General features: G+C 42.6%; 3 protein-coding genes across 5 annotated transcripts; all 3 read left to right on the top strand.

Moving 5' to 3' along the window:
* The first annotated feature begins 39,799 nt into the window (after positions 1-39,799).
* On the top strand, positions 39,800-51,200 carry TOP3B (DNA topoisomerase III beta). The gene is made up of 17 exons (XM_071445428.1): positions 39,800-40,136; positions 40,801-40,932; positions 41,152-41,258; positions 41,675-41,749; positions 42,673-42,869; positions 43,504-43,660; positions 44,736-44,849; positions 45,751-45,841; positions 46,109-46,263; positions 46,438-46,543; positions 46,877-47,023; positions 47,405-47,578; positions 48,402-48,530; positions 48,719-48,868; positions 49,283-49,383; positions 49,625-49,826; positions 50,679-51,200. Exons 1-17 carry the CDS (start codon positions 40,067-40,069, stop codon positions 51,158-51,160), a joined length of 2,589 nt encoding a protein of 862 aa, XP_071301529.1. The 5' UTR covers positions 39,800-40,066; the 3' UTR covers positions 51,161-51,200.
* A 2,251-nt stretch (positions 51,201-53,451) lies between these two features.
* Positions 53,452-79,468, top strand: PPM1F (protein phosphatase, Mg2+/Mn2+ dependent 1F). 3 transcript variants are annotated; one of them, XR_011681989.1, is made up of 8 exons: positions 53,452-53,679; positions 63,114-63,247; positions 66,745-66,944; positions 68,033-68,221; positions 69,343-69,486; positions 70,388-70,481; positions 71,665-72,337; positions 78,392-79,468. XR_011681989.1 is itself a non-coding variant. In XM_071445426.1 (7 exons), exons 1-7 carry the CDS (start codon positions 53,504-53,506, stop codon positions 72,036-72,038), a joined length of 1,311 nt encoding a protein of 436 aa, XP_071301527.1. In that variant the 5' UTR covers positions 53,452-53,503; the 3' UTR covers positions 72,039-79,468. The 3 variants fall into 3 exon arrangements, 2 of the variants coding, with proteins under 2 accessions (XP_071301527.1, XP_071301528.1); XM_071445426.1 differs by having other exon boundaries at positions 71,665-79,468; XM_071445427.1 differs by having other exon boundaries at positions 53,453-53,679; positions 63,117-63,247; positions 71,665-79,468.
* An 18,851-nt stretch (positions 79,469-98,319) lies between these two features.
* Positions 98,320-136,165, top strand: MAPK1 (mitogen-activated protein kinase 1). Its single transcript, XM_071445422.1, has 9 exons — positions 98,320-98,728; positions 114,464-114,646; positions 115,690-115,879; positions 120,093-120,209; positions 121,901-122,015; positions 122,562-122,693; positions 125,287-125,396; positions 126,118-126,245; positions 128,505-136,165. The coding sequence occupies exons 1-8, from the start codon at positions 98,586-98,588 to the stop codon at positions 126,232-126,234; spliced, it is 1,107 nt and encodes a 368-aa protein (XP_071301523.1). The 5' UTR covers positions 98,320-98,585; the 3' UTR covers positions 126,235-126,245; positions 128,505-136,165.
* The last annotated feature ends 6,446 nt before the right edge of the window (positions 136,166-142,611 follow it).

Here is a 142,611-nt window from a genome sequence, read left to right as displayed (position 1 = left end):
TTTGAAATAAAAAAATTGAGACATTTTATTAGGAAACTATTAAGCCGAGTTTATTTTTCATTCTGTCCCCAAATTGTGCAAAAATGATACCAGTCTAAGTTACAAGTGAACTTCACATTCACTCCTCTCTCTGCTGGATCTTAATTTCTTTAGCACTGAGAGGAGAGGGAACGATTGTTAAGCGTTTAAAAATCCATGCAAAATAAATCAATGTGTTTCTGCCATCTACATTTCAATTCAATAACATCGTTTTCATAGAGCTATTTCATTAGGATGGAATAACTCACCTGTAAGTAATTACAGCTGACTTGCTTTCTAGCAGAGACCAATACAAGTCCAGAAAGGGGATAAAGGTTAGCTCAAAGAAATACTGCAGAGGTTTGGCATGGGTATAAAAGCCAATAGTTATGTTCTCTCCTTAGAAAGCAAGTAATTTTGAGTCATCATTTAAAATAAAATTCATAGCTGTGCCTTGAAGCTTCATTTTAATCTAGAATTTAAAACCAAAATCTAACTTGAAAGTGTTTCATCAGTAAAAGGTCTGCATCAAACAGAAAAAAGCTACAAACGAACAAACAACCCGAAGTTCCTATAATAATTGTTTGAGAAATCCACCTTTCTCAGATTTCACAGAGGCTCAAGCAGTCAAATAGTTTGTTTGGTATTTGTTGTTGTAATTCTTCTTCTTGTTGAAATTGTGTGTTGGCACTGAGTAACATTTGTTTGAAATTAGTTTATCAGTGTAACACTAACTTAAGAATGAGTTTAGTGGTTCAAAAGTGCACTACTTCGAATGAGATAATTTAAGTGGAGCTGTACATGAAAAAAAAACCCATGAAGAGTATTTAAAATTATTTTTAAATCTAATATTCACTATCAGATTTTAAAAGCATGTTTCAATATACAGTTTAGTGCAAAAATCCTAGGTGAAAGTTCTTATTTAAATACTACTTCAAATTTTACTAATTTTATTTAATGATTTTATTACAGCAAACTGCCCAAACATTTTGTATTAATTCATACCAATGTGCAACACTTATTTCTATCTTGTCCAGAAAATGCAGAAGGAAATTTTCCAGGACAATTTCTTTTCAGGAAGCCCCATATTTCTTAGTAACAAACAAGATTTTAAATAGAAAGAACCTTTTTCATTATTAGATAATTTCAGGAAGTTCATCCTTTCAACATTCTACAAGCTTTTGTACATACATTTTAAAACAAAATACTTGCAAAATAAAATATCTTTCTAAAATCCCTAGGACATGCTCATCTCCAAAATTCTGTGTGTTTGCATTTTAAGCTCTTTTTGGAACAAAATTAAAAAGGTCATTTTGCTTTAGCAAACAGTTAAAATGTGCTTTCAGACAGGCAGGGAGAGGAGGGAGCTGGGCTGTGACGGATTTGAGGCATTGTTTTAGGAGAGCACTACAGCTACAAAACCTACACTGCCAGCGTTTCAGGAGTGTACTCTTTGTTTTAGTGTTAAGAAGAACATTCAGATAATTTTATTTTATTTTTTTTAAATTAAGACAGTCCACAAAATTTAATCAGAAGCAGAACATAGGATTCAGTTCTTTCCTTCTTTCCAAAACTGTTTCTTAGTTGCTTTTTTCCCCCTAATAGTTTAAAAAACCCTCAACACCAACCTAAAATAAAATAGAGCAAACGACTTGCAGTTCAGAGAGCATGAAAAAAAAGAATAGTTATTTCCTTCATTCACTGAATTCACCTTAACAAACTATTTTGGAATTTCATTTGTTTGAAAACTGCAGCATATTTATCTCCCAGGCGTTTTAGGGCACTAATCTGTTTGACATTCAAGAAAAGCAACTGAAGAAAAACCCACCTCTTTCCCACCCCCAAGCAGAATTGCCAATTAATATGATTTTGTTAGTCCTGACCAAATGGGAGGAATCAGTGAGGTATTATGGGAGATTTATCAAAGGGTCACATCTCACTTCTGAGTTAAGAATTTCATATGAAAAGAAATAATTATAAAGGTTTTCTCTTTCTTTTGGTAGCTGTAAAATAGGTGCTAAACATGAAGATACTTCTGTGCTTGTTGAGGTGTCAGAGCAGTCTCTGGGCAGAGCTAGCAGAGCTTTTTGTTTCTCTGCTAAATTTTGAAATCAGCTTCCCCTTTTCTAACTCTAAAACCCCACCAGTAAACATTTGTGCAGATGCACTTGGTATATTTAAAAGGAGCTAATCTGTATAAAAGGAATTATGAAATTCTGGTTTGCTTATCAAACAGTTTAGTTTAAAGGGCTCATGAAGCTTCAGCTTAATTTTGGGTGTTTTAGAGGGGTGAGCATGTGGCTGTGATCTTAGTTGGACTATCTCATAAACTGTCCTTTCCAAATGAAGTAGAAAACTGCAGCTGGAAATGTTCACAGCTTTGCTTGGCTTGCTACTGAATTGCAGTCTGGAGCTGCACTGCAAACTCATTTCCATTGCTTTTAGCTGTTAACCAATATAATTTTGTTTTAAGCTTGCAGACTTAGTGAATGCTTCCAAAGTTAAATTTAATCTTTGTATTCCTCACTAGCACCAATGAAGCTTAATTTTAAACAATATTTATTAAAAACTTTGTTTCAAGATTAATTTCCCCTTCCCTTACAACTTGTGTGGCTTGCTCTTCTCATAAACCCAAAACAATAATTATTGTCATTTTGCTAAATTATTTTTTCGCAAGTTGTGTGCCAGTTATTCAAGTACATCAAGGATTAATGGTTCAATTATATTTAAAATATCACTTATAAGTTCACACCCAGTTTTCAGGCATCTCTGGTTAACCAAAGAGTGCACCCACCTTTCATTATAATTTAGTATTCCTCATCACTTGTAATGAAAGATGCTGAATTAGTTAAGCAAGACTTTGTTGGCACAAGAGGAAAAATGAAAATAAATGAATTAACAAGCCCTGAGAAATGATCTTTGTAATTACAGAATTTCTTTGTTTCATATCTCACACACATTGTGCATTTAACCACAGAAAAGTGGAGGGTGCTTTAGGTGTAAAAGACCCTTTAGAAATATTTCAGTCAACACTGCTAGCTCTTGAACATGTTTATGTTTGCCTTTCATGTCAATGGGGGAAAAATAGCAATGAAATTTTGGTGTTTATACACCTAGGAGCTGGGAAGTCCTGGTTAAATATACCAATCTGGAGCTGGGAACATTTATGTGGGAATGAGAGCTTCTTTGTGCTAATTGAAATCTGTACCTGGAAAATAACAATCCACAAGAAGAACTAATTTTTCAATCAGAGCTCAAACTGGTCAAGAGCCTGTGACCAAACCCAGGACAAATTCAGATATGTATGGTGCTCTATAAACACTCCCTTACAGAATAGGAGCTTTTTCTATCAGGGAGATGGAATTCAGATTGTAGAAGTCACCTGTTAAGATCAAACAGATAACAGTGTCTTTTCAAAACATTTAAAAATATTCCTTATCCACGCTGTTATCTTTGTGACTAAATGATTTTAGCAAATGCTGCAGGGAATATGACATTAGCTAACAGAGTGCAAAGGGTTCCTGTTTGTCTCAATCCTCTGAGTATTCCTTGTAGTGGGCTGAGTCCACATTTAAAACATTCAAATGCTTTTCCCCAAATGACATCAAAGACTGTTTAAATCAATATTTGGATGATCAGGGAGCAAATGTTTGAATTTGGGAAGGAAGGGGCAAATGCAGCCTGTGCGTGGTTCTGTAGCACATCCCACAGGTCTGGGGTGGGCAGAGCTGGGGAAGGGCAGGGAGGGACAGCAGATACTGCCATGGGCAGGGGAGCTTTGAAGGGTTTCATGGCTGGGCAATTCCACCAGGCAGATTAAAACTGGGAGGAATTAGCACTACCTTCAAGGGAGCTCTGAGTTTTGTGTGGACACTATTAACAGGGAACTGGAGATTCTCAGGGCAGAATCAGTTTAGCAATTCTTCCAAGTACTTGATTTAATATCACCAATGAAGAGGTGCCTTTGTGGCAGAAACCAGAGATAGCACATTTTTTGATCTAAGCTTAAAAGGAAACTGCTTTGGTGCTGTGAACATCACCAAAATCCTCTTAAAAGTCCAGAGTTTAAGAGAAAATTTTCTCTGTTAAGACCTGACAGTGGAAACTTCAGGCATCATTATGTTCCAGCTCAGACAGTTTTCTCTTTGCCATGTAAACTGTTAAGAGAATAAAGGTGTAGAACAACTGTGATTTAAACCAAAACAAAATAAAAGAAGACAAAAACAAAACAGAAAAACCACCACCCAGTAAGAACACCTTGATAACATTTTAAACAAACTATTAAGGTTTGTTCCAAATACACACATAAACTTTGTTCTAACAGGGCAAGACTCAAATAGAGTATCAAGTTTGTTTACTACTTTTACCTGTCTCTTGGCAGACCTACCTTGGCTTCAGCACAACCTTCAGAAGTCCCTGGCATTCTAAAATTGCTGTTCATTAGTAGCTGAAAAAAACTAACCAGCTTTTTTTCTGCTGCTCATAGAGAGGGTGTGCACTCTCTACTTCACTATTTCTCACTCAAATTAAAGTTTTTATTAAAAGGTATCATCAAAAGAAATCCCTGAAAAGTTTAGGGTCATTATGTGACAGGATATTTGTTTTTATTAAGGGTATGTTAAACTATCCTGATCCAAATAACAATCAAGATAACATCTCTTTAAGCTACATTAATTCAGACTCTTAAAGTCCCACATGTATATGGCAAAGTGTGCAAATTAATAGCTAAAGGATGTTGTGCACTTAAACCACACTTTGAAACAACAGACCGTTCCAAAGAGATTGTACACTCTCATCTCATTTAACTGAAATTAATCAAAATTAAGCAAATTCTCAAAATGTCAGAAGCGATTGTAAAAAAACAATGTGCATTGCAAACCCCACCACCTAAACAGCCATTATGTTTAAAGGAAATCTGTGATCTGCAACTAATTAGGAGCAAAATGGTTGTAAAATATTTAATTTGTGAGTAGCATTTTAAATTCAGTAACAGCTATAACAAAATGGGTAAGTAAATGACATTAATCACTCCTGATACTAAATTATCCCTATTTTGCTTCTAGGACAGGAATCAGACTGGGCAATGTTTTCTATTAGTTAAACACATCCATAACCCAATGAAAGCCTAGGAGGCCCTTTAGCTAACAGGGATTCCAGCATCCTTGCTGTTCCTTTATTTTGGGTACTTTAGAGGTCATATAACTGTTTGAAAGAGTCACCTCTTGATTTTTCAGCAGAGGTAGTGAGCATTATTTTCCTGATAAGAACTGTTTCAGACAGGTAGAACAATATTTTCTGCAGTGGAGACTAAACACCAAGCTCATCTGAAATTACTTTAACAACTAAAGGAAAATACTGCTCTCCAGCCTGCAATACCTTTTTCTTCCTTTTTGGTTTTGTTTCAAAGAGGAAGAATATTTGGAGATTGTACTAAATAATGCAACAAAATCTAAGTGGTTATTTCCACAGTGAAGCTGTTGTTTCCCTCAAAATATGGTATCTTCTTTGGCTTTAATAAATTAATGGCAAGTGCAGCAAGTGGGTGCAAGTGCTCAGCTTCTCCATCCCAAAACACTCCTGTGTGGTGTCTCCTGCATGATCTAAATGACAGAGACATATGGTCTCACTCTCACCTGTTTTCCAGTTTTTTACACTCTCTGGCTGTCCATTCCTATTTCTCATTTCATGAAAAGTAAAATTGTATTTTTATATATTTTTAAAAAAGAAAATAGACCCATTTTTAAAGCTCATTTTAATTCACCAACATCCCAGATTAGATTCAGCTTCTCAAGATGAATTATTTCCTGCTTTTCTTTCTTGTAAATATCTTCCACCACCAACCACCTTCTGCAGATAAAACTTTACCAATTAGTCATTTACAGACATAAACTCACAAGGCAAAAAACAGCCTTTGCAGCTCTAGGCCTCTTTGATGATGATGATGTTTACAAATGCTTTCACTGCTGGGCTAGTAATGTGCACTTTGCCATTAGCTCTCTGAAACTGTTCCACACACAAAATGTGCCTTTCAGCAAGGCAGATGGTAAGAAAGATTGTTCCTTTCATTATATGCAGGACACTTGTAAAATAAATAATGGCTGGGGTGAACGTACTGATTTCTTCAGACTGAAAAAAGCTGTCTTGTTGTTCAAAATGATTTCACTGGCTGAACAGGTCACTCACATAAATATCTGTCCTGGTGAGATTTCCACTGTTCCCACATTGCCACTGTGCCTCCCAGCAGTGGATGGGGTGGGGGCTTCTGGTGCCAGGTGCTTTACATGCCCATTGCAAGGCAACCCTTACATGAGATGGGATTGAAATCCTTCTTTTCTCTACCATGGCTTTTTCAGTTCCTATGAAAATTTGCAGTTCCCTCCTTTAGATGTCAAGTGCATGAGGACATGCTAGTTCCCAACAGCACTGTCATACATAACAGAACAAAAGTTCTGCATTTGATGGGGATACAGGAGCTGAAAAGGGTTAAGTCAGACAACAGAGACATGAATAATCTGCACTGCCTGAACAGAGGCAGAAGTGGGTTCCTGAACTGTGTGTCTTGCAGGATGGGTAAGTGAGAGAAATGTCAGAGCCCAAGCAGCTTGCACTCATTTGGGAGAGGAATAGCTGCTTCAGTAAAGCAGAGAGTGGGCAAAGTTTATCCTGTACAAGCACCACAGGGGTTAGAGCCCTTTTGCTGCTGGAGGCAGCCTTGGCTGAACAGCTGAGCGTCCATTTGGAGCCAGGCAGAAGCAAACATGAAGTCTGTCAGCTGCTCTGTGCCACAGCATTCTCTCTGTGCTCTGCTTTTCCCTTGAGTGCTGGATGGGACCAGCCATTCCCACTCCTGGGACTTCTCTAAAGCTCAGGCAAGGAGCTGATCCCAACACAACTGGTTTTTGCTTTGCAGGTGACCAAGGCAGCACATCGAGAGCAGGCAGCGTATTTAGCTTTCCATCTGAGTACCAGACACTGACAGAAATCTGGGGGTTAGAAAGCAGAATCAGCTGCTCTCTCCATTCCCTTCCTTACCACGCTCTGCTGTGATCCACAGGAATACCTGAGCTCCAGCTGAGTTTTGTTTGAATAGCCACCAAAATACTTTAATAGCTGACTTTGCTATTTCAAGAAAGAGAAAGTAGCTAGAATGAATGAAATTGAGTCTTTGACTCTGTGGTGCAAAACCCTCTCTGTTAGACTTCTAATCACTAAAATAAAAGGAAAGCTAGAGACATAATAATCAATTGTAAGAAAGGAACTAAAGCTAGGAGAGGTAGGAGAAGAGAACAAATGATCAAATAGGAGGGATGGAAGCATTCTCCAGACCAACCTAAACACTTTCAAGCAATGACGGGGAAAATAAAGACTTCAGATGTCTCCAGACAGGGAAGGAGCAGGTTTCTAAAATCATTCTGCTAAGAAAGGGAAAGAACTTGGGCACTTCTCGAAGAGAAGTTCCATTTGCCTTTTCCTGTGCTGTACAGCCATCACTGGCACTTTGGACCTAGCTCAGCTGGGTAGAAAGGTTCTGAGGGGAATGTTTCCACACCTGTCCTTCTGCCTCTCCATCCATCATTGTTTGTGTTGAGATGTAAAAAGAGAAAATGCTCTCAGTAAAACTGGGTGCCTGTGGGTCTGTCACTGGGACATTTGCTTCCTTCTTGGAGGATAAAACCACAGACATGTCTTACCCTGATCTGTCCTGTACTTACACGTTCCTGGGAAAAGCAAACACATCTTGGTCTCTACTCATCATATCCATGCCAGCTGGTTAGCTGTGTGAGGGACATACAGCTCTCTGGAGAGAAGATGGGAAAGGGAGCTGAAGTTTTGATCATGAATCTTATGAACTGTATCTTGGTCAACAGAAAAATAAATGAGAGGATCCTCAGAATGCAGATCTGCTTAAACACATGTTCTTAGCACTTGACACTGAGATTGCCAATGATCACAGTACCCTGATGCTTTCCTAATCTGGCGTGTCCATAGGCCAGGCTTCTCGGATTTCACTTATATCCCTTTGTCTCATGTTTGCAGCTAATGCAGGACAGGAGTCCCGTGGCTGAATTCCCAGAGAACTACATCTCTAGAATTTGACTGGGACACCATCTCCTGTGGGGAAAGTAACTGTGGGATTCTGAGTTCAGCTCAAGGCTGGACAAAAATGTGGTCCAGTCTATTGACAGGTTTTCACTTGCCTTTTCTTTTTTGACATTGTTTCCCAAAACCTCATAGGAGTTAAACAATAAAACATTTCATTTTTATTAAGAATCTGGTACATCTGTGCAGTGGGACTCTGGATCAGCACTGCTGCCGAGTTTTCTGAGTACTACTGGTAGGAATGATGGATATTTGCTACTCCTTGGGAGGATCCAAACTCCTGCATGACTTCTGTGATATCCTATCATCAGAGGAACTTAGGCCACAGTACACCAACAGAGTAATCTACTTAGGTTTGCCCCAAATCAAGAGACTGTTTTATTTTAATGCACTTATAGAAACTGAGGATGAGGAAACGTCTCTCAGTCCCTGTGGTCATATTTCAGCTGTTACTGGGACATCCTCTGCACTGAGAGATGGAGTTTGCTTTTCAAAAAATCTCAGCAACAGATGGGCATTATGAATGGAAAGGGAGGACTGCAGAAGCCAAGTTTCATTTCCCATACTCTGCACAGACTGTCAGTGATGCCAGATCTGGGAACTGACCAGATTTAGCAGTACTGTCCAATGTAGAGGAGTTTCTGTTTCTCTGCCTGTGTACCAGCTCAATGCTTTTCTGTCCAGGTTTGTTTTATACACTGTGTTTAGAAACGGTTCATTTGTCATGTTTTAAGAAGACACAGAGTATCACTGTTTCCAACTCTTTGAACATGGAACGCTGATTAATTTCTAATTTGGACACTTAATTAAGATTAAGAGCTTGGAACAGTTTCCATCTGAAAGCAGTGAGACTGTAGCTGCTGATTTTGAATGCAGGTAGAATTACACTGTCAGGCTGTGTCAGTGCAGCACAAAAAGTACACCAGAGTGCTAAAGAAACAGATTTTCCGCTAAAGTCCAGAACAGAGGTCTGGAGAGCTTCCAGCTCCTACCCAGCCAACAGCATCTCCTGTTAAAATCATTGGTGTGGATCAGTGTGAGGATTGGAACTGTGCTTTCGAACAAAGCAGTTGTCTTTGAGAAGGCTGCCTGTGTGTCTCAAAGGAGAGCATCTACTCAAACACTGTCCTCAGTGCTTGCTACAAGATGATTCTTTTTTCTGGCAAGACAAGAAAAAGACTGGTAGCCTTTTGCCAACACAAAGATGGCACTCACTGACTACAGAATTGTGCCACATTTCAGAGCAGTGTCTTGCTGCTCCCTGTGCTCTCCAGCAGAGAAGAGACACTTTACTTTCATCCTTCTGCAGCAGAAGAGGTCCACTCTTGCTTCTCCCACCCCTTCAAGCCAGAAGTTATTTCATTTGAGGACAGACAGACAGCTCCCTGGGCATCACTTGCACAGCTCAGAATTCGGTGTGAGGAGGGAGCAGCAGTGGGGCAGCCAGGGCTGTGCTTGGGGAGGGGATGAACTGAAGTGGCTCCTTGGCCCTGCCCCTGCAGAGAGCTGCACTGACAGGCAGGAGCATCCTGTGGCAGAGACCATTCATTCACACAGGCCAGCCCAGGAGCAAGTATGTGAAGATAAAAAAAAAAAAAATTGATTGGTCAGGGATCCCTTATATTCCCTTTTCTCTTCCCAGTAAGCTGTGTTGTGCCTTATCTTGCCTACGCTTTAGGATCACCTGGTGTTAGTGAGCTATTGATTACAGCAGGCAAAGCCCCTTAGCACTTACCCAGCTGCACAGAGCCTCCCATTATAGGAACTCCTTCCCAGAAAGCCCCACTGCACTGGGGGTTAGGTTTTAAGTTTGGGAGGTCCAGGCCACTTCTTTTTATTCTGACTGTCCCTTGCTGCAGGTTCCTCTCTGCTTGCTGGTGAGTGAGTACCTTTAGCCTGTGTTACTTCTCTGTGCTTCTTTTTTTTTCCTTTGTTAGACACAAGGTTTATCACTTCAGGAGCTGCTGTTATCCGAGGTTCTCAAAACACGTGGACTCTGCAATAATAGACACAGACACAACGTTGCTCAGAGTAGCAGCTTGCAATTGTAAATCTCAAGGCATTTTATGAAGGTGATTGTTTCTACAGCAGAGAAGCGAAGTTGCCTGCCCTCAGACACATCTCATGTGGGACAGAACACAGATTGTGGAGTTCAGATCTCAGCTGCACTGAGTGCTCTGTTTGCTTCCTTGGCCTCGTATTGTGCTTATGCCGTGGGAGCACACGGACAGGGTCCTTGGAGTGAGGCAGGATTGCAAACACCCCCACACCTACAGGTGGAACTTGAGTAGATGCTCTTTCAGAGGTACATGCTTTTTCAGAGTAGTGCTTGGTACAAAGTTAGGCTATCCCTATAAGGAAAGCCCTGTGTGTTTGTGCCAAATAGTTTTGTTGTTTTCTCTGCTTTCCTCAAGTGTTCATTCTCTCAACTCTGAACATCACCATAGACCTTACTGCTGTAATTGCTCTGCTTCTTCCTTGTGTTGCTCTAAATTTAGTTTTCAGATGACGGTGTGTATTGGATAAATGAGGAATTGTTGTACATGTCCAGGGTCTTGTTTTAAAATATCAAATGGAATAATGGTACCCAGCTGAAAAGTAACAGGACTTTATTGTGATTATTTGATCATTTTCCTTTGAAAGAAAGGTTTTCCAAGCCCATCAGCACTTGTGAGCTGCAAGAGAAAATGATCAAATGACAATATGCTCAGGAAAACAGCTGCTCTTGCTATAGCCATGAGTCAAAATCTGTTTTACTGTAAAATTTCATTGGCGTCAACTGGAACTTTGCCTGAGTAAGGTGCTCGAGATTTTTCTTCAAGTAACTTTACAGTTACTCAACATGGAGAATTGGGAATCACGTGACATTCCTGACACAATATTATGTTTCCATTCTTGCTGCATGAACATACTTATCTGAAGAGAAAGTAGATTTTGCACTTTAAAAAGTGCATGCTCATGCTGAAGGCAGACAAAGACCTTGGAGCTGTTGTGCTATTGGAACTTCATCTATTTATTCAACTGTCCACCATGGCAGGAATTTTTCTCTTAAATATGTAATTCCCCACTTTTTTTTCTTAAACAAGAGAACCAGAGGGTGAAAGGGTTGAAGATTAAAATGTAAACAGCAAAATTTATTATAATTACAAGAGTGTTTCAAATTATTTCCTTAAACTGCAACATAATTTACCTCTAGTCAAGGTCTCTATTGGTGGTGAAAGAGGAAACTGCTTGACCTTGGGGTGACCTCTGGCCCCCGGGGGTCAGCGCCCGAGGAATGTGCAGATGTCACGGTTCATAAGCAAGGACAGAAACTCTCAGGTTTCCCAGGCAGAGAGGCGCCAGTTCGGGGATGGGGCCAACATGTGCACCTCCCTTTGAACCAGCCACTCATACCTGCAAGCCCATGGAAGGCAGCACGCACTGGGCTGGAGATGGGAAAGGGCCAGGGCTGCCCTGGATGGAGGCTGGTGCCAGCAGTGGGCAGAAGCAGCAGAACATAACAGAGAGAAAGATAAAATTTCCCTAAAGGGGATCAGCATCTGCACCACTTTTTAGTTGTACTCAAGGAATGCTGCAGGCAAATGTGACCTGCAGTGCAGATCCTGGCCAGGAGCATTTAGAGAAGCTTTGGCTGCAACCAACGATGCAGCTCCTTGCTGTTGTAAAAACAAGTGTCCTAAACTCTTAAAAATGCAAAGAAAGGAGAAAGGAATAGAAGGATTTACTGCCCATGTACTACATTAACAAAACTGTATGGGCTGAATTGGTGCAGTGCAAATTGCTGCTGGGACTTTTGCAAAGCCTGCAGAGATCCTCTCAGTAACCCTGTCTGGAGTCAGTCAAGTGCTCCTGGATACCTTCTCTCTGCCCCAGAGAAAGCCATTTGTGCTGCCAGCCCATGTTCTCTGAGCAACCATACAAAACAAAAAGCTCAAAAGAAAAATTTTCACGGCTAAAAAAACCCCAAACCAACAAAACAAAAACCCCAAAACAAAACCACAACACCTTTATAAAATTATTCATAATAAAACAAATGAACAAGGAAAGTAGGTTTAAGCTAAAACAAATTGTGTGGTAAATATTAAGGTCAGGGAGAGAAAATTATACCAGCAATAATATTGAAAGAAGAAATGGGATGAGGGAAAAAACAAACACAAGCTTTATTTTAATATTTAAATCATACCTTATATATCAAAATATAATTTATATTCAAGGAAATTGTGAACCCAAGAGTTCCTTTCAACTATTTGCAGCCTACAAACCACAAGTTGTGCTAAGCATGATCAAAGTACTTCACAATTAGTTAGGGTTTAAATCACTATAATTGTCAGCCTTGGTTGTAATCAGAGAAACATTGTTTTGAAGCAGCAGCAAACTTGCCCTGGTTGTAATCTGGGGAAAATTCAAGAAAACCCTTGGGTTGGCTAACTGTAGTCCAGTGCTTGGGGACAGAGTTGTGTTAAACATGTGGGACATCAGAGAGGCTGTCCTGGGTCCCTGAGAAGCCACCCTGTGCAAAGCCCTCTCCGGCTGCTGCTCCACTCAGCTCCCTGGGGAGGAGTGGGCAGCACATCAGAGCCTTTGTCAAAACCAGTTCCTGAGGTGCTGTAAAAATCACATGCTCCAGGTGATCCTGGGAGGTGCTTGGTACATTCATTGTGGGATGGAAGGAAGAGGCAGCCAGTGGAATGAGCGGTGCAGAATTCTTGGATGGAGGAGGCTGCAGGAGTGCCAAGAATGACTGCAATGCGAGTGCAAGCCTGCTCGAGCTTTGCTCTTTTAATAAAGCTGGCAGCGTGTTATCTGGAAGCTGTGATGGGTTTCCTAACAGATTCCTTGGAAGTTTCAGGTTGGAGAACTCTACCAGGGGCTCTGCCAACACAGCTGAATAGAGGATGAGCTCAAATGCCTTTGTAATTAGGAAGAGAGTATTTCTTGAAAATTAAAAAGATCTTCTAGGAGTACAGGAAATAAAGGCTGTCTTTGAAGAAATCATGCTTTCTAGACCTTAAAAGGGCAAAGATAGCTTTAATCTGGACTCTGCTATGGAGACACTGGAGGAAATTTCCCCACTGGAAGCCTCAAAAAGAGAATTTGCTCAGCAGTACAAATGAATAAAACAACAAGGCTTTGTGCTTGAGGATCTCAAAGCGTTTTCTGCTCTGCACCAGGAAATGTAATACCTCCTGGGAGCTGTGCTAAATTGGAAACAGGGACTTTCTCAAAGCTCGCTCAACTCCACTCTGGCTCAGCACAGCCATGCTTCCACCAGCGTTGGTGGAAAAGACAAGTGATGTTTTGACAACTTGAGTCTTCAGTCGTGACTTTTCTACAGGGATGCAGGAGATTAGCAGGCAGCATAGATTTAGTGAAGAAGCAGTTAAGAGAAGAGAATGAAGTTTGCCACCTTATATGCAGTCAAGCCAGTGACTTTCTTTGGGTTCAGAAAAATCACCACCTTCTTTACAGTGACTCTCATGGCTTGCAGAAAAATGAGGGTAGCATTGGGATGGCAGTGAGGGAATGGACTGGTTGAGGAGGCTTTGCTGGCAGTTTCCCCCGCTCTGTTTCAGAAAGAAATGCAGAACTGAACAAAGCTCAACCCCCAATTTAGTTTGTATGAATCATCTCCTCTGCTTCTGTTCTCTTCTAGTCACCAAAGAGGTATCAGGGAAGAGATGACTAAAAAGGAGCAACAGGCAGGTGAAAGTGAGGGCAATAATTAGTAGAAGAAATGAGGTTTGTAAGAAGCAACCAGTACATCAGGTCTTCATCTGAAGAAGGGAAACCATTTCCTAGAACCCATTTGGGTAGTGCTGGACTGAGAGAGCCCTGGACATGACTGTGGGAAGGAGGGGATTGTAAGAAAGCAGAGGAGCTCATGGAGAAAGGTGTGTTGTGCTCCCCCAGTGGAGTGCAAATGGATTGTAGCTGTCTTTTGGGTCTACTTTCACAAAATAACTTTTTGAATTGCTTATTTGAAGAAGTCACAATTAGAGTAAGTTAAATAACTCAGGTGTCATCAGGCACTGCCAGACTCTGGGCATGGCCACATGGCTGTGGTCCCACTGAATTCCAGAGCACCCAGCAGATGCTTTGCTGGCTTTGCAGACCTGGCATGGCACCAAGGAAAAGGCACAGACAGGTGAGACCTGATCTGGTGTAAAATGTCTCAACGCGAGCACTGCCCTAGCAAACTGTTATAAATTAAGAATTCATAGATTGGATTTATATGCAAGCAGTGACTTTTATCAGATTATGGCTTTTCTGAATGAATGATTAAAACCTCCCAATTAGTTTCCCTCTTTATTACTGACTTATCTAAGAACAGAGTAGCCCTCTTGGCTTTGCTTTCTGTGTCCAGAGGTATAGGACATCATTGCAGCTCTCTGTTACAGAGGTGTTATAAGGGTGTGCCAGCTAAGGTGGCATGTCATGGCTCATTACCACAGAGCTTTTGTTTATTTTAGTGTGAAGAGCCTTTATGCTCTTGCCCAATTTTGACTGTGCACATTAACCAGTGCAATTGTGAACAGTCCCAGTAAGGTGTCAGTGATGTACATGTTTGTCTTCAGCCTCTGACCATGCACCTTTTGTGACACATGGTGTGTCTAATGCATCCCTGCAAATTTGTCCTTACATGACTCAGCCCACACTGTTCAATTAAAGATAGTCCATACAACCGATGGGTGGGAGTAACAAAGAAAGAAGTGAACCAAGACTGTTTCTGTGATTTATTTTTTTTTGTTTGGTTTTTTGGGTCCCCCCCTTTCCATGAATGGATGAGCATCAGATGGAAAGAAAGACAGTCATTGGAAATTGGTGATGGAAGGATTCTCCCATTGACTGGCTTGACTCAACAAACAAAATCCACTTGAATCCGTGGAAAGCAGAGGACAGAGGGAGAGAAGTGGCAGTAAAGCTGCACCCAGCCCTCTAGCAGCAGCAAAAGCCAGATGTGGAAATTTTTCCCTGGGCTGATAGGACCCAGAGTTGTTTCTTTAGCTTTCCTTTGGCTCTTCTAAGATTTTCTTGCTGTTGGGAGGAACTGGGTGAAAAGGGCAGCGAGAGAGGGCCCTTTGTGCCATTCTTCCACTTGAGTGTAGAGAACAGAGAGCAGAAGATGCAGTGAGAAGCCTTTTAAAGTGGTTGTAGATGTGTGAGGTCTGATTCTGTTTTCAAAAACGTATCTGTTAGATGTAAGTGCATGGGAGGTCATTGGAGCTCCGCTGCCTTTCAGGGGGTGAGGCAGGAGGGAGCTGGGCTGTGGGGTGAGGCAGAGCATCGCTACCGGGAGCGGGAGCCGCCCTGTGATCAGCAGCCTCCAGCAGGGGGACCGGGGCAGAAAGGTTGGATTTCCCTCTCCTCAGCCGAAGGCATTGCTGGTCACAGCCAGGCACTCATGTTTAAAATCACACCAGCTTGTGATTGTGGCAGGAGTTACTCTGGAAATGAGTATGGTTAGCTGGTAGGGTTTGAAACAGAGCAGTGTCTATCTTTGGTGGTCACCCAACATTTTGTTATTTACTGGATCTAAAAATAAACTGTGTTTTCCCAGAGCAGAGAATCCAGCTTGTAGGAAAAGGCAGGTATTTCCAAATTGCTTTCCATATGGTAGGTACCTCTGGTTCATCTAACAACCCTTGGTACTCCTCTAATCCTTCTCAAATCCTTGCTTACTTTCCATGGACGGGGACTGAGGGCTTGCCACACAGCTTTTTATTCAATAAGGAAAAATAATTAGTTCTTATATGCAAAGTTATTTCTGAGTAAGAGACAGATGTTACAGAATGTGTGATAACTTTCTGAGTTTATGGGAATGGGTATCCTCTCAGAAAAAAAAAAAAAGGGAATGGTCTGATACTCACTCTGCACAGACACAATGTATTTCCAAGAATTGTGCTACTCCCTGATATTAAGATTCTTGTTGCATCTGAACTAATCCCCAATAAGTCTGTGATGGGTCACAAGTGAAGACATAAAGGCACAGATATGAAAGGAGAGATGTGATAGGGTCTCAATTTAAGGTTGGCCATGGGCTGCATGTGACATTCTTGTAAGTAAACTGACAGTGTCCAGGTTTATAATAGCTAAACTCCTCAGTTTCCTTTATGTAAACATTTCACTCTAATGGAACATTATACCCAGGACCATGCCTCAGCAGACATACATGTATATGAATTGCATAAAGATAGAGCAATAGATAAATAGATTTCTGGATTTAATAAACACATTCTAACAGTAATAGGCTGGTGAAATCTTACAGAGAGGGAGAGAGAGACTGAAGGAAAATACAAAATACTGCTGAGAGTTTACAGACTGGCACAACTGGAAGCACTCAGCATCAAAAGAATGAGGAGAGGGAAAGGCCAAGATGGATCAGGCATATTCTGTGCTTATTAGTGTTTCCCATCTTGTAGCAAGGGATGGTGAACAAGCCAGTGGGTTTGGGTGCCTGCTATTCCTTCAGAGGGGAAATCATCCTCATCCAAATCAGAGTTTCATTTATGAACTATGGAAGATTCAGACATGATTTTCCAAAGCCAGAGGATCTCTAGGAGTTTGTATTCCTTGAAAGTCAGGTAAGTGCCTTTCAAAATTTTACTTTGACTTCTCTTGGAAGCAAAAATGTTTTTTCCAGTAGGGACAGATTTCTTCAGATCGCTCATTTTCCTGTATACACTTCTTGACATTTTCCCTGTTGTTTTTCACCAAAAAAAAGAAGAGGGGGGGAAAAAAGTGGCAAACAAAATCCTCCAATCCCTATTCCCTCCCAGATAAATCTCTCTTCCAATTCTTGGTCTGGGAACCAAAATCCTATAACAATGGCAGCTCTCTACCGAACTTGTTGAAACTGGCCAGGATATGGTCCTGATGGCCAGCATGGAAACAGGAGGATTCTGAATCCAAAGCCTGTGTGGGAGGGCTCAAATAATCCTTGTCAGTTATTTCCCATGGCTTCAGAATGCAAGGTAACTAGGTGAGAAGAAGGAAAAACTTTATGACAGTAAATGAGCAACAAATCAAACAAAAAAAAGAGGGAGAAATAATTTCTAAGTTCCAGCTTGTCCACTTGGGTCTGTCTTTGAAATGAGCATTGTCTGTTACCCAAGTAAGGTCAGTGCAACTATTGCCCCAGCCCAGACACCGTTTTTCCCTCATTTTCACAGTGCTTGGGTTTATTTTACTTCCCTCTGCTTGGCTCCATGCCATTTTGTTGGCTAACATTCACCTTGGCTGCACATGCCAGGGAAGGGCTGCTCCATGGTGTGCCCAGTGAAGCCCACTCTTCCCAAATGGCTCCAGTCCCTGATTCCTCCTGCCAGCTGCATTTTGGGGAGCCAAAAGCAAACCCCCTTTTTAGCTGGTTTTATTTACTGTTCTGAGCTAGACCAAAGAATATGTTTGTCTCCTTTGCAAAGAGGAAGCAGTAGAACAAGGGGGCTGCCCAGCACAGGGAGGGGAGGGCAGCACCAGCAGAGCCCCCCACGGGCGCGGGCACCGCGTACTCTCCCACCAGGGATCTGCAATCTTGCATGCATGAATTGCCTTGCAACGGCCACTCGGCTGTCATCCTGTCAGGCCCATTTACAAATCACATAACAGGTTTAATTTTGAAATCTCTCTCTTCTCCCCCCCTCCCCTCCTTATTTTTGCTGAAATGGATTTATAATGAAAGTATTTGAAAAGGAATAATTATCTATATGAGCAACAGCAGCACAATGCCTGCAGCAGCAGGGTGGGCTACAATCAGAGGAAATGAGCTTTAAGTCTGAAATCTGCTTTTATACATGTATACATACTTAAAAAGAGACAGGTATTTGCAAATACCTATAAAATATTTGATGGATATGGATATGACATGATTTTTAAATTCTGCGGGTATAGATCGGACATGCAAAGTCTGATTTCAGCTTTTGCTTTTGTTGTGTTAAATGCCACATTTTAAAATAAGTGTGCACTTTATATCTGAAGTGATATTCCTCAAGAAATTGGTTACCAAAACCTTAGAAATGCTTTCCAAAGCATTCCAGCCCAATTTATGTTTTTAAAAGGGCAGCCAGCTCACACTCTCAAAGTGCAGGAGAGCCCGTTTTATGCAGTAGTGGACATGAAGCTGAAGCTTTTTCTATAGTCTCTGTCCATTTCTCTCAGTGAATTGAATCCAGTCAAAGGTCAAACTGGCCAGAGGCACTTTTATTGTCATGGTAACCATGACTTAATCAAACAATCCTGAGATTCCAGGTTTGTGGGAACAGGCAAAGATCTGAAGAGACTGGAATGAATCAATCAAAGGGGGCAGGAAAGAAAATCCTAAGATATATGACTTATCCTTCCAAATCTATTACTCTGTCCTTAAACACACAAGAATTATGCCTTGGACAAAGCCTCTTTTCAGACCAAATACCTCTGATTTTTGTTTTCTTGTCCTTTGCATCAAATTTCCTAACATACCTCTGTCCTACAGCAATCAACCTCAGCCCAGATTTAGCCAACAAGAGGAAAAGAGAGGAAAAAAGAATTTAGGAAAGATAAAGATTATTTTGTAAAAACCTACTTAAAAAAAAAAAAGAGGAAGAGGAAAACCAAGGCAAAATGCAATCAACCACTTTTGATTTGAAAACCTATTTAGGCTTGTTAGTGGTGATCTAATGCAACTCTACAGGCAGTTAATGAATTTTTAAGGTTTTCCTCCTTTTTGGGCAGCACCTGTGTCTTCTTGGGGTGCCAAGGCTGTGGGGCTTGCTTGTGTCTCAGGCACTGGAGCATCCAGGGGCTCTGAGTTCAGGCAGCCTCTGCTCTTTGGCAACTCCAGGGCTGTCTAGGGACATCTGGAGAGTGCTGGGGGCTGGTTAACCTGAGACTTGGCTGGGGCTAAGGCTGCCCTGAGTCTGTTTGTGCATCTTTGTTTTTATTCCAGAAGCAATTTGCATGTGTCTTAACTCCTGTATGTGCTTGTGAGTCCTGGTTGCATTTCTTGGTTGGAATAGAGGCAAATGTGTGGCCTCTGCTCCACCACCTTACCAATGGGGGAATGTCTTGTGGGATTTTGGAACCTGACTGCAGTCTATGTCCACAGGCCATTAAGCCCCTCCTAATAATTCCTACTTTGGTTTCTAATATAGTTAATCTCTTTGGCTTCCTCTGTCCTGAGAAGTCATAAATAGTAAAATCATGGGGATATGAAAGGAGTAGGAGACACTTTGCTGAAGTGTTGGTGGCAGTGTGTTTAACTTGTTCTACCTGGTTAAGTGGAAATATCACGTGTTCTTTTCCAGTGCTGGAGAAGAATTAGCAAAGAATCTGAAATGTATTTGCTCTTGGAGACTTTCCTGAAATTGGGAGTGTGGGGTTGGGGTTGGTTGTGCAGTGTGTGTGCCTTGTTACACTTCCTGATACACAGTCATGGAAACATGGGGAAGCTGTTGGCTGCTGTGCCATACTGGAAAACTGGTTTTGTAATGTCACATATTACAGAATGTGTGATGTTCACCTCCCCAGCCTGCCCTCACATGCAAGACAGGATATTTTCTGGTGACTACCCTGTCTGAGGGGATTGCTGCTGAAATTCTCTGTATCCATGCAATTTAAGGAATGCAGGTTGTGGCTTGCAAACCCCAAACCTAAGAACTGTAATGACAATCAGAGCATGAAACGAACTCCTTGATTGTTGTTTTTAATGTAGAGTGTCCTTACCAGAAAATGTCCTCTTAATGGGCTCAGCAAACAGACTCTAATGGGGGAATTGTCCAGAAAACAAGTTCCTTCCTTGCTGGTGGATGGTTGTAGTGTCTCCTACAGAGGTAGATGTTGGTAGATAAAATATGCAGAAAAAAATTGCATAATAGAGTTTAGCAGATGGACAGAATTCCATGGATACTGCCAGGATACTGTCAGGACAGAAGATAAGTTACTGAAGCCTGAGCATCAGACAGGGAAATAAGTAGCTGAGGAGGTCTGGAAAAAGGAACAGCAACCTGTGTCCAGGGAGGATGTGATTTTCAAGTGTAAGAAGAAAGAGGTCCCCTTTTAGCTTGGCTGTAAGAAGGCCACTGCTACCTCTGATAGTGGTTGTGGAAAGGAGACATTTCAAGCCACATGGGAGGAATGGAAAAGTAATTCAATGTAGAATAATAGCAAAGTTTAGAAAACAACAGGAAGGAAGAGGCAGAAGGCTGATTATTTCAAGAGAGCCTTTTCTGAGGTCCGTACATATAGGAGCAAACAAAGGAAACAGAAAATAATAGCAGAGATGAAATGAGAGAGAAGTACAGGGAGATCAAAAATGGGAATAAGAGGACTGGATGAGCAACTACATGAGCAAAGAGGGAGTGACATCAGATGTGGGCTTTCTTAATAGCAGAACAAGAAGAAAGTTTAAGAGGAAGAAAGGCTGTGCAGGGCCTGCTCTGAGAATGAACAGGGTCTGTGGCTAGAGATACTGGGATCAACAAAATTCAGGAGAGTTCTGATGGTTTTTGATAGGGAAAGGCTTTTCTTCATTTCTTGTCCAGTGTCTCAAATAATATTTCAGACCAGGGCAAAGAGCAGCAGAGACAGAGATGAATTGCTGCCTCCTGCAGCAGTGCTGAGCACCCTTCTATCAGGACTATGAGGAGCAGCAGGCGCTCAGCACTACTGGGAAAGAAACCTCAAATCTTCTCTTCTCTTAATCTGTTGATCTCCTCAGGGCAAGACTGAGGAAATTGGTGAGATGAGGGACCATGGGCAGGTTATATAGGGAGCCAGCACTGCACATGACCTGTGCTGAAATGAAATGCCAGTCTGGTAGGTAAAAGCCCTTGTAAACTCCTTCCCCTCTGCAAAAATACCCTCCAAGTTAGCTTTAACACTTAAGTACCATGGTTCCTGAATGCTACCTTTAAAGGTTAAAGCATTTAAACTATAGGAACAGCCAGGGGCAAAAAGAGGCCCGTTTCAATTTGATATGTTGAGGTCCTGTGAAAAGCCAGACTGGGGGGTCTCTGAGCTCTTTGTCCTTCCCTTTCCTCCTGAACCTGAGATGGCCCCGAGGCCCAGGCTGGGCTGTGTATCACTATCCTTCTTCCTTTCTCTCCCTATGTTGTAGTAAATTAGCCATTTCCAAAGGGCTCAAGCAGGGGAGGAAGTTCTCCATCCCTGACTTGCCTGCTGCACAGGGCAGCTTTGCAGGAAGGAACTGAAAGTAGATCAGGAAAGACTGGTGCAAGAAGAGAAGAGCTGCACTTCTCCCAAGGGTTCAAAGCTTGGTTGAGACAAAAAACACCCCTCTGCCACCATGAGCACTGCCAGGATGGGTGGAACTGGTCCCAGTGACTGCTCAGGGGGAGCTCATCTGCCTTTTGTGGTAGGTCACAGGACACCTGCCTTCCCTGGAGGGATCAGGGTCTGTCCCAGCATACTGTCATCAACTGACAGGGGTTTTTTTCCCATTTCCTGACCTTTATCTTGTAGCTGTGTTTCGAGGCAGGCCCAGGCCTGGCTCTTGCTGTTAGCACCCAGGGCAGGGCAGGCTGTCGGTGTCACTGCAGCAGCCACAGCAGGACGGTCCCGCTGCACCGCGGCTGCTCGGCTTCAGAGAGAGGAGAACACCCTGCAGGCTTTACCCCACCCTGTAATCCAGAGTACTCCTCAGTTTGCTCTAACCTAAGCCTTCCTGCAAGCTGCTGCCTTTTACAGCTTATCTGCTGTGATAGCTGTGGTATTAATAGCAGGAACCTTCCTTGCAAGGAGCCGACTGCAGCCAGAGCCCAGCTCCCCTGTGCTCCTGCACTGCTATCTCTGTGCAAGGAAACACTTCCAGCTCTGCTCCACTGCTTACAATTAATGGAGATCTCCATCCATTTATCCCCCCTCAGCATAAACAGTCCTATCTGGAGGTGGTGCTTGCTGTCAGCTCCCACCCTTTAAAACGGTGCTGGAACTTCCTTGTGCTCAGAGAGGTGAGCAAAGGTCTTGAGCACTTTCTAGGCAAGAGCAGGGCTGAAGGTGACTACTGGGGAATAGAAGTGTAAAATCTTCTTTCTGGGAGCCCTACCACAGAGAGATCTTCTACTGTTGTGTTTCCCTCTTTTAAAGACATCCCTTTAAAAACCTCAATGAAAATCGGGAGGGATTTGCAAACAATCATTTAATGGATCAGAAAAGCCCAACTACTTGATAAAGCTCTTTTACCTTTAGTAAAGCATGTTGGTACTGGAAGGCTGCCATGTGCTCTCCAGGGCTGTCCTTACAATGAGCTGTTTTAGAATAGCTGCTGTTCAGGAAAGGATAGGTGTGTCTTACTAGGAAAGCTTTCTGAGGGTCTCTTCCAAGGCTTGCTTTTCTCATGGGAGCAGAGAAAGGTCCAAGAGTCACTGCTCTGTTACCCTGACACAGCTCACTCCTCTGCTCAGCTGCACGGGCAGGCACCAGTCCTGGTGAGTTTCTCAGGTGGGGAGAACTCTGAATAGTGCTGACTATTGAGTGCTTAAAAACAGACATTCTGGAATACAGTTTTTTGGGAGAAATGTTATCTGCACCAAGAAAAGCCTGTAAATTGTGTGTATACTATAAGAAATTTAGTGCCCAAGTCCTTGACAGAGACCTCTATCAGATATTTGTTTTCTCCATCCTGCCCTCAGTGCAGCCAGGGACTGTAGCTTTGCCAGGGAACTCTGAATTCCACAAGTTTCTGCTTCTGCTAATCTCCAGTCTGACACTTCCTAATACCAAAATTCAGAATAAGATTATACTGGGATACTCTAATTTCTTTGTCAATCTTCATTCGATTTAGAAAATAGTTCTAAATCATTACAAATTCGGATCTATAGCACTGAGCTATCTCTCCAAAAAGATCCCAAGAAAGTATATTGTAGGCTTTTCATCAGATGTGTTAGAGCATAGAAGCAATGTGTGAAGATGATGGAAAACTTAAGCATGGAGACCATTTTTTCCAAATAATGAATGTGCAAAATCTTTTGTTATGGAACTTGAACCCCCAGAGGAAGGACTAGGTAGATGGCCAAAATGTCTTGCTAGCTGATGTAAAGACAAAACTCTAAAAATTTGGTATGTGAAAGTTGGAGCAGGAAGAACCTGACTCAGTTAAGTCAGAGGAATATGTCAGATATCTAAATATAAACAAATCCCTCCTCCTCCTCCTTAAAAAAAAAAAGTTAAAAAAGAGTAAGATCTGTTAATTTTTTAGAGAAGAAACCAAATTCTGCTTCCTTGCATTTTTATTTTAAAAACCCCAACAAGCTACACACACAACCCCCCCCAAACAACAAAAAACCCCAAATCCCAAAACAAAACAAAAAAAACCTACAACCTTTCTAAGCACATGAAAATAGAGTTGCACTTCTATATGAAGTGCACAGTCTTATTCTGACCTCACTTTGTGGCAGTGTGTGAATCTAAAGTTCAGCAGAAGTTGATGAATTTACACCCCTTAGTGTCCACTTGCAGAGTGTGCAAGTCTTGAACCAGAGCCCCAGCAGTGTGAGCCATGCAGGCAGGAAGCTGCACCAAGCTGCTTTTGAGGAAATCACACTTTTTGGATAAATATCAGTCAGCTGCAAACATTTTTCTCTCCAGGATGTGTGTGCTTTTCTAATGTTTAGAATAAAAATGTGGTGCTAGGAATTGGGAATATAGTTTTCACGTATTTGATTACTCCAGCATTAAAGCAGTATGATAATATTAGTGGTAGCCTTTAACATGAACTTTGTTCTGTAACTTCCAGGCTTCAAAAACTAATGAGGAGTAAAATTGGGGGAAAAAATGTCTTCCGACAGGCTGGTCTTCAGCACCTTTTTAATGGATAACAGATTTGCCATCATCACACATCACTTGGAATATATTATGACAAGACACACAGGCTAATATAATGCATTGTCTACACAAGGCTACTATGTATTAGTGAATTTCTCTTTAACTTGATACAGGATGGTTCACTTCCAGTTACAGAAGGTTTCAAATCGTTTTCCTGGAAATACCTAAACCCAGTGCAGGTATTCAATGTAACCAAACAGCATCAGATGCTTTGTACAGAAGTTGCAAAATGGTTTCTTTGCTTCAGTGAAATTAGGAAGGAAAAGCATGGCAAGAGTTTCTAACTGTCTGCACTTAGTAACAAGATTTCAGGGAAGCCCAGGACACAGGCAATCAGAAAGGTCAGATTTTCACTGTGCTGGGTTCTGTTCCAAGAGATACGGGGAGCTGACTGCACCCTGAGCCAGGCTTGTTTTCATTTCCAGTATTCAGATGTGAATCTAGATAGGTGTTTTCAAATCCTTCAGCTCTCTGAGTGCTGGGTGCTTGCTGTCACAGGTTTGGCTATGGGGTGGTGCATAGAAAGTGTAAAAGCATCAAAAGTTCCTTCCCAGGAAAGGCAGGGTGGTGAAAGAGATGTAAACTTAAAAGCAAATATCTTCTCTTATTAAAAGACCAGTACATGCAAACCCTTTTTTATATATTAAAAAATTTTGATCAGCAGAACAAGATTGGCAGATGTGAGGGCAAACCTAATGCAGCAGGCACAGCCATCTCCATCAGCTACAGTCAAGACTCCCTTTGTGTTTTCCCTGGCTGTAAATGGCAGATCTAGAAGTTTATCTCTTGTCCTGGTTTTGCCTTTTCAGTCAAGAAAGTATAGGGCAGATTTAAAACATTTTTTAAAAGTGTTCTTCAAACTTCCCCAGGTAGGTCAATGAATAGTTGGAACTGGAATGACTCAGGAGCATTGAATCATCTGCTGACATTTTCCCCCTCCTCTCCACTTCTACAAGCAATGATTTGTTTTCTTCCTTCCTCTTGATTAGCTCTATAATATACTCAGATTCTAAAGTGAACTCGATTTTGTGTCTCTTGTATTATCTGTAGTGTCTCATTAGCCTCAGTACCATCATAATCCTTCTCTGAATCATCATTTGTATATGGATGTTTGACATATCAGCTGATTGCCCCTTTTTCTCTTTCCTTCCCCATCTCTTCTGAAAGCCACTGAAGACATTTCTGTTGATACTTAAATATCACAATTTCTCCCACTATCACTAATAGCGTAATAGCCTTATGAAGAACCTTTCTGCAGTGCATTTTTGTGTGACGTAATGCAAACAAGATTGAATTCAAGGAAAACATCATTAAATGTTACCCTCTTAAATTTAATTTAAGAATGAGCAGGAAGTTTGGACATAGCAATGTTTTTCAGGGTCTAAGCATTGAGCAAAGTATTTTCAGGACAGTTTCAGTCAGGGCAGATTTAACATGGAGAAGGCACTGTAACGTTTATATGCATATGACCATAGAAAAGGCTTGAGTGCACAGAAAATAGGTGTCTATGTGCCACTGAAACCCTTGTGGCATAGAATTAGTCCTGGTTTTCCCCTTTTCATAGGGTGAGGTGAGAATAAATTCCCTAAGGCTTATAAACAATTCTCCAGATATAGGGTAAAAGGTGTCTCCTGCTTCTATACAATATAGAAGTCAAAGTAACACTCCCAGTGAGCATTGTACTCTGTGTGATGTTGTGTGAGATTCTTGCATGTATATTGCTTTTTAAATATTTTCTTGTCACCCATAGTCACAATCTGTTTTTCTCTTCTTCTGGAGGCCTTTGTCCAGGGAGCTGCTACTTTTTAAAAATCAAATAATTAAAGCCATTGTTACCTTTTTTTTTTTAAACTCAGGATAACAAATTCTGGCAGGTTTTTAGTACTTGGTATCCACAGGAACTAGCACTGCTTTGCAAACATCCTCAGATTTTCAAGATCTTGTTCCACCAAATACAACCTGCATTTTTCTAATATTTTCCTTTGTTCAGCTTCCCTGTTGTCTCATTCCATGTGGTCTCACTTGAGTCTTGTTTTAACAATGATAAGTTCTTTCGTTTTCCTATTCTATCTTATCTTCACAGCCACATTTATTTTTCCTATGTAAAGTTAGGCAAAATGTCTTGGTGTTACAGTGCTGATGTAGGGGTGCCCAGAAAGCCAGAAAATGCTCCTCAAGAAACACGGCTTACAGACACCGGTCAGGCTGGGTGCACACACAGTGCTCTGCTGGCTCGGGGCTTTTCCTTGATGCAGTTTTGCAATGCATGTGAGCAATTATTTCGCTGAAGCAATGGGACACTAAGTTGTCAGGCTTTGCTCATTCTGTGATCTCCTGAAAAGGCAGAGAATTAGGAGCCATCTTAGGAAATTATAGCTCTTTGCCCTACAGGATAGGGAACACTGAGCTCAATTGGTATCCTTGATGGATTTGACTTCAGAAGGACTTTGTTCTTGTGACCAAAAAAAAAATTATCCCTAGTATTTCACATGAATTTAGGGGTTTAACTTGAGAGAAGTAGTGCTTGGTGATGTCACCCTGCTGGGGGCTATTGCAGAGAGAGCTGCTGCTGCTGCAGAGCTGCTGTGATTGCCCTGCCTGGGCTCTGCCCAGTGCTCCAGGCAGTGCTGAGGCAGGAGAGCACTGGCTGCAGTGTCAATGCTTGGGGAACCAATGGGCACTTCTGCAGAAAAGTTTATTGCCCAGCACCTGCCAGGCTCCATTGTCCTCTCTGTGTGTCCTGGGAAAAGGAAAAGCACTGGCAAGCAGGGCAGTGAAAGGTGGCAGTGACCTCTTCTTTCCTTGCAAGGCTGTGAAAGCAGGTGCAGCTTGAGGCTGTGCTTTTCCAAATGTAACAGGTTTGTCTGTGCATCCCCCGGCAAGTGCTCACTGGGGACACCCCTGTTCTTACTTTTTTAATTAACATTAACATGTGGGTGTTACCTTGCAAAGAAATTAGAAGTCCTCCTTTCCATCACTTGCTTTATTTTAGCTTTTGGAATGGGTGAAGATTTGTTTTCCTTTCTGGAGTAGCCATGCTGTTATGATGGAGAAGTTGAAGGGTCCAATTACCCTCCCCTTGATGTTGTTTGTAAAACAATTAGAACTGGCAGTGTGTGATTAAAACCAAGAAGATATCACTCCTTTCTTGAGGCAGGAGGGGTGGCTGTTTGCAAATGAATATGCACCAAATCTGCAACAGGAGTAATTTCCTCCTCCAGTGTGTAACCCCCTCCCCTCTGTTACTGACTGCAGGTATGCAGTGTATGGGTTTTTGCACATGAATTAACACTTGTAGCTAATAGCAGTAAACTCACAAATGGACTATTACTTTTTATAGCCTTTTAGCAGAGGCAGCCTAGTGGAGCAAAACTGTTAACAAATTAAGATACGTTTGACAGGACTTAAGTAGGAATCCTAACCCAGGAGTCACTCGTTGGGACATAAATGTGAAGCTGTCTGTAGATCAAAGCTGTATCTCATCTGTTGTGTGGTGGCAAGTGCTAAACCACAAAATAAGAATTAAGACCAAGAGTTAATCTTGGAGAGGTTTTCAGAGCAAGGAACTGGCTTCCTGTAATGGTTGTAAAGAGCTTGTCATATCTGTAGTGCTACAGGATATAAAATAGCAACAGTCACAGTAAAAATAAGTTGTATTTCTCTACTTATGACACTGTACATATTTTAGCCATTGTATGATGATGAGGAAATCTTCTGAGGGGAGTGTCTTTAAACCACAGACAGTATATATTTGACAGCACAGATGCAGGGTTTTTGTGGGGTTTGTTACTTGAGCATAAACCAAACTGGAGTAAGAATGGCTGTAGGAACTATCAAATATGTTTAAAGCAATTCACCTTTTCCAGCAGACACCCTGCTACAGCCAAACAGGGTGTGGGATTTCTGATATGTGGCTTCAGCTCCATTGTTTTGTTTGTTCTTTTTTTTCAATTGAGGAGGTGGAGGTGGCTGCACAGAGGCTGTGTTTGCAGAACATCTGGATGAGCACTGGCTCCTCTGGTGTGTGGGAGTTAACAGAGAGTAGCTGCCCACCCTAGAGCTTTCTGCCTCTCCTCATCTGTGGCTTTCAACCCTGTCATTCTGCTTTTTATTTGAACTCTCATAGAGTATCTAATATCTTCTACCTCGTCAAACCCCATCTCAAGGACAATCTTTTAGTCAGCTTCAACTTTTCCCTTATTTTGGAACTGGCTGATGGGGCTCTTGCATCTGGCATTGTTTCATTTTCCGCCTCACCTTTCCACTACCCAGCACTGCATTTTATAAGGTAGAGATGCAACACATGTCTTGAAGCCCCAGCATAAGTTGTACTCTACAGGGGGCTTTTCTGAGTGCATTTTTATTTTTGGGGCTTGTTGACTCTGTGCAGCATCACATCATGCACCTGTGTATGCTCCTGTTGAGGAGTTCAGGAGAGTTCAGTTTGTCACCAGCTCCCCAATGGCTCTGCTTATTAGTAACTTAAAGCACAAACTTAGAGACATTCAGGCTGATTCTACTCCTCTTTCTCTATCTTGAACCTTCACTCCCCACTAGGCTTTTTAAAACTTCATTCAACATAACTGAAGACTCATTCTTCTCTTAATTCCTTGTGATATTCTGCTAAGAACATCCAGTGTTACAGTTCCAGCATAATTATATTTTCCCATAGGTGTAAAATGCGTCTGCATCAATAGCTTATTAAAAGAGTGTAATAAAAATTATGACCCCACAATTCTGCTATTAATATAACAATTCTGAGCCAAGAAAGCTCCTTGATCCTTCTTATGTGTCTGCTGTAACATGGTACAAGAGCAGAACACTGTAAGCCAGTTTAATCCCTTCTTTTCACCCCCTAGCAATATACATTGGCCCAAGAGAGTAACGGGAATTGAAAGTTTAATTTATTAATATGCAATAGTGATAATGTCAAAAGAACAATATATAAAGCCCACACAGAACAGGATTACACGGTACATAGGGGAAAGCCTAGAGCTAATATTTAATATAGCAAAACACAGCCAAAAATAACTTCTCGTCCAAGGAGCAAAAGAGGGAGAGCTCTGCAGGTGCTGGAGCAGAGGAGCTGTGCAAGCAGCTCTGCCTTCAAGTGCACAGCTGGACCCAGGCATCCATCCTCTGGCTGAGCTTCCTCTCTGCTGGGAGCCACAGAGATTGTGGTGCTTTCCACCAGTGCCAACTGTTGGGCAGTGACTGAAGTTCTCAGCTATCACTTTGTCTACTTTAAAGTCTCTCACTGCTCCAGTTTAACAGAGCAGCAGACACAGGCCACACAGGTGGGGAGCAAGCCACAGCAAAAGGGGAGCCTCAGAGCACTTCTGCAAGTGAAGCATGAGACCAGCTGTTCACTTCAGCTAAATTGTTCGTTTAAGCTTAAGCAAAATTTCACCAGTAAGCAAAGTACCCTACAGCCTTAGCAGAGATACAGAGATAGCAGAGATGTCACTGGCTTTGTCAGAAATGAGAAATTTGCCCAAGAGTCTCAAATCAGTAAGTCATGTGAGTGGAAAGATATTCAGCTTCTTAGGGACTGGCAGCTTTCACACACTGCCTAGAGTTTACTTTCTTGTTCCTTCCCTAAAATAAACAAGGAAGGAAAGGACAAATGTGAAGGAATAAACCTCAGAACTTCTTCAGTATTACTGAGGGTTCAGCATACAGCCCAGAGAGCAGAACTCACTCTTGGAGGACGAGTTGAGAGAGGGGTGAGATGGGGCACTCCCTGACTTCCCTGCAGGTTTCCCAGTCTGCCACACATTTCTTAAGTGATGGGATGAGGTCCAAGCTGGCCATCTATCCTGCCTGCTGCTTGGCACTGTCACCTCCCTGTACATACACACACACCAAAGAAACTGCAATAGCAAATAAGTACCTGATCAAAATATGGGACCTACTTGTCTCTGTTGATTGAAGAGTGTAGGTCTGGCAGCCAGGGCTCTCTGAGCTGTTGTGTCTGTAGATTCATCCCCTGTCTGATTCCTCTTCCAGCCTTCCCCAGCTCTAATCTGCTTGCTGTCCTTCCCTTTGCTGGAGTTGATTGCTCCCTTCATGGCGTAGACTGATTTAGAAGAGCCAGGTCAGCTCCGCAAAGCTCTGCTGCTTGAAACTAACTCATCTCCTCTTGAATGCCACACAAGATGCTCAGCTCTTATACAGCAATAATCTCTAAAAGTCAGGAGGAGGCTGTGGAGATGAGAAATGAGGGCAAAACAGGAAACCTAGCTCTCAGCTGCAACACCAGCAGCTGGGAAAGGCTGTGTGCCCACAGCCTGGCTCGGCTGCATGTTGTACATCAGAGTCCACAAGCACAGCAGGAGAAGAAAAGCCTTGGGGTCGCCCTGCCAGCCCCTTCCTGAGGAGGGATAGATAGAGGAGGATGTTTGTAGCAGCAGTTCTTGTATGAGTTTGTTGTCTCTAAAGTTTTCTCACTGGTGTTTTTCAAGTGCCAGAGCCTGGGCAGATTAACACAGGTCACAGCTGCCCTGTGTGGAGGTGTCACGTCATGCTGCCTGGTTTTTATACATGGGGCTTCTGTGATTTATTTGCTGCTTCTCTCAAAAGCTTTATTTCTCTCTAGCTGGCTAAATTAATGTATTTGTAGTAGTTCAAAACGGGTGACTAACAGCAGGCTGGGCCCCTGCTGAGTGGAGGAGGAGAGCTTTCCCCCTTCTGCCAGGAGAGAGGGGTCAGGAAGAGCCATGTGTCTGTCTGGCCTCTGCAGACTTTCAGGGCCTTTGTGATATTCTCCTGCTTTCCTCCTGTAGTTGCCATTGCTCTTCAATTTCCTGTACTGTCATATTTTTTTTTTAGCTTTATTTTGATACTCATTAAATCTGTGACTATATTTTACTTTGCTCAAAGCTTCATGTGGTGTGTGCCAGGGTTTTATCAGCAATAGTTAGTGCATTGGACTGACACTTACCCAAGGGAAAACCAAGGCTCCAAAGAGGATATTTGCCAAGGGTTTACACATAATATGTGGGGTAAGAGCCAGGGAAGCTGTGGGCAAGGACAAGACCAGGTCACTTGGAAGGGCAGCTGTGAATGCTGTGTTCACATAACCCAGTCCAGAGCAGGGTGAGGGGTCAGGCAGCAGAGTTATGCCCAACATCAGATTTCTGTACTGGGTGAAGCTGCTGCTGGACAGAAGTAGAGTGGTTGTACCTGCTCCACTGACCAGAGGGACGTGAGACTGGAGACAGGTAAGTGAGTCTCACTGGCAAAGTGAGTTTTACAGTCCCCAGCTGGTTTCTTTCCTCCAGGAAAGAAAAAAAAAATTGGTTTGCACTGTTTCTGTGGTTTTAAACATCTCATTGTGTTGCTTCAGTCAGATGTGGGGATATGATACATGGGGTGAAAAAGAAATGTGTGAGACAGAAAATGAGGAAAAGTGCCCTCCTGTTAGTACAAATGGTTCTGCCCTGGGCTGAAGAGGGCAGGAGAGAATGACAGACAAGGGCTCAACCAGAGTTGAAAGGCAAATCTGAACTCGAGGAAAAAGGAGGGAGTGATTCTTCAGTAAAGGAAAAAAAGATTAAGATCTGACCTAGATACAAAGATCATTCCCATCCTGCCCCCCATTTGCTGGGTCAGGAGAGGTAATGAGAACAAGACTGCTACAAAATTCTTCCAAGGTTTTGAGCCCACGTAAGGAGGCTCACCAGGAAACACAAGGTAGCTGTGCTGAGCTGGAGTCTGCCTGGGTACTGGGTCAGGTTCAAGGGATCTAAACCTGTTCACTGTGTGTCCCCATTCCTCAGCTCCTCACAACATCAGGTAAAGGCCAACAGGCAGAGGATGGTGTGTGTGGAACCACGGGTGACTGTTCTGGCAGCCTGCAAGTGAGAGGCTTTTACTCAATGCTGCCTTAACAGCAGCACCTCAGCTCCCACCGTGCTCAGGATCTGACCTCCTCAGCTCTTTTCATGTGCTCTTCCCCTGCCCTGGGAAGGGTCAGGCTCTTGCTGTTGCCCATTTCAAAATGAGGGTGTGTAGCTCAGCTGAACAATGTACCCTAATGACAAACTGCCAGTAGGTGATGAGTTTAAAAATATCAAGAGATATGATGAGAAACAGCAGAAGAATAGAACTAGGAGTAATAAAATGAGGTTGATAAAGGAAGAGTCATCTGAAAAGTCTCCTGGGAGGTCTGCTATGCTGAGGCATGGCCTCTTGGATAAATGTGAGTCTTCCTATGAAACCATTTATAAATTATGTGAACTGTTTGCTTTTAAAAGCCTCATAGCAGAGACTGCTATCCATATCAAGTCACCTGTTAACTCTTGATATTTCCAGCCTCTTTTCTTTGCCTGTTGCCAGCACCCTGATTACAAGGCTTTCTTACACTGATGAGTTATCTAGTCTTATCTGGCCCAGCAAGGCTTGCCCTGCATGGAGCTTATCCACAAGAAATTAAAAAAATATTGCTCAAAATTCAAACCATTTTACTTGGCCTTTGCTATTATGTTTGAATCCTGGACTTGAGGAAAAATTTTAAATGTGTTGAAAGTGACAGCTAAATTCCAGCTTAATTTTTGAAAGTGACTTGGATATCTCATTCATGGTGAATTCAAGCCATTTGGATTTGGGTCCATTAAAATTCTGGACAAGGCTTGGATCACATATACCTTCAGGCCTGGGTCTCTGGTTGTAACTGAATCCAGGCCTTTGTGCTTAAACTCTCTAGTGTGAACTGTGAAGGAAAAACACGCACATGGACACTGTTGATAAAACCTGTGGGTACTTGAGGGAGATCTGTTTCAATAATGTTAGGGTTTTTTCATGAAAAAACATTTTACATTTGTTTTTCACTGGTCTTTAGAGATTGACAGTGAACACAAACCTCCTCACATATAGCAGGAAAATAAACCTTTTATCTGCTGGTTTTTTAAAACATGACACACAACACTCTTTCCCATTCCGGAATTAGAGAAAGCTTTAATTCGATCAATTTAAGTGATGAATGCCCACAAAATGAAACCTTTTTTTTTCTGGAATGATGACCTTGGGCAGATTAGAGCAGCTAGGTAAGAAATCCAGCAAGTATTTATCAAAGGCTTCTAAGACAGTGCAAACTCTAGTGAGTTCAAAAGCAAGAGACTTTCAGTCTTCATACAACTGACAGGGTCATAACGTTTCAAGAATGTCAGGAATCCATGTGGCTGTTCCATTAAACACCCCTGATTAGTGAATGTGCTGATAAACTTAGAGAGTCAGAGGTCAACATTTCGGAGCCCAAGGTACCCCAGGTATCTGAAAAAGTCTCCAGAATTCCCGTGCCTCTCGCCCAGTTAACCCCTTCCACCACGGCACCCATGGAGGCTTAAAAATGAGTGTCTCACACACAGCATTTTCCAGACAATTCTGCAAAGATGTTGAGTTACTCTGAAAACTATGGAAAAATTACCTCAGGCACCTCCCATGGAAGTGTTCATGACAGCTGGCTGCTCTGTGATTTCAGCTGGAGCTCAGAGTCAGTAAATGTGTAAAACCCACGTTGCACTGGCTTGTCCTGCTCCCTGCCCAGGGCTCTGGGTGATACCACGGTGGCAGCAGGCTGTGCATTAAACACCTCCAGAGCTACCACACTGCAAACACGACAGTGGGTTCAAAATACTCAGGAGCAGTCACACCACCCTGTCACTGCACTGAGCTCTCTGCTCTGCTCAGGTTTTGTTGCAAGAGCTACAGCTCTTACTCCTGCCAAGTGCCTGTGGCAGGCAATTGGGAAATCTGTGAAAATATGGGCTGTGTGCCTGAGCGTTGCTTTTGCAGGGCATTGCTTTAACTGCAGCACAATCAGGAAAGTCCCAGGAAGGCTGAATTATCCCAGCAGTTCCCCTGGGTGTTAGCCCATTTTCCAGGCAATTGCCCTAACTGGCAAGGCCCCTCCATGGACGTTGTTTCTGCCTCAGTCTCCCAGGCAGGGATGCAGAGTTGAACTGGTCCTGCAATATATGGCTTTTCATTCCACGTGCTGATTATGAGCCGCTGGAGGCACTAAGCATTCGTGTCTGCTGAGGGCCACAGCGTGACCCCATCAGTTTCTTTGAAAATCAATAGGAAAAATGTTGGAGAATGCAAAGGAAGCAGGAACAGTCAAAGTAAAGACAAGTGATGTCCTGTAATGGCTGTAATGATTCTGAAACACGCAAGGTCACAGATAATCAGGAATCTAATTCTCCTTTGAAAGAATCTGTCAAGTTACTTCCCTACCTCAAAAACAACTGCTGATTGATGTTATTTATGGGCTAACAAACTCATTGAAGGCAGTCTGAATGGAGGTTGTACCGCCTTTAGTATCCAGGTGGAGTTAGGTAGCCTCAGCTGTAGAAAAAAAACAGGTAAAGAGATTTTCATTGTTGCAGTAAAACACATGGATAGGTTGTGTTTCAAAAAGTGCCAACACTGCTGCAAGCCAGAGCCACAATGCAGCAGTTCTGTTAATCAAACTCACAACAGTTTAGGCTTGAGAGATCTCTCCATTTAGCTGTTTCACTGTGCTGCAGTTCAGAATTGTTGTGAAGTGGGGAAAAAAGACCCAGGAAGGATGGAGGTGCCTTGGGACTGGGCAGAAGTGTGCAGGGAGGTCAGGGCTGGGCAGGCACTGGCATGAACCTTCCAGAAGGAACCAATATTTGGGGCTCTTTCTCAGTGTATATTGCTCAGTGTAGATTGCAGGTAACACCTCGGGAGGAGGGTGTTGAGCTCTGCAGGCTTTATCTGGGAGGATTTTGAAGCCAGTTTGTAGCAATATACACCCCAACGTGCTGGCTAGAGCTGCAAAGCAGGACAATCTGTATCTAACACTAAATGTCAAACTCCTTCTTCTCTACCAGTTCTACCCAGGTGCTTTTTGGTTTTACTTCAAATTGTACAGAGCAAGGGCAGAGCTGTTTCTGTAGGAGTGAAGTAAAAGGTTTATCACAAGCAACTGGGTGGGTTGACAAGAGGGGCTCTTTTCCCTGGACTGTGTGTGTGTGCTTGGAGCTGGTGCTGAGGGAGCTGTGGCATGGATCCAGATCCAAAGCAACCTCCAAACAGCACAGATGCAAGGCAAATTTGGACTTGAGCATGAGCGTGGATGTCAACTCAAAATGTATAATGCAAAATCAACTCACAGCTCAAGGGCCAGGGCCACAAGCAGGGAAGTAGCAACCCCACAACTCACAAATCTTGGGATTAGGCTGGATGGCAAAGTCAGCCAGCAGAAGGAAGAGGCCACATGAACCTCTCATGTAGATATAATTTAACTGTGCATTGTAGTTGTGAACTGCGTTCTCAGAGATTTCTTGTAATGAGACATCTTAGAGTTTGTTGGGTTGGGTTTTTGTTTTTTTTTAAAGCTGGTCCTCAATTTTTTTAACAGCTACTTCAACCTCAGCAAGCTCCTAGACCTGAGGGGAGATGGGTGGTCCTTCCAAAGAAAGAGCAGTGCACTTGTTTCGATCATTTTAACTTCAAAGATGTGGGGTAGAGAAAGACCATAAGAAAATGTGGTTGCAACAAGGAGAGAGCATATGAAAATATGTGATGAGTGAGATGTGAAACTCAGGCAAAGATGAGATTTTGGCTGGCTCCAGCTGGGTTCAGCTGGCCCTTAGCATTGAGGATTCAATGCAATTCAAAGAAGAAATTCCAAATTCCAAACACAATAAAAACTGTTGTTCAAAATGAAGCTATTTCTGCAAAGTGACAGGCAAGAATTTACCTCAACTCTAATTCACACAACTTGTATGTTTAGAAAGCAGAGACATGAATAGTGAGATAGACAGTAAAGATTGTGATGTCTAAACCTCCCTGTATGGTTATGAATTACAAATTATGTATTTGCTCACATCTAGGTGTTATTTTTTTGGCAGTGAGGTTGTTCATGGCATGTCTTTTTGTTATCTAGATTTTTCTATCACTTGAACAAGAACTTTGAAACTGCAAATATGGTCAATATCTAGTGCAGGCACAGCAGGGCCAGGGCACATGAGAGTCTGTTCTGCCAGAGCAGTGCAGGGGCTCTGACAGGACAACTGTCAACAGTCAAGATCCAATGATGTGCTGTGTGTCACGTGTGTGCCTGTCCCAGCAATATCCTGTTTCATCAGCATTCACCCTTTTCTGTCCCTCCTATTATACAAAGGTTTTTTTAAGGAAAAAGTTCTTATAAGGGCACAAGCATAACTTTCACTCCAGCATGAAACTCTTCGCGTGCTGGTGTTGCTCTGTACATAGTAGACTTTGACTCCTACTTCCCAGCACTGAAGTATCTGGAGCCCAGATTTGTAGTCAAGATTTCAGGCACATTTTTGTGGCCTCATAGTTCTTATTTCGTTTTTTAAAAGAAAAAGAAAAAAGCTATTTTAATAATCTGACCTGCATTTTAATAATTTCTAATGTCTGTGGTACCCATCCAGATGTGGTTTTGCCTGTCTGACCCTCCTGTCAATACTTATTAATTTCATGACAATCTTTTCAAGTGTGTTTGGAAACAAACAGGGAAAAGTTACTCTAAGGTCAAGAATGAGCCCAGGGAGGTGAAACGGAATGATCATACTCCCTACAATAGAGAGTATGATATTTCTGCAGCTTTTTCTATCTTGCTCTTAAAGTGAGCTCTATGCACAGATCAGTAAAGCATCCCTGAAGAGGGAAGTTAGTACTTGAGTCCTGGAGGTGAGAGGAGGAACCAAGGCACGTTACTGAAGCAAATCAGTGAGTCAATGCAGAACAAGGAGGACCAGGGCTTTAATCCTTCAGGTCTTCCGTGGACAAGTGAAACGTGAATGTCTCAGACAGGGTGAGGGCTTTGCTTAAATAACCGTGCACCAGTGTAACCTGGGGGAAAATTGGTGTTGAAAAACTTGGGAGTCAAAAAGGCAGCAGGACTGGTGAGGCTGAAGTGCCCACAGTGTGCAAAGTGCTTAACCAGAATGGTGGTTTCTTAATTTGACAAACTTACCAAGTTGATGTAAACCAAAATGCTAATTATTTAAACCTAGAAACTTTCTTTATTTTCTTTGAGAAAACCACAGCAGAGTCTGCTTATTTGGGGGTTTCATTGTTCTGCCCTGTTGGGTACAGCTGGAGAGACTTCAGATCTTCAAAGGAAAAGTGGAGGAACACCAGCCAGAGCTGGATGAAGTAAGGATGGGTTGTCAGTGGTCCTGGAGGAAGCCTGCCCCAGCTCTGTGAACAGCTGCAGTGTTGGCAAACACGGACTCTTCTCGCTGGAGTTTCTCATGTGGAAATGAGGGTGCTTGGCATGGGGCTGGGGGGTCTTTTTGGAGCCTTTTCAGTATGGTACCTGTGCCTTCTGAGTACCGGGCGGCCAAGCCTGGGCTGGCAGTAGCACAGAGCCTCTGCGAGGAGTGAGCGAGGCTCCGCGGGGCTCCCCGGGCTGGCGCGGCGGGCGGGAGCCCATCCCCGGGGAAACGCTGCGGCTCGGAGCGGAGCGAGAGCGCCGGGGCTGAGCCGGGGCAGCGGCGTGAGGGGCGGCAGCGGTGGGATGGGTGACAGTAGTGGCAGCGGTAGGATGGGTGGCGGAGGTGGCAGCGGTAGGATGGGTGACAGAGGTGGCAGCGGTGGCAGCGGTAGGATGGGTGGCAGAGGTGTCAGCGGTAGGATGGGTTGCAGCGGTGACAGTGGTGACAGTGGTGGTAGCGCGGGTCCCCGCCCGTCCCCGCCGAGCGCGGCCGCGCCCCGGGGCCCTTGGGCGGCTCCTGCGGCGGCAGCGCCCCCCAGCGGCCGGCCCGGCCCGCTCCCGGTGCGGTCCCGCTCTGTCCCGGTCCCTCCCGCGCTGCCGGGGCTGGCGCAGCTCCGTGTCGGAGGGCTCGGAATGGGGTGAGGCTTTCCGGACAATTTTCAAAGCGCTTCAAGCCACTGTGTGACCTGGTGGCCCCGCGGGGCTCGTGGGTGTCCGGCCGCGGGATCCCTTCAAGCCGGGGGAGCCTCTGTGCGGCCGCAGGGAGCAGCCACACGGGTCTGTGCCAGCCCAGGGGAACACGGGGACTCCGAGCGCCCGGAGTCCCTCGGCCACGTGGGGGAGAGTCCCGACCGTGCTTTACCGGGTGAACGCAAGTTGAAATTTCATGTTTCGTTGAGCATTCAAAGAAAAAAGGAAGGTTGGATTTTGTAGAGGGCTTTTACCAGAGGAAATTAAAAAATATGTATCTGACATATCTGAAGACTTGGTTTTAACTTGCATCCTGATTGTTCCAGATGTTCCCCAGATGTCAAAGGGAACCAGGCATTGAAACAGCAAAACACATTTGTTTTAATACGCTCTAACTTTAGTATTGACAAAGAATTAAAAAGCCTGAGTTTGTTTTGATTTTTCCTTTCACTAACAACTTCAATGTCTATTAATTGTCTACTAATCAAACGGAAGGTGAATTAGTTCCTTTTTATTTCAGACAGCATGAGGTTGATATACATCTTGATCCTGGCTGCTTCCCAATCTCTTCTCTTTGGGTTTGTATGGTACTGAGCAGCTCTGGGAAAAGTGCTATAAACATTGGCAACGATCGATGCGCAGCCACAGGGGTAAAAATAGAGAGCTGAGCTCTTCCACAAAGTGCGTATAAAATCCATCAACTTGGGGCTTCCCTCTTTAGCTCTCCTCTTGACAGATTTCAGGATGTGTGGAAGAATTGAAAGCTACAGGACAGGTTGGAAACATCTTCAGCCCACTGACCAAATCTCCTTAACAGGGCCCAGCATCCCCGGGAAGCAACAGACAGGGCAAAGAGTCCCTCCACGACTTGAGGAAAGGAGCTGCAGCTCCCAGGGGCAAAATCCCCTGGGGCAGCCCTTGCCTTCTCTCTGGGCAAAGGTGGGATGAGGGAAGTGTGTGCTTCTGCCTGGCCTGAACCTTCTCTTCCCACTGTCTTTTCTCTTTGTATTTCTGCCTAAGTGAGACATCAACATTTAACTAAAATTTAATGTGTAAAAAATGCACTTTTTCAAGAATCATTCAATATTGTTTCCATTATCTCATTGGGGTGCAAGGGAACCAGGTGCTCTTAAGACTCCTAAGGTGGATTTATTGTATTTAAGGAGATGCTGTCGATGTCCGACACTCTTTGTAGTGTGTCTGGTCTACGGAAACTGGAACCTGAGTGACAGACTGGGCACGGGCACAGCGGTCCGTGTCACTGGAACAGAGCAGATACAATTTGTGTGCGTGTTCTCTTAGAGGGGTTTGGGGATTCATGTTCTGTGCACGTGTGTGGCTGAAGGAGAGGGGCATCTGTGCACCGTACGGCACTGTACCAGCGCATCCCGCGGCACAGCTTTGCACACGGGCTTCCGAAGGAAGGGGTGGCCGTGCGTTGTGCCCATGTCCTTGTGCAGGGCACCGCGAGTGACCCGAGCTGCGGCCGTGCCCAGCCCCGGGCCCAGCCCGGCCCCGTCGCCGGGAGCACGGGGGGTCGCGCCGCCCTGCGCCGCCAGGGGGCGCTGGAGCGCGCGGGCGCCAGCCCCGGGAAGGGTCTGAGTGTGAGTGCCTGTATGTATATATATATATATATATATATATATATATATATATATATATATAAATAAATAAACATATATAAAAATATGTGTGTGTGTCCATGTGTGTGTGTACATATATGTCTGTGTGTGTGTCCTGTGTCCGCACATGTGCCTCTGTGTGTGTGTCCTGTGTCCGCACATGTGCCTGTGTGTGTGTGTGTCCTGTGTCCGCACATGTGCTTCGGTGTGTGTGTCCGTGTGTCCGCACATGTGCCTCTGTGTGTGTGTATGGTGTGTATGTCTGTGTGTCCCGCGCCCGCCCGCGCCGCCGCAGCCCTGCGGAGCCGCCCGCGCCTTCCGGCGCCGTGACCCGGCAGTGACGCGGCCATGGCCGCCCGCTGAGGCGCGGAGCGCGGCCGAGCCGGCGGAGCGGGGCGGGCGGCGGCTCCTCGGCGTTGGCGCTGTGTGCTCGGCGCTCGAGTGGAAGCGGGTGCGGCCGTGCCCCTCGGCCCGGGGCTGCGGGTGCCGCCGTGCCCCGGAGCGGGCGGGCTGAGCCGCGCTCCGTCCCCTCAGGCGCGGGAGCCGCCGAGCCCCAGCTCCGCCGGGCCGCCCCCGCGGCTCCGCGCCGCAGCGGCCGAAGATGAGGACCGTGCTCATGGTGGCGGAGAAGCCGTCCCTGGCGCAGTCCATCGCCAAGATCCTCTCCAGAGGTAGGGGAGGCGGGCGGGTGCCCGTGCCCGGTGCTGAGCCGGCGGCACCGGGAGCTCTCCCGGCACGGCCGGGGCACGGGGATGTGTGTGAGCTGCCGGGGTTGCTGTCAGTGCTGTGAGGGTGAGAAACGCCCTGGGCAGCGGCTTGGTTGTCTTGGAGCCGGAGCCTCCTAGGAACGGTGGCTTCGGACAGGTTCATAAAAGAACGGGATGTCCCATCACGTTCAGATTTGTATGGATCCCTGTTTAATCCAAGAATAAAGGAATCTAGTTTCAATATTTTGTGTAGCTCTAGAGTGCCTTAGAGGATACGGTGTCTGGAAAGTGCCGACCAAGTAGCAAGTTGGTGTTCTGAGATTTTTGAAGTTAAAGTTTCGTAAATCTGGAAAATAAAAGAAATTGATTGTGTGTGATCTAGAAAAGTAGCTGTATTTTTATAAGGTATCATGGTGGGAGGGAAAGGCTGGTGGAGATAATGGATAGTTTAATTTGAAGATGAAATATACTTTAAGAAAGCCCTGAATTGATACTTAATGAAATAAAAGTTTGATCAATGAGTAGCTTAAGATCTAAGGAAAGGGGGATGTAATTTCACACAAAACAATTTGTTTCACTAGCTGGGGTTTTTTTTACCTCATTAATATTTGTGATCCTGTTTTCACAGGGAACATGTCCTCCCGAAAGGGACTCAACGGTGCCTGCTCTGTGCACGAGTACACCGGGTCCTTCATAGGACAGAGTGCCCACTTCAAGATGACATCGGTGTGTGGTCACGTCATGACTTTGGATTTCATAGGTATTTGCCTGCTCATCAGATGCTTTAACTAATATGGTTTGTAGAGCTGCCAGGTCCTTCAGAAACAGCTAAGAGGTTCCTTGGTATACAGTAAAGCAAGATGTGTTAGTGTAGAAAATTTTCCATATAAATTTTGAAAGCCAAGTGTTTTGCAAAGTATAGCTGTTTGTTTTATAAATATTTCTTCAGAGCTCCACTTGATATACTTTTGCTTTTCAGGAAAATATAACAGCTGGGACAAAGTGGATCCAGCAGAACTTTTTAGCAAAGCTCCCACAGAAAAGAAAGAAGCTAATCCCAAACTGACCATGGTGAAGTTTTTACAGGTATTCTTTCTTAGGAGTAGTATTTAGAGTTATCATTTTCTATGTTCCTAGATAGGAATTCCTCCAGGGAGTAGCGCTTTGTCACAGTTAGATCTATTTTATTAACATAGTAGAAATAATTTTTTTTTTGCTTGTTCTTACACTGTCGGAAATCTTTGTTAAATTTACTTTTCCCATTGCCTTTAGAGTTTTTTGACAGTTCATATCCTGCTTCTCAGAAATGGAGCATTGGATGCAAGCTTAGCTTTAACAGCCAGTGCAAGGCACAGCTTATAAATGCCTTCTTTAAAATAAGTCTGTGTTGGTTACTGCTCACACTTCACACACCTGCTGAAACCAGAAAAAGAAATATATAGGTAGGGAGGGGGGAGGTGTTTTTTTGAGCTGCTGAAGAACTGTGCTAATTTTTCTCACAGGTGGAGGGAAGAGGCTGTGATTGTATTGTCTTGTGGTTGGATTGTGATAAGGAAGGAGAAAACATCTGTTTTGAAGTAAGGTTTCCATTTTTTAAGACTCACAATACCATGATATATGTCTGACAAGACTATTAATGCATTATTTTATGAGTATGCAGTATAATTCAAACTAAAGTTGAATGAAGTTTTAAAGGCATAGAGGGCCTTGGTGGAAAAACTCACACGCTTTGAACTCTGTAAGATATCGGTTAAAGAGTATAAATAAATTTCAGAGGTGTTGCTCATCTCAGAAGAACAATAAGGCCTCTTAAATGTTAGAGCATTCCAGTGCTTCAAGAACTGGTCTTATTCCACAGCTGGAGTAGTTATTTTTATGTCCTTATAAAACTTCATCTCTGTTATCTTTTGTTTATTAAGCAGTTAGATGCCTTAGAGCACAGAAGCTGCTTGCAAGTGTAGGCATACTGCAGAAATTTGGCCTCTGCACGTAAAGCATAGAACAAAAATTTTGCTAAGATTTTTTTTAACATCCTATTCCCAGAAGTCTACATGAAGAGCATTTGTTTGGAGCTTTTCTTTAGAGTAAAGAAACACATTTTATGAAGTGATTGTTGTAAGTTCTTTACATACCCCTGTATCATTACTTGTGCCTTAGCAATGAGTAGAATAAACCCAGATAGACACTGGTACATATTCACCAAAAGGTGCTGCATCTGCACTGGTAAATGTCTTTGCCCTTAGCCAAAAATACTGATTTGCTCCCAGCAGTTGCTGTATAGTAAATAAACCCTTCAGTTTTGTTAATTCTTCATATGCTTTTGAGTGGATGGACAAATACTGCTCTGGCATATCAGCTAATGCATTGGCATGACATCTTGCTGACTTAAAAAAGTAGTGACACAGAAAAAAATATTTTGTGGAGAGTGTTTTTTTTTATCTTTAGAGAGAAAGCCTTTATCTTTCAAATCCTCTTTAAGTATGCTTCTGATTTTCCTTAGGTTCTTGATGCTGTTCTTCCTGTCATGAACAAGCCTCGTGGCACGGAGCGGACGATTTACAGAGCTAAGTTCAGTTCCATCACCGACACCGACATCTGCAACGCCATGAATCACCTGGGAGAGCCCAACCGCAACGAGGCCCTGTCCGTGGATGCCCGCCAGGAGCTGGACCTGAGGATTGGCTGTGCCTTCACAAGGTGACAGCACAGCCCGCAGACAGAGCCTGCAGGTTTTGGAAAGGTTCAGGAGGGGCTCTGTGCCCTCGTGTTTTAACCCCAGCCCAGCCCCACACAGCCACTCACTGGGGTGGAGGAGAGTTCTGGATGGGTAGAAGTAGGAAAAGTCATGGCTTGAGAGAAAGACAGTTTAATAGGTAAACAAAAGCTGCACAAGCAAAGCAAAATGAGGAATTAATTCACCGCTTCTCAGGGGCAGGGAGTTGTTCAGCCATCCCCAGGAAAGCTGGGCTCCATCACACATTATGTTTACTTGGGAAAACAAATGCCATCACCTCAAGTGTTCCCCCCCTTCCTCCTTGTTCCCCTAGCTTTATATGCTGACCATGATGTCATATGATCTGGAATATTCCTTTGGTTATTCAGCTGGGATCAGCTGTCCTGGCTGTGTGCCCTCCCAGCTCCTTGTGAGGAAAATTATTATGCCTTAATTAGCTGTAATTTCTCAAAATGCTCTTTTTCTAATGCCTGAATGATTTTATAGATTACTCATATTTTGTGCATGTATGATGACAAAAACTTCTGCTTTTCATGGGAATGAGAATATTAATGTGTACATTTCTCATTGTTTTTTTCCCCCTTGCCTTTCTCTTAGGTTCCAGACTAAGTATTTTCAGGGAAAATATGGGAATTTAGACAGCTCCCTTATCTCCTTTGGGCCATGTCAGACCCCAACACTTGGATTCTGTGTTGAGAGGCATGACAAAATCCAGTCATTTAAGCCTGAGACTTACTGGGTGTTGCAAGCTAAAGTAAGTTTTACAGTACTTATTTTACAAAAGAAATGCATTTGTATTTTGTTCATTCATAATTTCTTAGCTGCTGACAAGAATTCACAATGCCTATAGTTTACTCATGTGTTCTCATTCTGTTCACATGTGTGTCACCACTCTCAAGAACAGATTCCAGGATGTCAGTTTTGCATTAGAGTGCTTATTGTCTGCTGCTTATAAGAGTTCTTCAGTGCTAATCATCTAAGCTTAGATTCTGCCAAAAAAACTACTTAAAATGGTGCTCTTTTGTTCCCTGGGGTCCTTGGACTGACTGTTGTTAATTTGAATCCAGGAATTAATTAGCCTGCCAACAAACATTGGCATTGCTGAGTATTGGAATTTTAAAGCAAATAAAATGCTCATTGTGTTAATTGGCAATTGAGTCCTCAGAGTACTTTGGCAGCTTGGAGTGGTTTTACAGCCTCGCTGCTGTCCAGGCTCTGGGAGCAAACCAACAGGGTTTTATGGTTTGTGATCACAAGGATTTTTAAGCAAATGAGGGATTCGTGGTAAAAAGTTGCCATTTTTGTATTTTAAAAGTAAAAAAAAAGGTGAAATCTAGCATCTGCTGTCATCTGTTGTTATGTGTCTTGTGTGTCATGCTAGGAAACACTTGGTGCTGTTTACAGAGGGGTTTGTGCTCTCTCATGTTGGTCACTTCATACTAATTTTTGTACATGGGGCTGAAAACATGACCTAGTTACAGTTTAATACAAAAGATTGAAATCAAAATGGTAAACTTTGAATTTCTGCCTATTTCAGTCTTTACTGTTCCCAGCACTAAACAAGAACAGTATTTCAGTTCAATCAGGAATAGCTCTGGTCATTCCCCAGACCCCAGAACTCCAAGTGCTCCATCCTTCACAAAAGCCCCCCCAAAAAAGAGTAAAATTACAAGAGCACTGGTGTCCTGGGGTGGGTTTGTCCTAAACTTGTCCTAACAAATCCTCTGTGTCCTCGGATTTGCTTGCTGGACTCTTGTTGGGAATATGCATTCTCACACTTGTAGGAGTAAAGTTGATGGGAATTATATTTTTTTTTTTTTGTCCAATAGGTGAACCCTGAAAAAGAAAGTTCTCTCACTTTGGATTGGGATAGAGTGAGGGTGTTTGATCGTGAGGTTGCTCAAATGTTCCTGAACATAACAAAGATGGCAAAAGAAGCAAAGGTAAGAATATTTACCAAGTGCCAGTAGATCCATATTTCATTGAAAGGAAATACAATTTAATATTTCATTTGCTGTTTATTGAGGCTATTGGTTGTTTTTTTAAAGAGTGTAGAATATCTATGTTTTGGTTTTTATTTCGTTCAGCTTTATGTAAATGAGAGTAAAAGGCAAGAGATTTTTTTATTGTAGATTGTACTGTGCTGGTGTGGTCATCTCAGCAGAAGCCTCTTCTTAGTATTGACTTTGGGAATGCTCATCACTCATGATAGGAACTCTTCATTACTAAACCTGCTAGGAAATACTGTTCAGATGTCTCCAAGCAGACCTCTTATTTCCCATGAGACATGGAATAAATTGGAATTTAATTATGTGTAGGGCAATATTCCTGCAGTTAAATATTTAATTATGTGTATGGTACAGTCTTTATAGCCAATTAACTTATACTCTGCTCTGTTCAATACTTGTTTGACACTATGTTTGGATTTAAGTGCTTTAGACATCAAGGTTCAAAGACTGCTTGAAGCTTTTAAAAATCTACATTCTTATAGTTAGGACTGTTGCTTGGAATGAGCACTAAATCCTTGTAGCACTGAAAGTAGGAGCTGCTGAGGTAAGTGGGAGTAAGGACAGCAATAAGCTGCCTTGCTGTGTTCCCAGTTAGTTACAGACCTGATCTAGTCCTGGCACAAAGGGACTTTCAGACTTTAATTTTAGAACTAGATAAAATTATCTCCAGTCATATTTTCTGAAGTAAAAATATACTGGTGGTTACTGTTTTAAGAGAACAAAGCAGATATTATAAGAATAGACAATGGTAGATATGATACATATTTATAGACATTATTAAAATTATGCATTTACCAAATGTCAGAAGTTTTACTGTGAAAATGCTCTTTTCTAGGTGGAATCTGTAAGTAAAAAAGAGAAGGTGAAGCAGAGACCACTGGCTCTGAATACAGTAGAAATGCTTCGAGTGGCCAGTGCTGCTTTAGGTAGGTACAAAAGTTCAGATTTTCACACCGTTTTAAAGCAAGTATTTTGGCTTCTCAAACAAAACAAATAATGCATCATTTTGGGCAAAGAGTCAATTTTAGAAAGCTGCTTGTCAAAAGTGAAATGTTTGACAAGATCAAGGTCAATCATGTGGAAAGGACAAATCATAATTTATTTAAATACTTGGGTAAGGTGTACATCCAGGTGCAGCAAACCATAATCACAGGGATGTGGATATGATTTTTGTTTTCTCCTGTCCCTCTCAGGAATGGGTCCCCAACATGCCATGCAAATAGCAGAACGTCTGTACACTCAGGGCTACATCAGCTACCCTCGAACAGAAACTACCCATTATCCAGAAAACTTTGACCTGAAAGGATGTTTGAGACAACAAGCCAATAACCCTTACTGGGCAGAAACTGTGAGTACATGAAGCAAAAGCTGTACTATCATTCTCTAGTCTGTTTCAGACTAGATCTTGCTTGGTGTACTATGACCTGTAGGCCTTCAGAAACTTTAAATATCTCTAGTTTCTTTTATTTATGTTGTATTGTTATGGATTTGATGTGAGTAATCCATTTCTTCCTTCACCCAGGTAAAAGTATTGCTATCAGAAGGCATCAATCGTCCAAGGAAAGGCCATGATGCAGGAGACCATCCTCCCATCACCCCAATGAGAGCTGCAACAGAAGCAGAATTAGGTACAAGCAAATTCAGTAGTACTGGGACACTGTGTGAGGAATTCAGTCCCTTGAGATGTAAGGTGCCAGTTTCAAAATCACTGAGTTGCAACAAAAAGTAAAATTATTTGAATGGCAAGAAGTGAAGAGAGAGCAAACTTGATCCTCACTGAAACTTCTGGTGGCAGTGAAGTTCAGAGCTGCTCCAGCAATTGATCCTTGGGACTATAGTACTGCCAAGAAGAAGAAAACAACTTAATACCTACATTTCTAGGAGAAATTTGTCCCAGAATAGTAGCTCCCAAGTAGTGAAGTTTGATTGTATTTGGTGGCTGAGGTGTTGTTTCTCCCCAGGTGGAGACGGGTGGCGACTGTACGAGTACATCACCCGGCACTTCATTGCCACTGTCAGTGCTGACTGCAAGTACCTACAAACCACCATCTCCTTCAGTATTGGCCCTGAAAGATTTACCTGTGTTGGAAAGGTGGTAACTTCACCAGGTAAGACAAATCAGAAGAAAGTATTAGCTGCAGAATATTTTTTTTCCTCATTAATACACTGAATGGATATAAAAGTGAAGCTCTGGGGACAATTGCAATTGTGAAGACTTTTTTGAGCTCTCAAAACCAGAGACCAAATTTTATCCTAATTTTCATACTTCAGTTATGATAAAAAAGTGTTATTTTTCATGTAGTAGTCTCAAAGATTTAATGCCACATTTGCCAGTGTGAAGACCAGTCTTTTTACAAACAGTAAATGCCTTTTAGGGGATAAATTACACAAAGGCAGAAGTTTTTTCTTGGGCCTCTGTAAAAACAATGCAGCAGCACTACTGAGACTTTTATGGTAAACTGGCAAGTTGTTTGTTTCTTTACTTACAGGGTTCACAGAAATTATGCCATGGCACAGCATCCCGTTAGAAGAGAGCCTTCCCCACTGTGAGAAAGGAGATCTTTTTCCAATTGGTGAAATAAAGTTGCTGGAAAAGCAAACCAGCCCTCCTGATTACCTGACAGAAGCAGAACTGATCACTCTGATGGAAAAGCATGGCATTGGTAGGAGCTTGCATAATTTCCGTTGTTCTGCAGTACATCCACCAAGAGTGCAGAGTCTGAGTCACTCCTCTGCACTGTCTGTGTCAGTGATGAGCTCTCAGTGTTCATTTGGATATGTACAGTGATCATCCCTTTCCCTTGAAACCACCATGCCCATAGCTCCCCTCAGCAGATGGTAGATTGTTTCTTCCCCCACGTTCCTTTCCCTTTCTTATCCTTATTTTGAACAGTTTCTGGTTTCTGGCCAAACATTTCTGGCCAAAGCAGTATCCTTTCATAACACATCCCTGTCACTTCTCTGTCAGAAAGAGCTGATGTGTGGAAGGAAGCACCTCCTCATTCTTAGGAATGATTTCTTGTCTTCACAGCTTGCTTTAGCTTTGCTCTCTTCAGTAATCCTTCTGTATCTTATTATACAATCTACCACAATTCTACTTTCCTTTATCAGTCTGACTTGTTTCTTTTAATGGATTTTCATGAATTTGCCCTGTCAGAGCAAACACAGGCTCTTAGTCTACTGTGTTTTTCCAGAGTAAATAACTGTGAGAATAGGTGTCTTCCCAATAGTAATTCCTTGGAAGAGATGAAAGGATTACGGTTAAACCGTATGTTTCAGACTTACCAGGATTGCAAAGGAACATCAGAGTTACTAGACAGGGAGAAGTTTTGCACTGGAAGTTGGGTAACAGTAAGAAGGTATCTGAATTTAAGTAGTCTTAGGAGCCCTGTAATCTGACATTAAACCAGAGAAGCCAGAAAGAAGTCATTTGTTGAAAACTCTTTTTTGTTCAGGGTGGATATATTGTTTTCCTTTGTGTGGCAGGAACTGATGCCAGCATTCCAGTCCACATTAACAACATTTGCCAGCGAAACTATGTCACAGTGGAGAGTGGTCGGAGACTAAAGCCTACAAACCTTGGCATTGTTCTGGTTCATGGTTATTACAAAATAGGTCAGTTAAATGCTCTTCCCTTTCCCTCCTCTTCCCTTCCTTTCTCTTTACTATATCAAAGGCTGATGTCAATGTCTAAGTAACATTTCTGTCTCAAATAATGCTTATTTTGATGTCAGTTTATGTATGAATGGTTTCCTACCTCCATTTTTGACCTTTTATTGCTGCTGTCTCTGGTTTCCTGTTAGATGCAGAACTGGTTCTTCCTACAATCCGCAGTGCTGTAGAGAAGCAACTCAACTTAATAGCTCTGGGTAAAGCAAATTATCATCAGGTCTTGGAGCACACCCTTGACATTTTCAAAAGGAAATTTCACTATTTTGTGGATTCTATTGCAGGTAAAACTTTCTACATGTGAAGTTCCCTACAAGTACTTAGTTGTTGCATAGAAAATACTTATATATTAGGCTCCTTTCAGAGGTTTAGTCTTTCTGAAAAGTTGTGACAGGACTGGAAGTTTCCAGTCAAATTAATTTGCTCTCCAAAGGGACTGAATCATGTCTCCAGAACTCTGCTTCAAGTTTATTTTGTGCCTGTGCAGTGGTGATTTTTTGAAAACTTGAGATTAGCTGAATCAGTATGTTTGTGCATGCTCAGTGCAAAATGCTTTATATTTGTCTTTGTAGACAAGGAGGAACATTGTGAGTAAAATATTTTCATTCTCACTTCTTCACAGGCCTAGAGGTGATTTTGTGCAAAGTTTCCTCTTAAGAACTAGAATTCTAATCTAAGTGTGATTATTCCTTTTGCAGGAATGGATGAACTGATGGAAGTGTCGTTTTCACCCTTGGCTGCCACAGGCAAACCCCTTTCCCGCTGTGGTAAATGCCATCGATTCATGAAGTACATTCAGGTCAGTTTACCTCATACTTGGAACTGGAATTTCACTTGCTGGGGGGCATTGAGTATAAACTTCTTTTCTATTATTTAACTTCAGTTTAAATGTGGTCATCACGAGTTCCTTTCTAAAACAAAAAGGCTGATATGGTTTTGCCTTGGGGAACAAACCAAAGAGCAGCTCCAGCTGGGTTTACCACAAGTTTTAAGCTCTGTTCACCCTGCAGTTGCTCAGGAGATTTGTGTTCTGTTTCCAGGCCAAGCCAAGTCGCCTGCACTGCTCTCACTGTGATGACACCTACAGCCTCCCCCAGAATGGTACCATTAAACTCTACAAGGAGTTACGTTGTCCCCTGGATGACTTTGAGCTGGTGCTGTGGTCATCTGGATCCAGAGGAAAGAGCTATCCACTATGTCCATACTGTTACAACCATCCTCCCTTCAGGGACATGAAAAAAGGTAGGAGTTGTGCAAACATGCAGGTATCATCCTTACTTGAAATAGATTAGGTACAGTCAATACAATATACTTTTTAGGAGTTTTAAAATCAGTGTTGCTTAGTATAAGGTGCTGTTCCCTTTAGGTTCTAGATACCTAAAATTCATGTTAAACTTACTGACCAAAATGTATTAGTTAACAAATTTTTGAAGGGGTTTTTTTCATAGAAGAAGTAAGAAAATAATTTACCTGCATGCGCTGTAGGTGACCTTCACAACACTCAGCATGCAGTGAAAGACACCAAGATACTGATGCCTTGCAAATTTGGGTAGTCTTGGATAGGAGTATAAACAAAGACCAGGTCTTGGGAATGTTCTGATAGAGATAAATGATGTGTTAAAAGCTGTTGAAGGATATAAGAAGAGGTAGACTTTGCAGTTAGTTTGGTGACTGTGGGACTGAGAATTAAAGTAGTGCACTGAAGCTTTTCAGCATCTTTTTATTACCATCTTTTAATTAAAAATATCTTGGACTAACAGTGAGTAGTTCAAGTATAAAATAACAGTTAGGCAGGAGCCATACATTTAATTGAAAATGTAATGAGTTTTCATCACTAATCTGTCTAAACTGCCTGTACTGTACAGTGGCAGTATATGGCAGTTCTGAAAACCATTATAGGAAAATTTTTCAGAAGGGGATTATTCTGAAACTGTGAAGAGGCAAGTTGCCATTTTGGGAGCAGTTCCATTCTTCAGTGATTTAGAAAATCTACAGTATACTCAAGTGTCTCTGGCTTCTGTGTCTCACTTCCTTCAAACTGGGTAGTGTGAGTAGTGAGATAAAGGGTGGTGTGGTTTCACTCTTCTTCCCCAGGAATGGGCTGTAATGAGTGCACCCACCCCACGTGCCAGCATTCCCTTAGCATGCTTGGAATTGGGCAGTGTGTGGAGTGTGAGAACGGGGTTCTGGTGCTGGACTCGACCTCGGGCCCCAAGTGGAAGATGGCCTGCAACAAATGCAACGTGGTCGTGCACTTCTTCGAGAACGCCCACAAGGTGCGGGTGTCGCCCGAGACGTGCGACTTGTGTGAGGCGGCGCTCGTGGACGTGGATTTTAACAAAGCCAAATCTCCCCTGCCTGGTGATGAGACCCAGCACTCAGGCTGTGTGTTCTGTGACCCCGTGTTTCAGGACCTGGTGGAGCTGAAACACGCGGCCATGAGGCACCCCATGCACCGTGGGGGACAGGGCAAGAGGCAAGGGCGGGGAAGGGGCAAAGGCCGGAGACCTGGAGGAAGGCTCAACCCAAAGAAACCCAAGGACAAAATGGCAGCTCTGGCTGCTTACTTTGTATAATGGCTACACAACAGGAAAATAAACTTCTTATAAAAATGTGTTTCTCTTTGAGTTCATTTTTAAGGATCTTTGATGTTTCACTGCTTTCCTGTTCTTAGAACAGTTAAACACCTTAGGTTGCTCCCAAAACAAACTATTCTGGGTGATCTGTCAGTAACTGAGTAAGCCTTTAATTGGGAATCATTGATACAATTAGAGCTCAAAAATAATAGGGAGACTCAAGAAGTCTGCTTGGACTGTTAACTGTGGCTAATAGAAAGGAAATGGAATGTGTCTCTTCTGACATTTCTGGGGCCTTTGTCAGCAATGCAAGTGCCAGGAATATAACAACTGATTAAAATCAGTGTTATGCTGGCATAGTCTTTAAGTGTGGCATGAGACTTGCTTCATCTGACTTTGAATCTTCAAAAATAATAAATGATTAGTAGGTGTCAGGTTTTTAAATTACATCTGCAGGAGCAAGAGCACTGCTTTAAGTCTGTCACTCTGCTGCATAAGTGAATAATGCCAACAGACATACAAAGTGGAAATTATAAATGTGAAGGGGAATATCTGCCTTGAGCAGTGATTCCCAAATTATGGCCTGCACAGACAAGTTACTATCTCACAGTTAACGGGGCCCAGTGAAATGAGACCTCCTCCTGCTGCTGGAAGACAGATTGAGTATCCATGCTGGTTTATTCCTCTGTGGTCACACAGCAGATCATGTCTGACAAAGCACAGTTTGTCCTGTCTGTTCCTAGAATTGCCATTTCAGTGTTGGTTAGTTGTGGTGTCGAAAGCAGGGTGTCCTCGTGCTTTGGTGTGGAGCTGTATCTAACCACTCCTGCAGTGGGTGCCACATTGCAAAATCTCATTGTACAAATATATAATACTCTCTCCTTTCCTTCCATGGGCTCATGGCTGAGCATGTCTGGTCATCTGCTCAAGTGCAGTTTGTGTCATCTATAGCCCCAAAATGGTTTCAGCACTAGTTGAGGTCAGATGGGAGGAGCAAAGGCTGCTGCATTTCAACACAGAATGTGCAGAGAGTGACCTGACATGGGATTCATTGGCAACAGAGAGGAAAAACAAGTCCCTACAAAGGTAATTTACAACTCTGCTGTTTTAGTTGGCAAAGTGTGTGCATTTACTGAACCAGAGAACACAGCCCAAATACCACAGCACCAAGCCTGTTCCTCTGATCAAATGTTTGTTTATACACTTAGAGCTCAAACATGAACTATGTTTTACAGTACTGCTTAGAAGATCCAGCCATAGGTAGAAGTTTCTTTTTCTGTAATTCTTTTTAGTTCTTTCTGGTAAAAGCAGGCTATTTGCAGGAGCAAATAGCTTCTTTTCAGGGGAACTATGCCATTGTTTTAAAAATCAAGTTGATGTGGTGCCTCAGAGTCATAGGTCTCGGCATAAAGTACAACAGCTTCCGGGGTGCTTATACTGATTCAGTTGTTGAAGTGCTCTTAGCTGTAGCCTGGTTTGTACACCAGGAGCTGCTCTGAACATACCTGTGTGCCCAGCTGGCTGCTGCTGCTGGCTGGGATTTCTGTAATGCTTGGAGATGATCCTGGAACTGTGGGAAACCTGTCATTGGTCATTTTCCATGACTTCCCAGCTGGGTGGGAATGCTTTCCTCTTCTTCCAAGCATGGCTTTTACTTTGGTTATTTGCAGACAAACCTTTGCTTGGAAAATCTATTTGCACCCTCCCCATTTGCATGTCTCTCCATGTCTGGTTTGTCAGGGTGTGTAATTCTTCATAATCTAATGTACAGTAAGCATTTTAGGATAGAAAAGCCACTCACCTGGGTCAGTACTCACCTTGAGTACTGTGTGCAGTTTTGGGCATCACAATGTAAAAAATACATTAAGCTATTAGAAAGCATCCAAAGGAGAGCCACGAGGGTGGGGAAGGGTTTGGAGGGGAAGCCATAGGCTGGGTGTACAATACTGTCAAGCATATGGTGAGATTTTTGAGGTGATCCTGATGGTCCCTTCTAATGAGGTTATTCTAGGATTCCATAAGTGCTGAGCGCGGGGAGGGCTCAGTGAAGAGGAACCCTGGGAAACACCTTCGTGCTCCTTTCTGCTGTTTTCAGCCCTTCTCTGGTGGCAGAGGGTGTGTGGAAGGAGAGCACCAGAAGCTGCTCTGGGCAGAGAGCGGCAGAGACTCTCTCGTCCCGCCCGTGCCTCTCGCCGCGGGCCCCGGGAGCCCCGCCCCGCATTCCAGGCATTGTTTGCGGCCCCGCCCCGCCCGGGCCCGCCCCCGCGCGGCCCTTAAAGGGGCCGGCACCACTCTTCGCCCCGGCCCCGCCCCGCCCGCCCCTCCCGGCCGGGCAGCGCCGCCATGGCGCTGGAAGTGGAGCCGTCCGCGGCTCCCCTCAGCTCCTTCCTGAGGGACTTCCCGGCGCCGCTGGGCCCGGGGGAGCCGCTGCCTTGGAGCTCCGCGGGGAGCGGCGCCCTGAGCAGGGCCGAGGTGCCGGGCGCGCTGGCCGAGCGAGCGAGGAGCCTCCTGGGCAGCAGGTGAGGGGACGGTGGGGCGGGCAGCGACTCCGGCCGGGCTGCACCGGGGGCGCCGCCGGCGGCCGCTGTGAGGGAGCGGGGCCGCCCCGGCACCGAGGCCGCAGCAGGTGCAGGCGCGGGAGGCGCTTCCTCCTGACGCGGGGCCCGCCGGGGGCGGGGGAGAGCCCTTAGCGTCTCCAGGGAATTTTAGGTTTGGAGATTTATTTATTATTATTCCCCCTTCTGAATTACTTTTGATGACTGTTAATAGCATGCTTCTATTGAGGCCATAGGCCTTCGGCCCTGTGCCTTCATAGGATCGTTTGTGTGTGCTTTTCAAAGCTATTGCTCTCCCGCTCTCCGTGCGGAGTCAGTCACAAGCCCGCAGTTAGCGCGGCGGGGCCGTTCCGGTGCTGGAGTGGCAGCAGCGAGAGCTCAGGTCCCTCAGGGCACCCGTGTGGTCAGCCGGAGGTCGGGGAGGGAGGCAGTCCCTGAGGTGCCTCGCAGGGCTGCCAGGGGTAAGGGGCGAGCCAGCTCCAGGGGTGTTCAGCTCCCCAGCCCTCACGAGTGGGACGTGCCCGTGTGGGTTTCTCAAGCTGATGTTTTCTTAAAACTTCAGGAGCGCAGTCACATCACTGCTGGAACACGCAGCTGCTCATCAGTGATGCTTTTATCATCCCCTGACTGCATCCTAATAACCCTCATCCTGAACAGTTTAGACTTCGTCTTCAATGCTGCTAAGAATTTGATATGAGTTATTTTGGCAAGTTAGTGCTTCATCAAGAACAGGTTATCTCCCACCAATTCCCCTCTATTAATGCACTTTGGCAGTAGGGCCTGTGCACTCCAGCTGTTAAAAAGTTCCTACCACAATCTGCTTCGCTAACCTGAGCAGTGATTGTGAATGCTCTAAAAGAGTATGAGTGGTGATCAGTGCTGGGGTACTGGGGTGTGGAGGAGACTGGTTCTGGTCGGGTATGTGCTGAATGTTACCTGGAATTTGATAGATAGTAAACATGGTTTGAATTAATTGCCTTTTAAACTATCATCCACTGAGTTTATGAACACCAAATAGATTTTGTTGTTGTTGAAAGTGTATAGGTGGTTTTTAGATATTTAAATTGTCCTGGAAATTTGTCTTTAAAATCAAGTTATTCCTGCATATTAGAGAGATTATTATGGACATAATATCACTCATACCTTAAATAGTATGCCTAAATCTGAAGATGAAAAATGCATGCTAAAGAAATACAATTTCTTAGTCTGTAGTTTTAAAAGGCCCAGATAATCATTGTATTTTTTAGTTGTGCTTTGACTAAATTGCTCTTGAACAAAACACAGCTGTGTTTTGTTCCACAGTGAGATTGCAAATTCATCACGTGCATTGAATCTTTGAACTCTGTGGAGCAAGAGTGCTTCTGGGTGAATGCTTTAAAGAACAAGGTAATGCCAATCTTGAACAAATACTTATCACATGGCACCCAGTATGCCACGTGGGCCAGGCTGGTGCTCTCTACAATTGATTTAGAGAGGAAGGTATGAGGCTGTAGAGTTATGGGATGTGTTACTCAAACTGCAGTGCTTTAAAAAGCAGTATTTCTGAGCTGCATGTCTGCTGACATTCTGTTGTTGTCTGTTGGGCACAGTAACAAGTGGAAGCAGAAGAGGAATGCTGGTTTTGCAATGCTTTCACCTCACCTGTCACTCCTGGTGTTTACACAGAGAGGAGCCTGCCAGTGTCAGAAGCTTCATTTTTCACATACCTGCCCTGCAGCCAGTTCTGGCTCCACAGCCTCTCTTGTGGAGTTCCCCAAGTCCTGAGCTGGCAATTAAAAAAAAAAAAAAGGGGAAGGAGAGCTAAGGAAAGTAAAGCAGAATTGAAGTGCAGTGATCTACTTATTCTTCTTTTTACAAAGTGTTTGTGAAAAACAGAAGTAGATAAGAAAAGTGTTTTTATGAATTCTCGTGGCTGGCTGCAGGCAGCTCTGTGTTTGGGTGGAGCCATGAGTTTGGGTGTATGTAGCGTACCTGAAGTGTCAAATGTAGGGATCCCTATGGAATTATAGCTCAGGTTTGGACTCCTAAGACAAAGAGAAACCTCATTTTCCAGTTGCAAAAAGGCTGCATTTTCCTGTTGGGTAGGCTAAGTTCTTGCATGTGGAGAAGACTGATACAGCCCAAGGCCAAGACAGGAATCTTGTGTTTTGAAATTGCAGGCCTTCTTATAATCCCTGTAATTAGGAACTAAAACTGACGTCTCTGATTGTGTGAGAAGTTGCCACCTTTACAGTTTTCCCCCATGTTTGCTGTGATGGATCAATTCAAAATACAGCTTTGAAGGCTAAATAAACTTTTCTGTTGATGTGAATCCTCAGTAAAATAGATGAGGGAGTAGTAAGGAAATAAGTGATAGAAGGCTGTTAAAGATTTTAAGAAATGGAAAAATAAGGGTGAGGACTGACATTAGAAGACACTTAAATGTTTGTATAAAAGTTGTTGAAGATGCAGAGGGGGGCCAGATCAGCGACTGTGCAGGAGGTCACTGTAGTTGGGATCCAGCAACCTGCAGGCTGTCATGGCAGCAGCCCAAACACAGGGAGGGCAGCTCCTGAGAAACACACACCTCAAATAGCTCTCTGTTATTCTGCATAGCTTTAACACTCTCAAGGGTTATTGGATGTACCTTGCTGACTTCTGGTGTTGTTGCTTGATCTGTTTCCTGAGTGTGAGATTTCTCTAACACTCCAGCATCACAGAATGTATTTTACATGGTGATTAGTACTGATGAAGGATTTTTGTGTAGATCAAAGTGTTATTGGGGAAGCAAGTTTGACACTCAGTCCTGCTGGTCTGCTTTTCATTTCTGTGTTGTCAGGTACTCCATTCACACCTGCACAGGAGTTTGGGTCTTGTCCAGAAGGGCCCAAGCCAATCAAGGTCCATGGCCAATAAAGGCCCAGCAATATCCTTGGCTCAGGAGACAACATTTGGTGATGTTCAGCTTCTTCCAGTTGCTTGGAGGCACAAACCTTTGTGATTTGCAATGAGGAACGTTGTTCCTCCACTACTGATCAGGATTTCTGGTGAGAAGAGAATGGGCCAAGAAACAACTTTGATTGGGTCCAACAAGGAGTTTCTGAATGCTGTTGCTTCTCCAAGGCTGCACACATCTTCTTACATGGAAGCAGCTGGGTTTGTCAGGCCAATCCCTGAATGGCCTAATCTAAAATGAATTATTTCAACAAATTTCTGCAAATGCAGCTACCTCAGTAAAACACCAGCTAAAACAGCAAACCATTTGGCTCTCTGGCATGCCTTGTCCCTAAGTCACTCATCTGGTGAAGTTTTGCAGATATTTCTACTTTGAATAGTTCATTTAAATCAGTGGAACTGCCTGCTGCTGACTGCAGCTAAACACATGCACAACATTTTGAAGAATCAGAGCAGGCTTAAGTAATCTTGTTTTGCAAAAGTTCAATTAACATACACTTTTGGGTAATAGCTATGTTCTGATAGCCTATGAAAATAGGTGAATGTGAATGAAGTGACCATTAGTTACTTCCCAAGCTTTAGAAATTAACCTGAAATATTCCTGACTTTCACTGCAACAGAACATGAGATGAAGTCAGACCCCCAAATATAGAAATTTCATCTTCCCCTTGATAGGAGCTGAAACTTGTATGGCCATCCTGTGACATATCCAAAGAACAATGTGAGATTGCTGCAGCCTTCCTGTTGGAGGAGATTTACTACAATAACAGTTGAGAGACTTGGGTTTCCTGTTCTGCCCCCTCCCAAGCAATCTACTGTTGCCTCAGCATCCTGTTTTGTGTCTTTGTGCTTTACAATGTAGTGCTCACACTAAGGTGTGGCCCTGGTATCTTTATTTCCAGTATTCCCTTCTTTTAGAGTAGTTAATTCATCAATTCTGATATTTTGATGTCTAATGTGATTTAAATATGAGGAGGGGGAAAAAGAAAATCTTATCTTGCTTCTGATTTCCCAGTCTCTTCTTAAAATACTATTTAATCTCTTCCTCGGTGAAAGCTAATTTCTACTGTGACCTCTGCTTTTAATAAATTCCCTAAAACTTACTTCCTTATTCCTAATTTGAACAATTTGTTGTAATGCACTGGTACTTCTTGCTTGGGAATATGTTTGCATATTTTGCTCTCATAACCTGTGTGAAACATCCTTTCTGTTGTTGTTTCAGGATAAATACTCAATTTTGAAACAACATGTTTAGGGTTTAATTGAAAAGTGGCTTTTGTGGAATTAAGCCTCTTCTGTTCTGCTGTGGGGTTTTTCTTCCTGCTGAGAATAAAATGGAAGTAGCAGGTGACTCTTCACTGCACATTTTGTATAAAAACTGTTCAGTAATGACTGAAGGGCCTGAACAGATGGATTCTAGATTCTAAAGCTGCTGCTTCTGCTAGTTTCATAAGAAAAGCTGAGGAAAAACTGCTCCATGTAACCATAAGAGATGGAAATTCTGTGTGTGGCATTGTTTATGTATTTGTTTTGCTTCCCTCTTGTTCATCTCCTTTAATGACCTGATGTCATTAGCACAGGAAACAACTTCCTGTGCATTGCAGAATGTCAGATGTTCTCTCTTTAATGGATATATATTTGTACTTTTCTGGCCACCATCACCCTGGGAACTCTGGGTACTGCTCTAATAAATGCTAATGCTTAAAGCTGCTTGAGTGGAAATATTCTGTAGTTGATTATAAGAATAAAAAGCAAAAGGGAAATAAAAGCAGCAGATTGGGGAGAAAATACTAAATACAAGCAGCTTTTGTTTATGAGGAAACTTGTGACCTGCTATTATTTTGGCAGTGTGAGAGGATCTTTCACTTGCTGGAGAACTGCTGCCATTTGCAGATCTGCACTAAACCCGCTGCTGATAGAGCTGCAACGTGCTAGAAACACACCCTGAGCCTGCAGTGCCAGAGCTGAGCTCTGTGGGATCTTCTGTTCCAGAGCCATGGAGCAGATAAGGCTCCTCTCCCTCAGATGTAAGGCAGCTGCAGCTGACTTATGCTAGAGCTCGTGCTTTCAGATACAACACTTGTTCTCAACATGTGTGTGTGTGCACAGCCTGAAGGGAAAAGAGGATTACACACTGGTGCACTGGCCTGCAGTAGCACTGCTGCCTTGTTGCCATGACTTTGGTAGTAATGTCTAGAAACAAAATTAATCACTTTTTTTTTTTAAATCTGAAACGTAAATGATCAATACTTGGCCAAGACAGCTGGTAATCTCTTGTGCTTTATTTTATACAAACAGATTTCCTGACAGTACTGTGGGAGAATGTGTGTATTTGGAGTGGGGGGAACATGAATTCTTTTGCTTGCAAAATAGGGGCATAAAAATGCAGAAGGCTTTGTGTAAACATGGAGTGTTTGGCATATCCTAGAGTGGCTGTGTACCACCCTCCAAGGTGACACAGAGCTCAATTCTCTGCTCCCAGTGCTCAGGAGCATCTTTTTGGGGTCTGCCATCTGCTGCACAACTCTGAGTGCTCAAAGCCACTGTAGGCTGGGCATGGAGCACTGCAGGAAGTCTGTCAGCTGTTTTCTAGCCTTTACAAAAAGTGTAGTTGTAGCTGAGCCTCTGGCCAAGGTCTAGTGGCCTGACCTTTGATGCTCTGGATACTTCTCTGTTACCCAAAAAATTCTTTGCTAGAGACTTCTGAATGTACCTCTTAAACTGGAGGGGAAGAGGGGGAAACATCTTTGAACTGGTGACTTGTTTGCACCACTTGCTGCAAGTGTACTGGAGATTTAATGACCCAGATAAAAAATGAGTGAGAAGCTATCTTACTATATTTCTGCTTCCCAAAAGAACATGTATATATTTTGATGTTTGTCTTTCTGAAGACTGGTACTAAAAGGGTCAGTAACAGTCCTGTGATTGACCTGACATACGTGAGTACACTGTGGCTGTGGTGGTGTGACAGCTGGTCTTTTGAAATGAAAAAAAATAGATAACTAAATTGTATTGCAGAAGAGAAACAAGGTGAACAAGAGAAGTAAGTTCTGTTCTGTAATTTATGCCAAATCTAAAGTATGCAAAACATCATAATTGCGTTCTACTTCTGTGGGTAACTTTATTTTGGCCCGGAGGTATGTGTGTCAATGGAGCTTTGCATAGCTCCATTTACCAGTACTGTGTGTGTCCAGTAGTCCTGGATCTTTCAAGGAGGAGGGTGGCATGTAAGTTTAAGTGTCATCTTTATTAGCATAAGTATTGCTTTACTCTTTAACTTACCTCTTTTATCTGTACTCAGGTTTTTGAAACAAATCTTGTATTTTGCTGTGAGTAGCTGGAGGAGACGAGCTCCCTGCTCCAGCCACTGTTGATCTGACTTCAGCTGCTGGTGAGGCTGTGATGCCTCGTCTGCACTGTTACAACATGCTTTAGTTCTTTTAAAATATTTTTTATTGTGGTCAGAACACACCCTTTATGTTAGCAAAGAAATAGCCTGCAGCAAAGGAATTCAAGGTCTGTTTACTACTAGCCTGTGTGTGCTGAGGCTGAGTGTTTGGTGTTGCGTGTCAGAGAAATGAGGCTAACGTGTTTCTTCTAAACATTCCCCTGAAGTAGCATCCTGTGCATGTAACACCCCAGCAGCTTTCCTCTTCTTCCCAACACAGTTGGTTTTCCACTGAGGAAACAGCTACAGTGTTCCTTGTGATTCATGGAGATTAAATTATGCTTGGGTCAGCTCATCACCGGGGTGTCTTGGGCTTCTTTGAAAGGAAGGTTTTAACAATAAGTGACATTCTTCTTTGCTTACAGGAAAGGTTTGAAGTCTGCAATGGTAATTGCAGTGGGTTACTTCTGCACTGGTTGCCATAGGTACTGTGGCTGTTTCCAGATACTCTCCAGCCAAGTGAGACCTTGTAGCTCTCAACTAAAGCAGCAGTTCTTGCTCCTTTTTAATGACACATTTTGTTAACTCTTAAAGTCTCTGATTTAGAAGGTGAACTTAGAGCTGGTAAATGTTGAACCTGAATGAAAGATGCTACTCCTTGGAGCTCCACTTACTTGAGCTCAAGTGAAAACCAGTCTTGCCAATATGGTAATGCTGTGATGAAGATTTAATAAAGTAATCACAAATATGTTCTGTTCAGAACAGAGTTTGAACTAAATAGGTTTGGTAATTTTTAGACTTCTATCTTTTTTCAGTGTATCAGAATCAATTATTTGATGTTGTTGCTGTCTGCATAACAAAATCCCAATGAACAACCACTTTCTTATAGATTTGCAGAACTATCGAGTGGGAGGAAATACATAGGAAGCAAAGCTGAATGAAGCATATCAGTACTGAGGAATCACAAAATTTCCTTCTTAGGAACTGGGTGGCAACTGGAAAAAGTTAAAGGATGTGACATAATTTGTAAATTTTCTCTTTGTTATGGGTATCCTGTAAGCAGAGATTTATACATGACTTGTGCATTATAGCACTTAGTAGATTTCCTTTTGTTTAAGCTGCTTTTTATGGACCCAGTTCAGCAATTCTGGACTCTGGAAAGCAGAAATATACAAAATTTAAAATCAAAGAATTAAGCCCTCTTCTGATCTTGAGCTGTGAACCCAGGCTAGATATTATTTTTTTCCTCCAGTATAGCAGAGAAATTCTGAAGATGTCTGAAGCTGTGGCTCTCACTGTGCATCTAAATGCATTGCTATTTTCTTAATGTTTCTTGTCTCTATTCTTGGAGCTGAAACGTGCTTTGACTAAAGCTTCTGACTTTCAGCAGTGTCAACAACACATCTGACATTGTTTGCGGGGCTTATATTCTCATAGTCCTTTCTTTTTCTCTTACATGAACAACAACAGGAAGAAGGATTTCGGAGGGCAGGGGTGCCATTTCTGTTTTGGATATGTTTCTTGCCTGACCTTTTAAAAGATTGTCTGTCAGTGTCAGAGCCATTATAAGCAGGCATTGTTACTTTAAACGAGCTAGGAAAGGAACTGACTCCCCTAAACATATCAGCCTTAAAAAAGAAATAAAAAGCCACATTCTGTTTTCCCTTGATGTGGCATGACTGCAGCTAGCACTGAAAGAGCTGCAAACACGTTGCCATCTATTTGAAGTACCGAAATAACTCATTAAATTGGGCTGTCACCGCCACAGAATGCATGGCATAAAGCAGGCCTGTGTTGGAGCCTGCTGACTGACACAATGCTTTCTGTTTCTGCCACAGGAGGTACTCATACATGGCTGTGAGGATGTGACAAGGCCCCTCTTTCAGGAGCACAATGGCAAAATGCATTTCAGCTTGTTGTCACTGGGATCTAAAACCCCGCAGCCTTCCCCTCCCTGCCCTTCTGTGCACACAAACCACTCATTGCTGAGCAACATCACAGACCAAACGCTTCCACTATTTCATACTCCCCAGCAAACCAGTTCCATGCAGAACTTTCTAAATGTTTCCTGGGAAAACAAAGTCTTGTCCTTGACTTGCACCTTAATGTGGTATTTGCTTTGGTTGGGTAATTCAACACCTTGTGGGAATCAAACGCTCCATGAACAATGGATAAAGTGGCTTTTTATGGATGCTGATGCTTATTCTTCATTGTGCTCATAGAAAATGGCTGGAACATGTTTTGTATGTATACTGTAGTTGTTAGTGCTTGCCATGAGGCTGTAGTGAATATAGGAGTTATTTTATAGTAGCCTCCTTTTGGAGTTAGATGGGACTTATTTGTTTACAGATTCAAAAACCTTATAGCAAGTGTGTGCTTGAATAAAGCATCGAGTGAGCAGGAGATGGTGAGCAGACCATGTAGCATTATTGTGTTCTAGATGCCTACCTAAAAGCTTTGTCTAAACAACAAGTCTTGGAGCTTCTTTTCATCCTAGTCTCCAGTCTCAACTCTTTGCCTGGGTGCTTTCTTTGGAAAACTTCCAGTCAGAATAAACTGAATGATAAGGGCTGTAGGTTAGCATTAAGCATGACTTTTCTTGTGAAGGGAGGGAGAGTTCCAAGGAACTTTTTAGAGATTTGCATCTACCACAATGATGAGATCTTGATGCTGTCTGTGGTGAGATAGTTGACTGCAAGCAAGAAATGCTGTGTAGTGAGTAAAAACAAAATGTGTGTGTTCAAGGGCTGGAATTGAAGGTAGCAGTTCCCATCTGAGAGCTCAAGAGAAAGAGGTACCATCTGTGACTGGAGTGTGAGGCAACAGTTTGAAAATATGATTCATACGCTTCTTCCTCTTTACATTCTTGAGAAAGCAGTTGTCTAACTGAGGATCTTACTAAAGATTTGTGTGAATAAATATTGAACATATGGTTTGCTCTACTAGTTTACTAATGAAGTTTGTATTATTGTGTGTAATGGTTTCTAAGTCTGAGGTCACCAGCCATACACTGTGAGGTTGTAGCTCAGTTTAAACTAATGGAGTCTATTTTGCTTTCCCTTCCTTTTCTTACCAGCAGAGATGTTTCACCACTTCTTGCAGCATCATTGATCCATGCTGCAGTTGATGAAGTTCTCCAGAAAGACTTGACTGAATTTAAGCTGCAAAATGTGGAAACAGAGGAAGAAGGAGATGAGGAAAGGTTCACCTGTAAGTATACTTTTTCTTCTGTCTGTGGTTTTCCCAGAGGCTGTCTTTCAGAAGAGTTTAGTGTTTTGAAATGTTTCCCAGATATATTTGGTTAGGCTGCCTGGCAAGCAGCAGTGAATGGAACTTCATTTGCTTTTGCTGTGTAGCTGTGGGATGAAAGGAAGCTGTGCTGGTTTTGTGGGCAACATGCAAACACAGTGTCAGGAGCCCTGACTGATCCTGTGCATGGGCTTTCTGAAAGGGAAGAGTGTGCCCTTTTCCCTTTGGCTGAGTGACCCTATTATTCCCATGTTTTGACAATGACATCACAGTTGTTGTACAGCCAGACCACCACCTTCAAATCTTCCATATAAACCATCTTGCTTTTGTCTTGGCAACCAGATTCTGGCTCCTCCACATCTTAAACATCCTGAAACTCCAGATCTTTCTCTTGGCAAGTTGCTCGATAGTTTGTGGCTTTATCAATGACTTTTTCCCACTCTCCCCTATAAAAGTGAGATACTGAGGGAAAAAGAGCTTTGCATGTCTTCTACCTGATGCCTGCATTTTTTCCTGAGTGAACTGGAGAGAGAACAGACCTTGGTGACTGAGTATTGGGTTTGTGCCTTGTGTAACAGATGGTCCTACTGCATTTATGTACTGAAGTGTTTAACATTAGACTTCACCAAACCTTTAGTGCCAGTGCCAGGAATTTAAACGGAGCAGGATGCAGGCAGAATAGAGGATAAAAATGGAGAAGAGATGTCTTAGGTAAACCAGTCTGTTCTGCAAGAGGAAATACTCACCCTTCCCTTTCCCTGGGATGGATTGAAAGGCAGTTCAGTGCCCCAAACGGAGCAGTGCAGTGGCCAGGATATGACACTTCCCAGAAGCTTCTTTCAGCATTCACGTCCAGGTCTGAAACGGCAGGAGGGGGAACTCGGTTAATTAAGTCGTGCTGCACCCTCACTATGTCATCCTTTGCCCTAATGCTTGTGGCTTTCACTCACTGCAGCTACCCTGGCCTGGGGCAGGATTCTGCCTTGAGGAGAAGCTGGCAAGTATGAATTTGGTGTGGCCAGATCACTGCAGCCTCCACAGGAAAGTCAGAAGCAGCATATTGTAACTCACCTAGGATAATTATGTAGGTTTGCACAAAGCAGTTGGAAACTGTTATCAGAGCACCCTGCAGTCACTGTGCTGCAGACTCTTCATCGACTCCCATGAATTATCTTTGAGGTGAACTATAGCAGTAATACAGGACATGAACTGCTATACATTTGTGAGCCTAGGATTGTAATCTGTAGTTCTGTGTTTTATGTAAATCTTGAGCCCACAAACCAAAATGAACCCTATCTGAATAATAAAGAAATAATGTTTAGAAACAAGGAGTAATGAAGAACTTGATAGGACGTGGATGTTTTCTTGGCTACAAGCATTTGATGTCTCTGGTTACTATATACTGGGGACATTTGCAGAATATTCAGGCTGCTGTTTTGCTCTGAAGGCCATAAAGATAGGACTGGAGTCTACTTTTAAGATAGTGCAGGCAAAGTTGGAAAATCCTTGGATGAGTTTCACGTTGAACTAGTTCATGTTCTCTCTCACTATTCCTTGTTGACAAATGCCCCAGAGCCCTCCCTGTTCTGATGGTTGAAACCTTCTTTGATTTCCATTTTCCATATTCCTGTCTATTTTGTTTCTTTGTTCTTGTCATCATTGCCATTTAGACCAAATCTCTACTGACCATTCATTCCCCTATCAAACAGGATGGAAATTGGCTCATTGTTCAGGTACTTGAGTCAGCAAGGAACAGCTACCTTAAAAATGTTCATTTTTCTGCCCCCTTGGACTGTACTTGTTTTCCCCCTCTTGTAATTGCTATTACATCACTTTAACTGTACAACTTGAAGGAAAGCTGTTCCTCATGCTACGGCACAGTATGGACTCTCTTCCTGCACTGCAGTAATAAATCTGCCAAAAAAAGCATTCTTGGAATGAAAGAGAAGTGATTATATAAAAGCAACGGGGGGGAAATGTGTGCATGTGTGAGTACCACTGTTTATGGTACACTGCAGAAGCATTTCTGCTGTTAAGATATTAAATTCTTTGTCAGATGTCACAAGCTTAATATTTAAACAGCAATATGTGTCTTCTGGTCAGTATTAGTCTAGATGTTTACAAATATGTAAGCTAACAGCTGTAGGCAAGGCTGTCAGAGATGCTGTCCTATTTAGTTATTTTGTGTTTGGGATGATTTAATATCTAAAGGTTTTTATAGCTTGTCCATTAACACCTACATATTAAGCAAATCAAAAGTAATTTTGGTTAGTATGTAGTGGCTGCTCATCAAAGATGTGTGTTTAAATTTAAGCTTTCAATTCTCCAGGCCCAGAGATGCATCTGAAGCTGGCCAGCTACTGTTGCTGAAGAAAAAAAACTTGAGAACCAGGAGTTGTAAAAAGGAATTCTGAGGAAGCTTTAATGTTAGTAGGAGTCAGGATAAAATAGATATAGGAAAGATAGTTCATGCACTGCAAGTCTTTAGAGTATACAGTAGTGACCAGCAAATTATTTTTGCTCTATAAATGTTCTTTTCAGTGCGTTTTGAAGTTAGTTGATTTAGCATTGAGACAGGTTTTTCCTGTTCAAATAACAAAACTTTAAATTGTTACCTGTTTGGAGGGATACTGTGTTGCAAAGCTAGACACAATGCCAAGCACCAAGCCATTCAGTCTGATGAACAAGTTTGGATTAATTGATCTTTGGGATCTGTCCAGAAAAGGATTTGAGTGTCTGGCTGGAGCTTTTCACGCTATGCCCAATGAGTGTTTACAGTTCTGCTCTGTAATGACAAAGCTGGAGAGCAGTGGAAGTGTTCTGTCCCTGCAGCCCCTACAGCCATGAGTATTTAAAAAGATAAAGATAACAGCTTAAAATTCTAATCTGTTCAGCTCAACTTTGAGTTGAGCTATTGACCTTAGCAAACATTTTCAGACTTCCTTGTTGTTTCAGTGGAAGTGGTTCAGTAGGACATAACCTGACCCAAAGCCAGGCCAGTGCTTTTTCAGTCCTTGTGTCCAAGACAACAACAACCTCATCTTGAAAGTTTTTCTGCCCACTTGATGATTCCCTTTTATTTTTCAGTATGTATGAACTCCTACCACTTTATCTTACTGATTTTACTTGCGTAATAATAACATTTATGTCTAATATAGTAGACTGATTTTTTTTTTGGGTCTTTGTTATGATTTTTGTAATGTAATCACCTGCTTGATAAACCTCTATTTTCAAAAAGAACTAGCAAGTAAAGAAGCTGCTGTTATTCTTAATTTTACACTATTTTCCATTGCAACTTTCTCTCCACATTATTCTCAGGACCTCATTTTAATTCTTGCAGAGTCTGTAAAGGCAGGGTGCTGGATAGGGAAAGAAACTCGAAGGAAAGACAGGCCAAAAGATGGAGTAGTGCAGGAAGGTGGGCCAGAGCACTCACTGTTTTGCCTCTGTGCTGGCAGTGCTGGACGGGGAGTCGCTGCAGCGCTGCTTTTTTAACAAGCTGCGGGACGTGTGCTGCGAGTGGCAGAAGCAGCTGCCGCCGCTGCGGCCCCTGGCGCGTTTCCTGCTGGTGTCCATCCACGCCATCCGCAACGCGCGCCGCAAGATGGAGGATCGCCACGTGCTGCTGCCCGAGTTCAATCAGCTCTTCGGTCTCTCGGTAAGTCTGGACACAATGGGGGGGCTGGCTGGGCGGCTTTGCAGCATTGCTGTAAGCACAGGGCCCCTGTGATGGATGGTCTGTGAATTTGTTGCCATAAGTTATTTGTCGTGTCTGCATTGGAGCAAGGACTTGGTGACTCAGATTGCTGGGGGCCAGCTACTGCCCTGATAAAGAAGCGATGCAGGGAGGATCTTGTGACTTTGGGATTCGTGTCATAAGTTATGATATGGGAAGTTCACCTAGTGTTATGTTGCTGGAGTTAAAATGTTCTTGTGACTGACACAACTTATATATGGATTGAGAGCAGCCCTGAGGAGCAGGACTTGGGGGTGTTTGTTGATGAGAAGCTCAGTGTGACCCAGTGATGTGTGCCTGCAGCCCAGAAAGCCAAATATGTCCTGGGCTGCATCAAAAGCAGGGAAGGCAGCAGGCTGAGGGAGGGGAACCTGCCCCTCTACCCTGCTCTGGTGAGACCTGCAGAGCTGTGTCCAGCTCTGGGACTCACTTCATAAAAATGAGAAGAATCTGCTGGAGCGAGTCGAAAGGAGGCCACAAAGATTATCAGAGGGCTGGAGCACCTCTGCTGTGAAGGCAGGCTGAGAGCTGAGGTTGTTCAGACTGGAGAAGAGAAGGCTCTGGGGACACCTTATAGCAACTTCCAGTGCTTGAAGGGGCTACAAGAGACAGGCTTGGAGCAACCTGGTCTAGTGGAAGGTGTCCCTTCCCATGGCAGAGGGGCTGGAATTTGGTGGTCTGTAAGGTCCTTCCAACCCAAACCATTCTGTGATCTGGAGAAGAGCAGTTGCACAAGTGCAGTTCATGGAACTGCTGGAGAACTATATAAGCAGCAGTCTGCTCCTTCAATGCCAGGTTATTCTTAAGGACATTAAGTGACTAACAGCAAACAAAGAAAAGTAATTGGCCTACAAAGTACCCATCTTATCCATTTTGTACCTGTGTAAATGGACTTAAATTGTCATTTGTACGGAAGAAAGCCCAGAATAAAGAATCTTTGCTTGTTGGTAGCAGTCTGAGCCATTTTGGTTTTGACCATGAATGTCTTCCTCTCTCTCTCCCTGCCAAAGGATGATGTTGATCGTGCTTACTTTGCGGTGTTCGATGGCCATGGTGGAGTGGATGCTGCCAATTACTCAGCAACACACTTACATGTCAATGTTGGGTTGCATGAAGAGATTGTTAAGAATCCAGGTGAAGCTTTGAAATGCTCTTTCCAGAAGACAGATGAAATGTTTCTTTTCAAAGCCAAAAGAGAGGTGAGTGGGTACAGATTAATTCCATTGTTTTTAAATAACACTGAGAACTGTTGGACAATGTGGTATTGTCCAGAAGATTCTGACAATCCAGTTTATTTCAATCACTGGCTTCTTTATGAAATTATGCTACATGTAAAGATTGTCTTTGATCAAATTATTTCTTATTTTGAGGAAAACCAGTGCTTGGGAGTTCAAGATGAGTAATTGAAAAGAAGTGCTAAAGTGATTTAAATGATTCTGACATATCAATTATTTGAGAGAATACTGGTGCCTCCTTGTCTAAACCAGGCAGCCTCTAGATGTTCTGCTGTCTTACTTCTTACCTGGAAAAGAGATTTCTTTCTGCCTGATAATATGGTTGCTATCTTCCTCTTTCTTGTCCCACCATTAGTGTCACTGGTGATTGTAAGTGAAAAATGCGTTCTATGATTTAAATCAGACTCCTCAGTTCATTAAACTTATTGATTAAACTTTGAATTTAGTTGGTCCAATGAACATTCTTTCTTCAAAACCACATAACACTGTTTGAGAACTCTTAATATAGCACTGCTGTGGAAGTACTCATTGTCAATATCTTTATTTCTGTCTATGAGGTACGAAAGAGGGACTAGCATTTCATAAGGTCTGACTCTCACTCATCTTTTCGGGGAATCTAGGACAGTTAGATGTTTTCCCTCTGTTGACATTCTCATTTAAATACTCAAGGATAAGGAGATCTGTGTGGAGCAAGGTGTCTGTAGTTGCTAGGGTGGAGAATGTGAAAGGGATTGGAGAGACGTGTTTGTTTGTGAAATGTTCATTCTACTGAAATTCAGCTCCTTTTGCTTTTCTGCGTGTCTGTTTTAAACAACAGAGCTCTTAGTCTCCTAGATCAGTTCTGGAATTAATAGCAAGAGAAGGAAGAACATAAGAGACAGTATTTATCATCTGCATATTAGAAAATATCTTTATAAACAGTTTATTTCACAGCTCTCTACTGTCTTGTACCCTCTTTTCAAGTACCTGATTTAGGATTAGCAGGTCTAATCTGCTGCATTTAGTGTGATCAAGCCTAAGTTTTCAGTATTGCCATATATCCTAGTGGGGCTTGTTGAGTATTCACACCCGTTTTCCTTCTGTAGAAGCTGCGGAGTGGCACAACAGGTGTGTCTGCACTGATTGTAGGGAGCAAACTGCACATAGCATGGCTGGGGGACTCTCAGGTGATGCTGGTGCAGCAAGGGAAAGCTGTGACATTAATGGAACCTCACAAACCAGAAAGAGAAGTAAGTCTGACTTGTTTTTTCCTCTTAAGTGTGTGATGTCAGATTCTCTCCTGAAACCTTTTGGAGTCAAGCCTTTTTAAGTGTTTGGTGCTTTACCTAATTACATATACTGCACAGGATGCATGGGATTAACAATTTCTTGTTTTGTGTCCACTCCTGTGTCTTGACAAGGTGATCCTTACACCTTTCCTGCTTGGAAGTACTAATGAATGGTACTGATAGTCCTGACTTCAGTTCCTGCTTAGACTACTCAAAATCTGCAGGAATTGAAGACTTTCACAGGCTTTTTGTGTGTGAATTTAAATCTGCCTGTTACAGAATATCTTAGTAATTTGAGATTAATAGCAATTTAAAATATTAACAATAGTGCAAATCTTTCATTATATGCAGTACTGTCAGTGAAAAGCTAATGCTGATCTCTTGGCCTAACTGGCTTAAATTGTATTGCATTTCCTATCTATTTTCATAGCCAGATATTTTATTCCATGAAATTGGATGGGGACTTTGCAAGTTTAGCTAGCATTGCATGACCCTTTGCCTTCACTGCATGAATATTTGTAACAACTGAGTAGTTAAATGAGTATCAAGGCAAAGACTATTGTTACTTAGCTTAGTCATCATGTATTTCATTCTGAACATTTATATATTCACCCAGCTGCTCTATGGAATGGGAAGAAGTGGCAGGAAAACTTATTCATCCATATGAGAAAGCTTGTGATGATATAAAAACTTGAGAATTCTGCTTTTCTGTGGACAAGCCATAGGAGGGATGGAAAGTAATGGCTTTTATCCAGTAATCCTATGTGCCTGTTTCTGTGCTAGATTCTGATATGTTTGCTATATTCATTGGAGAAATACACAAACTGGAGCAGCAAACAAAATGTATTCCACTGTTTTTCAGGATGAGAGAGCAAGGATTGAGACTCTGGGTGGCTGTGTAACCTACATGGACTGCTGGCGGGTCAATGGTACCTTGGCTGTTTCCAGAGCAATTGGTGAGATTCTGTACAGATCAGAATCTGGAAACTTGGGATTAAATTTGATTGAAACACACCTCCTGAGACTGTGTTTACTGTAAATGGTGTCTTGTTCAGCATCAAACAAATAGTAAACCCCTTACTGTCTTTCCCATAGGCAAGGACTTACATGCCTTGCAGCTACATCAGCTTATTGGTTTTACCATGAGAGTAAAATGTTTTATTTTACATACTAGCCATGATAGTCCTATTTTTTTTCTACTACTAAGATCTTGCTTCCTATAAATGCCTAAATTACTGTAATGTTTTACAGTAGTTTAACAAATATGCAGCATTTAATTTGTAAAAGTGGAGGAAGCAATAAATGTTTGTCTAGCCTTTTTTATGTACTCAAATGTCTGAATTGTGAGGGGGTTTTGTCCACTTTATTATGAATGTATCTTTCTCCTGACTGTGGATCTTTCTGCTTAAGTCAAATCACTGCATTCTCCTTCAATATCCAGCAATTTGGGGCATTTTAATTGTAGTATTCTCACAATCTTATTAAACAAGCTTACTTTGCTAATTGCCAATTAGGGCAGAAAGAGAAAAAAAACCCTGAGCAATACAGATAAATATAAAGTATGAGTGGGAGCAGATTAGTATGGAATTTGTATAATGCTATTTGGATCAGTAGCAACCCATGTTTGGTAAGTATGCCCATACAAAACTGATAAGCTGAACACGATGAGCAGATTCTTAGGGCATTGTGATGTATGTCTGGATAGCTGAGAAAAATTTTATTTTCATGGCATTCTGAAGGCTGTACAGGAGGCACATCTGCGAAATGAAGGCCTGACTATCTCCTTGCACAAATATATTTCTGAGAGAAAAAACTTAGGAATAAATTCCTTATTTTCCCTGCAAAATTAGGGGGGTTTCTAAGGAGTTACTTTAATTTTTACTTTCTAAGGGGTTGCTTTTAATTTTTAAATTAAAGTAACTCCTTAGAAACCCACCAGATTTAGGTAGGTTCCAAGCATCCTTAAAGAAGCAAAAGTCTTTATGCTTATTTCATGGCTTTTAACTACTCTCATTCTGCATCAGGTACCTCTGGAACATGATCTGGCCATCCTTGAGGATGGTAAAAGCAATGGATGGGTAAAGAAGGACCTGTTTACATCTGAAGTAATCAAGCCTTTGCTTTGTATGTTTGTCTCAGGTGACATCTGCCAGAAGCCCTATGTCTCTGGTGATGCAGATGGAGATTCCTTTGAGCTGACTGGCTCAGAAGATTACCTGCTCCTTGCCTGTGATGGATTCTTTGATGCCATCAAGCCCCATGAGGTTGTAGACTTGGTGCTGGATCATTTGATGCAGACCAAAGGAGTGGGGCTCAAAGCAGCAGAGAGACTGGTGGCTGCTGCCAAGGAGAATGGGTCCAGTGACAACATCACTGTGCTGGTGGTCTTCTTGAGGGATCCTCAGGACATCCTGGCAGACTGTCTCAGAGACTCTAAGAGCCCTAGGGCTGATGATGATGCTCAGAGCTCACCCTTCACCTTCCTCAGCTGTGAGGCAGCAGCTGAACAGTGACAGAATCTGTTTAGTCCAGAAGGTTCAAGTAAGTTCACGTAAGGAACTGTTTTCCAATGAAGAAGCCTCTAATACAGTGGGCACAATGTATCAGGAAAAAAGACAAATGGACAAATGTGGAACAGAAAGGCAAGACCCCTTTTACTGAGTTCTCATTTGTCTTTCCCTTCTCCCTTTTCTCCCCCCTCCCCTGAAAAAACACTGAGCGGACATGGAGATCTGTACAGCTATTTCATCTCTGGGAGCAGACACTGAAGTGTGTCCCAGGGCTGTTGGTCATAGCCCTCTGTCCTGGAAGGGTAAGAAACCATAATAGGTATAAGCTAATGGATGAGAAGATGCATTTCATGAATTCTGAGTGAAAATTTGAATTAGTGCTTTAAAAGAGCACTGTATGTTGTACTTAACTGTGATGTTACTTTGGAAGGTGGAGGGGAGAAGGTGTCCCCACCACAGAAAAGCTTCTTCCTGTGTGTGTTGTGTAGGAACAGACTTGGGGTGCAGGGACTGGCTGACTCCAGTGTGCTGTGTAAGGTGCTTATGGTTTGTACCAAAGATAGTACAAGAATGATGTGGCCTCTTTATTCAAACACAAACATTTAGCATTCGTGTGTATGGAGAGGAGAAAATAAAACTGGATGCTCCAGAAAAGCAGGAAAACTAGCTAGAAATATCCCAGGGAAAATGATAGAAAATCAACTGCTTTCTGGGATGCTCTGGTTTATAAACTGGAATCTGATATTTAACTGCACTGAATTATTTCTCCCTAAAAAACATGCTTATTGGCTATTTGGCTACCTGAAAAGACCCCTCTTGTGGTATTTGAGAGAGATCTTTACAGTTTGTGTGCTCAAGCAGGTAAATGTCCTCTTCCTGCCACTATTTTGTGTACTATAACAAAGGAGGAATTTATTTTTCTTGTGTTTATTTGTTAATTTTCTGAACTTTACATTTGAGGAATGTTTTGCAGTGTTACTTTATTTTGTTGTGGTTTTTATTTAAACTGGAATTTTCAAGTGGCTCTGTCTTTATTACCTGGTGTAAAAAAACTGACTACCCTCAAGTGCCTTAAATATTTCACCCAAGGATTTCTGGCTGCCTATCATAGTCTGGTGAGCCAGTTCCTAATTTTTTTAATGTGATTTTTTGTTTTCATTGATGCACTTAAATGTTTCAGTTTGCAAATTATTTAGTGGTAACTAGGTTTCAAGAAAACATCTTTCATTGTTGCCAAATCTTGTGGTTTGTAGTAAAAGCTTTGCTGTGACTTACTCCCTGCCCTGTGCAGAATGCTCTAGACGTTTAATCATAAAGTAACAATCTGAGTAATTATTTCATTTAAAAAGTAACTTCTGGCCTTCACAAAAAATTTAGTAACACAAACTAGAAACAGTTTAGTAACAAATTTTTTTCCTAATGGAAGGTTAATTTGGCCACACTTCATGAACCTTTTGGGTCAGAATAACTTTCTAAGAACTGTGAAGCTCAGAGGATGAAAGAAGTGTAATGAATACGTGAGGGTGTTTGCACAACTGCTCCATTCATGATGTGCTAGAGCCTGTGGTTGTGTTTTGTCTTGCCTGGCCAGCAGGACTCAACAAGATCTAAAGGCTCAATGGTAAATTTGTTATTAATTTCAGTGTCTAAACAAGAAGTGTTTTGCATCTGGCAGCGAGAATGTATGCCACATTTAGAAGCACATGTCATTGCAATATGTCAGCCCTATTGATTAAAATATGGTGAGCATTAATGTTGCTTGGGGAGGAAGGTGAGGCAGAAGAGCTGAAAGGCTCAGAGGAAGAACAGAGCAGCACTGTCTGTGTCCCCAGTCTCTGGATCCTTTGCTGATGTGGGATGGTGCAGTGACCCCAAGGGTTTTGCTGGAATTACTGAGGATGATCCTACAGTTTTTAATGGAGGAACTCCTCAGTGACCTCCTCTCTCACTGCACAGCAGCTCACACAGCAACTGCCTTGTTTTGACACAGGGGCTTTTCTGCTGAGAAGGCTGTAAGCAGTTTTCCACCCTACATTTTGGTGTCTTAAAATGTATGGGGAAGGATTTCCATTATGGCAGCCTGGTGGGTGGGCATCAGTGTTTTCAGTGAGCCTTCTTCAGTTAAGGGAGCCCTTAGGCTTGTTCAGTAACCTCCTTGGCTTGATCAACTCCTCTGTCTTTGACTTCTAGCCAGATATTCAATTCCATGCTGAGTCCTGATGACCACTAGTGCCTCTTGGTGTCTTTGAAATAGTTCTATTATTAATAGAGTAAGAATCATGCAGAATTGATGGCTATCTGAGGGTTATCAGGAGAGGGGAAAATTATTGTATTTATGAAGGAAGGTGTGAAATATTGGTAAGTTCATGATATGGTTTAGTTTCTGAAATTTGCCAAATTTCCTCAAAGGTGAAAGGGATTGAACAAGCCAAACTCTTTGTAATGGTGATTTTTTTCAATCTTTTCTAGGCAGATTTGCATTACAGAGGAAAGAAAGTCCTAAGTCTTTTGATGGATGCTTGCAGCTATGTGAGAATATAGTTTTTTGTTTCAAATTTGATAATTTCTGTTTTATGGGAGCTAAGTGAAGTGGGCCTTTAAAAAGCTGTCTGTGGCAATCATAAAATCTAATTCTGAAGCAATGCTCTAGGGAAGAAATTCTGCATTCTTAGAAGCTGTTCCCTTACATTTGCATTCATTCTGACTGACATAGTGCTTCATTTCTTTGAGATGTAAATGAATAGGAACAGTCTTTGAGAAATCAGAGAGATTTCAGCATGGATTAAAAGGATTTCTCTCATTTTCAGATACTTCTTACTAGCTTTAAAAAGTCTGGTCAGGTCAACAGAAATTGTAATGGGTCAAAAAAGGCAATTTGTATCCCATAGCTAGAATAAGTAATTCCTGATGTGTCATCTACAGGGAAACCCCAAATACGGTTTGGGGGAAGCTGTAGAAATTAGCTGAAGTATTGAAGACAAATGTTCAATAATTTTCACGTCTTACTAGACCCCAAATGAATGTCTGCTGAGTTCATTTTAGCACTCAGTAGAAGAAAAATTGCTCTTTAGAGGAGCCTGAAATTTTAAAACAGAGCACACTTAAATTCTTTTGTTGTTTGGCTGGAAACTGACTTCAGTTCTTCTGCTTAGTGGGTATGCAGCATCTCTTTTGCTTATGGGTAATTCATGCTTCTACCTTCCCTTCCTTTCCCTATCCTCTCCTTCCAAGCCACACCTAAGACAGTGAATATTCTGGGTCTGACAGAGACAAGATGAAAGTTTTGCAAATAACATTTGTTTGGGGGGTTCATTTTGGCTTTTTTTTTTTCTGAGAATACGGATGATAGAAACACAGGGAAATTCTTAGAACAGAGAGAGATTAAGTAAAATCCACCCTCTGAGTGATGGAGGAGTGAAAGAGAGAGACAGGAATGCATTTAAGTATTATTAATGCCTATTTTAAAAAGGAAGTGGGCTGGAAAATAGAGCTACAAATGTCAGTTCTTTGGAGCGAAATACCAGTGCTTGAAGAATTAGAAACACACCCATTAAAAAGGCAGAGCTCAGCTGTGCTAACTCTTGTCTTCAAACAGCCAGAGAAGGAATAGCACTAAAGTGTCCAAGGTGACTTTCTGTGACCCCTCAACACTACCATGGCAGCTAATGCTCCTAAATGGATTTTTCCAAGCATCCTCCTGTGCTCAGAGGGAGCAGCCAGCCTCTGCAGTTCCTGGTCACTGTGCAATGCTGCTGTGAGTAAACCTGGAGTATGGTCATGAGTGGAGGGGCTGGTGAGCCCTGCAGGATGAGTAATTTTGCACCGAGTGGTTACAGCAATGCTGGCAGCTGAGTAGTGTTAATCACTGTGATGACTTTAATAGCATTTAATAGACACTTATCTCCATTCAAAGTCAGATGTGATACTGCTCTTTTAAAAAGCATTTCCAGTGCCATTAACCTTCTGTCATGAGGAGCCACTAAAATTTCCTTTTTTGTTGGATGTTGGGAAAAGTACTTCTCTTGTTTTCTGAATTCTGGAGAGAAGTTGGCTGTCTACACTGGAAAACCTGTGTTCAGTTGATAGCTTAAATCAGTTATTTGGGGTTGAAGCTTCCCTCCCAGGCAAAAAAAAACCCCAAGAAACCAACACCTAAAGGCTAACCTAAAAAAGGTGTTTCCAAAACAAGTGGCTAAGAACTTTTGTAAATGGTATTTGTAAATGGCCTTGCAAAAAAGGTAACCAGCAAATACCCTCCATCCATAAAGGGCATAGACAGTAAAGTCTAAGTTAATATTCCAGCTCCACTCTTAGTGCAAATTTGACTCTGTTGGTTAAATTATTTGTATTCTTGTGGATGCAGGTACTGGATGTGCAGCACCAGCCATTGTCTGTTTCTGTTTCTCCAGTCACTGAAGTATCAAGCAAATGCTTTAGGGAGCAGGTAGGGGGATGTTAGCCACAACAGAGCAGATTGCAGATGATTCATGTATAATTTAGCTCTGGTTAAGCCTGAATTAAATTTCCCTGCTTAGTTCTATTACTGTCCCTTTTGCAATTGGGCCTGTGCCTTCAGACAGATTCCTACTAGGAAAAAATGGTTAATTTCCCCTTTTTGAGGAGCAAACTCTTCTGATGAGCAAAATGCCACCAAGGAAGGATTGGGGAAGGAGAAAAATGAGCTTTCAAATGAACGTGAAACTGCCCAATCTACATGAAGTTGTATCTCTCCCTAAACACAAATTTATAGCAGCTCTGGTTGCATTTGAGTAGTACTGGAAACCAGGGGGGTTTCTGCCAAGCTCATCAAAACCTTTCAAACAGCATCAAAACCAAGAGGCTGGTCCTCTCTGTGTTACTAAATCGAGCCACTCAACCAGCCAACCCTGTGGAGTATTTGTTTTTTAGCATTGACAGCCCTTAAAAGCTAACCCAGACACTTTCTGCATGTGTTTTGGTTGGATTTTATTTAATTTAAAGTTATTTTTATTTATATAAGTCATGTCAGCTGAGAAGGAAACAAATGGGGACTTGAAGGAGTGACTGCACTTCTGAACATGTATCTGTCATAGACACTTGTTAAAGTAATGCCTTAAAAGGAGCTGGTAGGATCTTGTGATAGAGAACCTTATCTCTGCATGGAACAGGAAACCAACATCTTCCAGAGAATCACATAAACCTTTATTTTGGTGTGACCCATCAGACCTGAACACTCTTCTGTGTCCCTGGTTTAATGCATGTTCCAAGCTGCACACGCTGCTGCTCATGCACACAAAGATAAACAAGGGACAGCTGTGTTGACCACATAGAAAATTTAGCAAGATGCAGCTTTTGTTAAGTAGGAGAGGACAAAATCAATAGGAAAAGAAATGTTTTCAAGCTTCTTGGAATGCAAACAATAGAATAAAAAAAAGCAGCCTAGAAGTGTTGGCAGTGCACTGTCGGCTGAAAACCACTGTTTCAAGCAAATGAATTTGGCTGTGTTGTGATGTCTGCTTTATTTTGATAACAAACTCCTCTCAGTCAGAGTTTTATGTCTTATTATGTGCCTTTTGGTTGAAGAGACAAGATACATTCAGTTCCTTAGAAAGTTAAATATATCTAGGCTTTCTGACATGCTAGATCCTGATTATTGAATTTTCTCTCAACTATTAAGCCTGATTACTAATTTCCAGGAGATATTGATCTATCAAATACTGAAATTATTAAATGGTTTTGGATTTCCATGCAAGGGAATGTCATTGGTCCTTCCTGATCAAGTGGGTCACTCCTTGAAGTTATTTATCCCTTTCAAGGCCGTACATTAGGCAGGTAAAAGGTTTGTTGCTTTGGCAAATGGAGGTGGAATGTGTGACCATCATTCCTGCCAGGAGCTATTTATCCTTTTATCAAAGCAATGATGCTTCTTTTTGGATGTCTAAGGATAAAGAGATAATAGCTAGGAAACCAGGGTGAAACCTTTGTGAAAAGGCATTTGGCTGAATATTGCATGATTAATGCTTCTTTCTTTGTCTGTTTTCCCCACTTTTTTTTTTTTTCTTTAGTGTATTTAATAATAGCAAGATTTTTTTTTATTTGGGGTCAAAACTTTATACTGACAAAAAAAGTCTAGTATAAAGTTTTTAAGTTCCTTTAACTTAATGACTTTAATTACTTTGAAATTCCTCTTCTGAAAGTCAGTTCTGCTCTGTGTCCTCCCTATTTTCTTCCCAATTTTCTTTTTCTCTATCTTTTATGTCCTTTTACATTGTCACCCTCTCCCTCTACAAAATGCTGCTTTTTAGGCTAAATAATCTGTTGGCTGTTAAGTCAGTTTAGTTGCCACTTTGTAATTTTCACTTCATCTGTGTCCATAGTGAATTTGGTCCAATCTATGGAGGCCTGCAACACCAAGAGTGTAAAAAGAACCATGTCAGCTAGGAAGATGAGACTACAATACCTGTTGCTTTGGCATGGACCAGTATTGGATATGTAAGAAAATCCTGAGATTTGTATTTTACTTCATAGGAATACTTAAGCTTATTTCAGGTAACAATAGCTCTCACCCTGATTACAGGAGTTCAGAAACGTTCTTGTCTGTCTTTCCTTATTCTTGCAGATAGTTTGTGTTTTCAAACATTTGCACTGTTGAGAGTGGGGGAAAAGCTTTCTGCCTTCCTTGCCCTCTGCAGCTCTCTGTCCCAGCCCAGCTGAGCAGGGTGGGAGCAGCAGCACTGCCCCAGCTCAGCCACCTCTCAGCCAGTGCCACTCTTCAGGGCCTGCCCGTGCTGTAACGCCCGTGCTTGAGGAGTGCTAAGTCAGACTCTGTAACTACTCCTGCTGACTTAAAATATATCTTCTTATCAGTATTAAAACAGTACAAGAGCAGAGCTGTTGCTTTAGGCACATTTCTTGCCACTGTGTTGGCTGATGAACCTTGAATGGAAGTAAGAGAGCCAGTGACTTTGAAATAGGAGCTGTTAGCCAAGTTTTGTAGAATCATAGTCCTTATTTATTTTATATGCTAATCTGCACTTGTGACCCTGAGCAGAAAAGCTGCAGTACAGCAGGTTTTATAAGCTGTGGCTTAACCAGTTATCTAGTCTCTTAAAACTCTTATTTAAGCTGACTGGTTTTATGCACAAGTTGAAAACCTGTTGTCATTGATCATTAAATGCTATGCATATTGTACATTCATTTACATGGATTGTTCTAATAGTGCTTGTGTGTTGTATGCTACATGACCATATTTTTTATATATGTATGTATTGCATGAGGTTTAATTGTTGGGAATTTTTTGTACTGTCACTTTTGTATTCACACAGTGCCTCATGTATCTATTTGCATATTGCAAGAAGTTGTTTCAAAACAGTGATTGGAAACAGGTGGGGATAAGAACTTGCCACTGGAGGATCTGATGGTTCTGAAGTATTAATAAAGTATAGTGACTCAAAGCACTGTTTGTTTCTTTTCTTAAAGATCTATTTCATTCTAATATTTCAGGTGCCTCATGTTGTACCTTTTTTCATGTAGGTCATGGTGCACATCTTTGAGTGGTTACCCTGTCTCACCACGTTACCTTTCTCCATAGGGCTTTTCTGAGAAAAGAGATCAGTGGCAGCACTAGAAGGAAGCAATCCTTGGGATTACACAGTGTGCTTACTTGAGAAGATGAACATCACTGAAACCATTCAGGACTGTGTACCTCTAATTTGATCTATTCCTTCTTTTTCCCAGCTGACCACGGTGACAATGCAGGTTAAGTGGGGTGTACTGCTGGTGTCCTGCAGTAACAGGATAATGATCTGAAAGACTCTTTTGCAGCCAGACATGGTGACAATTTATTTACTTGAATACTTGTTAAAGAAGTGGTCTTTGACCACTGAAGTGGGAGGCTGGAGAGCAAATCCTCAGAGTATGTTAGGGCTAATTTACTGCAAAACATAGAGGAAGTTCTAAGAGGAATGGTAACCTGAAATACAAGTAAGGCTTGGGAGCTGAGCTAACCTGTGGTTGTTTCTGAAGTGCAGGTGTTCCTGTCCTCATGAGAGGAAGACATAACAAGAGCAGGACAGAGATGGGAGACTTGACAAAAGACAAGCTTTAACAAGGGGATCTGAGAGATGCAATCTTTCAGGAAGTTTGTCTAAATGCTTTTGTATTTATCCTAGAGAGAATAAAAGTCTACAAGAACCCAGAAGGCTGCATCACAGGGAAGCAGATGAAGTATTCTTGAAATACAAAAATAAGTATAACCAAATGAATCATCAGGTGTGTTCTGGTCAAGATGTTATGGGCGTGCTTGAACCTACTTCAGATCAAACCTCAAGTCTCTTGAAAATATCTTCCATTTCATGGTTCTAAATGTCTTTTTTTGGTTTGCTTTTATTTTATTCTTTTAACAGGAAGAATTGCCGGGGTGAGACTTCACTTGTAATAATCTCTAAAAAAGCAGCAAATTCCTAGAAAAGTGTGGGCTGGGAATTTGCTTGACTAGGTTTAGCAGCAAATCCAGCCTGTGATTCACTGGGCTCACCAGGGAGCACAAGCAGCAGCTGACTGGTGCTGTACTTCTGTGGTTTTGTAAAGCAGCTGTGGGAATCCATCAGCCAGGTAACTCCACAGTCCAAAGGCAGCTACAGCTGATCTTGGCCAATAACAACACAGAGCTGAACAAAGTCACTCCAGTGTCTCATGGGAATCCCTGGTGCTTCCCTTCCCAAAGGGCACTGCCTTCCTCTAGGTCAGAGCCCATTCCAGCTGCAGTTGAGAACAGGACTGGCCATCACTGTTGTTTCTCCGTGCTGGTGCCCGACATTGGCTTTGCAGTCTCCTTTTGAGCAGTAGGAGATGAAATCCAGGCATTGCTGATTCTTGGCAGTGCTGTTGTACTCGTGACTGTTTTCCTTCTCATCCAACAGATCCCCACCACCCATGTGTTCAACATGGGGCTCAGAGCCAACCTTCTGCTCCAGGATTCCAGTCATTGCAGGCTCTGTTGCTGAAGGGTTTGAGCAAGAAACAATCAATAAGCCTATGGAAGTGAATGTCAAGGAACAGCCTTTTGGCCAGTTTGGGTCAGCTGTTCTGGCTGTGCTCCCTCCCAGCTCCTTGTGCACCTCCTCACTGGCAGAGCCTGGAAGACTGAGATGTCCTTGATTTAGAGTAAGCACTGCTTAGCAACAACTTACAGCATGAGTGTGTTATCAACATTATTCTCACACTGAATCTAAACTACAGCACTGTACCAGCTACTAGGAAGAAAATTTAACTCTATCCCAGCCAAAACCAGGGCTCTGCCAACAGCCTGGAAATGCCTGTCCTTTCCACCTGGGAAATGGAGTGAGCAGAAGTGCTTCTTCAGAGACTGGGAGAACTTTAAGAAATATGGGTTCTCCTAGTAATGCAGACTTCACATCTCTGCCATTTGGTGAGGGATAGAGAAAACATCTTCTGCATCTAGATCAAGTTTGCTATTCAAGTAGCACTAATGTAGATTACAGGCTTTCATCTTACTATCTCTAATTTTATTTTTTTTAAGAAATCGAGCATAACCTTGAATATGTCATGCAGAAAGTTGTTTGTAAATTACATGTAGAGACTGTAATGGGTATTTACCTGTTTCACCAAACCAATACTGCAGTTTTGCTCATGTAACTGTGCAGGACTTTTACGGTCAATATCTCTTATATTAAAAAAACCCAAGCTGTTAAGCTGTTCTTGCAGTGTTCTGGTTTGGATCACTAACAAAATCTGTTATTGGTTGCACTACAGTAAATTCTTAATATCTGGTTAGAGGCTTTTTGATGCTTGTGTTTTGTTTTGGGTGTTGTTTGGTTTTGGTTTTTTTTTACTGGAGTCAAAATGTTTTGAAGTTTGAGTTTGCCATGTTCTCATGTTGTTATGTTGAGCTGTTTGGAAAGGATCTTAAGTTCTCATTAGAATGAGAAAATATTTAAATGTTTAAATGCTGCAGCTGTTACCTAGCCTTCAAATAGAAGTAGATCTTGGAAAGGACTATTTTGAACAAGCCTTGACAAAGATAAACCTGCTCATTTTATACCAGAGTTCACAGTATGCTTGAGGCACACAGTAAGACAAAACCAAGTCCTTTTTGCATAGCCTAGAAGAAAAAATTCCAGCTATGCTGTGGTGAGCCAGGCTAGCTCCAGAACTGCAGTCTGCACTTTGGTGATGTTCTGTTTTCCCTGAGAGGATTGAACCAACCACGGAAAAGAGACTTCCCACATCATATTCCGGGCTGTAGGGTAAGCACTTCCAGGAAAAAGCCTGGGACTTCCTCGTACCCAGCCTGATTTTCTGTGTAGACCTTCAGGTGCTGAGCCCTTGTAGGTGCCAGGACAGCGCTCCTGTGCCCGGGGAAGGCAGGAGGGGCTCGGCAGGGAGAAGGCGAAGGGCTCGGCAGGTGCCCAGATCCCTCCAGGGCTCCGTGTGCCGCCCCTAGAGGGCTCCCGCCTTCCTCCGGCCGGAGCGAACGGAGCGCCACGGTCTGCCCCAGCGGGAGCCACGGTCTGCCCCAGCGGGAGCCACGGTCTGCACTAGAGAGAGCCACGGTCTGCACTAGAGAGAGCCACGGTCTGCACTAGAGAGAGCCACGGTCTGCACTAGAGAGAGCCACGGTCTGCACTAGAGAGCTCTCTGCGAGTGCTGTCCTGCCTTTCATGTTTTCGTCTTGCGGGTGGGCACTGAAAAGCCCAGTGGGAAGCGTTTCTTTGCATGATAACCCCTTCCTTCCTCCTCTCTGTCCTTTAACATGTTGCCATTTTTCTGGCAGTAATTCTGTGGCTTGCTTTTTGCTGATTAGGATTCAAGCAGTTGGTTCAGGCTGGGGCCCAGCTGCCTGATACCAGATCTCTGATAACAGCAGAAATTTGGGGAGGGTGCAAAAAGCTTTTTAAATGGGAGGCAAGAAATAAGTCTTTCCTATAAGGGCTGGGACTAAACAAGTGTAAGTTAGAATGATACTCATTTTTGCATCTTAGTCAAGATTAAAAAATTCTGAAGCCTTCTTTCTCTTTATATAGGATATAAAAGGTGTTTCTCTACAAAGAGATGCCTCTTTTTTAATCTTCTAGTTGGCAGCCCAGTTCCTTTATGAAACCACATTCTGGTGTCAAATGTGGGGAAAGGAAAAAATAATTCTAACAATGGATGAGAAGACACTTGAGGCTTTCTGCCTAATTAATTATAGTCATTTAAAATCTTGAGCAAAGTCTATGCTTGGAGAAGTTCTAAGTTATAATTAAGCCAAGCTGCTAACGATGGATCTAATTGTTGGGTTACAGACAAGCACAGGTAACGTGAGTTGGGTCACTGACAACAGATATTTTACCCCATTGTTTTCTGTTGATGCAGCTAATTCCACACAACTGTTCCAGCAGCTGGAATGACCAGCATGGGCTGAGTGTGGAGGCACATCAAGAGTTTTTCCCTGACAGACTTAAATGGCACAAGGTCATTGGTCTTTACAGGTACCATGTCCTCCTTAGTGCTGGCTGGCAGAAGGCTCCCTGGAGCACAGCTGCTTTAGCCCTGCTCCTGCTGAGCCCCACCACGATGGACTTGGAGATGGGAGAATGGATCAGCTGCTGAGATGACTCTGCCAAGTCCCTCTTTCTACCCCATATCTTGCTGAAGAACAGAAATGTTACCATTGAGACAAAGGTCAAATTCAACAGTGCAGGCAGGCTTTGGTGTTGCACTGGTGAGTGTACTTTTAAAACCAAACAGTAATCCTCTCCCTCTCTCTGTCCTCCCTCCAAAGGATTTCCATCTTTTCAGAGTGATAAAAATATAAACTCATACATGGACAGACCTTACTCTTACCATAGACCTATGGCTGGTTGCCTGTACAATTTTTTGTGTCCTGATGGATCAGGACACTAAAGTGAGTATCAAATTCCAGACATCCAGTACTAATGTTATATTTTAAGTCTAAATACAAGGTGTTTGAAAGTTACCAGCTAAACCACTGAGACAAGGTTCCTGCTGCATAGTGCAGTGATACCAGAAAATTGTAAGGAAAGCATTTCAAGTGCTGGATTTTGTACTGACACTAAAACCTTTGGAAAATAGTTTAATCTTCCTCCCCTCACCAATTATGTTCTTTCTCATGGAAAAGTTTATAAAGCTGGGTTTTGCCTGAATTGTGGTATTTCAATTTCTCTTTGTTTTGTTTGCTTTCTAATGTAAAGAGCTTATAGATCTCTGTGGTCAGTCTTAAACCTTTGTAATTGGTGGTTTATACTTTTTTATTTCCTTGGTAATGCTAGCAAGAGATGGGGAAGGACTGTTTTCTGCAGGGCAAGTTAGACATGAAGGGGATCTGAGCAATTTAGTGGTTTTTACTTTTAGGTATTTAAGGAAGACCTAATGAAGGAGCCCTAATACAAAAATACTAACAAAAACTGTTTGTTTCTTCCCCCTACCAATAATCACCTTTTGTAATGGAAGACACATTGCAGAGGCTGCCCCTGTCATTAGAAAATTGTCTTCTAATATTTTCTTGTTAATGACCTTTTAAGTCAGTGAGCTATTCCCACTAGCAGTTGGCCAGGCCAGGATGTGCATTAGCAGGCTAATGGCAGGAGTCCTTGCTGTGTCTCATGGCAATCCTCTGCAGCTGGCTGCAGCACTTGGAGCACTTAATGCTGCCTCTAGCTCTGCTAAAGCACTTCTTGTGCTCCCAGCACCTCCTTTGGGAGACTGCTCCATTGACTAATAGATCTCACTGTCAGGAAGTCTTTCCTGTTCTTCAGTCTTACTGATCTCAGCTCCAAAATATAGAACTGTAACTTCTTTGACTACTCTTCAATGAAAAGTTAAAAATGAAGAAAAGGAAAGAACAAAAGTCATCACACTTGTATAAAAAAAAATAAAACTGAAACTAGCCTGGTTTCCAATCTTCACTGTAAAACTTGTAGAGCTTGGGGTTTTAGTTAAATGCTGCCTGCAGATATTTTTGGCTGATGGTAGCAAGATCTTGAAGCTGGCTAGCATTAAACTCACTCATAAATAAAACTACTGTGCCTTTGGGTCTGTCAGGGACTGATGTGTGTGCCTGTGTCATGTACAAAAGCTGGCAGCTAATGAAAGCCACACAGAGCTGCTCAGGGAAGTTTGTGACGTTACACAATGCACTAGTTGAGATGTCACAGGAAAGCCAAGGGCTGGGGGTGTGGAGGGAGGACCACCAGGGCTGCATTTTGCAGAAAAAAAGGTGTCAGCACAAGAGCAGCCTGCAAAGCTCCCAGGCTGGGCAGTGGGAGCTGCCTGCAGCCCTCCCCAGCCTGGGAGAGAGGCTGGTGTGCAGGAAGTAGCTGGAGAGGGGTTTTCACAAGGACCTGTTGTTTGGTTGCTCAGATTATATCAGCGTTCTGGCTATTGAGAGGGATTTGGCCTTTGGGTTTTGCTTTCAGCTTTATTTATTTTTGCCCGTTCTCAATTCTCTTTGTGAATACCAATATTCTGAGTCACCCAGAATGATTTCTGCCTTCATTAAGGATTCCTTCCAGCTCCCCTTCGACTGCCTGTAGGCTGGTGCCTGCCCCTGCCTCCCCCTTTGCACTTTGCTGCACATATTTAGCTCTCAGTATTCCATCACTCCTCAACTCCTGCAGCTCTGGCACCTGGGTACCTTCGGTTCTTTGCCCAATTTGTGTTCTTCACCTGATCTCTTCTGCATTGTCCCTGCACTGTCCCATATGTTTCCCAGCATTTGAGATATGGTATGAGGCTACAGTTTATCCCAGTGCTACAGCAGCTCTGCTTAGAGCTGATTGAGTGAAATGCTTCAGCCTGGAAACCAGGCATCCAGAGCCTTTGGACTGTTTCTGTTACACAGCTCCTTCTGTGTCACTCTGGATGAATCCATTTACCTATTTGCCTTTGTTTCTTTGATATTCATTGGTGTTGAAGCTGTCTATGGTATCTACACCAAACAGACAGGGCCATGTTTCTCTAAAACCAAAATTAAAAGATGCACTATACAAAAAATGTAATTGTATAGTGCTTTAAGGGGTGTTCCTACATGAATTGCTGAGCTTTGTCACACTCTAAAGCTCATGTGTAAGAAAATACAAATCAATAAAGAAAATAACCTGGGAAGGAGGATGGGTCACTGTGTCAATACTGTAGATGCCTTAGTGCTCATTAATGACTGTCCCTAATGGTATTCAAACAATCTACATTTGCTTTAGCTTTTTTCCAAGTCCAGATGAGCTGCTCAGAGCTCTCTTAATGATGCGAATTATTTAATGCTCATTTGTATGCAGTATGTTCCTGCTTTGAAAGTACTTCACAGAATTGGAGCCAAATTCAGCCTTGCAGCTCCACTGAAGTCAGTGCTTGTCTGTGCATCTGTTGGTCGCTTCTCTTTTTGGTTTTGATTGAAGAGCTAACTTCTTGTTATGCTGATAATATTTTTTTAAAGGTAATATCTGCAAAGGATTTTTCATCCCTCTTCTCTCCTCCCAAAAAATCAGCTGTAAGTACAGAAGCAGTTCTGCTGATTCTCACATCTCCCTCTTAACCCCTGCAAGAGGAGGACAGGCTAAGCAGAATACCATTTTGGTGTTCTTTTCTTTCTTTTACTTTGCACCTCCTAAGCACAGTTTCAGTGATATCTGGCACTTCTCCTGAGAATCATCCTGCAAAGAATCTCTGCCATCTGATGTATGCAAGATATTCTCTGTGGCCCATTTCCAGTTTAACACAACACGAACTGGTGGAGGCCAAAGTCTTGTACAATTCTGCAGGTTGGTTGTGCTCAGTATAACAATGTTAGGATGTGTTTTCTTGTTGTTGAGAGCAATAGGCACAGGAGCCTACCTGAAATTTCAATTTAAAGTAAGTGCTGAAAGGTAGAGCAGACACTCTTAGTTCAACCACATACTCATTTTTAGTTAGACTTGATAACTGCAGTATTCTTGTAATGTAGTTTTTCAGTTATCTCAACTATGTTTTTAACACACATTGAAGAAAATAATCATTGCAAATATATTGTTCAGTCCCTCTGGGTAATGAATAAGGTGTGATTTTCAGCTTGCAGCACAGACCCACAGCCATCTACTGCCTGCACAGAGGAAGTGGGAGTAATGGAACAGCAACCTTTCTAGATGTGCATGTCACTAGAATGGGCAGAGACATTTCTTGTCAGGTGTTAGAGCTTTGCTGGCAGCACAGGGATGAGTGCTGAGACGTGGGAATAATGGCTTCATTTCCAAGCTCCACAGCAGATCAATCCAGATGCCCTGTTGCCCTATTTTACATAATGGAGTGTATGACTGCTTCCCCTCTCCCTTTTCTCCAGTACTGCCTTCCAGCTCCTGCCTGGGTTAATTTGGATGTTCCCTATTGCTCACTCCTTCCCTGCTCCACTCAACTCCTCCCTCCCCACTGCTTGCCCATCCCTTTTGGCCTGCATCTCTTCCCTCTCTCCTGCTGGGATGGATGTAATCCCCCGAGGAATGTGGCCACAGGCCTCTGCAGGACTTGGGTGTGACTCCGGAGAACCACTGATGCTGAATGTAAAGCAGGAAAAAGCAACCTGGCAGCACAGGGAGGGAAGAGCTGGATATTTGTGGACTGTCCAGACAGCTTATCAGATGAAAAATAGAGGCCAGACTTTTCGGCTTCATGTGCCATTTCCCTATTCATTGTGTCTGGGTGATGTATTCTCTGCCTGTGGTTGAATAAATATCTTTCATAGTTACTTTCTGCTTCAGTCCCCCTTGGGACAGCTCTTTCCAGCTCAGCTACATCAGTGTGCTGAAGATGTCAAGTCCAAGTGTGTGGAACAGAGGAAAGAGGAGAGAGAACTTAATGCAGAGCATCTAAGAAGCTTTAGCTTCAATCATATCTCTGTGAAAGCTGCTACACATAACACAAGCCTCACCTGCAGTGTAAGTTGCACACAACTCCCTTACTCAAGGCTCTTCTTCCCTTTCCTCTCTGTATTTATATGTCCACAGAGTGTTCAAAAGTATTTGCAAGGAGAATTCCAAGCTACTGGTAGGACCCAAACTTGTGATGGTTTTTTATAAGGCTTTGCATTTGGGATGTTGCTGTGTTAGAGAGTATCCTGGAAAAGTAACAGGGATGTAATGGAAAAAAGAAATCACAATTCTGTGTGGGGAAACTGAGTTTTGCTTTATGTAGTAAGCACCCATCTCAACCCTGCTAGAGCAGAACAAACCCTCTCTCTCACAGAAACCCGAGTTGTTGTTAATTAACGTCTTGCTGAAAACGAAGGCTTTGCCATCTGTTCCGCCACCTCACTACGAATGTGCTCTCATGTTGATTATGTAAGTAAAAATGAAAATATATTTTGGTAGAGTGCTGCATGGCACTGTGCTGATTCTTCTGTTTCTATTTACCATTCCCTGCCCCCATCTCACAAGGAAAGGAAAAGGCCACAATTGTTTGACTCCTCGACAGCTTTATCCTGGAGCTGCTGTCCTGGCTGCCAAACCCTGCATGTTGTGGGAGCAGCCACTTCACCCCTGCTGTGTTTGAGCTGTGAGCCCTTTGCAAACCCTGCTTATTATTGGGTTCATGAAAAAGCCATGTTGGGAAGATGCCCCTTAAGCTGAAGCTGCTCTAAATTCTTGTGAGGGGTTAACTTGAAATGCAGAAGAAAAAAGTGAAAAGGAAGGCCTGGTTACTCCTTAAGTGATAGCCTGACCTCTGGGAGCAGCCTGCTGCTCCTGTTACAAGCGTGGCCTCACTCTGTCCAAGGGTGGAGAAGGAGAGAAAGAGGAGGGGTAGCTTTCCTGTAAGTGGGTTAGAGCAATTACTGAGGTCTCTTACAGCAAATGAAGTTGTCAGTGTGAGTCACATTCTCTTTTTTCCCTCACTGCCAAGTTTTAGGTACTAACTAGACATAGGAAGAAAAAATAAAAAGGAAAAGCAACAATGGGGTAAAGTTGAACTGGAACAACCCTTCATTCGGGGTATTGTTTGATGTTTTAGCTCTGATTGTACATAGAGATAAAGGATCTATAAATATCCTGTCTGCTGAAATTCCTTATCACAGCATCGCCTGTCAGCTGAACAAATAGGTTAGGCTCTCAAATAATACATAATTATGTATGTAAATACAAAATTACTGATTAAATCCCTGCAATGCCACATGCAATGGAGCCTCATCGCTGGAGAGGACATTAACCTCTTGTGGTGCACTAGAGCTGCCTCAGGACAGCAAGTGGCACATGCAGCTGTTACTGCTGAAACAGCAGGAGCTTGGAGACTGGGCTGGAATAAGCAAGGAGATATTTATCTGCGTGACTAGACTAGATGAAAGCATCTTCTGACACTTTTTGAAAGTATCTGAGCATTTAGTTCTGTTTAGCAAATGTCTGGAACCTTTTCTACTCTGCTTTAGAGCTTTTAATGAAGCATTGTGATTCCCATTGTGGTCAATTGTTTGACACTTTTATTATTACTGGTATGCAGAGCGTTTTTTAATGTTTGACAGCTGGAGAAAGAAGTATTTTGTGCATTGAAACTTTTAGCACAAAGCTGCTGTTTTCCATTCTGCCTTTGTCTTTTATTCTTGCTGATGCAAATCAACCAAAGACAGAACTGATTAAATTACATTTGTTTACTTCTTCCTTGATGATAATGAGACACAGCCAGCCTTTTATAAAAGGCAGAAATAGAGGATGTGACTGTTTCTACAGTATTTCTAGAAAGGCTTTTTTCCCCCCTTACAATATAAAGGCATTTATTTGCTTCTAATGTCTTGATTTACCAGATAATGTGCACTTCCTAATGTGTGTGGAACAAGAATAGAGCTATGAAGGACAGTTAGCAATGGATTCCATTTGGAAGCTTCTATCTTGTTATTTTTATTAATCCAACAGTATAAATTAGCAGAACACATCACAAAACAAACACAGCAAGATACTTCTGTCCTTCACAGTAGGGCTGCTGATCATTGCACAAAGCAGTGCCCTCCATTGCAGGCTTTGGGTTTATACAGCCTTTGGGTCCTGCCTTCAGGGCACTGGTACCACTGCAGAGAAAGGAGAGGCACAAATAAGATTCCCAGGATTGTTTTGGTGAGTAATGTGCATGTCTTGGGGATTGTGTAATACCTTTTTTTTTGAGCACTTGTCCTGAGAAAGGAGGACTGGGTTTGTCTGTCTTGCTTGTGCAGTTTGCAAGGGAAAATTTCTAGTGGAAAGGCTCTCCTGATCCAGGCTGCTCGTGAGAGGTAGGACAATGGCACCAGGAGCACAGAGAATTACAGCTGGGAGACTTTGGGAAGCATAAATGGCAGAAACAGGAGAGGCAGAGGACAAGCAGAAAGGAGGTGGTTAAGGTAGTCATTAGAAAACTGCCCTCATGAGTGCTTTTTGCTGCATTTTTCAAAAAGAGAGAAAAGTGCAGCAAAGAATGGCAAAGGCAAGAGAAGTGTCTGAAGGCTTCTCAGCAGTGCAGTCAAACCTCCTGATTTTAGAGCTGAAACTAGTCTTAGGGAGTGATATCACCTGGCAGCTGAGCCAAATCTAAAGGACTGCTGGTATCAAAATGATGCTTCTGCTTCCAGTCATGCTGCTTTCTTTGTGCAGGTCTGGTGCTTGTTTGACTCTTTAATGAGCTCATGCAGCTCAGTAAACTGTAAGAAAATGAATTCAGTAAAAAATATACCAGTCCAGGAAAGGAGAAGAATTGGACACTGTGAGAATTGAGACTGCAATGAGTGGGAGAAGTATGAACATCAGAATTTTGCTGCACATTTGGGGTGTTTTGGGGAGTGCCTTGCTCCTAGTTGATGCTTAACCCCTCACTTCACCTCCTAGGTGGGGCTTCTCTCAGAAGGGCACAGGATGAACACGCCTGAGCAGGGAGGTGAAGGAAGGTCAGCCAGCAGCACCAGCCCCTGGGGCAGAGAGAGGATTCAGTGGGACTGCAGCAGCCCAGCAGGATGCTGGCATGGGGAACAGTGTAGTGCAAGAGGAACCAAAAAGGAAAGGGAACACGTGCAGAGTAACCACAGAAGGTTGCTGCAACGAGCTCTGGAAAAATGCTTGAGTAAAGGGTAATGGTCCCATCTTCCTAATCTGGCTCTTAAAGGATTTATTCTCGTGTATCCATGTAGCTGCCCCTGAAGGTGCTTTTGTCCCTTGTTTAGCCATACATTTCTCTAAATTGGGTTTTGATAAGAGGACAGCTGCTGCATTTTTATTATCTGTGATAAGCAGCAGTAAAATCTGTTTAGAGTTCATGATGGAAATGTATCCATATATTGGCATTTTTCCAGCTGCACTTCACAAAGGTAAATGGGACACGAGAGTGGTGCACTGCCCCCTTTTAATCCATTTTCTCTAGATGGGGGCACTTTGCCTCTCTGCATGAGAGGCCAGCACAGCTACTGTGCTAATAAACACTCATTCCTCACTGAAGCATCTGCACTTCCCAGACTCATAAATCCAAGCAACTTGTAGTTGAATAGCAATTAAATATCCACGTGCATTTCCATACCACGGTCTGGTGCACAAGGCAGAGGCTAAGTGGCTGCACATCTGCTGTCTGCTCCCCCACACGTGCTGCTGGCAGAGCCTGATCACTTAACATTATCCTGCCACTACTAATGGTACTTGGAAAATGGGATGCAGAGCATCATCCTACAGATATTTTGCCATATCTTTCTAAAAGAATGATGTTCTTTCTTGTTTGTTTTTTGTTTTTGTTTGTTTGGTTTTGTTTTTTTTAAGCAGCCTTTGTCTTTTTCTCAGGATTTCCAGGGCAGGGATTCAATTGGGCTGTTAATGTCAGTTGGAAATGAGACATCATATTGAAAAGTTAGTTGATATTCAGGACACTGATATATCCTCACAACAATTTTGTGTCACTTGAACAAAACCCAGAGACTTGGTAATGCAGTAAGATAAATGTAGTGCCTGATTACAGTGGATGTATTGGACTTATAAAAGGCATCTCTTATCATGAGGCTCTGTGTATCTGCAATAATAACCACCATATGTCAGGTAAGACAAAGATAATGTGAGCCAGATCATTTTCCCATTGTTAAAACTTTCAAAATCCAAAAAGCTACAAATGCCTTAATTATTCAATTTTGCTAAATCTACTGCTGGTAGCTGGAGGGAACATCTTTCTGGTGTTCAGTCTTTCCTCTTGTCTAACTGATAACAGTCGGTGTGGCAGAGTTTTAAATGCTATAGCCATTTAAAGAAGCAAGAACTGTACACAGTCATTGCCCATCTTGCATTTCCATGCAGCAGGATTTTACCACATGAAACTGCAGTTCAGATGTTCCCATCTTGAACAAACAGATATGCCTTGTAGTTTGCTTTGAACTTTAAAGTGAATTTAACAGTGGTGAAGCTGTAAGAGGCACCAGCCTGTCTTGTGTCCGACTGTACAGTGTTGTTGTTGCACAGTTGCCTATCAAAATGCTTCCCCTTGGAACTGGCAGAAACCTTGAATCCCCTCCCCAGCCCCCACCCCGTGGGTCTGTCAGCTGCAGACCAAGTTCCAGCCAGATCACAAGAACATCCTGAATCAGTCACAATAATTTGCATTTCCTTGCCAAAGATTTTATCTGCTGGGGGTGCAAATTGTGCCATCGAGGTTGCTGGTGTTGAAAAATCTGCACCCTTCTGCTCTCCAGCTCTTCCTTTCCCAGCTAGGTTAATTTATCCAGAAGAATTAATTGAAGGAACAAAGCTGACAAGTTAGAAAGGCCACACAGCAAGACAGCACCACTCTGAACATCTGCACAGTTTGTGTATTTGATTAGGTACCTCAGCACTGGCAGATTATTGTTGTTAAAAGCAAATCTTACTTTTGCCATTTTCATACAAGACTCTCTCCTGCCATTCTGCAGATGTTTGTTCTCTGTATCCCCACATTGTTTAAGAAAATGATGAATGATGATAGTAAAAATTAGATTTGCTCATTCAAATACCTTGCTGTTTACATATAAGAAGAATCATGTGCTGGGGTGCAATGATCTAATGAGAGATGTGACATTGCCTTCAGCAAGAGCTGGATGGGACCCTCAAAATCTGCTGCTTTCACACAAATTGTCCTCCAATATATGTAATGAAAACCTTCTTTTGTTTATAATGGCAGATGCCACAGGGGTTATATATTTGGATATTATTTTTTCTCTTGGAGTGTTTATTAACAAATGCTTGCAATTTTATGATGTGGTGAAAACTTATCTCATGATAAACAGGAAGTGCTCAGAGGTATTGCATTGCCCCATAATGCAACACAGATTCCAACAGCTTGGCTCTTTTTCTCAAAATATGGTGACACCACTTCCTTTAGGAAATCTCTCTTCACAGCTTTTATCTGCTACAGATATGCAAAACTGCAAAAGAAATTTTTGGGTTTTGAAGTGATGATTCATCAGTTTTGGACTGTAGAAACTGATGTCTATAATTTATACAAAATCTATTAAAAATAAGCAGTAAAGGCCCTTTCTACTGTCAGATCAGTGGATTGAATAAAGTGCAAGGAAAGGAGACTGATACCTGCCCTCCCTCCAGCAGCATAGGTGTAGACAGCAAATATGCAAATTTCCCTGCAGCCATAAACCTGGAGCTGCCTCCTCTGCAGTTCCATGTCAGCAAGGTCAGGACCTGCCCAGCAGAGCAGAGGGAATCCTGTTTCCTTGTCACATGCCCAGGAAATCCCAGTATGACAGTTTGGATATGGAGCCTTCACCCAGAATTGCTGTGCTACAGCCTCCAGCTTGCTCCTGAAGGCTGCCACGCACTTGTCATGGGCTGTACAGCCATTAATGCAGGCTGAACGTTCAACCCTGGTGAAAATCTCAGAATGCCATTAGTGTGCTGTCCCCTATCACTTGTTCCTGCTCAGCCACTGCCCATGGTTTAGATTACATCTAATACCAGCAGACAAGCAGGACGTGTCCGTGTGCCATCAGAGTCATCAGCCACGTTTGTGATCAACGTCACCCCAGCAGACGCCGACGTCAGGGAAAGCAGGTCCTGGTGAGCGCTTTTAAAAGGCCTGGCATCATTCCCCAAACTGGTTCTCCATGAATAGACTTGGGTGTCTGCCAGGGGCTTCACTTGCACACAGCCAGATGCAGGGGGGTCTGGATATCAGCCCTCCAACCAGGACCCTTCTATTCCCACAGCTCAGTCCCACTATCTGTTCATTTTACTTTTAATTTACATTCTTCCCCCCCATATTCTTTTTTATTCATTCTTGCATCACCCTTTTCCCTCTGTCCTCACATCAGCCACCCTCTGCATTACAAAAGTTCCCTACATTTTTAGCTATGAGCAAAAAGCATTAAAAATGCAATATTTGGACAACATAAAATCCTAATAATCTTGTTTCTACATGCTTTGACTTCTGCCTCTGCTGGAGGCATCACTTGTCCTGCCTACAGCTGAACCAAGCATAAATGTGGGGGAAACACAGTGCATGTTCTAGTATTTGTAAATTATTAGACTTCTGAGGTTATGTAATAATTTTATCTCCTTTTTTAAATTTATTTTCTTAGCAATCAGTGATATCAGAAATGCAGAGATCAAGAGACTGATATTATGTACTAGCTAAACCTTACTGTAAGAACTTAATAGCCTTCCAGTGTATAAGGCTTCAGCACACTAAAACAGGGGTCATGTAGCAGGAACTCAGTGAAGGCTCACAAGTCGCTGTCATATGCTGTGTAAATACTTAATATGCATATGTTTCATTTTGTCAGTCCTGTAAATTAACTTTTTATCTGGTGATTCAATTCTCTTATCATCCCCAGCTTGTTTACTGAATTTTAAGTCTTGGGCAAGATGAAGCAAGCTCATGAGGAGTTGCTGGTTTTCAAAAGATACAAGCTCCAGATAACCGAGGACAAGTAAGGCACACAACAATATTGAAATCACTCAGAGTTTTATTGCAGCTGACTGAGACAGAGTGTGCTTTGAGGCTGGGAAATTTCCATTACTGAACTGCAGGACAGTGCCTGGATACTGCTACTACTGCAGTTGAAAAATAAAAGCAACTTAATTTTATATAGACAGCAACAAAATGTCAGTATATTAATTAAAATAGCTAGATTTATATGGTAAGCTTTTAAGGTTTCTGTAAAATGGATCCCTTTAAAAATATTTAGAGTATGATTGTAAACTACTTGTTCAAAACTAAGGAACATAAAAATGACTTGAAATTGCAACTGTGTTTTCAAACCATATTTGTGAACAGCAAAACTAACCAGAACATGATGGATAATACAAGACATCTCCTACAACAGTGACAGGTTCTGACAGTGACAGAATGATACTCAGTGCAGGATCAAGGCTGTTACTGTCAGAATCATTCTGCAATTAATAATCTTTTGTGCTCCCCTTGGCATGCACAGAACAACCACAGCAATCTGTTTTCTCATCTTAACTCCATGGTGTCTAAGCCACAGTAAGCTCCATGCAAAGTCCATCAGAATGTGGAAAAAAGGAAATACTGGGGGGAAAAGTAAATTTGTTCTGGCACCAAGTGCCCAGCAGTTTAGATGAGAGATTGTTTTTAACCTCCCAGCAGTGCAAGATTACAGCAAGAGCCTCATTTTCGTTAAGGTCACCTAATGCTGCCAAAGCAGTGGTCAACATTCTCATGAGGATCAGTCTCAAGGGATTTCTGATGTGTGTCACCTGTTCAGTCAAGCCCAGGTAGGTACTGACTACAAGTTATTACCAGCTGCTGCTCTTTCTGAATCTTAGGATTGTTCCCTGTGGATCAGAGCTCATATTTAAGCAATTTCAGGAACCATCACCATGGTTCCTGAGTGCCTTACAAGTTAAAATATATCTTTATAAAACATTTTAACATGTCTTATTTCTCTCTCTCATCACCCCCGCACAAAGGCTTGAGGTCTTTTGAAACAATCCTGGTAAAACTGTTTGTACTTAATGCCCATGCTTGGTTGGGATGATGGGGAGCTTCAGGTTCATGCTGACATACTGGTACAGCAGCTACCAGGAAAGCCATGACTGCAATGTCCCACGCAAATCACACAACCGGTATAATTATGATGATTTTAGGAGATGTGGCTTCAGTTTTAAATTAGCACAAAGATCTGAGATGCCTCCCACCCCCACTATGGAGGGGCACCATAGGGCAGCTCCATGGTGTTTGTCCTCAGCCTGACCCGGCACTGCTGATCCCAGGGCCCAGGGGCCTTGTGGTACAATGTTCCCTTTTCAAGAGACCAATTTACAGAACAAGAATTAACAGTTAAAGCAGAAACGAGCAACAGTGCAGGGAATTTCTAGATCCTGATTGTAGGATGAACTCATTCATGTGACTCCTGAACTTGACTGAAGATGGAGACAGTCCAAACCATGACGTATTTACATGACTTAGCTTATGGCTTAGCTTTTCCTTAATATTCCTGTTTCTGCTTACACAAACTCTTCTCAGCACTGCTTTGATTTCTTTTTGAAATAAAAAGGTTTTTTCCTTCTGCTTCTCGTTACCTGGTATCATTTTTTAATATCACCTCTTCTCCCCCAACACAGCCCTTTATTTTGATCATGGAACTCATAATTTTCTCAAAATACATTTATGTGCTTTCCAGAATTGAGCCTTTAATGTCACTTTGTTAAGGCAAAAGACCCAACATTAAGTGCAGGTAATGGCAGTGTATTTAAGTAGGCTGAAAACTGATTGATACCACTCCCATCCACTCTGCCTATCTCAGCAACTGCAGAGCTTCACTGAAATGCTGCACCGAGTTCTGTCATGGGAGGAGTTGTTGGGAGAGCATGCCACAGCCTCTGACCACTTATTTGGGCTTAATTGGATTAGACATATATTTGAACACAGTGCTCAAAGGAGCTGACAGTCCTTCCACAATTTCCTGGCCTGCCTGGTCGGTTTCCTTTTTGATCAGATGCTTCCCAGTGAAGGTAGAAAATAATCTAGATACACACCAGTTTTTAATTAAATTTGATATGACAGGCTGTGTTTAAGCTACATTCTCCATAATAATTTGTTTTGCATTTGCTGATGACAGATTTATTTATGTATGTAATCAGAACTGTAAGCAAATTTTCATTTTTAAAGAACTTTTAAAATAATACTTCACTTGGCTTTAGAAAATTTAAATGCTCACATTTACTGCTGACTGAAATTTCTGAGAATAATGCTGTGTTTCTGAAGTGCAGAACACATCATGAAACAAAAACCGTTATACACACATAAAAATTAATACATCAGAAGCATTATCCCACTCAAATACACAAAAGCACGAGCTGTAGAGTTGAATGCCTGTTAAATAGAGGGGAGTTTGTTAGATTTTGGTGCTCAGCCCTGACAGCTTTCCCTCCATCACCTGGGCTGGGTGGCACCCGGAGCCTTGGGGACACCTGGGGGTGCAGCCAGAGCCGGGACTGCCCTCCCCACCCTGGGCAAAGCTGGCCCGGAGCCGGGGGGGGAAGCGAGGGGAACGAGGGGATCGCAGCGCTGGAAGCGGCTCCGGGACACTGAGAGGGTTCGGCCATGGCAGAGGAAGCAGAAGGGCCAGAAGAAGGTGGGATGCCAGAAATGACCTCGGGGAGAAGCAAGACATTGTAAGGGACATGGCTGGGGACAGCCTCCAGGCAGGGACAGATGAGAAGCAGCAGAGATGGTGGCAGTGAAAATGTCAGCAGTAACCAAAGATTAGTACTTTTTGTCAGGGTCATTAGAGAACTGCAGGAAAAAAGGCAGAAGTGGAGTTAAGATCCTTGTGCACAGACTCCTGCAAACAAGGAAAAGCTATTTTAGGAAAACTCTGCCTTGCAGAGAAACAGAGGAGGTACGGCATTGCTGCAAGCAGCGCTCAAACCGTGACAAACCTTCAGCTGAGATTTCACCTCCTCTACAAAGTTTATTTGCATTTACACGGGAAGCAGCGAACAGGCAACCGTAATTACATGTAAAAACAACATGCTAAAAAGAGTTTGCAAAACTGTGCGCTGAAGTCGGGGAGTGTCACAGATGAACTCGCCCTTATCGCGGTGCCCGAGCTCTAGGACCGGCGGGGCGCTGAGGGTGCGGGGGACGCTGAGGGCGCTGAGGCCGGGCCGGGCCCGGCTCCATTTCCCGCCCGTCACCTGACGCCTCTAATGGCGCCGCGCGGCCACGTGACCCGCCGCGCGCCCCACGTGACCCACGGCCGCCGCGCCCCCTCCCCAGCGGCTGCGGTTACCGCAGTCCCCGGCCCCGCCCCTGGCCCCGCCCCTGCCGCGCGTGGCCCCGCCCCGCGCCGCTCCCTGCGCGCGCGCCCTCGCCCCCCCCCGCTCCCCCCCCCCTTCCAGCTCCCGGGCCGGGCGGTGCGCGCGCGCGCGGCCGGCGGCGCCTCCTCAGAGCGGCCGCGGCGGGTTCGGCGCTGACGGGGCCAACGGGCCGAGACCGGCGGAGCGGCCGGAGCGGGCGGCGCCTCTTCCTCCCTCCTCCTTCTCCTCCTTCTCCTCTCTCCTCCCTCCCGCATCCTCCTCCTCGCCCCCCGCCTCGCCCGCCTCCGCCCCCCCGCACGCAGGCACCGCGGTTCCCGGCACGGACAACATGGCGGCGGTGTCGGGGGCAGGGGCTGCGGGCGGCTCCGCCAGCGCCGGCGGCCCGGAGATGGTGCGGGGACAAGTGTTCGACGTGGGGCCGCGCTACACCAACCTCTCCTACATCGGCGAGGGGGCCTACGGCATGGTGTGGTGAGTGCGGCCGCCGGGGCAGCGCCCTTGCCCCGGACAACTCCCTCCTCCCTTCCCTCCCTCCTTCCCGCCGCCCTGCCCGGCCGCGGGCCCGGCCCGCCCTTGCCCTCGGGGAGGGGGAGCAGCTCCATCTCGCTCTCCTCAGCTCTGTCTCCCCCTCCGTGTTCCCGAGGTTGTCTCTCCGGCATCACCCTTCTTTCCTCTCCCTCCCTGCACCCCCCCCCATCCCTCCGTCGGTGGGTGCAGCTGAGCGTCTCGTTTCGCTCCGCTCCTGCCTTTATTTTCTTTAAATCTTTAAATGTGCATGTGGAGTTGGTCGCTCTCGTTATTTCCCCCGTCTCCGTAGTGCGATTACAGAGGTTCAGGAAGGAGGGGAAGGTGGTAAATGCTGCTGGCAGCCCCGCGTCCCTTCCAGTGCCCTGCGAGGGCTCACCTGGCTGCAGCAGCCCGAGGTCGTGGGGGATAAAAAAGGTGAATCTGAGCACAGGAGTTGCTGCCGCTGCCTGACTTTGCTCAGGACGTGCTGGCTTTGCTGCAGAGCTGGCCGGGTTAGTGCCTGCGTTAACGTGGGCAGGTGAAAGTTCTCTTCGGCTGTCCTAGCTCTAAATTCTGTTGCATTATGAAGACTTAGTCTGAGTCTCGCTGAAAAGCTGTGGGTAACATCGGTCTTACAGAGCGCCGTGAACGAACTACAAAAACCGTGAACTAACTGGATTAAGAGTGTGAGATGGATTTTTTTAGCAGTCTCAGTGAGCTGGGGTGATGCTGTGTGATCTGTGTATCTAATGACTGAGTTATTAACCTGGTATGCTCAATGGCCTTACTTAAGATTTCATATTCTGTCTTCCATTAGTAAAAAAAAAACCTGTAGTCCTGAAAGAACTTAAGGGATGCAGATGAAAAACTCTTTTTTGTTGCGGTTTTATCAACTTTCTTGCAACACTGCCTCTGTTTCTTCAGTATGGTTTTTGACCAGAAGTACTAAAAGCGACTTACAGGCTGTGACTTTATGAAAGCTTTAGCAGCATTAATTTCTCTCTCTGATGAGGAATCTTTTGTAAAGCAGTGCATTTTTCAGTGAAGACACCTCACAGCCTTCAGCTGTGCGCTACAGATTTTTATAGCTGTAGGTTTTTGCACATAGTCACTGAATTGTGCTGGCCCGTCAGGATGAAGTCATTGTGTGTTTCAGGGAGGGAGCTTTCATCTAGGCCTGAGTTTAGCTGGGAGATGAGCCTCTCTCTCAGAGTTTTGTGTTGTGGCCTTCACTTTTTTTTTGCTGTGGGAAGAACCTTCAAAATGTAAATCAGAAATCCCGTTTCCAGTGTAAAAATATCCTTGTTATTGTTTCAGTGTTAGAAATCACAGCAATATATCTAGTCCAAAACTTGTTGATGTAGCTTCTGGTACAGGCTGTACTTTATTATGGTTATTTTATCATCTGAACCAGGGTAAGGAAATGAGTGCAGATAATCTCAGTAGTGGCTGCACTGGTTTGCATTCACAGTCAGGTTTTTGAAGGTCCTGGGGAATAGCATTGCTGAGGTGTGTGCTGGGGGCAGTCCAGTTCACTTCCACGGGGTGTTAAACACTGTGTTTCACAAACAAAGTGAAAAGCTAAAATGTTTCACCCCAGATCAGGGACTGCAAGAAGCAGCACGACAGCAGTTGATGCCCTTTTTTGGCATCCCTGTGCCAGTAAGCAGATACAGGGGAAACAGGGCCACTTCTGCCCCTCCAATTCATGTGTGGTAAACTTGTACACTGAAGCTGTTTCCACTCCAAATCCAAAAGGTTGGTTTTTATTTGAAAACTTCTTTTGATACTTTGTGTCTGCTGTGAATGCTGTACAAAAACACTATCAAAATTTCCAAATTTCCAGTTCACTTGAAATATGCACTTGGCTCCTGTGTTTTCTGCTATAAAATTATTAACATAAAATGCCACATTATGTATTTTGTGCTCTTGATTATTGCTCTTGTGCCTTGGGTGTGAAGTGACAGGGAACAAAGTCTCAGTTTATAGCGTGTACTTGATCGGGAAAGTGTTGGATGCACTTGCAGCAGTGCCATAGCAGCTGTGCTGTGTGGTGGTGCCTGCAATGAAATGTGATTGCCATCAATCCCAGCCGTGCAGGCTGTGCACTTCACTGCTCTGTGTTTTGCTCTGGTTGCTAATGCAGTGAGGATCTGCAGAAGCTTCTCCCTCAGGGGGTGGGGTAGAGGGCAAGCTGTGAGTGTGCAGATGGAGATGTTTCCTGCAACTGCAAAAGCCATTTAAATTTGTACACTTTATTAAAGGAAAGCAAAGCAGGCCCTGATGGTTTTGTTTAGACCCACAGCTAATGTGGGGCTCTTCAGAGATGATGGTTATTTACAAGTGCACTGTGCCATAAGGCTTGTGACATGGCAGATGAGTGTCTTTTGACTCTTAAAATCCTTCACTCTCTTTCTCATTTTTATCCTAATTCTTATGTTTTTACATTATTGGATTAGGGATTTGAAAACAATAAAATGCTTTTGATTATATGAGTAAAAGGGCAAATGAAGATTTCTTAGGATAGTGCTGTTATGGTCAGTCTTCCATTTTGATTTTGCAGCAGAGAGAATAATGTTTGAGAAATATTGATCACAACATAAAATACCAGTACAGGAAATAGAGGAAGATGTTGGCTGAAGAGACTGTACGTGAATGCTCTCTCATCTGGATTTGAAAACCCTTAAAGGCATTTAACTATTTTCCCTAGTGCAGTCATTTTTTTACATAATCAGATTTTGAGTAAAAATAAACTGAGCAGAGCAGTGTATTTACTGCAGTGTTGTGGTTGCACTTTCTCAGCTTGGTAAGCAGAAAAGGCACATTATCAGGCCAAACCCATCCTAATGTCCTCCAGTTCAACTCTGCCAGAATCGTTCAGCCTGTGACACAGGCTTTTGCCTTTTGTTGCAGAGGGTGAAGTGGTAGGAGGTGGATCCCTGTCAGAGCCCCCTTCTAACCCGTTTTTGTTTTGGTCATTCTGCGTGTGAAACTAAGGGCTGAGCACAGAGCAAAGTTTGGGCCAAAATCCTCAGCACTTCCTAGGACTGCAGGACATTCTTTGAGCAATTACTTAGTCATCCAGTCATGTTTGTTACTCTGACTTAATTTATCCAAATATATGTAGATGTTGTGTTGTCTTCTTCCTCTCTGCTTTCACTTAAGAATTGTTAGTCCTTTTGAGGGGCATTGGGGTGAAGTTCTTTAAGTGACTTTCCCTTTCATTCAGTGATAGGATGTTATCAACATCAGTCAGATGGAACACAGTTTTAGACCAGGTCTGAGAGTTTCAGAAACACCTTTCAAACACAACAAATTGGGAAAGGTTGTTGAGGTTGTTTCTTTCTCTCCCTATGTGGGCTTGGTTTTATTAGTAGGATTGTTTTAAAGCAGCCTGTTAACAAGCTATACTTCAAACACACTGGAACAGCAATAAAAACATGATAGAGCTGAGCTTTACGTTTCCAGTGTGACTTGTTCTTCCTCCAGTTGATCAGTGGTAATTTGGCAGGGATGATAATTTGATAGTAAAAAACAAATAATCATTTTGGAAAGAAATGGTGAATTGAATGTGATAGGGATGTTCTCATTTTTATCCTAGCTTTTGGAAGCTTTTTTTGTCATTGAGCTTCTATGAATGTGAAGTAATATCAGTGCTGCAAATAACTGCTTATAAATAAGCAGTTGAATGCAGATGAGTGCAGTTGGAAGAAAATAATCTGCAAGCTCAAATTTTAGATTTCTTGCTCTGAATTTGCTGCGTTACAAAGAGAGCTTTGTGTTACTGATGTGCTGTGAAAGACTGATATTAGAAGTTTAGGTAGTCAATAGTTAAATGCTAAATTAATACTGAAAAGAATACTTTAAACATTAGGCAGTAGATTCTTTAAAGTTACACTTCTTGCTACTGTTTCATGGAACTGCCCTACTTTTAGAGCATCAATAATTTAAAATGAAGAGAAGCATATTAATAAAGAAACTAAAAGCAGAAAGAAATCAGGAATAGAACGATCTGCAAGGCATAGATATTGATACTAAAACATGAAATTTGAATGGAATTGATGGTTGCATAATAGTTTCTTTTGAGTTACATAAAAAGGTGGATTTTGCATCCTTTGTGGGGGTCAGCGTGGTGGCTGGGGTGGGCTGCTCAGTGGCAGCCATCAGAAAGAGCCGTTCATGTTTGTTCTGTTAACTCTTCCTTGCTCCAGAGAGCCTTTAACGATGGAGCCAGTGCCGGGATCCGTGCCCCTGTTTGTGCGCACTTCTAGGGAGCGCAGGTTGGGTCTGCGTGTCAATACCTGGTAATTAACATCTTCTGTCTGTGTGATAAAGAGAGCAGGGAGCTGATACAACTGAGCCAACCCGGCCCAGTGCAAGGATCAGAGGAGGGAATTAGGGAGTGTAATTGGTGGCCAGTTATCAGCTTCTTCCCTCTGGGGAGAAGGCAGATGGAAGCACTTCCCTGCAGTCACTCAAGCTTCTAGCACTCACCTAACCTGCCGTGGGAACCCAAAGGAGGAATTGGAGCTGCTTTTCCTGCCCTCCCCGGGGATGGACAGACAGGTGGCCCCCACAAGCTGAGCAGCAGGGACGGGCAGCAGCCACTTGCTCGTGTCAGAGGTAGAACTTCTGCTGTCACTACCCCAGAGCAATGGGATACTGGCTTAGCCAAAGAGTGCAGCTCATGGACACTTGCATTTTATGAATAAATAGACATTTTTCTTGCACGGCATGATCCATCCCATGGGACAGAGATAACTTATGGGTTTTCTTAGAAGTGTGCTTTATGAAGGAAATAAGGCTTGTATGTTCACAGCATGTGTCTGTGGCTGCATCTGCCCATCTCCCATACCCCTACATAGGATTCTAGTACCTGTTGCCTGCCTTCCATCAAATCTGACAGATGGTAAAAGTCTTAAAGATGGAAAGTTATTCTGCAGGTTTCACAAAAATAGGTATTTTGCTCAAGTGAAGAGATCCTGTATGCTGCTCCACTGGGTAAGAGATTGTTTTGGGTGACATGTGAGAAATCAGACTCCCTGAGGAGACATGACGTGCCCCAGTTTCACAGATGGATTTATTGCTACTCCTGAGACCAGAAATGTGTATTTGTAGGACACCAGGCTCTGTTAGTTCAGTGGCTTCTTGTTCAGGGGTAGGGATCTACAGCCCAGAGAAGAGTTGGTGCTTTACCAATTGAGTAGGTGTAGAGCTCAGCTTGTGTTGAAAACTAGTACTTTGCCAGCATTGAAGGTTTTTTTAATGCTTTTTCTGTTGATGCTTTGTCAGTTTTCAGCTGTGATCTAGAAATGAAAATAACTGATTGATTTGGTATTTAATGAAAATATTTTATGACATCTTGTTATGGAATATTTCACAGCATAATGTAGGTTCAAAGGGACTTTCTGAGGTCATGTAGTCCAGCCTCCTACTCAAAGCAGGGCTGATGTCAAAATTAGACCAAGTTGCTCAACATGTCCACTGAGTATTTCCAAAATCTCCAGGGATGGAGATTCTACAACATCTATGGGCAGCTTCTGGTTTTGGTGTTAAACCAATTGTCCAGTGATACTTTTCCCCTTAAAATCATGAGAGTTTGCCTTGCTGCAACTTGGGACCATCCCCTCTTGTCCTTTGTACTTTTTGTCTCTGAGAAGAATCTGGATCACTTTTCTCAGTGATTCTCCTTTATGTAACTTAAAAGAGCAGTTGGATGTTTTCCACCACGACCCCTTTTCCCCCTCCTAGCCTATACAAACCCAGTTGTTTCAATTTTTTTCTTTCATGTCACATCCTTCAGCTCCCTATGCATCCTAATGGTTTTCTGCTGGATTTGGTCCTGTACTGGAAGGGAGGAAAACTGGATGCAGAATTCCAGATGTGCCCTCACAGCAGGAATCAGTTCCCTTGACCTGCTGGCTGTGCACATAACACAGCCCAGTCCTTGGTCAGCCTTCATCACTGGGGGCTGGCACTGCTCATGGATGAAGCTGGATGTTGTTCTGATAATTTGGAGAAGGCTTTCACCTAAAGTGAAGTATTTTAGGAACTTTTAAAATAATATCTGGAAAAAAATCCCAAACCCAGAAACATTTTATTAAGTGATTTCAATTGTATTTGATTTTGATTTCCAGATCACTCAAATGAAGTGTATGGAGCTATAAATGTATTTGAAAATAGAGCTTCTATGTTTTTTGTGTTTTGAGGGAGATAAAAATAATAGTGTAATAATATGAAATTCAGCAGTATAGTTCATTTCAGGTGATTTATCTGTGTGAAATCTGTGTTCTGTTAATTGGCAGGACGGTTATTAAAGACGCTGGTTTGCTTGTGGATGAATCTCCTTTTCAGAAGAGAGCTTCTTTTCCTTTTATTTAGTACAACGTTTGGGTATATGCTTGAGCTATTCTCAAACTCATCTTTTTGCACGGTGCACAAAAAACCAAATGCAGTTCATTGTCAGCTTTGAGCAGGTAGATTGGTAAGATAATTACAGCTTGTACTGAATGTCACCGATTCAGCTAGCGTTATTTGATGGCAGGTCCTTCGGCAGGGTTTCCTGTGCTCCATCGGGGTGCAGGAGTTGGTTTCTGTTTCGCAGCATTCCCGTCTCCACCCGTTTCCGCTGGGGAGAGGCACAGCAGGGACAGCCCCGGCCCCTCCCCAGCCCCTCCGCACCCTCGCGTGCCCCGGCTGCCTCCGCAGTGCCTGGGCTTGGGCCGTGCCGCTCCAGCCCGGTGACCTCGCACTGCCGGATCCAATACTGCTTTGTGTGTGTACATGTCTTGTAGAAAGGCTGTAGTAGAAGTATTTTTCTGTTAGATTTGGGCAGAATCTTCATGACAGTTCAGTTTTAGCAGAGTTGTTTGTGCACATGCTTTTACTGTCCAGCTGTTTGCAGTACCCAAAATCACAACCTAAGTTCCCCAAGAGGAAATCTCTTCTCTTGGAAGTCCTTCTTTTGTATTTTAAGAGAATTTTCATAAAATACTGAAATACTCTGTGGTGATTAGGATGCAAATGAGAGTTTTTGTTACATGGTGGAAAGTAATTGGTCTGTGTTGTGGGTATGTTTTAAGTACGAGCAACTCGCAATTAGGCTGCAGTTTATAATGTGCAATTACTTCATTTTGCAGTTTTTCTTAACGTTAGCAGCTGCCACTGCAGTACATTACTTCTTGCTTCTTCAGAAGGAAGGCAGATTGCTTCACCAAATATTGCTGATGTGCCCTGAGTAAAATTTCAGGTCATTTGAGCACTCCAAATCAATACGTCCCAAAATGCTTCAGTCTAGAATTTGCCCAATTTTATTGGGATTTAGATGTTGCAAAATATCCCAAATGACATTCAGGTTGACTTTTATATTGGATTTTTTTGAGTGTTTCATAATTGTGAAATAGCTTCCTTTCAGCTACTGGAGCCAACATGTCTTAGTGCTGATACCTCCTCTGAACAAACCACCAAGCTGTGAATATGCTGAGGGTTTATTGTTGGCATGTCTTTTTAGAAACAGGGAAAAAACATGCAGAAAACGCCTTGTAATCTTACACAAAGGGAAGTAACTTCTGATAGTGGTGAGATGCACACTCAGTGCTAGTGGTTTGGTTGATTTGGTTTGCAAGTGAAATACTGAGTCAACCATGGCAGAGTGGCCAGGGGCAATGACCTTGTTTTCATCAGTGCTTTGGGACAGTTTTCATTTTGCACTGATGTTTCTACATCAGGTTTAGAAAAATCTCTGCTTTTGAGTGTGCATGGATGATTTTGTTCTGTTTTCTGTTGGGATGAACTACTGTGAACTATCTCTTCTGAAGATTTATATGGTGTGGAATCAATCAAATAAGCTGATTTTAGGAGGAGTATCTGGGATATAAGTAAAATTAAAACCTTAGCAGACAAAAGACTAAACCACACTGGAGGATTTGCTAATCCTATCACCACTCACAGCTCTCTGGTAGTGCTCTCCCTTCTCTCTAGGAAAGGGGAAGTGTTTCCTGCACACATTTATGATTCCTGCTTTGCTGCTTGGGGATGTGGTGGTTGTTTTCCAGGCTCTGGAGTAACAGTGATGATGTTGCTGACCTGTCCTTTGCTGTCTGGTGGGTTTTTGTTGCCCCTTGAGGAGCCTTAAGCACAGGGGGAGGAGTTGGGCACCCCATCGGCTGTGTGGGGGCTGAGCTCTCCTGAGCTGAGCTTTGCAGGGCTGAGCCTTGCAGGCTGACCTGTGCTGATCTCGGGCTGTGCTGCTGCTGCTGCAGGGGCAGCTTTTCCCTCCATGCCTCTGCTCTGTCACTCCTTCCTCCTCTCTTGTGCTGGGGCCTGCACAGCTGGAGCATTTGCTGTGTTGGAAGGCTGGTTTAGCTAAAAGGTGACTTCATACAAAAATAAAATTGAAAGGTGAGAAGTTGAAATGATGGACACAAAGCCCTGTGAGTGCTGGTGCTGACACAGGAAGGCAATAGGACTGTGCAGGTAAAAGCTTCTTTACTGTTCCTGCTTCAACTTGGAGCTGCTTTAGTTCTCTGACCTGACACAAACAAAGGCACCACTCCAACCAAAAAAGTGAGAAAGGGCAGGGATGTGAGGCATAAAAGGGAGAGTGAACCTCAGCCCCTCCTTTGAATTCACTGAGACCTTAGGTTGGCTCATGTTGCTGAGCTCTTACAATTTTAGCCCAAAATTCATTCCCACAGGAATTTATATACAGAGGAGAAAGATAGTGATATTTAATATTGTGATATTTTATCAAAAGCAGTTGGTGCCTTTGGAATTAATTTATTTCACAGATGCCAAGGGGCCTTTAAATGTAGTGAAGTTTGTTAAATTTAGCATCAATGCTATCAAAGGAAATACTGGCAGTGGAGAACCAGTAAACCTCTAAAATAAGGAAGGGAAGTGGGAAGGGAAGAAGTAGATAAAGTGAGATGTAAGAGCTTTCTATTTTCTGAAGACTAACTTGAAGTGGCAAAAAACAGAGTAGGCATATGTGGTGGTTTGAAGTCAGTGTTGTACAGCTAAAGGTATAGAAAGAAAAATACACATTAGAAGAGATTGAGAGAATTGAGGGGTTTTTTTTTCAAGCAACTAAGATTAATCAAAACACCATAAAATTAAATAACATCTTTAGCCAAACAATACAGAACCTTGGGTGAAATAGCCAGTATTGTTCTAATGCCAGGATTAAGGTGTGGCTCTAGAACTGCTGCTCTTCATAGCTCGGTTTAGTAGGTGCTAACAAAACACAAATCATCTGGTCTGCCACACCCAGGATTATGAATTGACTGAGCTTCTGGCAAAAGTAATTAATTTAACAGACTCCATTTTGCATGACTAGCTATTCGTTTTCAAAATACTAGGAGTGATCTAAGGAGTTATACTATTAAGTAATTATTATGTGCATAGTAAGTAGCTTAAAATTGAATTTTTTGCAAGGATCCCTCAAATACTACTTTTCAAATTCTGAAAAATAAAATTGTGCCTTTGTAACCTATTAGAGCCTAGAATGATTTGAGTTGGAAGGGACCTTAAGGATGAAGTAGAGCCAGCCCCCTGCAGGGACACCTTCCACTGGATCAGGCTGCTCCAAGCCCTCTCCAGCCTGGTCTGGGACACCTCCAGGGATGGGGCATCCACAGCTGCTCTGGGAAACCTGTGCCAGTGTCTCACCAGTATTAGATTTATTAGATTTATTTGAGCAGATAATACAATGAAATGAAAGCAAATCTTAGGAAGTTGTGAAAGTGCCTTAAGAATTTGTGGTGTGAGGGGCAGAAACCTGCAGTAGATCAGATCTGAGTAAAATCACTTCAGAGTAATTATTCACCTTTGTCATGGGAGGAAGGAGTTGGCGTCATTGTAGCAGGCAGCTTTGCTGTCAGGATTGCTTTGGAGTGTTCAAAGGAAGGTGACTGAAGCAGTAGTGGCAGAGGTGAGGGCAGTGCTGCTCCAGTGTGACCCAGTAAGCCTCAGAGGTTCACTAAAAGCACACTGGAGTCTGCAGCTCCAGTTCAGCTTCAATGGGCCCCTTGCTATGGACTTGTGATACAATAAAGGGCACTGATTCAGAAATTATGTTTCTTTTCTCCTTTGCTGGTTTTTTATTTATTTGTTGTTTTTTGAAGAATATAAGAGTAAGGTAACTCCATTTTCATGGATTGCTGACTTTCCTACATGGCAGGGGTTAGTCTGTAAAACTAAATGTTTAATGGAGGAAAGTAGAAGTGTATTAAGATGCCCCTGTTTCTGTAGTTTATTTCCTGAATTCTCAGCTGACAAACCTGAGAAATGCTTTGTTATTGAGAACCTCTTCTAGAGAAAGCTGAGAAATCAAAATGAAGCTGTGACATGGGTTGTCTTTTTATAAATAGGTTTCTTGAAACATGGCAAATGTATCCCAATATAAGTAGGCACTTGTTCCTTCTAAAACCAGGTGCTGATTTTGTAAATTAGTGCTAATAAAAAAGTCTAATGAATAATACACTTGTCTTCAAAATATTATGAATAAATGGAGGAAAGTAACAAATATTTCTAGTAAATGTAGGTGTTTACAGTTGGCTACAAAAAATACATTCAACAGTGTAAAAATGACATATTACTCAGTGTCCTCAAATAGTCTTTGACTATTTTTATCCTTTTTCCAGTCTTTTCTCTTTATTAAAAAAGTCATACACTGTAGCTGCTCTCTGTGGTTCAATCATGTAGAAGAAGAAAGTAATTATTCTGAAGAATCTGGAAGGGTTAACATCTGATTATTAAAAAACAGCTCCAAACAAAAAACCCAAAACCCTCTGCAAATCTGCACTTTTGCAAGCACCTTCCCCATCCCCAAAAGTTGTAGCAAACAGTCTGTTAGGGTGGTTGTTACTGTGCCACAATATTGCATTATTTTATTTACAGGAGTCTTAAAAATAAGTTTAAGCTATTTGCATTGTAACTTGATAAATGTCAGCGTGTTGTGGAAAAGTCCATGATTGAACTGAATGTAGACTGAATGAAAAGATTAAAGATCTCTGTAGATCAGCTTGCTTGCTGGGAATTATTTTTGCCTTTCCTATTCTGTGAGTAAGCCGAATTACCCAATATTTCACAAAGATTCTTATCTCTGGATATGCCCTTGGAATCATGTTTCCACAGCAACACAAAGCTACTGATAAAAAAAAAATCCCTTTTAAACTTCAAATCAGTCTTTTATTTCGAGTTGTAATGAGTATGTTTGCCGGTAGCGTTGTGTATTTTGTGTGTGTGTGCTGAGAGCAGCCTGTAGAACAGCCACGAGGTGAACAATCCTGGAGATGTTGGAGGAGCATCCCGTGGTGGGGGAAGCCTGCAGGCAGCGTGGCAGAGGAGCCGGCGGTTGCTGCTCGGTGTGCAGGACCAGCCCCGTGCGGGATGCAGGGACTGCCAGGAGCTGGCTCCTTTCCTGCAGCGTGCTCTCACTTGTTCCAGCTCTGCCCCGGTGAGACATGCGAGGAATAGGAATGGGTGAAGAACATGGAGCAGGCATTGTGGGCAGAAGGGCTGAGCTTGGCACTGGGCCACACGTGCCTGCTGAAAGCTTCCCTTGCCCTTCCCTTCCCTCGGGTTCATGGCAGAGGGGCCCGAAGCCGCCTGGGCAGCGCTGTGGGCTCAGGGCTGCGGTGCCTCTCTGGTCACTGCTCCTGGAAGCAGCCCCGCCCTGCACTTCTGCTTAAAAAGGAAGTTGGTACCAGAGAGTAGAAGGATAAAAACTGGCTTTAAAAGTTATGTGGTGCAACTTCTTGGGTTATAAATGCTCATTTGTTTATTTTGTTTTAGTTAGTCAAAACTTTGTTATGTATTTTCAAGATACTTAAAATCGGGAATGGTAAACTCTGCTGCTGGGGCTTGTATTGATTTTCACACGAAGTTGCAAAAGTATCTAAATAACGGTGCCATTGCAGGTTGTCACAGTTTAGTAACCACGGCTTGAAATAGGAATAATGTTGTGGCTACAACAGTTGGGCAGTTGCAAAAATCTATATTTAAATTTATTACATTACAGACAAATAGCACTCACAGCTCAATGGTTGCTTCAGCTTGTGAGGCTGCACATGATTGGGATGGAAATAAATCCTCCCTTCTGAATATTTAAGGTGTTGGTGTCTAGATTCATCATAATGGGACAGTTCTGTGGGTGATGATCAGTACATGTGCTTAACGATTAGAAACTAAAAGCAATAAACTGGCACTCTAAGAGTTCTTAATGTGGGAACTGTTATTCCCATTTTACAGATTTTTATCTTCTCTGGAAAAAAGTCAAGGTAATAGAAAGTTCCTGACTTCAGAAGATGTCCCAGTTAACTGCTTCATTGCAAATATAACCAGCTGTTGTGAGCTTTAGTAGAAGCTGACAGCCCAGACAAAGAGGTTACACTGTGCACACTGGGACAGCACTGCCAGAATGCAAATAATCTAAATTTAGGATGCGCTGTGGAGCTGATCCTGGTCGGACTGCAGGGGGAGCACGGGTGACCAGGAGTCGCCCATGAGATCAGTAATTGCGGCTGCAGCCCGCAGGGATGAGCCGAGCACGGGCTGCAGGGAGATGCACCAGGACCTGCATTGCTCCTTCGGGGGGGTTTTGTTTGAGCTGCTGCAATGCACGCTCTGAGCAGCACATTTCTGCAGCAGAGCTCTGGGCAGGAGTGTGTAAATCTGCTGCTGGTGGCAGGAGGTGAACGCTGGGATGGAGGGAAAGCTTGGGAGGTGGCTCAGTCTGCCTTCCAAAGGACCCCGTTCTGGGAGTGTCAGGGGTTTCCTGCATCGTCAGGCAGTTATTTCCATAGGGCTTCATCGGCCAAATGGGGTCTGGCTGTAGCCTGACACTTCAGTTCCACTAAAGTTCAGCCCAATGTGCAGCTTTTACGCTTTCCTATAGCACGTGTCAAATCCAGAAAGCATTTTTAAAGGGTGACAGAGTTTACTTAAGCAATATGTGCTTTAAGGGCTGTGGCTGAGAATGTGAAATGCTGTTAACTAGATAATACAGATTCTCAATGTACCTGCATTATGCATGACATTTAAAATATTATGCACCAGTAAGTGACTGCTTGTATGATTAGCTTCTTGCTCACAGAAGTTGAGATAATCTCTTGGATGTTTAATCAAGTTGCAGAAAGGCTTATATTTCAAAAAGTGTGACACCAGCAATAAACCCAGTGACCCTTTTAATGTTCCAACTAGACAATATTTCAGTTTTTCTCCCCTCAGCTGAGGCAATGGAAGCTTAGCTGCGCTAGTGGTGACTGTATGGGGAAGGTACCCTGGAGAGGAAGCTGATTACATCTTTATTCCAAATATGCAGCTTTTTTCCTCAGTGAACCAGGTGTATTATAGTTGCACCATCAGAAAGCAAAATTAGCCATCCTTTTCTAAATGACAGCATAAACCTTTTGCTTAGAAATGCTTAGGAGTGTAGGGGAAACAGCTACAAGAGAGGAAATCTTGGTATGTTTAATTGATGAATTCATGTTCATTTAATCTGTACAAGGAAAAATAACGTATTTTCCATAATAAGCAACCCTTGTGAAGCAATAACTGATTTATCAAATATTTTAACCGACTGGGAGCTTTTATTTAAGCAGCATCAATGGGTAAATATTGGCATTTTGCCTTTTTGTGGTCTGCATAGCTGCTGCTGTCCAGTCCTTTGAAAGGAAGTAAGATTCTGCATTGTGGCAGAAAAAATGCTCAGGTCAGTACAGAGGAGGAGGCAGGAGGTTTGTTTATAATGATGAAATGGCCCATAGCATTCTTTCATTTCTTCCCCAAATCCAGGTTGTTCCTGCTTCAGGGTTATTTCTGGTTTTGTTTTCTGCTTGTGACAGACCTCACTGGTCTATTGTAAACACCACAGGTGATGAGCTAAGAAAATTACTGGAGCCCAAGTGCTCTTGGAGGCAATGCCAAGTTCCACTTACAGCACTTGGTTATTATCTATTTTGGGACTGAGGAACTGCTAATGTGTTATCTATACATATGCAGCAGCAACAGTTGTAATGAATACTTGCTCAGCATGTGGCATTTCAAAGCTCCCCATGGAGCATTTGAGTTCAGTGTTTCTGGAGGCAAATAAATGGTGCTGTCTGTGGGCACAGGCCAGGGTTGGGGATGCAGGCAGGTCAAAGGGATTGAGTGGGAAAACCGTGCAAAAAGGATGTTACAGTTACATATGTAACTGCATGTGCTCTATGAAGATCTTCCTGGTGACCCTAATTGACTGAACTTTATGCCCATTTGAATAATGAAAGTGAGAAATTTTAAGCAGTTTTGCATCCAGTGATGACAGTACCATCTCAAAAACACCTTGTTACACCATATTTCTGCTTGGCTGTCAAAGAGCCTTGATGTGGCCAGGTATTTGAATTCCTCAAAGGCCTCCTTTTCTAATTGGATTTTTGCATGTTACTCTGCTTTACCTGGTCACCACGTACCTGGACATCTCAGCAGAGTAAGGCAAAATAAAAGTGTATCAAAGAAAGTTCTGGGACTCAATTATAGAAAACTGGTAGGATGTAAAGCCTCCTTGGCTAGTTATGGCTAATTTTATATTAAATAGTTGAGGCTAACAGATATGCATGGAATATAGGCTTGAGTATTTTTTAATTTCCTAATAATTCAGTAGCAGGCTTGAGTAGGGACAAGACTCATATAAACACATCTAAATTTTAATTAATTAAATTAACATATACTTCTAATACAGTAGAGGTTATGATAATGAGATGCTTTGTCATCTTTGTAAACAAGACCATAGAAAACATACTAAACCTTATTAGGATTCATAGTCCAGAATTTAGAAAATCAGGTATGATATTCAGAAAATCAAGTCTCAGCTTTTACTGAGACTTTTAATTAGACTCAGGCTGTGATATTCTTCAGGAATGTGTAGGCATGTTGAACAGAGATACTATTTATTGAGCCTATTTATTGGTGTAGCTGGGAATGGAGTTTTGAGCTCCTGGAAAGAGTCATGGAAATGTAGGAGGCAGTGAGTTCCTTACCATGGCTCACAGTCTCTGTGATCCTCATTGTGCTGCTGCCTGCTTCCACTCCATGTATGTACCTGATACAGCTTTCTTTCCTCAGACTCTGCTTACCTTTGGAATTGCACTTGGCAAGGTGCTGGCACAAATTCTCCATCCCTTCTGTTCTTCCATGTCTGTTGTGGAGGTGCTGACAGTGTAGATTGATGGAAGCATGAAAGATTGTGACAACTGCTCTTACTTGTGGGAGCTGGACACAGGATGTGGTATTTTGCTGCTTAAGAGATGATTTCTGAAGGTTTTTCTGCACCCCAAAGTGAATGGGTTAACTCTAGATGAACTTTCTCAAACTTCTGATGATTGCAGCATATAGAAAAAACCTCAGACTTGGTTGTTGCACAGGCTGATAAAGAGGACAAAGACCAAATACCTTTCCCTTTGTGCAGGACCCATGAATCAGAGACTCCAAGTCAGCTGGGAAAGCCAATGGGTAGAGACCCAAACAGGCTGGTGAAAGAACAGCAGTGTTTTGTCAGTTCACCAAACTAAAAGATGTGTCACTGTCACCTCTCCCCATTTGATAAAAATAAATGTAAACAAAATGCACCACCCCTGTATTAAATGAATTCACATTCTTTCTTTCTGAATTTAATTAATTTAATGTTCCTTGTAATTGATGTTATTGATTCTCTTCTAGTTCTGCTTATGATAACGTCAACAAAGTTCGAGTTGCTATAAAGAAAATCAGTCCTTTTGAGCACCAGACATACTGCCAGAGAACTCTGAGAGAGATCAAGATCCTGCTGCGCTTCAGGCATGAGAACATTATTGGAATAAATGACATTATCAGAGCTCCAACTATTGAACAGATGAAAGATGTGTATCCTTTCAAAGTGTTTTTTGGCATCATTAGTAATGGTTGCCTCCTCTCTTTTGATTGTTTCTTCCCCTTCATCCTCTTCCTTCCTAAATATTAATAAAAGTTGGCTTCTATTATTGTAAATCAAAAGGGAAGTTAATAGTATTTGATTGGTTTTAGTTGATTTGATATAGTTTTGATGTAGATGAGCACTAGTTTAATTCTTTCTTTTCCAGGAAGAGGGAATAATTTTTATCTTCCAAGGCAAAGAACTCAACATTCTAGAGAAGAATTAGTTTGGTCACATAATTCTAAAACTATATTTGCTCTTAGTTGAGCTGCTGTTACAACTGGTTGCTTTGATGAGAAAGTCAAATGTCCAGACTCTGCTATAATTGTCTCAAATGTTCTTGAATTACGGGGGAAGAAAATTTTACTTAACTCATTCCTGTCCAAGCAAAAAAAACCCAAAAAAGCCCCTTCTTTTAATTTTCATTACAATCTTATTAAAAAAAAAAATCTGAATGAGTACATTGGGAATTAGTTTTGGTAAGAGGAGGACTGTTGTGTTCAATGTACCACAATAAATACGTATAGAGAAGAACAGCTGAATTTTTAAAGTGGGGAGATGGTAGAGAAAATTTATCAGAAATGATGAGATCTTCTACATTCCTGCTTTTATGCAATTGCAAACAAGTATCTTGGAAGCTTATTACTCATTAACCAAAAAAACACCCTTTGTTTCTTGGCAAGCAGGATAGGAATCAGATGAAATTGAGATTCCAATAAAAGTCAAGCTCTACTATGAACAAATAGAGGTTTATGATGATTAATTTGAGAGGATCACATGCTGGTGCCTTTTTATTCTATAAAGGGCTGCATCATGTAACAGGGTTGATTGGATTCCAAGCTTCTAAAGCAAGAATCAGCTACACAATGTCATAATTGTCATCAAACATACAAATAAGAGAGAAAAGATGTTCTAGAAGTTCCCTTGGGTACTGTACGTTGATATCTGATATGACACCGAGTTTTTTTGCTGCCTTACATCTAATACCTCACAGATACATTGTGCAAGATCTTATGGAGACAGATCTTTACAAGCTCCTAAAGACTCAACACCTCAGCAATGACCACATTTGTTACTTCCTTTACCAGATTCTGAGAGGGTTAAAGTATATCCACTCGGCCAATGTGCTTCACCGTGACCTCAAACCTTCCAATCTGCTGCTTAACACCACATGTGATCTCAAGGTGAGTGGAAATTTCTTACAGATTGTCCTGACATGGTTTTCATAAACAAACTGCTGTAACCATGAATGTGGTGATTTTACTGGGTATCAATGTGATTTTTGTCCTGGAAAGATTGCCAAAACATTATTTGGTTTGATAAAATAATTATCAAGATTTGAGTGACTAAGAATCTGTTAGACTGCTGTAATGAGTGCATCACTGTTTCCATCTGGAGGCTGACTTGGAAACAGCCTCTTTGAAAGCTGGGTGAAAATACTGATCTGAAGCAGCATCATGTTTACCTCAAAAGTAAACTCAGAACTGTGTATGTTTCAAGATTTGGTTTCTCTGTTTACACTGGTAATGTTTTGTTGTTGGAAAAGGACTTCATATTAGTGGGCAGCTAAAGCAGCATGTGAGATTCAGTGCTGATTAAATGCATGGCAATTACTTAGGGAGGGAATGTTCCTAATTTGCATTTCCAGTGATCAGCTCTGTACTCGTTAATACTACAGAAGGATGAGCTTAGAGCTGTTATGATTCTTGGAAAATGTCAGCTCAATGCTTAGTGACATTCAGTAAAGCAAACCAAGTGTGAAGAAATAGAACAGAAATAGAGAATAAACTGAAAACATGCCATTCTCTACCTTTCACTTGTTTTGAGCCTGTGATGGTAGCTATTGCATTTCTCCCAGTGATATGAGGAGAGCAGGATTTCAGAGTACTGCTCTCTAGAACACAAAGGGCTATTTAGCCTGGGTCTCCTCTGCTGGGAGATGCTGCGTGAGGAGCAGAGGAATGCAGTAGGATTTGCCAACACTGATAACGTTGGCAGTGGCACAGGGATGGTGAGTGGGGAGCAGCTGTGCTCACTGTCTGTGCCTACTGAAAAGGCTGTGAGGGAGGAAAGGAGCAGGTGAAGTTTACTTGCAGCATTGTTAAGCTGTGGAATTTGGTATCACAGAGCACTCTAGATACTGCAGTTTTTAAAAAACCACCAAGCAAGTTAGCAGAAAAAACCCTCATTGAGTGCTCCCTGTGGTTTGGAGTCCCACAATGGCAGATCCATGGAAGATGGGAGAGGCATTGGAATTTGTTTCCCTTTTCATGGTCTATATAAATATAATGTATATATTTCATGTATTTGCTGCTGGCCACTGATGGAGTGGAATTGCTGAGTTTACAGTTCTTGATCCCAGGTGGTACAACTGTGTTTGTTGAATACTGTGTTGCTCCTAATTACCCTTTGATTTTTAGTGTAGCTCTAACTTTCTCAATAAATAAACCACAAAACAAAAATACCCTCTTCAAAGTGTGAGCCAGTTGTGAGCTGTACAGGTTTGTCACAATTCCAGGAGTGTCACACAGTTCCTTGCTGTCTGTATGCTGGTCCATTCTAAAGACTGGCTGCATCATCAATTCTGTCTATATAATGAACACCCACAATTATTAAATGACCAAGAATTGTTACCTACTGCAGCAGGCATGAAAAGGTGATGAGAGAGGGATTTTTTTAAAGGAAAACTGCAAGTTAGTGTTTCATGATTTTACCAGTTACTCAGGAGATGCAACTGTTTGAACCACCATCTTATCAGTAACAATTAAACTTAATTTTTCTGTTTCCTTTTGTACAAATACACAGAGGCACAGGCTACTCAGCAATACAACTGCAGATATTTCAGTATATTTGTAGTACTCTTGGTGTCATTTCGTTTGCTTAGTAGATGGTTGCATGTACATGATCCTCCTAAATCTTCCCATCTGCTTGATAGCTTTATCCAATTTTAAGCCATCTCTGTTTAAAAAACTCTGATACTGATTGCAAGAACATTGTTTTCAAGAAGTGGAAGCTAAATATATAGGATGCTGGTTTTATTTATTATTTTTTATTTATTATTTTAAAATTTATTTAGCAGGGAAGTAATTTCTTCTGTCTCGCTAGCATCTGTTCTGTCTCTCCAAGGCATGAAGTGCTGACTGACATACCTGAGTCTTTCATTATGTAGTTTTTTATTCTCTGCTATGACTTAGTGAAAATGCCAAGAAAATTTGCCTGTTATTATATTGCTCTCAGATTATTTATTTTATTTTTGTCATTGTTTTCATTCACGTGGAGAAGCCTAAAAAGCAACTCCTTGTGCTTTGCCTGCTGTGCATCATCATTAGATGGGCAGTGGCCCCAGAGCCCCTGGAGCAGGGCAGCTGCTCTCTGGGTGTCCTTTGGGCTCAGGGTGAGAGGGCTCTGCCCTGCCCAGCTGCAGCCAGAGCTGTGCCCGGCAGAGCCTGCACCTCCAGCGTCCCTGTCACTCTGTGCTGTCACCCCTGGCAGCCAAAACCTCTTCCTTGCAGCTTCAGCCTTGAAGTCTTTCTCACTAATGGTGTTTCTGCTTTTCTGCTTAACCTGTTTCTGCTCCAGTCAGCAGAGGCTTTTTGTCATTTTAATGAGCTCTCTTTGTCATTATTCTTCCTTTCCATCCCATGAGCATTTTTCTACTTGAGTTGAGAGATTCAGAGCCATCTTCTGTAATTCAGTTCTTGCTTTTCACTGTGGACCAGAGAGTGTCTTTCTTCTTTTGTTTTAATGTGACAAACCCTAGTGCTTTGCTTTTGTGTAATACTGAAATTCTGCACAAGTCCCTTTGCCTGTAATCTTATCTGGCTTTTTCAAGGTTAGGAGGAAGAGATTACAACAATTTTGCCTGCTGCATAATTATTTTCTGACGTTTCTAAGCTGTCCTCTACAGTTTCTTCATTTCTGTCTTTAGAGGAGGTTCTTCTGATTATTTGTACTGAGTCTCTTTATGCAAGCTAATTGCACACAAGGCAGCTGCTCTATTGCTGTAGCCTGGGAGAACCTTGCCATGCTTTAGAAAGGTTCTTTTTGGGGCTGTTTTCTAAGGATTCGGGGAGCTGGGTTTATTTTTTGAATATGTAGCTAAAGTAATGGGACACAGCTGGGCTTATGACATTCATCATTGCCTTTCCTTCAGACCCCCTGTGTAACAGTCAGCTGTGAGTTTTGTCTTTCAGATGCAGCTTTTAGTCAGGTGAAGTATTTCTTCCCTAATTGATCTATCAGTTACTTCACTGACAGGGTGTCCCTACAGGAAAGTTAAGAAATATCTGCCAGGGCAAAGTGAGGTTTCTGTGGTTGTGGTAGGATTTTCCATTACTGACTTTGTTGACTACAGCCTATTTTCACTTCACATTTTCAATATAATCACTGTACACAATTAACTAGCTAAGAGTAAATATTATAAAACAAATGTAGCAGAGGAATCTCCCAGTGTTTGCCACTCCTACATTTGATGCCTTGTTTTCCTGAAACTATGTATTCTTTCATGGAAACACACTTTGTGTGGCAATCATAACCTGCTGTTTTTTGGGGGGCAGCAGAAGCTTGTGAATGTGTCTAATGTGCCACTCAACAACCTTGCCATTGACCTTTGGGACGGTAAGAAAGGAACATCTGCTCTGCTCCACAGCACTCTGTCTTCACATTTTCAATTTGCCTAATTTCTCTCTAGACAGTAAATAGCTCTGAAAACCATGGAGCCTTCTTACAGGAGCATAACTAAAACCACCTTTTTCTTTTTGCTGAACTCACTAGTCTAAATTGGTGTTTGTTTTTCTTTTCATAGTTAGATAAAATTATTTTCCTTATAAGGGGTTGAGAAATATTTTCTTGCTTGTGTTTTCTTTTGGGGGGATTTTTTTTGTCTTTTAGGCTTATGCTTCCTTCAACAGCCCATAATCTCTTCAGCCTACCATTATCTCATGATTGGATAGGTTGTTTCTTATGCAAAGATGCAGTTATGATGATAGCTTTTGTAAAATTGGGTGTTGAACTTGGTTACAAATGTGTTGGTTGCTAATTAGGTTTTCTGAAAGTCTTAATTGCTATTCTTTTTGTTTTCTGGTGAGTTTCTGAGAGGTTGGAGCAGTGTATCTTTGCCTGTTTGGCAAAGGTGCTGTAAGCAAGCCTGTAGTGCAGCATAAATTGTGAACTGTTTCCTTTTTTTACTTATTCTTACTGGCCCTGAATGGCAGTTGGATATTCTTTGTAATTGATCCAAACATTTTTCTTCACCTTTGTGCAGTAACTTTTCTAAAAGCATAGGTTGCCATCTCTGCATTTGTGGGTGTTACATTGATTGGGAAATGGTGAATCAGTAATGTTGTAGTGTTGGAAACGTGTCTAATGTGCTTTTTTTTTCCTATTCTCTAAAACCAGATTTGTGACTTTGGATTGGCTCGCGTTGCAGATCCCGACCATGATCACACAGGATTCCTGACAGAGTATGTGGCCACACGTTGGTACAGGGCTCCTGAAATCATGCTGAATTCTAAGGTAAGGCCACAGGGAGCTGCTGGGGTGCTGCTGTTGCTGCTTTTTCCCTTGTGAGCTCCAACTGGGCTTGGAACAGCGAGCCCTTGTGTGTTTTTAGGATCAGAACGCACGCACAGTCTTGGGGAGAAGTGGGCATGGTTTCCAGTAGAGCTGCTGGCTTGAAATAAATTGTGATTCCAGAATCAATTACTGGGTACTAGAACTGAGAAATCACGTGCTCAACTTCCCACACCTCCAGTTCCTTGCCAGTCACGAGGCTGCTTCCATCACCTGCTGTGCCACTGAGCAGGACAGGAGTGCTAGGAGTGAGCATTCTGCTGCTGCCTCCATCGAGGCTGCAAATGTTGCCTTAATGTCATCTTGACATCTTCATTTAGGTTTAGAATGTATAATGAGGGTGAATCTGATTCTGAATGAAGGCATGTGATCCTTCTTATGTGTCAGTCTTAATTGCATTCCCATAGTCTTCATGAAATCATTCCTTTGGTTTTTATGTATTTGGAATTACTGTTGTGTTCTGTGGCTGTTTTAAGGTGCATCCAATCCTTGTGTGGGTGGGGGGTGTCCTTTAGAATGCCTGTGTTCACTCCCACAGCCAGACACCTGTTAGCAAAGTACCCGAGTGACACCTGGAGCTGTATTTGGTATCCTGGGAGAGCTGTTGTTCCTGTAGGATTTACAGCTTTTCCAGTTGGTGGGTGTGTTTTGGTGCATCAGTAGCATGTCCAAGCAAATAGACATCTGACCAATTAAGTGTGTTTTCCTTCAGCTTCTTGTATTTTAAACTCACATCTTGTATTTTAAACCCTCACTGAGGCCACAACACTGGGCTGGTCCACATATCTACTTATCAAAGGTATCACAACAAATATATTTTGTGTTTGTAAGAGGTGGTCAGGTTAAAAGTTCCTGGTTTAATGTGTGATTCCTTTTATGATTCTGGCACCTTGAACACAAATGGTGAAGGGATGAATCCTGAGCAGCTGGAGCCCAGTGGCTGTGGGGACAGTGGGGACAGAGCCTTCCCAGGGGAGGGGCAGTGGCAGCAGGCCAGGCACGGGGGGCTCTGTCACTGACGGGTGTCACTGCTGTGCCTTTTCCTGGGGCTGGCAGGGGTTGGCCATACATGGGGATATCCCTCTGTTCCATTCCTGTTATACCCCAGGGACTGCTGTGCTCTGCTCCCAGCATCTGCACCTCCTCCTGCCTGTGGTGTTGGACAGAGCAGCCAAGCAGCAGCCATTGCTTTGGCCATTTCCCCCTTTGCCAAAGGCCTGGTCCTGGAGTGCAGCTTAGATCCCCTCAGGGACAGCTCTTTGACACGTGTTCAGCACTCTGTCAGGGGCTGTGCAATTCAGAATACCTGGTTTCCAAAATGTTTTAGTTTAAATTGGTTATAAAATTAGGGAATCTCAACAATTTGCAGTTGGTAACAAATTTAGCTAAACTTAAAAAATCCTTTTTGAAAATTGTCTCTTGGAGACTTCAGTTCTTGCTACCCCTTCAAAATAGTGTTTTGATATATGGTTCTTAATTATTTCATTTGTACAGAGAAACCAAACAGCATGAGCAAGCAGGACTCATCTAACAAAGAAAAAGATGATTTGTGTGCACTTTCACGGTTTACTAAAGTAACACTTGCTGCTATTATACAAAAATTTGACAAAAATGTGTTTCTGCTTCACTTGCAGGGTTACACCAAGTCCATTGACATCTGGTCAGTGGGCTGCATTCTGGCAGAGATGCTCTCCAACAGACCCATCTTCCCAGGAAAACACTACCTTGACCAACTTAACCATATCCTTGGTAAGCTTTATGGAAAAGCAGCATTTCCACATCTGCCTCTCCATCGTTTCTGCCAGCTGGGCTGGTCTTTCTCCAGTGGGTCACTGTGTAGGGTGTGCATCTGCAGGTGTGTCTGCTCTCCCCTCTCGTTATTTTTGCAGCAATTGCTACAGGTAATCATTGTTTTGGGGACAACTGGAGAATACTTAGCAATTTATTTACTACATCAGCAGATATATTTTTAAAACAAAATTTAAAAAAAAATAAATTAAAAGCTCATCTATTATTAGGTCCAGGTCAATTTTTTAAAACTTTCTTTAGGTACACTACTTAATGGGATCTTTCTGAGAGATTACACATCATTAGAAAACTCAGATCCATTTATTTATGTAACAAATGGTTTTTAGTAAAAGTTTCTAAAAACTACTCAGGTATTCTCTATCCTTAAAACATTTGGTCTGAAATCTCCTTCCCAGCAGTTTTAATACTGAGTTTTAGCAGATATGATACAGCTGTGTTAATATGATTTTCACAGAATGCACTATTGTTTGTATTCATATTTTTTAGGTATACTTGGATCCCCTTCCCAAGAAGATTTGAATTGTATAATAAATTTAAAGGCCAGAAACTACTTGCTTTCTCTACCACACAAAAATAAGGTACCATGGAACAGGCTGTTTCCAAATGCTGACCCCAAAGGTATTTGATACTCTATTACTTTGTATCAAAGTAATGGCAGGATGGGAGTTTCTATAACCTAAGAATTTATCTTTATATTGGAAATAGAACATGCAAGTGCCTTAAAATAGCACTGTTAATCTATTATAAAATCATAAACCAGCACAAAGCCCTCACACTAGTTTATCTTTTTAATGCAATTTTAGTAACTCTAAGATTACCTGTTGTGGAGTTTGGTCTTTAACTGACATGTGAGATCCAAACTCTTGTCACTGTCCTTAGAAGCACAGTTCATCATTCAAGTGCTGATCATCAGCACTGGATTTTGACACTGGCATCAAACAAGTCTTGAACTTTGTTTCTAGCACTAGGTAGGAGGCAGCTGCTTGCTGCTGCCCTGGGTAGAGTTTTGCAGACTGTGCATCAATTGTAGGTTAAACAGGGTCTCGTCAGCGGGTGGGATCCTTAGGTACCATGAAAGCTTAAAATTTAATGGGTTAAAAAATTCAGGATGTGTGGAGCAAAAGTTTTAAAAGCAAGGAATATAATAATTGTTAACCTTTCTTAACAAGGCTTTAGTAAAGGGTAAATGTGATTTGTTTTGCTAGATAGCTATTAATTTACCTTTTATAGTCAATTTTGTACAGTTTAAGGGTGGCTGTGTTCACAGTACAGCGCTCTTTTACCTGCTCTAGCACAATTCCTAAGTCACTTCTTTTTTAACTGATATGATAATTTACTTTTACTGGATATGATCAGGTACTGAATTACCATGTAAAAGCTGATTTCTGCAGATGGAACTGTATGGAGCTGATTATCTCTGTCATTGAGGAAAACAGCAGTGATTTATTCTGCTTTTATAGCAGTGCTCATCAGTGTGAGAATCCTCCCTGTGGGCTCTGACAGCTCAGGTGGCAGCAGTGCTGGTACCTCAGCTGAGGGGGAGTGTGCCATTGGTGCAGTCCTTGACAGTGACACCCCAAGGGCAGCTGTGCCAGGGCAGCTTTCAGGAGCTGGCTGGCACTGAAGGCAGGGGCAGCGCTGGGCCCTGTGCCCGCCTGGGGCTGAGTGAGGGAACCACAGCCAAGCACAGAGTGATGGCCGCAGGGATGGCCGCAGGGATGGTTCCAGGGATGGCCGCAGGGATGGCCGCAGGGATGGTTCCAGGGATGGCCGCAGGGATGGTTCCAGGGATGGCTGCAGGGATGGCTGCAGGGATGGCTGCAGGGATGGCCGCAGGGATGGTTCCAGGGATGGTTCCAGGGATGGTTCCAGGGATGGTTCCAGGGATGGTTCCAGGGATGGTTCCAGGGATGGTTCCAGGGATGGCCGCAGGGATGGTTCCAGGGATGGTTCCAGGGATGGTTCCAGGGATGGTTCCAGGGATGGCCGCAGGGATGGTTCCAGGGATGGTTCCAGGGATGGTTCCAGGGATGGTTCCAGGGATGGCCGCAGGGATGGTTCCAGGGATGGTTCCAGGGATGGCTGCAGGGATGGCCGCAGGGATGATTCCAGGGATGGCCGCAGGGATGGCTGCAGGGATGGTTCCAGTGCAGGCCTGAGGCTTTTGGAGCTGCCCTCGAGTGCAGCTGGGTCTCCTGGGCAGCGCTGGGTGCTGCTCAGACCCAGAGGAGCTCACTGCAGTGTGGGGTGATGGGGATGGTGCCTCCTCCCTCCCCAGGCTGTGCCATGACCTGAGGTCACAGGTGTGCTCCTCATCCTGGTGCAAAGCTGCAGCTGCTGCACTGCATCAAGAAGTCTCTGTTAAAATTCTGGTTCATAAATGATGTGGTGAGGAAAAAAAATGTGATGGAATTTAGGATACTGCAGATATCTTAGGGCTTCTTGCTGCTGTAATCAGTTTTTCTCTTCTTGGGAAAGGGAAATGTGTTACAGGCACAGTAGCTGACCAACTGCAGTAGCACTGATTTGTGATGCCTGTCCAGAGTTTCCCCAGACCTCACTCTTATCTTACTGGATCCTCAGGTTCTTTATGGATTCTTTGCGAGTTGTCTTCAACAGATTTTGAATCTCATGAATATAAATGTATTTGCATCTTCTCTGGAGAGTATCTTCTGTGCTGCTGGTTGTGCCAGAATATTTCACTGTGATGATCTAGAACTCCTAATGACTTCTGGATGATATTTTCATCTGTAAACAGCCAAGCTCTCTTTTCAGAATAAGAACATATTCATAATTATTTATTTCAGAAAAGCTCCATCTTAGTTTGGATTTTGGCACAAAAATCCAAAGCATTTTTCTGAGAGAAGAAAAAGCCTCATCTATTTAATTTCTGTTATAGTTCAAGCCAGATTGTACTGTAGGATTTGCTGTGTTTCTTGCCTTGCCATCCCTTCTGGGGCTGAAGGGCTTGGGCAGGGTAACACCTGTGCTGGAGCAGGGGTGCCCAGGGCAGCTGCAGCCCAGGAATGCTGAGAGGAGCTGGCACAGCCTCTGTGCCCAGGTTACAGCTCCCAGCCACAGCAGGGGAGCTCCAGGGCTGCACTGCCATTAGCACAGACCTTGGGCAGTGGATATTGTCTGGGTAAGGTCAAGGTTTGTGACACTTTTTTGGAGTGTGTATTAAATCTTTGCTCACTTTTTTTCCTCTTAGCACTTGATTTGTTGGATAAAATGTTGACCTTTAATCCTCATAAGCGGATTGAAGTGGAGCAAGCTTTAGCCCATCCATATCTGGAGCAGTATTATGATCCAAGTGATGAGGTAAAGGCATTGTTAAAATGTAAACATTGATCAAATGATCCAGCTGATTATTTTCTACTTCAGTTCAAGGGGAATATTTCTACTGCACTAACGGAGTTGAAGAACAAATTGCATCAATTTACCACAATTTCTCACTTCAGTACAACACTTAGGAGATGCCACACAATAAATAGATACTAAAGTGTCCTCCCTCTCCAGAAAATGGAGACTCTCAGCTCATGTGAGGCCTGGTTTCATAATGTCTGAGGTAAAGGAGGAGGATGACTGAGTTTGCCATCAGATTATGCTTTATAAACCTGAATTGGAACTGGCTGTAGTTTATGTACAGTTCTGAGGAGATTTCTGGCTCATTTTTCTGAAGAAATAGGGGAGGAGGAAATAACCTAGTTTCCCTTAAGGGCCAGATATGTTTATTCCAATTTAAAAAAATGTTTAAGATAATTTTTTTCTTCAAGTAGATACTGAGTTAAGAGCCTCAAATAAATATTTCAACTTGTAGTTTGGATTTGACCAGCTACTTACTGTGCTTGATGTAAATTTTGATAAACTAATACCTAAAGCACACATAGGACTAACAGGGGGAGTTCTGCCTTGAAGACTGCTCAGTGTTAGCTATTTTTGTGCAGGACATTTTCAGACTTTTTCCCCATCCATAAAAGGACTGCATGAAATTGAACAGCACGGTGACATTAAAATAATGATATTTCTTTGTGTTACTAAGCCTGTAGCTGAAGCACCCTTCAAGTTTGATATGGAGTTGGATGACTTGCCGAAGGAAAAGCTGAAAGAATTGATTTTTGAGGAAACTGCAAGATTCCAGCCAGGATACCGATCTTAAGTCGTGCATAGGTAAGGTCACAGCAGTAGGGGACACTTGGGCAGGGGGGACATTTGAGACTTTGGTGCTGCTGGTGAAATGTAGGACTTGCCTGTCCCAGTGCCCAGTAACTCCCTGTCCAAGGAGCTGACCTCAGCCCTGTCCTGTTTTTGAGGAAAGTTTCTGTTTGCCCACAGCAGTGAAGTGTCCACATGGAATCCAGGCAACTGTCCCAGGTGTTTATGTTATTGTAGGTTACATTTAGGGAACAAGAATTGCATTTCAATAGTGCTGCTTAGAATAAAGGCAATGGTAACGCTTTGAAATGCAAATTTTATTAAAAATCATTTTAGGGGGCAATGTTCTTCATATTTTACACATACATAATTTGGTCATATGGCTTCAAAGGCTTTTAAAAAAACCTCCTCCTAAATGTAATGTACAGAGGAGAAATCTCTTAAATTATTTTAAAAGAAAAAACCCACACACAAAACTTCAGCAGAAATTATCTTCAGTTTTAAGTAGCTCCCAAATAGTGTGAGTAAATAGGAATAGGTATTTAAATATTCATAAATTAATTATTATTAACCTTCCTAGCATCTTGAAGGTCTGAAAGTTTAATTTAAGATTAAATGTACTTATATTCACTGACTGACTTTTTTTTTTAAGTCAATGAACTTAACTGGTCTTCCTGTGCCACAAGGCTTGCAAGTCTCGGGAGTTTCATACCAAATTGGCCAAACACTGACTTGATTGGAGCACCTGGGAAACTTCTGTGATACTGATAGGGGAAAGTATCAAAGTTTTATGAGTGGAAAGGAAAAACAAGCCAAAGGCAACAGGCTGCCCTGGGTTTCCTGGTTTGTGCTCTGTGTGCTTTCCTCCCCCAGAGCAGCATTCTGCAATCACTGCTTTGTGGGGGCAGCTCCAGCAGGAAGGTGAGGTGTTGAGCCAGGGCACTTCCTTGCTGCCAGAAATCCACGGGGGTAATCCACAGCTCTGGCAGTGTGCCAGAGCTTTGGCGCTTTGCTGTAAGCAATAACTTTTCTGCACTAAAAACATGATTGCAGTTTCTGCATTGCATATACCCCCAGGTTTTCATTGAATGATGAATTCATAGGAAAGAAAAAGAAAGTGGGGGAAACTTTTAAAAGTTTTTACTTCATTAGGGTAACAGCTGTTGCCACTGGCTTGAGTATTTAGATGTATAGAAGCTCACAAATGAACAAATTTCAATTTTTACAAATACTGCATTTTGTTTATTTAAGCTTGCTAGGTGATATTTGAACTGTTGTAATAATTGAAAGGTAGGGAAATCTGAGGTTCACACACTGGTTCTATTAGTTGGCATTGTTAATAGAGCAGATCTGGGACACAGTGACTGACTGGTGTTCATGTCCCACTCATGTTTTCTGTGTGAGAGCACAGCTGTGCATGTACACACGGTGGAAACAAGTTACAGAAATCTTTAGGAACAAGCTGAAGCCTGTTCCTCATAGGCTGTAGTCTCAAGGAAGGGCAGTGAGTGGTTACTGGTGTGGTAAATCACAGTTTGTGATCTCTTGCTTGCCTCATTGCTCAGACCATATTTACCTAGGTTGTATTAGGGATTAAGGGATAAAAGGATTAGGGATAAAGATATCGGTGATCCGTTGCTAGCAGAAATTTCTGGTTTGATAAAAATGTTACCTTCAAATGCTACTATGCAGAATTGATTTGGCCAGCACAATACTGAAATTGAAATACTGTACTTAGCTTGGTGAGGACAGTTGGTAATTTGTCCAAGTCATTTGTGGGTAGGATTGCCAGCTCTGCCATAGCACAGCAGTTTAAACAGAGCTGCTTGACATCCTAGTGAGGGCCAGTCCCCAGGAGCTGGCTTCAAATGCACAGTACCAGTGTCCTGCTGTGCATTCCTGTTCTCCTGCACACCCCCTGGCCTTCAGCAGCCAGCTCCTCTCACTGGGCTGTTTCTTGAGATTCAAAGTGTCCCCTGAGCTGTGGATTTTGGAATTGAGAAGCAATATGAAAACAACAGATTTTTGGTTCAGACAAACAATGTACTTCATTGATTAGTTATGTTTAATCTTTCTAATCTTTTGAAGAATTAATAGTTTAAAATTGAATGCCCTGAGATCCACTGTCTCTGAATTCTTTTTTAACATGTGTAGATCCTGCTGGCTCTGGCTGATGGTAAACACACTGTGCACAGAGCACAGAAATAGGAAAGGGTTGTTTTAAAAGGTGATGTTAAATTTCCTTCACTGAAATATGTCTCTGCTCTCTTGTAGGACAAGGACTTAAAGGACTGGGCATGCTCAAATGTTGCTGTTCCTCTTCCCAGTTCTTTATTGTTGGTCATGTCTTGTGGCCTCTCTCAGCTTATCCACTAACTCCTTTGAGCCATTCAGGAGGGCGGTTCCTGGTAGTTTTGGCTTTTCATGCTTTCAATGAATCTTTTAAGCCTGAAGAATTGTAATTGACACTCCTATGCGTAATGCCCATTGTTGACCTGTTGCAGTACTGTACTGTACGTGCACCTACTGCTGCCCGTGTTTTAACTGCTTGCTTTCTGGTTTGAAAGATGCAGTGGTTCCTTTCACTCCTGGATCAATGTCCAAGAAGAGAATCCATTCACCTGTAAGACGTTTACACCATGAACTGTTTTTCTGACTTTACTGAAGTCGCTGGCATTTTTTTTAGAAAAGCTACTATTCAGGGCACTTTAAGTCAGTGACATCCCAGATTTTTTTTGCACGTCCTTTTTAAATAGAAATGGTTGGTTAGCATCCGGCAGAGTGTTCCATTATGCTATGGATTGCAGCATAAGTTGTGTTCATGTTAATCTTGCTTATGCACTTGTTTGGGTGTCCTGTGCTGTACATACAGGTATTCTATCCAATGTAAGAGCTACATAGGAGCCCATCTTAACTGAATTCATCCAAGAAACATTTTTCCATGTATTGACAAAATTTGTACCTTTTTTTCCCTGCTTTTCCTAAGAGAGATCATTTAAAGTTTACCCACGTTGGAGGCATAGTACTCCCAAAGTTCCTACCATGCAGCAGTGCTTGTACAGCCTGTGCAAAGGCAAGGTGGCAGCTGCAGCTGCTCTTTGCTCCCTGAGTGCTGGAAGGGTTAACACAGACCACGATGGCACCGTGACCCCATGGCCAGTGCTTTTCCTGGGCAAGGCAGCCGTATCTGGTGGCAAGCAAGAATTCAGAATATGATATTAATTAACTCAGTCTACATCCTGCATACCAATGAAATGCTTCAAATGAGGATTGATAGTTTTGACATTTGAATCTAATCACTGACATTCAGATTCTTGCAGAGAGGAACACTGCATCTTCAAATGAGAAAGTTTGATTTTACTTTTGCTCCTACAGCATGTCAGCATCTCAAGTTCATTTCTTGCAACCTACACTATGGTGATTTGTAATCAAGCCTCCATGAGCTCGTGACATGAAGTACTGTTCTGTTGTCAAGTACTATCAAACTTTTCTGATAATGCTGAGTTAGGACAACCAAACAAAGCTAGCACTAAATAACATTTAAAATTGTATACCTTTTAATGATCTTTTCAAGTATTTGTTACTGAAATTGTATAATGTGGAGTTTACTAGGTGTTATGTTCCAGTGCAGTGCCTCCTTTTCTTTCCCCACTGCTCTCTGTGGTGAGAAATTTGCCTTGTTTAAAATAATTACTGTGCCCTCGCATGACTGTTAAAGCTTTCTGTGCAAAGATGATTGTCTAAGTGCCACATGCCTATGATTGAGAAAAAAAAATAATCTATTGTTACCTCTGAGTTGTGTTCAACTGAAATGCTATTCAACAAATAACTTAGGAAAAATAGTTCTATTTTTAGCTTTTCATATCTCTGCTGTCTTTTTCTCATTTTATTTTGGCAGCAGTGAAGAATGGATTGTATAAAGACTGCTTGCTAATATGAACAAAATGCACTTGTAATTCCTGGAAATAAATTTAAATCTTATATCTTCACATTAACATTAAGAATTAGTTTTTGGTTTCCTCTTGGGTAATGTCTTTGAATGGAAATCAGGTTCAATTGCTACTGTAGTACATAAGGATGCTGGCTGGTTAATAACTCCAGGCTTCCTCATACCATTTAGTCTGCTCTTCAGAGAAATCTAGAAAGCCATTAACTTAGACTCCAGTAGATAAGGGTGCTTACAAGATTCCATTTCAATTTTTTTTTCCTATAGTTTAAGTGTTAATCTGCCAAAACTAATTTTTAATAAGCAAGGGTTCATCATTAAAGGGCATTTTCTATTAGGAAGTTCCTGTGGTACATAAATCTCTGACGTGGGGAACAAATTCAGAGCATTGTCAGGACACTGCACAAGTGATCATGGAATCGTGGTATGGAACCTATGCTAAAAACATTTCTGTAGAAGAAATATGCACTTGACTGTTGATATCAGTGTAGAAATTTCTCTTGACCTTTCTACACATCTTTACCAAAATGCTTTTCTCACTCAGTTTTGAAAAGTTGAAATAGTTCTAGAATCTCTGCTACTTGCATGATCATCATTACAACAGGAATCATTTTTGGCACGGTTGGAAAGATGACTGTTACTGAAATTAGTTTGTAACACCTTCGTTTTAATTTATTAAGGAAGAACTTTGGCAGCTTACTTCACCCTTCTCTTTCCCAATTCTTTTTTTTTAATACTGTCTTTAATTTGGGATGTTTGGGGAGGTGTAGACTTACCCTTGCATCCTCTCTGAGTGAGAAGCCGAGGATTTGCTTTACCTAATGTCTGGTGCTTTTGGGCTTTTTTCCTTAGCTACTTTTGCTGAATCCAATTGGCATCCATCAGGATCCATAACCACATTCATCAATCTTTTACTGAATTCAGTCAACATTGTTGGGTTGAATTTGTTGATGCGTCAAATGCTGAAGCACGAGGTTTTTTTTGGTCAGATTTTAAAAATAGTTTAAAGAAGGTGCCTCTAACAACACTGTGTTAGGTCAGTTATTTCATCATTTTACATTGGGTTCTTTTCTTTATGCAGTTTTTATATTTTAGAGCGGAGAACAGCAACTCTTAATCGAAGTAGCATGCATATTTCATGGTAAAGATGCTTTGGGAATAAGGAATGTAAACAGTTCACTGTCAAAAACATTCCAACCTTACAGCTGAAGAAAAATATGCAAACACAAAATTCTCATGGATACTTTGGCAAACAAGCCTCTGACTCTGCTGTCCTGCCTGTGGCCAGACTCTTCCTCACCCCTGTGACACCAGAGCTGGGCCGCGTGCGCCGGGAGCTTCTGGGAGTGGCAGTGGGGACAGACAAAACCTGAGGAGCTGGGCAGGGCTTTCCTTGCAGAATGAGAGAATGAAAAACCTGTTGTTGCTGCCCACTGTAATATGCTACAATATATTTATACCATGTCAAAGTTGTTTGCTGAGCAACTGTACTATAGATTTAAACTTTATTAATATATATTTGCTTATGTTAGTGTAGTTTATATAGTCCTTGGTTATTGATAAATTTATTGTGTTGTTACAGCACAGTGATATGGTATAAATATAGGTCTATACATACACACCATATACTTATGAATTTGGTCCCTTGCATAGTACTTTTATATTTGTACAGCAATGTCTTCAAGCAATCCCAGATTTTAGGGGAAATATTTTTGTAAATGCAGTGGTTTAAACAAAAAAGTCCAAACAATCCTTTTACTAAGTTTTAAATACATTTGTGGTTCAAAATGGTTTAGTTAACAATTGAAATCAAGACACTAAATTAGTGAAAAGTGCACATTAGTGAAGTGAAGCTTACAGTGGTTTTTGTAGCATGTGCTGTGATCAAACCAAGTGACACATTGGCAGAAATGTAAAAGTTGGACTACATGTGTAAATCTAGAACAAATTTCTAAAGGTTGCAGCTGGTTTACTTACTATTGTTGCCTTTTCTCGTGTTGTATCAGTGTAGAGTACTCTTAAAATACTCAAACTGCTTTGTCTTTGCTTTGTACTGTTGGTGCCTTCTTAGTCACGTACCCCACAAGTCCTGCATAGCTAATTTAGTTAATGGTAAGTTTAAAATAAAAAAGCAAAGGAAGATTTTATAAAAAATAAATAAATCATTTTCTGTATGTTCTTATTCATTGTAACAATTAAACATTTATATTGTGACAGATTTGTGATTTGGTTAATCTGTATAGATCAATTGTAAGTAGCAAAGGTTTATATTTCGTCTTATTCTTTTGATGTTGTAAACGTTTGTGATTTTCTTTTTTAAATCAGGTAACTTAATGTTCTGTTTTGTTTTTGGCATCTGAATCTTGTAAAAACAAATGCAAAGAAAATCATTAAATTGTGTCCCTGTATTACCAAACCAGCATAGTTCCGTGCATATCTAGAACGACTGGGACTTTGCTTTGGCCTGAGCTGGTCCATTGGCTGATCCAAAACTGCCCCTCCTTGGCCTGCAGGCAGGAGCTGTAACTGCTCAAGGTGTGTCCCCCTGTGTAGCTGTACCAGCTTGGAATTCAATTAAGGAAGCCATCCCAAAAAAAAAAAAACAACAAAAAAAAAACCACAGATGAGCTTTCTTTATAGACAGGCAGAATGTGTTATCTTTGGTGTGAGAAAATGATGAAATCTTGACCTGCTGAGTGATGCAAATCAGTGCCAGTGTTACCTGATGGCTCACAGGCTTTTCTGACACTCTTTCTATGGATATTCACATTGCACTGTTCCCATGAAATCTTGAACATGTTTACTTGTGTAATCTTTAGAAACCAAATGTTTTCATTTCAGTACAAAAAGGTTCTTCTCTGACCAGGGATTTGAAATGTGGGATTTCTGCGAGCAGTGCAAGTTCATATCACTGTCATGGACCTTTAACTCTTCTTCAAAGAATTGAACTCTTAAAAGGTGTAGCTGGATAATGGCAGCTAAAAACTTCTCTAGTTAATATGAAAAGGCAAAAAATGTGGCCTGCAACTAAAGAAAGCTTAACCTTATCTGGCAGGTGCGTAATAGCTCTGAGATTGGCTTGTAAAAATTCATCTCTCATTCCCCTCCTTGGCTTTCACTGCAGAGTACAGACTTTTTTTCCCCCAAGAATAATACAGAGTTTCATTTTTGCCGTGTTTCTGTGTGTTCTTAACATTGTTGTTGGCTGTGGCTGTTCCCCTGGCAGAAGGTGTGTTCACTGTAGCATGCACTTCAGGAAGGGACTTCAAGGTACAACTGCACAGCTGCTTGGCTCCAGGAAAGTTTTGACAAATAACTGATTTGACTTAACATTGTTGTGGTCCTTGTTTCAGTGGGATTAGTTTGAAATACCACACAAATTTCCTGTGTTTGAGCAGAAGTGGCTGTAAGCTCTCCATGTGTAAGCTTCAGGTGTAGTGGGCACTCCTGAGCTGTTGGGATGTGGGTTGGGGTGGTGGTTCCAGTGAGCACCCCCAGGTGCTGGGGAGATGCTGCACTCAGATACCAGGAAGGCTGGCAAGGAGCTGCTTCTGAGGACAAGCTGTGTTTATTGGAAGAGATTAATGTAGCTCTGATGGCATCAAGCTGTGTAGAACTCTGACCCAGGACCCTGCAGACCAAAGATAATTCTGTGTTGTGCATGGTTCATCTTTAGTTATTCTTTCTACTAAATTGCATATATGTAACACTGAAAAGTTTAAAAAACACTTGAGGAATGTAGAAGACTCACAAACATCATCACATCAATGTATGCTGGGTCTGTTGGTGGTTACCTTGCTCTTCTCCCCCACAAGTCCAGGTAGCTTCAGGAGGAGTTCTAGAGCCTCAACTCTGCTTTCAAAGGCAACTTCAGTGTGTCTGCTGAACCTCCACTGGTGTCAGGGGTGTTCACATCCCTGTCAGGAAGGCAGCCCTGCTGATGTGCTGTTTGTGTCAAACCTGATCTTGGGAGTTGGATGTGAGAACTGTTCTGTAACCCCTCAGTCTTTTTCCCTGTAATTTATGACAACTTTCCTTCAAATGTTTTCTAAAACTCTGCCCTGTTTTCAGGACATCTTGCTATTGGCAATTTACTTTTCTCTGTGAAACTGAGTCTAAACAAGTTCCACTTGTTACAAAAAAAAAATCTTTATTTTATAGGATTTGTAAGCGTTCTGATGATAAACAGCAGATTATTGATCCTGTTAAACTGATGTACCTTGTGAATACTGAAAACTTCCTGCAAGTTCCCTAAAGCTGCCTCTTGTTTTGCTCTCAACATGCACACACACAGAGCCTATTTTTCCTGAAGTTCCTTCTCTTTCCAGCTGATTAATTGGTGTGGTAATGTGTGCTCCTTCTAGCTTAGTACAGAGGTAGCTTGTGTTTGTATGTGAAGGCTGAAGAGACTTGAAGTCTTCTATTCCTGATTTCCCTGAAAAGAGCAAGAAAAGCCTTGCCAGGGTCTTGGGTTTGCAGTGTTTCTTACCTAAAAAGACAGTAATAAAAATACTTTCATGTCTCTTGCCAGTCTGTGAGTTTGTGTGCGCTCAGCTGTTGCCTGCAGCTCCTCTCTCTCCTTGCCTCACTGCTTGCACTGGGCTGACCTTTGATCTGAGTTCCTCTTCAGTGACACTGCTCCTCCTCAGGGGTTTACACTTTCCATGTTGGGATCTTTCTCCAAAGTCCCTTGTGTGCTCTGGCTTGATGACTTCACTCCTTTGTTCTTTCTTTTCCTTGCCTCACACGCTTGTAGATTCCTGCAGTCTCACAGCTCTGCTTTTATTTGCTTTTCATTTTTTGCCTCTGTAGAGCTGAGCCGAGGACACAGTTGTGCCTCAAGGGCTGGGGCTGGGTACAGCAGCTGGCCTGGAGCCCTGGCTCTGGGGAGAAACCCGAGGTGCTGCAGGACAGCTCCAGTGCTGGGCCAGCCCTGCAGCAGCCAGCTCTTGGTGCAGGGATCTCTTATTCCACCTTGCGAGTTTCATTCTGACCTTGAACACACAACTTAGAAATCATGGAAGATGTTAATCTCTATCTGTGATGTGTGATCTGTGTCTGAAAATTCAGGCTTTTTTAGAAAAAAAAAATCCAAAGCTGTAAGAGAATGCCATAGAATTTTTTTAAATTTGCTGTTACTAAAAGAATTGAGATGCACCTTTTAGGAGGGTAGTTTGTTTGTTTATTTGTTTTTGTTGGTTTGTTGTTTGTGATTTTTTTGTAACATCCAAGACAAAATGGCTTGCTGTGAACATCTTTTTCTGCCTTAAAATTGCAAATGCAAAAATGCTGAATATTCAGAATTTTGGCTTGAGACTCACTGAACTGATACTGCAAGAGAGCTGGAAGGTTTTTTAGTCGAGCTTTTTTCTCCTAGGTCACCTTTAATTTTGTTAGCTAGTACTGAAAAGGAAATTTGGACTAAAAATCCTTTCTTTGTTCCTGGAAGTGTTAAAACTCACAGATATTCTAACTTACAGTTGAGGCACCACAGACTCAAGAGTTCAAACTTTGGACTTTCTAATGCATTCTGTGTTTTAAAAAACTTTGTTAGTTTTTGTACACATACATACCTTTGCAGGCTTTCTGAGTAGGTTTGCACAGGTGTGGAGGAGACACAAACTTGCAGACCAGTTTTCCCACTCAGAAATATTTCAGTGGGTGTTGTGGCTGTCACTGTAGCTCCGTGTTTTGATTCTGTTTGCCTCCATGCAGTATAAGCACAGCACTCCAGACAAAAGTGGGGATTGAAAACAAAACCATTTCTTAATCATTCTGTTGTAGCTAAATGTAATATAAATTTGGATTTGAGGATATGCTTGGTATTTTGGAGGAACTGTGTTAAGCTGTTTTTACAGCTGACTTGGTGACATTTCTGTAAGTAAAATATGCTGTTGTTCCAGCATGGCAAAGGTCTGCATAATTCATGTGCTCAACTTAATCACTGGTTTTCTTCTTGTGACAATAAATGGCATTGTACCAAAAGCAATATATCCTGTGTGTAGTTACTAGTGGAAATAATTATTATTGTGCAGCTTGTATATTCATTGTCTTTGCAGCCCCTAGCATGGATTGTGTGCACTGACAGTCGCTCCAGGCTATTAAAGATGTCTAGGGGAAAGCCAGGTCCTGGATAACACTTGTTTGCTTTCTGGAAGCTGTTGCTGTACTTTGAAGCAGAAAAGGGTTGCACCTGATGCTGCATTAAGCTTATTTTCTTCCGAGTCTTGTCATCAGAATACATCTAAGTCTAGAGTGTTTCTCCACATTGTTCTTCTTGAGAAAGGCCCAGGCTCAACACCAGCATCATGAGAGCCAATGATGATAAGAGAGCAGAAGGGTTTTTTTTCTCTGCTTGATTCTGGGATTCTGCTAAACTGTGCTCAGCTTTAGAGCACAGCACTGTAAAAAGACTTACGGAATGCTGCAACTGGCTTTGCTCACCAAGTACTTAAGAGCAGATAAGACCTCACAGGCAATATGCAATGCTGGGGAACTCTCTAGTCATAAGTTCTGTTCCCTCCTGCCCCCCAGTAGCAATTCTGCACTACTGGCTCTGCAAGTAAACCAGCCCTGGGTAACTCCGTCCAAAGGGAAGCTTGGGGTTTAATTTCTGGATGTTCAAAAGGGCAAGATATTAAGACAGTTTTCTCCCTATCACTTGCATTTGACTGCTAGTGTAGTAGTCATTATACTAAATTGTCACTGTACAAAAAAATTCATACTGTAGAAATAAGAGGGCTGAAGAGCTTGTTCTTCTCAACATATATTCCTTCTTACTAAGTCTGTAGAAAAATACTTTAAGTTAGAGCTAAATAGCCTTTCTGCATTCCCTTGTGCACATTTTTCTCTGCTGCCTCCTTCTTAGATGTGACTTACTTTACTGCTAATGGTGTTCTATAAACTGTAGTACTACAGGTGTCATGGTAACTTGTAAATAAAATTACTGTAAACGCACAGTCAAGTTATTTGTGGTGCTGCTCTGTACACGTGTGACACTGCCTTAGCTCTCAGTCCTCACTGCACTTCCTGGAGGATCACCTGGGGATTAGAAAGGCTGTGCCTGTGCTTTTATGAGGAACCTTTTGCTGACCAGCCTCCACAGCAATCTGGTCCTATTAACAAGTTCCAGGCAACTCTAGCATTGACAGCAATTATTCTAGGCAGGAACATTGCCACATTATTTGCCAGCTGACAGCAAATCAACCCTTCTGTCAGACTGATTGTCAGTGGAGCAATAATACCATTTTATGTAAATACCTCTAACCATTTGTATAACAAGTACAGAGCACAGGATAATTTGCAGTGGGAAGCTGATGAGGAAGCTGTTGCTGGGGCCTTGTGTCCTTGGAGCCTGTTGCTGTTTCCCATGCAAGGAGAGAGGGGCGTCAGAGTGGAAGAGGTCTGCCCTGTGTGGAGAACACCCAGCGCTGCTCTTGAGTTCCAAATGCAGATGTGCTGCTCTGCTGCGCTCTCTGCAGGTGTGGAGCCGGCAGGGGAGCAGCAGAGGGGCAGCAGGAATGCTGCGAGCTGGGAGATGTGCTCAGTGCTCCCTCTCCTAGAAATCGGTCCCCAGGAGGTGGAATGAAGGCCGGTGTGAAGCCCTTCAGAACAATTTGCCCTCGTGAATGTCCATGTGTTGTGGAAGGCATGTCATCAGGCAGTGCAGCAGCAGGTAAAATTTAAGGAGTTTCATATGTATTTCAAAATATGTATTTTCCTTGGGGGGTGAATATGAAATACTTTTAGGAAATATTCAAATGGCTGGATTTTCTGCAGTGCTGAAGAGAGAAGCAGCTTGCAATTTCCAGCTACCTGAGGCTCCAGTCAGCTGTCTTTTGTGTATACAGGGAAAAATTCTTTTTTTTTGGAGGTGACAATATTTCTGCTTCCCAACTTTTAACTGCTTCTGTAATTCTTCTCTGTTTTCCTCCCTTTAAAACTCCTTCCCTGCAACTGTTACATAAGGTCCTTGGGAGCCTGAGTCTTTCAAAGGTATTTAAGTGAATTAAGAGGCAAATACCACATGGAAACATTTATCTGGCAACAATTTCACTTAACAGTTTCTCAAAGCAAGAACTTGTGGCCTTTTACCACAAGGGGTAAAAGAGTTTATTTACAACAAGCATATTAAACAAAACACTTAGCTTGAAGAATAAATACAAATACAATCCTTCTCAGAATAAAATGCCATGTCTGTAATAGCAACTGAATTAAATCTTGGGGGGGAAAAAGGGACTAGGAAGCAAAAATATCTTCAAATCAATGCGCTTGAATGAATGAAATTTGTGTGTGCAACAGGGCTTGTCTGAAGGTGGTGATTATAATCCAGGTGGGTTTGGTGGGTAGAGAGGTGGGCAGCAACAATGAAGCCCATGGCATTTCTTGTATAAATATTGCTATCTGCAAATTGCCACACTCCTCATCAAACAAAGGTAGCAATTAATTAAGCAGGTGAGTCTATTTCAGCTCTTAAGGTGCTAATTTCGGGATATTCAGGAATTGTCTTGGCATTCAGTGGCACTGAGAATGGATTCATGATGACATGTTTGTGTTCAATTACTGAAATTTTGCATGTGTATATTTTGGTTTTACTTGAATGTATGAATCATTTGAATATTTGGTAATTTTCACTGTGAAAAGAAGTGTGATTGCCTTTCAGTGATCTGTCTTACTCCTGCTTGCTAACTGTGCTAGCTTTTGGAGCAGGGGGCGTGAAGCCTTTCATGCCCTGGAATAAAATAATCTTCAGGTAAACTAGTAAAAATTAAAACCTCTTTGTATGGCCTGTTTAGGGACAATAAATACATCTGTAAACCCTTTGCACCTACTCAGGCAGTGAAGAGCTAACTAATTTCTGAAAAGCTTGAGGGAACCAGCTCTTCCTATGAGCACAATTCCTATCCCCTGCTGGGGACTACACCACGGAAGCCCTGCCTTCCAGGGCTTGCTAATCAGCAGCTGCTACAATACTGCCGGGAGGGTTTTCCAATGCCATGTTGATTTTCTTAAACCAGCCCCAAAACTGGATTCACCCAGTACCCAGTACTCCCTCAGGAATTAATGGGCGCTGCCAGAGGTCTCCTGCCTGGTATCGTCTTGCAATGGTTTTGTTTCCATTTGTCATCCTGTGCAATAATTTATTTTCTTGTTGTTTTACTCTTCTCTTTAGTCCCCTTACACTTTAAAGGCTGTGCTGAGGTGAGATGAATGCCTGGCCTTCCTGGATAACAGGCAGTCCATCTCAAGAACTTTCTGTAATTCAGTGCCATTAGATGTAGCTGTCAAATGTAGCCAAGCTCCTGAAGGCAGCCATAGAAAAATCCTGCTGGAAGGAACCTCTGAAGGTCACCCAGCCCAACAGCCATGGCAGTGCAGATGTGGTGACCTGGACACCTCTGGGCTCCATGGGGCTGAAGAGGGCCTGCTCAGGGGAGGGGAGAAGTGAATCTTTAGTTCATACTTGCTAATACCTTATACAGCTAAACTTTGCTGTTTAGCTGTGTACAGTGATCAAGACAGATTTAGGCATAGAATTTGTCCTTGAATCACTTCCACCCTTACTTCAGTCACGTTGGGCATAGGGTATAAAAGGGGCTACCCCTCACATCCTTTTTTCTGTTTTGACTGGAAGACATGGGCAGAGAAGGATGATTCCCATTTGTACAGAGCAGATGCAAAGGCTGAGCCCCTCCCTGCTGCACAGGCTGCCCTTCCTGGCACCACCACAGTTTGTGCTGTTCCTGCCTCCAGGCTGAGCTTTCGATCTTGTACCACCTTGCACGTTTTGGATTTTACACATACTTTCTACAAATCAAACCCAATTTTGTGTAATGTTTGCTATTCATTTTGTCTGTGGGTCAATTTTTTCAGCAATGGTGCTCTAGTCTCCAGAAAGCAAAAATAACAGAGACAAACCCGGCCCTAGAAATGACGTAATGACACTTTTTATTCAGCCTCGTAGTAGGAACCTTGCCTCCGTTAAAGGCTGTGAAGGAAATGAGAAAGCGTAGCCGCAGCTCAGAGCTCTGTGCTGCAAAGCTCCTGCCCAGCCCGGTCCTGCAGAGCTGTAGGGATGGTCACGGCTGCGCTCGTGCCATCTGCTGGGAAAAAGCTGCCATGAACTGCGTTACACACATAGAAACCCTGCTGACGGCACTCAACTGCCATCATTCAACAGCAGAATTTATAATGATACTCAGACTGTCTAGAAAAATATCATATAAGTCTTCTAGATTTAGAGCTTCAGTGTTTGTCAAAGGCTAACCTATGACAGGGTACAACATAAACATATCTCTGAAACTGTAAATGAATAATTTCTATTTTTATGTGGTAGGTTTGGGGGTTTTTTTTGTTTTGGGTTTGGTTGTTTAGTTGTATTATTTTAAAGCAGTCTGAGTCTCACAGTGGGTGTACAGTATGACTGGTCAAGGCAGTAGAAAGGAGGAATTAAAGACAATTTTTTTGTGTGGGACTGGTTTGATCATTCTTCCCTTTTTCTCCCTGTTTCTGGTGTGGGTCCAAGCAATTCCCACCACCTACAAAAAAAGCACACCACCGTGCTAGGGAATGAAGCACAGAAGCAAGGTGAGGCATTGGGAACTTAATATGAATATTAATACTTATGATTATGCTAGTTATGATTGTCAAACTTTGTACAATCTGTTCTTCTCATCTCTGTTCCCATCCACCCATTCCATACATACTGGCAGAAGTATCAAAAGAACAATTCAAGATAGAGGACTGAGAGAACAGTATTACAGCTTGTAACACAAAAACTAACTTCACCAGCCTGTGGGTGTGCTTTGTACCCCCTGCTAAGATGACACATTTCTCTCTTGTAACAATATCCAAGGGGTTGCAGAATCTTGTTTGTAGCAGCAGCAAAGTGTCTTACAGGAAGTTTCTGGGTGCTCAGGGGATTTTGCTGGTTCCAGTAGCTTTTCTGGCAGTTTCCATGCCCTGCTTTGCACCCTGCTCACACAGTTAATGCTGTCTGCTCTGCTCTATCATTCTTTAGCTCAGACAAGTGCAAGTATCAGTTTCCTGATCAAATGTGAGTTATGTTGGCTTGTGTGCTCCTGCCAGAGCAGCTGGTTTGGTTGTGTCCTGTGCCCCCTGAGCCATCCAGAGGTCTCAGGTGACTTTTTTTTTACAACCTAAAAGTTTAAGGTACCCCAGAAAGGCACTGAAATGTGGATATCTCTGGCAGAGCAGAGTCTTCTCAAGGATACCAGGGAATACAAAACAAAGCCAAGGATGCAAAGTGGGTTTCAGAAAAGCACAGGACAAAGGCGCCTGTGACAGTTCCTCTGCATGGCACACCAACATCAGCACTAATTCTCTGGAATAGATGGATGCAGAGAAGGATGTTGAAGATGTAACCCCCAGCTGGTGTGGATAAGATCCACCTGAGCACTGGCCTCTCTAGAGCTTAGATACCAGCTGAGATGGCATTGCAGTATTTGCATTTCACCCCTCTGTTACCAGACAACAACCTCCTAACCTGGCACACTTCAGGACATGAAGCAGCAGCATTACCTCTGCCTTTAAGTAATTGTTATTACATTCTATGACACACACCTGGCAGCTTTTATGTGCAGTGCTGGATGCTGCTGTCTCAAGCTGATGTAAGAGAGCCTTTTATGGCTTTCTCCCACCCTTGTGCAGTCATTTCAGCACCCTGGCCACCCCGTTCCTCTCCTGCGCTGCCTCCCTGGGCCACAAGCTCAGCAGTGCCTGTGCCAGGCTCAGCAAGCATTCTGCCAGACATGTGAGTAGCAGGGCAGAACAGAGAGAGCATTCAGCAGCTGTGTGGCACAGCAGAGCACAGCAGGTCTGTCCTGTGTGCAAAGGCCATCCTGACCAAGTGACACGCTTAATGCAAAGATTTTTTTCTTGGTACAAAATCTAGCAAGGAATCCTTCACATAAAACTGTAGTGCAGCTCTGAGTGGATTTGCTTTATGCAACGGGGATGACGTGCAGCAGAGAGAGTGAGACTTTGACACTATTAACTCACTGTGGCAGTCTTGCAAATCTGTACCTATTTCCAGATTTCTGAGCATGTCTGCAGGGGATAAAAATGGAATTTTAGATATAGAATGTTTTCCAGATTGGCAGCTAGATTATGTGCCAGCAGCTCTCTGGCCACAGAGAGCAATGCACAACTTTCCCAGGCATTGTCCTGGGAAAGGCTGTGAGAAGCTCAGAGAAAAGAATGACGAACAATTATCTTCACTTGCTGCACCTGTTGTTGTGAACATGTGGAATGTGTTATGAAGATTTGTTTACCACAGGGTTTCCTTAATTGGCCAATGGTGATGGTGCTTAGATTGAAGGACCAATTGGGTCCACCTGTATTGTGACTGTAAGTGTAATAAAGTATAAGTATATATAAATATAGTGTAATAAAGGGATGGATCAGCCTTCTGAG

This window comes from Agelaius tricolor, unplaced genomic scaffold, assembly GCF_023055355.1.
Source record: "Agelaius tricolor isolate 1412-34295 unplaced genomic scaffold, bAgeTri1.0.p SCAF_20, whole genome shotgun sequence".
NCBI classification, from domain to species: Eukaryota; Metazoa; Chordata; class Aves; order Passeriformes; family Icteridae; genus Agelaius; species Agelaius tricolor.
Note: the sequence above shows the minus strand (reverse complement) of the source record. Positions and strands in the feature narration are given on the sequence as shown.

Excerpts from the sequence above, each read along its gene's own strand:
- TOP3B (XM_071445428.1), top strand. The coding sequence starts at position 40,067 with ATGAGGACCGTGCTCATGGTGGCGGAGAAGCCGTCCCTGGCGCAGTCC. Across the intron at positions 45,842-46,108 it reads AGTGGCCAGTGCTGCTTTAG|GAATGGGTCCCCAACATGCC; the intron begins GTAGGTACAAAA and ends TGTCCCTCTCAG. Across the intron at positions 46,544-46,876 it reads TGCAACAGAAGCAGAATTAG|GTGGAGACGGGTGGCGACTG; the intron begins GTACAAGCAAAT and ends GTTTCTCCCCAG.
- PPM1F (XM_071445426.1), top strand. The coding sequence starts at position 53,504 with ATGGCGCTGGAAGTGGAGCCGTCCGCGGCTCCCCTCAGCTCCTTCCTG. Across the intron at positions 66,945-68,032 it reads ATCAGCTCTTCGGTCTCTCG|GATGATGTTGATCGTGCTTA; the intron begins GTAAGTCTGGAC and ends TCCCTGCCAAAG. Across the intron at positions 68,222-69,342 it reads TTTTCAAAGCCAAAAGAGAG|AAGCTGCGGAGTGGCACAAC; the intron begins GTGAGTGGGTAC and ends TTCCTTCTGTAG.
- MAPK1 (XM_071445422.1), top strand. The coding sequence starts at position 98,586 with ATGGCGGCGGTGTCGGGGGCAGGGGCTGCGGGCGGCTCCGCCAGCGCC. Across the intron at positions 98,729-114,463 it reads GGGGCCTACGGCATGGTGTG|TTCTGCTTATGATAACGTCA; the intron begins GTGAGTGCGGCC and ends ATTCTCTTCTAG. Across the intron at positions 122,694-125,286 it reads TCCAAATGCTGACCCCAAAG|CACTTGATTTGTTGGATAAA; the intron begins GTATTTGATACT and ends TTTTCCTCTTAG.